The following is a 144,179-nucleotide window of genomic DNA, read 5'->3' as shown; positions in this document are numbered from 1 at the left end:
AGGGCCCTATATCTGAGGGGCTCCCTGAGGTTTTGCAATTATAAGACTCCAAGTCACGGGATTAGGACAAGCCAATGAGGGAGTTCAAGAAGGCTTCCTGGAGGAGGCAGTATCTGGGCTGATGGTAGAGGATGGGGAAGGGCCACCAGACCAAGGAAGGTAGGAAGGGCTTTGCAGTGGGAAAACAGCAAGAGCCGAAGCCTGGAAGGTGGCAGAGGCCGGCCAGTCAGGTAGGGAGGGGAGCGAGCAGCTTGGCGTCACCAAAGCATCCAGAGGGAGGTGGATTAGGAGAGATGGCGGGGCCTTGACCGCTGTGCTAATGAGTTTTGACTTTATCTGGAGGGCAACGGGGAACCATTAAAGGGTTTCCAACAGGGCAGGGACGTGGTCCAGTTTGCTTTTTAGAAAGATCCTTCTGCCTGCCACGGACAGTGTGGACTAGTGAAGGGGAAGGGAGGAGGGGGGAGGGAGGTGTGTCAGGTGAAGGGAGGAGAAAGGCTCCCAGAGCTAGGAGCGCCTCTTCAGTCCAGGGACCAGCTGGGCTGCCCTTAGTTCCGTTTGAGGTCATGGGTCAGGTTTGGAGGGGACAAGAGAGAGGCAGGAGACAGCCCAGGACAAGCTGGAAGAAGAAAAGCAGCCCTGACCCTAAGGGTCTGGCCCAGGGGGGTCCCCGGGAGCCTGTGCCCACCTGGAGCAGTGACTGCTTGCAGGTGGCTTCCCCAGCACCCCTACCCTGGGTCCCTCCTGTGTCTGCTCCACTTCCTGCCCTGGGTTGGGAAGAAGGCTCTGCAGGTCCGGGTCCACTTCTCCACCTGAGAACGGAAGAGCAAAGGGGCCGAGCCAAGAAGGCAGCCCACCCAACAGGCCAGGAGGAACGAGGTGGAGCCCCACCCCATTCGGTGTTCACCTCAAGCCCCATTCTCAGGTGCCCATGTGCCCAGCTGTACCCACCTCCTTCTCTTGTCCCTGGGCAACACCATCCTGCGCTCAGCACTGACCTCCCCTCTGTCTTCTCGCACTGGCTGCGTGACTGTTCCCTCCCACCCAACACAGCATCTCCAGACAGGACCGAGTTCTCTTCGTTCCTAAGATGAGCACTACTCAGGATTCACAGAGGGGCTCGGCAAGGCCTGGATGAAGAAATCCCCAGGCCGGACCCCATGAGGGTTGGTTCCTTCTCAGACAAGGTGTGCTCCCTGATGACAATGGATGTGACACCTTGTCTCCTTCCAAATCACTGCCCCCAAAAAAAGACCACTGAGCTGCCAGAACAATCCCCCCCAAATATTCTCACCATTTCACCTCCAACAAAAATACTGGCAAGTATGTTTCCAGGGCCTAACATGGACCATGATCTCGAATTCTCCTCTGATCCCGCAGAGCAGCCACTGTGTCTGCCATTTCACAGGCTAAGCCCTCCCTCAAGGTCCACCAGCCTGCAGAGAGGCCTAAGCGCAACCTTGGGTGAGGTGGGTCTCCTCTCTGACTTCTGTCTGTTCTTCTTCAGGGGAGGATGCTAAGAGGACCTCCCTCCAGGTGGCTGGAGAGACCTGGATGAGTAGCTGGAAGGAAGCTGGCACCCAGCACCTGCGTGCAGAACCATGGTCCTGCTCAGCTCCTTGCTGTCTGGAAGGCAGGCTGCCTGCTCTGTGACCCCTGCCGTTAGAGTCGGAGAGGCCCTCTCCTGAATGATAAGGGACCAATAAACCTATCTGGGTGGGTATAAATTATAGCAGGAAGCTTTTTGGGTTGGTGTCTTCTTTGGCATTAGGAGAATCATTAATTATGTATTAAGTGTTTGAAAGAAAAAGACATCAGTAGCCTATAGGATGTATTTGCATAGTAATAAAGGATTGATTAGATACAATATCTATACTGAGGGCTACTGGGACGCAGGTCCCTAGGCTTTGCAGTGGCAGTAAATTACAGCCACAAAAATCTCTGCGATAGTAAATAACAGCGTCCAAATTGCTGAAGGGACTCTTGGAGCCTAGTGACAAGAACCTCATGGTCACCAGGCCTAGAAGGAGAAGCAGTGCAGGGTCCAAATCCCCCAATGCTGGTATCCTGGTTTTCGGGGTAGACAACCCTCTTCCCAGCCCAGCCCTGGGTGGGGCCAGAAACCCCTGCCCAGCGCAGTCTGCAGGGGCTCCAGAGAAAGGCCGGAGGCTACTTCTCAAGCCTGGATTTTACTAAAGGCTCTTCTGCAATTCCCTCTGGGAATCAGATGCCTGAGTAAAAAGAGAACGCAAGTATTGCTTCTCAGACTGCAGGTTGTGTGTCCCCTTTTAATGAGGAGCTAGGGAGCACTGGAAGAAAACGGCTCCCACTCCTGGGGAGATGAAGGCCACCAAAAGCCCTGCAGTCCAGAGCCCAGGTGGCGCCTGGAGGCAGCAGGGATGGGCTCCTACCTGAGCCGTGGTGACAATAATAACAGTGTTGACTATGTGCCAGGCCAGGTCTCCACCCACTGCATACATACACTAACTCACTTAACCCACACAAAAACCCTGTGTGGAAAATGCTATCATAACCCCTTCCCCGTACAAGTGAGCAAACTGAGGCAAGAAGCCAGGGTCCCTAGATACCAGCATGGCTCATGCCCTCATGTCCTCGGCCTAGCACTCGGAGGTCACCTGTTTATTAGGCCCTTCCCTAACTGTTCCACTTAAAACTGCAACCCCCAACCCTGCCCGTCACTCCCTCTTTGCCTTTCCTGCCTTTCACCACTTCATCTGTCACCTTCAAATGTACTCTATCATCAATGAACTTATTTGGTTTGAAGTCTGGCATCTCCCATGAGAATGTGAGCTGCACCAAGGAAGGGGTCTCATCTGTTTCGTATTGTTCACTGCCATATCCCAACAGCTAGAACCAGTGCCTAGCAGGTGCTCAATAAACAAACATTCATTGAATGAGGTGACGTTGAGCCACTTGCCCAAGGTCACCCAGCTTTTAAATGGCAGAGCTGGGTTCAAACCCAGGCAGTTGGGTCTCTGACTTGGTATTCTGAACAACATACCTCACCATGGTAGGATTTCTCCTCTCTGATTAAGGCATGACACCAATGGTGTCAGGGGCAACTCAGCCTCCCTTCTGTTCAATGAGATTCCACAGGCAACCGTGAGCTTGAGTTTGTGTATTTCCTAACTGACTCAGGAATGTCAGGACTTCTGGGAACTGCTCCCACCTGACTCTGCAGGCAAAGACATGCAGACCTGAGAGAGACCTCTCCAAACATCTCCCATCATTGCTGAGCACAGAGCAGTCTCTTACCTGCTCCAGAACTGCTGATGGCTCCCCCTGTCGGCAGGGTGAAGCAGACTCCAGCACCTGGACCCAACAGTAGATGAGTTGATGGATTCATGGGGGCCGAATCAGACCCTCGATTTCCGTGCCTACCCAGATCTGCTCAGCCCCACCTCAAATTCAGATCTGAAGAGGGAACACTGAACCCATTGTGGCCCATGAGGAAGATACGGTTTGAGTACAGCCCTCCTGGGAGAGTTTCCTGGGGTCTTCTGTGGCCTCAGAAAACCATTAATTCTGGTATTAAGAGTTTGGAAGGGGGGCTGGGGATGTGGCTCAAGCGGTAGCGCGCTCGCCTGGCATGCGTGCGGCCCGGGTTCAATCCTCAGCACCACATACCAACAAAGATGTTGTGTCCGCCGAGAACTAGAAAATAAATATTAAAAAATTCTCTCTCTCTCTCTCTCTCTCTCAAAAAAAAAAAAAAAAAGAGTTTGGAAGGAAATGATAGCCTTCATCCCCTTTGGTTCCCACAAGGCCAGCCCAGGCCATGATCCCTCCCCGGGCAGGGACAGGTGGAGGGCCTGAAACACTCTAGGTTCCTCTTCCCTCCTCAGAGGTAGATCAGTGGGGATGGAGAAGCAGGTCACAGCCCCAGGTTGGACTGTGCTTGTCTCTGTGGGACCTGTCCTTGGAATCTGGACAGAACCAACCACCAGTGACTAAGGAAATCTCTTCTTGGCTCCCCACTCCTCCCAGGGTGGGGGTCTCCACCTGCTGAGCCAGGCTTTCTGCCCCATGACTAGGCTGATGGCCCAGGCAGAGGAAGTAGCCTGGGAGGAGGGGCTAAGGATTCTGGGGCTTCTTATCCTTTCCAGCCTCCCAATTCTGGGAAGGAGTTTGAATCAGAAAGAATATAAAAAATGGAAAAAAAATCCTTAAAACGATGACCTTCAAGAAAAGCAACCATATTTTACCTTGAAAACTGCAGAACTGAAAGCAGAGTCTGTATAGACAATGCAAATGATATGCAAACACAAATGTAAATGAACCAGGAGGGCCTGCCAATGCCAAAGCTTCCCCGTGCCCAGTGTGCCTCTAGAGGGAGGCAAAGGAAAGGGACAGAGGGCAATTAGGAAGGGCTGCAGGACTGCCAGGGGTAGAGGTGGAAACCTGAGAGACCTTAGAGGGGACCCAGGTCCAGAGCTCTCTGCACTGTGAAGCTTCCCAACCCTGCTGAGATCTGGTCATTCTGACCCTGCAACATGCGCGTGCGCGCGCGCGCACACACACACACACACACACACACACACACAGAGCAGTCATGAAACCATGACTGTGTTAGTGGTTGTTAGTGGTAACACAGACACACAGCCACTCACAGACAGAAGCACAATACCCATCCCAATACACAAAGACACAAATACAAGAACACAGACTCACATCCGTATCTACAGCACCACACTCAGAAACATATACAAACACACACAGAAACATGCCAACACTGACACAAGCAGAGACTCAAACACACTCACCTGCATATCCACACTGACCCAGTGCAACCAGTCAAATAGATCTGTCTGCAAAAAAAGAAATCCAGGTGTGCAGAACACTTATATGGTGCCCCCATGATGCAGAAACTTTCAATCCTCATTTTAAAATCTTCACAAAGAAGCATTAAGAAGTGGAACTGATTGTTTAATTTGGGGTGTTTTTTGGGGTTTTTTTTTGGTCCCAGGGATTCAACCCAGGGACACTCAACCATTGAGTCATATCCCCAGCCCCTTTTGTTTGTTTGTTTAATATTTTTTAGTTGTTGATAGACCTTTATTATTTTTTTATTTATTTATATGTGGTACTGAGAATCAAACGCAGTGCCTCATACTTGCCAGACAAGCGCGCTACCGCTGAGCCCCAGCCCCAGCCCCAGCCCCAGCCCTTTTGTATTTATTGAGAAAGGGTCTCACTGAGTTGCTAAGGGCCTTGCTAATTTTGGGGGGCTGGCTTTGAACTTGTGATCCTCCTGCCTCAGCCTCCTGAGTTGCTGGGATTACAGGTGTGCACCTCTGCACCTGTAATGATTATTCAATATTTACTGACAAGGAGAAGGAGGCCCAAAGGCAAACTAATGGTCCAAACTTACCCAATGAGCAGCAGCAAAGAGCAAGAGAGCCCCATTTCTGATGGTACCGCAATGCTGTGATATTTCTCTCTGTCCCTTGGTGCTAGTGGAGCCCCCTCCGTACACATTGGGACACAGAAATTACTATCAAGTCCTGATTTCCCCCCCTAGGGTTCCACTCAGACAATTTGTAACCCCGTCTGGCTTCCTCACAGTCACTCGGTCCTTTTTTATCCTACCCTGTGGCCACTTGAGCTGGGGGTGGGCTGTGACGCAAACCGTTAACCCTAGGCTATGGATCATCTAATTTGGAAATCTGGAACAGGGAGGGAGGAAATCATTCATTTCTACCCAAATGGAACATAAGACTGGATTTTCAATTGCCACCCGTCTCTGGGTGAATGTTCCTAACAGAGGAATCACTCCCCAAAAGTATACAAACTTTAAATGTCACCCTGCCCACCAGCTCCTACACACACACACACGCACACACACAAAGAAATGTGCTTTTCAGAGCAAAGAATGAATAAGCTTTCTCACTTCCTGCCACTAACTCATGGTGTCACTTTGGGAAAGTCACCCACCCTCTCCTGTCTGTTTCCTCAGTTGCCTGGGAGAGGCAGGACATGGAGTCCCCCAAGCTGCTTCCCTCTCCCATCTTGCATTCTCCTTGACAGCAAAGAGCCTCAGGCTGGCAGGGGCACCTCAGTTTGTTCCCCACAATTGTCCCCTGGTCCTGGGGCTCATGTTACATTGGGATCCAAGAGGAGATAAGGCCCCAGCCCCAGGAAAGCAGGACCATGTCAGCCCCAGCCCCAGGTTAAGGATCTACCCTGCAACTTGGCCCTTGTCCATTCACCTGGTAACTTCAAGAGGGTTAATGGGGAGGCCACCTGGGAGCAGGGGCCACCTTAAAATAAGGACAAGATTAGCAGAGTGAGCTGGAGGAGTTGCAAAATGCCAAATCATGGGTTCTGAGTGTATTTTAGGGCCTCAGACTCCCTTTCCAAATTAATATTCATGGACACTGGCATGCCATTTATTTGCATATGTAGATTATTGCTCATCCTCTGCAGGAAAAGAAGTTTTGGGGTGTTTTTATTTATTGTATTTATTTTAAGCTTGGATGATGAAGCCAGAGGGGAAGGGCAGGTTCTGGGGGCAGGAAAGGCTTTAAAATTAGTTTGGGTCTGAGGAAGGGTAGATTCTTGACCCACAGGGGAACATCATCTCTACCAGGACCCACAGAAGCAATTCCAGGACAGAAGCCCCTCTGTCAGGAGGCCTCTGGAACAATACTGCAGGAGCCAGGCATTAGGTTTGGGATGTGAATGCAGCAAGTCACTTGAACTCCTTAAAATGCAGTTTCTGAAAACAATAACCTACTTTACAAAGTTGTTGCAAAACACAAACTAAAAAATACATGCATTCCAAAAGTGCTTCCTAAACTGTGAAGCCCTAACAAGGGCCATTGTTACTGAATTTCTTCTCTTCTCTCCTGACGCTATCATCACCCACTCCTCCAGATGCCCTCTGGGAAGGCCTAGCCCAGCCACTGTCTAAAGCCTTCTGAGGATCTGAGGGCCACTCCTCAGTCCCCTCCTGCCCTTTACTGGCCTCACCTCTTTTCTGCACCAAATAACAGGACTTAACTTCTCCACCAGAAAGTTCAGAGTCCACTGTGAGAATCTGGAGGTTCCTGAATTATTCCAAAGTCCTGGGACACAGAGTGGCAGTGCAACGCAGTAGGACACAGGGAAAAAGAGACTAGAGGTACAGGACACCACAGGTGGGAGGAACCTCAACAAGACAAGAGAACACAGAGCAAAGAACAGGCCCCGCCCCTCACAGCTGCTGGCCAAATGAACTTGACAGATGCCTATCCTCTCCCAGCCTTTGTTTGGTCATCTGTAAAATAGAATACCGGCTTCACAGGCCTGCTACAGGTGAGTTAAGTCAATCCCCCCAAAAAACCAAAGTATTGCCCAAGTTAGAGAAAGTGTTCCTGAAATTTAGAAGGCATTCATTAAACCCTGACTGAGGTTAAGAAACGAAGGGTGATTTTTCAGGTAAATAATCTATTCCTGTGATTTATTAATTCAGTAAATATCCATTGAATTGTCCAGCATGCACTAGGCCCTGGATTAGATCCCCTGCAATTAAAAAAAAAGGGGGGGTACCATTGGAAGCATTGAAGATGACCACAACACTGGATACAAAGAAGGACCCACTCCCACCCCACCTTGGATCTCAATGGTCTTATGTCCAATTAGGAAAGATGAACATTTCAACCAAATGCTGAACAATGACATCAACGGCATAGTAAGCATGGAATTTGTGGTGTAGGCAATAATTGCTACAGAAGTGCAGCGGAAAACAGATCAATGCTTCGAGATCACTGTGCACACTAGTGGCCAGGGAAGGTCTAATGAGGACGCGCAGCTCTAACGCTGGTCTTGAAGGAAAACAGGGTTTGGGTTAAATGCAGAGAAGGTCGGGGCCTAAATCAGAGTGGGCCACGGTGGTAAGTCTACCAGATAAGGAAGACAAAGATGAGGAGACAGGCACGGGCAGATTTCAGACACAGGGATTGTACACGTGAGGGCTTGGGCTTTATCTGGTGGGGACTATGTGGGAGGGAGGTGTGAGGTAATTAGATGATAAAAACCATGTTTGGGGATGACTTGGAGGGAAAAGAAATGAGGAGATGCCCCGGCTTCTAGACAGTGGCACCCAAAGCAACATAATGGCTTTGCAGCCATGGAATCCAGGTTCATTACCACCTCTGCACTAGAACTTACAAAGACCATCCCATTTACAGAGCCCCTGTAGCTGCTCTGGAGACACATGTCCCCATATACAGCCATACACTGTGCCCTGAAGATGGCAGAGTAGGAGGCTGGTGCCACCACCCAGGATGAGGTAAATAATGAACAAAGGACATTTCTCCTGCTAGAAAGAGGACGAATCTAAGAAACATAAATACAAAAGGAAACTCGGCACATTTAATATTGGAAGCATGGTACGTGGGTCATCGAAAGGTGTGCCTAAGCTCTGGAGCCCAAGCACTGGGAAGATGTCTCCGCCAACAAGAAAAATGAAGAATTCAGAAGGGAAGATGGTTGAGCGATAGGAAGACGTTAGATCTCATTGTAGGCAGAGAGGTTTCATGAGGGCAGCTGGGAGGTTTCATGAGCTGGGCACCCAAATACGACTACTGCTACTATTATTAAGATCCAACCAGCAGCAGAAACATGGTCTGAAGAGTCCAGGGCTGGTGGGTCCTCGAGGACTGGAAACCAGGAGTTCAGGACTGAAGGGGCTACTGTAGAATGCCTTCCAAACCATGCTGGCCAGTATACACCATGTTCAGACTGACCATCAAGGCCACTGTGATTGAAGAGACGAGATCTTATTTTGCCCTAATGGTTCCATTTTACCACTGAGAAAAATAAAAAAGCCAAAGGAAGTAAAACTAGGCAGAAGGAGCTTATAACCCAGCCATACTTTAATCCTGCAGTTCTGGTATGCCCTGAGCCACCTCTTCCAGGAAGCCTCCCCTAACTACTGTGACTCCAGGGACATCATGCTCCTCCTACCATGGCTGATCTGCAAGTCATAATTATTTACTCTCTGATTCTGCTCTCTGACCATCTGAGGTCTAGATGGCCTCAGGGTCATAGGGCTTAAAAGGAGTGGGGAGAGAATTCAAACCCAGGTCTTGAATTCTATAGGTGGCACCTATAGAAACAGGCCAGTTATTATAATCTCCTTGCCCTGTGTGTAGTTAGCTTAGGCAAGACATGTGATTCACAATATCAGCAAGAAGACAAGGGAAAGTCTGGTCAGGGATTTCTGGAAAAGGCTCTCCTGGCTTCTCTGTCTCTGCACAAGATTTTAAGGGTGAAACACCTGGAACTATTGCAGCCATCTTGTGACCTTGAGAACTAGGAACAATGAAAAGCATCTGGATCCTTGATGATCTGTTGAACTACTGAGAGAAACAACCTAGGAGCAGAAATAGCCCAGACCTCTTGTTATGGGTGATACTAAGTTCCTTATTGTTTCAGCCAGTGGAGTTGAGGTTTTTTCTTGCTTGCTGTCCTGATACCCACTCCAGTCAAGGACTCTTGTCACTATAGATACCTGAGCTAACCATTATGAAAGATATATAGCAAGGAAAAGTTCCATTTCCTGCTCTCATTGTGCCTGTCCCAAGGTTAGGCATTCAATACATGTTGAATCTATATTTGATTAATTGATTCTCCCCTTTCTCGCCAATTACATGGGATCTGTGCCCTGAAGCTACCATTCTTCCCTTTCTAAGCTTCACTGATTATCTCAACGTTTCAGCCCCACGTTTTGGCTGCAGTCTTAACATCACTGATCGGTCCTTCTCTACTGTCTCCCCACTACCTAGGATCAAGCTAAAAGCCAGGCACTTGCACTTGATCCAAACAGACCATCAGTGAAACTCCGCATTCCTAAATATTTGTTCTTTGAAATGTCTTTCTCAATTAGATCTCACCCAAATGTTTGAAAGTCAGGCTGAATTCCAACTTCCTGCTCCAGAACAGACATGTTGAGCCTGCATAATTACTGCAGCCAGCTTTATTTGCTATAAAAACATGGATTTTTGCTCCTTCTCGACTGTAAAAATAATCAATAAATAGAATCCAGATGAAAAATGCCAGCATTTAGGAGAACAACTCTTTTATGATTCTTTTCTTTTGGGTCTAATTAACATGTTGGGGATAAAGTGTGCTATTAGATTTACCCCATCAGCAAAGTTGAAGCACAAACTCTCCTCTTCCTGAGACACAGCTTCACATCAGAAATCCAGACAAGCAGACAGACAGACAGTTGCAACACATTTTGAAATTCTCAACCAAGAGATCTGTATACATGTGAAGTGGACTTCCTGTAGTCTCTGCATCAGCTGTTCATTTTTTTCCCCTCTCCCCTACGAACACAATGCATAGTTACTGTCAAAAAAGAAACACAGCTAGTCCCATTAGCAGGAGAAGCGATCTCTCTGACTTCTTTCTTTTAAATGAAGAAGCCATGTCTTTTTGGACAATGACCACCCAGACCATGAAAGTTTCATGAGGGGTTCTTGGAGTGGATGACACCTTTTCAATTATAACACTGCTATAATAAACCCCCACAGAGCCACAGGGCACAGAATCTACATCCAACACACAACACCTATTTATTTCCTAATTACATTGCAATATATTCACTCTCTGTATGTGTGCTGATGAAGATAAAATATTCCTTTAATTCCATGGCCACCTGGGGGGTGAGGGGGAGGGGAGTATACATAGGCAAGTCCTAGAGTTCTTGGAGCTAAATCATAGCCTTTGTTCCAGGCTCTCCCCTTCCCCCTAACATAGTCTTAAGGAAATCACTCATCTTCCCATTCTGCCACATGGGTTCTCAAAGTGTGGTCTCAGGACTGCGCTCATCAGCATCACCTGGAAATTGTTTAGAAATGCAAACAACTCCAGGGCCCACTCCAGACCCACCGAATCATAAACTTTGAGGGTGGGGGCCAATAATCTGTGTTTGCACCATCCCTCCATGCCAAAGTCTGAGAACCACTATTCTACAAAATAGGAAGACCATCATTTTAACTTGAATCAGAAATCAAAGACACCTAATTCTATAAGGGTCTACCTTCTCTCACTGCATAGCTGTCCCAATCTACAGATTGAGGGCTCCATTTACCCATCTGCAAAATGGGGTTGCACACTTCACCAAGCAGCTGTTGAAGCTGGGATTTAATGGGCACATGGTTACCTGGCACCAGTCTCTATGGATATCTAGCAAGATCACAGTTACCAGCACTCACCCAGCTCCCCCCACCACACACACATCATTCTTCGTCTGGTAAAAGCTCTGCAGAGCAGTTCTCCAATGCCACATCAATACAATTGCCTTGGGTCACCCTGGCAACCAGAAGCTGGGGGCATGGAGAGAATTTGGAGAGAATCTCCAAATCTCATTGCCAATAGCTTCCTACCTTTCCACCTCAGAGCTTTGAGCCACCACCAGAGGGAAGCTGGGTATGTTTTTTGTTATATCATCCACTTCAGCACTGCTTCCCATATCCCTTGCATATTTGCCTCCGCACTGCAGCAAGACCCTAAGACTGCGACGGGGCAGAGGTGAGATATCTGAGGTATGGGACGCCCCCTGTGTGATTCATGGTTGTAACATCTGGGTCCTTACAGACACCAGGCACTAAGTAGGCACTCCAGAGCTACTTATTGACTAAATGTTCCTACTACAGCAAATGCCCTGGCCATAGGAAGCCCAGAACATTCAAATATCTTGATTCTAAAAGTTATAGCTGGAAAGGGGCAAAGAAATGACGGGGTGGGGGGAACAATGGGAAACAGAAAAAGAAAAGGTGCCACAACCCCTGGTTGACAGGATGCTGACTTCTCCACCAAGTCCTCACCCTCCTTCACCTCAAACTAAAAGACCTCTGAGGCCAGTTTCTGAGCTTGAGTTCTCATTGACCTTGACTCTGATGTCCTTGACCAACAGCTGAACAACTCTTACTGGAGCTTGCCTGCCTCCCTTTTAGTACTGGAGCTCTGGACCCCACAGTCCTCCTCCCCAGTTGCAAATCTACCTGAAGCTCAGTTTCACATTCTACCTTCTCCAGGGACTATTCCTAATTTTGCCCTCCAGAAGTGATCTCACCGAGGTCTCTATGCACTCTTCAGCTACAAAACAATGGCTACTCCTTCCCTGTGGCTTACACACTACAGGGGAGCCAGGCCTGTGAGCTCCAGAGCAGGTGTACTCTAGGTATGCAACAAACAGCCACATAAATCATTCATCCTAGATGAAACTGAAGAGTATTGATAAGCAAAATAAGCCAAACTCAGAAGAAAATCAGGGTCACAGGCTTTGTGTTTTTAATATATTTTTTAGTTGTAGGTGGACACAATACCTTTATTTTGATTTTATGTGGTGCTGAGGACCGAACCCAGTGCCTCACAAGTGCTAAGCAAGCGCTCTACCACTGAGCCACAAGCCCAGCCCCATATTTTCTTACATGTACTAGAGAGAAAAGAGGAAGGAAAAAGGTGAGGAGTGGGTGTTGTGAAAATAGAAAGGAGACCAGCTGAGTTGAGGAAAGCCGGGGGTGGAAAGAGGGAAGGGAAAGGGGGAGGTACTGTGGAATGATATTGACCAAATTATGCTGTTATATTGTGTGCGTGTACATATATGTACATAAGTCCTACAATTATGTATAATTATAATGCACCAACCTGGGAGTTGTTCACAGCAGGGCACCTAATTAAGAGAATCCAGAGACCAGTCCTGGGCTTCTAATCTCTCTCAAACATTCCTAGCCCTCCAACCTGACAAGGTATGCAGCGGCCTGCTGGAAACACCTGCCCCACGGTAAAGGTAAAGTCCGTGTGGCATGTTAGAAAAGGCCCTGAACTGGGAGTCAGGAGAGCTGGATACTTCCTTTCCATCCTTAACCAGCTCTCAGGGCGTCCTTTTACTTCTCTGGGTCTCAATCTGCTGATTTATGGAATGGGAGGAAGAGGTGAAGACTGACATTGTAGACTTCAAATTTCTAGAGGCTTAAACCGATATTCGAGCTACAGAGAGAGCGAGCTGGTGTGTAGTGCGCACGGGGGAAACCCGCCAAAGGAGCGGGGGATGGAGCGCTGCGTGGTAGGTCCAGCGCCCTGGGGCACCCTCCCCAACCGGCAAGGAGCAAGGGCCGGGGGTAACCCTGTCAGCAACAACCCCAGCTTTTGGCCTCGCTAAACCTCTCACGAGGATCTCTCGGACGTACATCAACAAAGAGGGCTGCAAGGCGGAGACCCCGCTCTCTCCAGGAAACCGCACGGGTCGGCAAATCCCGAAAGGAGAGCAAGAGGAACCGCGCCTCCCGCAGGATCCGAGAGCCCCAGCCGGCTGCCGCGCGCCGCCACCTGGCCGGTACATTAACCCATGTTTCCCCGGCAGGGTGCAGGAAGGGGCATGAGTACCCTTGGCAGAGCAAGCCCGGATCCCCACCCGCCGGAGGCCCTACTCGATCTGCTCCTCAGGGACAGAGAGTGGAAGAACCTAAAGCGGATCCACTTTGACAGATCTTTCCTGAGAACGTGGCCACCGGGAGGGACTCAAACTAGCCTCGCCTGGCGCGGTCTAGTGGGAACGCATCCGGAGACAGGGCTGTAGAGTGCAGCCGGAGAAAAGAGCAGGGGCTCGAAGGCGCGGGATAGATACAACCATAAGGAGGCTCCGAGCTCCCAGCTCGCGACGGGTGATGGCTCTTTCCCACTCGCAGTCCCTGACGCCCGCAAGGAACAATTTTTGCCTATTTTTAAGTCATTTTTCCTTCTAACAAAGTAGGAAAATAAAATCAAGCCAAGAAGGAAGGCTGCTGCGCTGGGCAGCTTGAAGGGACCACGACGACCATCCTTATCTCCACCTCCAACACTACCGCCCACGGCTGGGAGAGAAGTTGGGAACTTCGGAACCGCGATCCAGGAGCGCGCTAGGAGGGATTGGTTTCCTTTAACTTTGGGAGCTAGGGTCGCCGGCAAGGACAAGAGGGATGTCTGATAACCAACCCACAGGGCAGTTGGGCGTTCCAGATTTCCTGAAGTGAGTCGAGGAGACTGGATACCAAGGAAATGATGCGGGCATACGTTCCGCTTCCGCGCCTCCCAAAAGCCAAAAAGCGCGTGGCACTGACTGGGCTTTGGCAGTGGCGAGGCACACCGCTGGCTACTGCTGGGAATCTGCCCGCGTGCCCGCCGGCTCTGCGTCCGGACCCGGGCGGGAAGGGCGTGGGTGCAGTGCTTACAGCCGGTGCACCCCGGGCGGCTCCGGGGCGGGAGTCCCCAGATTCTCGGGCGCTGACGGGCGCCCTCCCCCCGGGACACCCGCGCCACCCTGCTGCTCTCAGGTCTTCCCCCGCACGTGGAGGCGCGGCGGACGCTGCGTTCTGACTGCGGCCGGAGGGCGCGCGCCTGCCCACGCCAGGGCGCCACACATCCTGCCCGGACCCCCTGGCGCTTCCACACGTCTCAGCATTCACCTCCTACCCGCGCCAAACTCGGCTTCCGAAGCCCGGACCTGGGTCCGGACCAGGTAGCGGGGATCCACGGAGCAGATGGAAAGTTAGTCGCGAGGCTGCAAAGCCCCCTCCCCAGGATTGGAACACATTCCTGTCCCCTTGAACCCCTGGCGCTCCGAGGCTCTGCATCCTCGCGGACTCCACCCAGCCACCTACCTGCTTCCGCGGCCCGCCCAGGGCTCAGCCAGCCAGTTGCGCGGTCCAGTCCTCCGGAGCCCGAGCTGCTCCAGATAGCTGGGCCAAGTGCGGGAGCTGAGAGCTGCCCAGAGTCGGGCGACGGGCGGCGGGCACCGCGAGCGAGTGAGCCAGCAAGCAGGAGCCGCGGCGGATTCTGCTGCCGAGCCAGCCCCCACCCCCTCCGTCCCTCGGTCCCTCCCTCCTCTCTCTCCCTCCCTTCCAGCTTCCCTCCTCCCTGCTAGCAGCTCTCTCGCTCCCTCTCCCACCCCCTTCTTCTTCTTCTTTTTTCACCCCTTTCTCCCTCTTTGGTCCTTTCAGAACCTGATCATGCGCGCGCGCGCTCTCTCTCTCTCTCTCTCTCTCTCTCTCTCTCTCTCTCTCTCTCTTTCCTTTTTCTCTGGTTCTCTTCTTTCCAGCATCTCTCTGTCCCCACACCCCTTGCGTTCTTTTGCTGTCCCTTTCTGCTCCCTCTTTTCTCTTTTCCATTTCCTCTTTTTAACCTTCTCGCATCTCGACTCCCTTTTCTCTTCCCAAGTCCCCCTTTACCTCCTGGTGAATCAAAGTGGCCTGTGCGCCTACTCCTGAAGCTCAGGAAGGGGACGGAGGGGTACTCAACAGGGGTTTAAGGGGGTCCTTGGCACACACACCACCCGCCCCCCCCAGGTCATACTTTCAACAGCAGGGACACAGATGGATCAGTTCTGGAGATTGGTACTCAAGGCAGGGACTTGAGAAATGTCTGGGCTGGGAAAAGGCAAGAAAGCAAAAGAACTCAGAATGTCAAAACCCAAGTAGGGCTGAGCAGTTCCTGGTGAGATGAGGAAACTGGGGCTCTCACAGCAAGGAATGTGCCTTGCTGAGGGCTACTCCAGCGGCGAGGTCTAGACCACCTCTGCCTATCCGCAGCATGAGACTGGGTTCCGCTGACCTGAGAAATGCTAGGGCGCCTGAGGCCAGCCTCCCACTTTGAGGCTCTTCGCATGCCGCTGCGCCCAGAGCCAAAGGAAGAAGACCTCTCCTGCGACAGCACCTTAAGCCACCCGGATCCCTGCAGCACTCCTAACAAGACCAGGCAATGGGGGAAAGCTGGCAATTGTGAGTGGTGCAGGAAAGCCCTTCTCTTCCACCCTCTGCCCTTCTCCAAGAAATTCGGGGACTCCTGCTTACAGGGGCAATGGCATGTGGGCAGGGTCTTTGCTGGTGGAGTTTGTCTTCTTTCCTTCTTGAATTAAAATGGGAATGCACAGGCTTAAGACTGGTGACTGTACACCACTCCCGCCCCAAACCAGGAGGAATTTTGCAAATAAAACAGGAGTATTGTCTGAGGCTGTGGGAAAAGGTCTCCAGACAGGTTTCCCAGCCCCTAGCCTCCTCCTCACCGGCTCCTGACCAACCATCATTAAGGCTGTGATGGGGCAAGCCCCTCCCCTAGGAGCTTCTCCTGTGACTTCCTCATTTCAGTCCAGTGGGGTTCAGAGAAATGTAGTGTCTCCTTCACCATGGACTTCACTCTGCCAGCTGATTTATAATGACAGGATCAGGGTTCTCTAAATGTCAACCCTATCTGCTAGGGCCAGTTTGTTCCCCTCCTATGGTCTCAACCAGAAATTAACCATCCACCAAGGGCTGTGGTAAAAATCGGCTTTGGAGTATTGGCTGTAAACAATTCCATACAGATAGTCCTATCAGTTCCTCAAGTTGGGGTATCAAATCAAATGAATAAAGCCATGCTGCGTCTGTTCATACCACAAAACCAGATGCCCCACATGGAAGGAGGCCTTCGCTCTCAGGGTTGTGCAATTGCATCATGGGCACCCAAGAGTGAATGCCACTTAAATTCTGTACCCTAACTCCCTACCTCACCCTAGTCCTGGTCTTGCAGGCAAACCTTAGGTTGACCAGTTGTCTGGCCTTGACATTCAGCTGCTTTCTGGCATTCAATTTCCTATCTTATTATGAAAAGGCTGAATTAGATTTCCCTAAAGGTGTCTCTGGCTCTGGGTGCTAGTTGGTGGGTACCATAGATGCTGAGATGATAGGCCTGTGCCACCACTCACTCACTGTGACATTGGGCAATCAGTTAACCTCTCTAGTCTTGGTTTTCCTGTCTGTAAAATGAGAATGATAACAGTACTGTGAATCCTGTGAAGATTAAATGAAATAATGCACCAAAGCCCAGCTCCAGGAACTAGAACTGTTAGCAATTAAGATTTTGCACAGCTAGGCTGGGGTTATAGCTCATGGTAGAGTGCTTGCCTTGCATATGTGAGGCACTGGGCTCGATTCTCAGCATCACATAAAAATAAATAAACAAAATAAAGATATTGTGTCCATCTATAACTAAAAATTTTTAAAAAGATTATGCACAGCAGGTTTTGCATGTCATCTTCATCCTCACATTTCCTTTTGGGTTATGAGCTTCTGCTCCCTCCAATTCTTTTACTCTCACTCTGTGGAAACCATCTACTTGGAATTCTCAAACTTCCCTTCTGACAGGCTTGGGGAGGTGACAGGTCTTCCTAGATAACCATTCCATCCCATCTCTAGAGCCATGAAGAGGGAGCCACTCCTCCCCCTTCTCTGTCTCACATACTCACACACCATCAAGCAGCCAGTGTGTGCCTGAGGATTGCTGGGGATTGCCTGGTTTTCTGCCATACTCTAAAAAGCTACATGGATCTATAAAGCTGTACCTTCACCACCCAGATGGCAGGTCTCCAAGGACACATGTCCCAACAGAGCCAGAAACACTTTTAGCAAACATCTCTGAGAGTGAGCCCGGGGTCATGTTGGCGCCCACAATCCATCATTCATTTGCCAGTCCCTGAGAGCGTCCTCTAAGGAGGCACATCCCACTGCTGGAGCCATCTCTAACCTGGCTGCAACAAGCTTATTTTGGAAGTTATGACACCTATAACCACGTTGTTCACCTAAGGACATAACCTAAGAAAAAAGTCCCCCTCTCTCAGCCATTAAGCCTGCTATCTAAAAGATTGCTCTTTGTAATCCCAGCAGCTCAGGAGGCTGAGGCAGGAGGATTGCAAATTCGAAGCCTCAGCAACTCAACAAGGCCCTGAGCAACTCAGTGAGAACTTGTCTCTAAATAAAATACAGAATAAAAAAGATGGGAATGTGGCTTAGTGGTTAAGCACCCCTGAATTTAATCCCTGGTACAAAAAAAAAGTTGGATTGTGATGGAAACTTTGGAAGATGGGGCCTGGAAGGAGGTCTTAAGGTCACTGGGGACAAGAGTTAGTTCTCATGCCATCTCTTGATTTCTTGCAAGAGGATTGTTATAAAAGGTACAAGACAGTGGGAGTGGTGGCACAAACCTATAATCCCAGTGGCTCAGGAAGCTGAGGCAGGAGGATCATGAGTTCAAAGGCAACTTCAGCAGAAGTGAGGTGCTAAGCAACACAGTGAGACCCTGTTTCTAAATAAAATACAAAATAGGGCTGGGGATGTGGCTCAATGGTTGAGTGCCCCTGAGTTCAATCCTGGTACCCCCACCCCCCCAAAAAAAGAGCATGACTGGCTAGGCGCCTCTCTTTTCTCTCTGCTCCTCTTGGAGATGTGATTCCTACTCTTGTTCCTGCCATGATGTGCTCTTACCAGATGCCAAACAAATGGGATTGTCTGGTGTTGGACTTTGAACATACAAATGTGAGCTAAATAAACCCTCCCCCTCCCCTTCTCCATATATATAAAAAGCTTGCCCTCTAACTGGGACAGGAAGACAGTAAAAAGAAGAATACAGAAAGGTGACAGGCAGAGGCCTGGAGGCAGATGCCCAACTTCAAACCCTTGGCTGCATCACTCACTGGTTATGTGAACACAAGCAAATCCATTTCCATCTCCTGCCTGTTTTAGCCAGGTCAGGGGTAGGGGATGCAGAGGCCAAAACCCTGGTGACCACACTGGGAGGATGGCCTCTGTTTCAGGAGTAAATTATCAAAAGGCTAGGGCCCCTGCAGAGCCTCCAGCCACAGCCCTTCCCCTGGCTCAGGTGTTCTCCTTCCCTCTCCCACCTTGGTCTGCTGGCAGCTGAATGTTTCCTCTCCTTCTCGCAGAGCCCTGGATTTAAGCCCCAGGGAGGGATAGGCACAGAGATCCCCAATAATGACTGTGATTTGCTGTGAAGAAAAAATTTTAGAACTTGTAGGGTGTGTGTGTGTGTGTGTGTGTGTGTGTGTGTGTGTAAACATTGTCATTGAAACTTTATTTTACTTATTCATTTATATGTGGTGCTGAAGTTTGAACCCAGTGTCTCACACATGCCAGGCAAGCACTCTATCACTGAGCCACAACCCCAGGCCACTTGTAGGGTCTTTTAAACTCTTCGGGCAGAAGGTGACACTCTAGCATGCTTAAGTGGAAATGTCTATCTACCACCAGATGCTAAGATATTTGGAGCCAATGCCATGTCTTCTTTACCTTTATACCTATTACAAAGCTTAGTATAGGATCTTGTCTTATTTAAAGAAAAAGTAAACTGGGCATGGTGGCATCCGCCTACTGTAATCCCAGAGTCTCGGGAGGCTGAGGCTGGAGGACTGATAGTTCAAAGCCAGCCTCAGAGATTAGCGAGGTCCTGTCTCAAAATAAAAATATTAAAAGGGATGGGGATATGACTTGGTGATTAAGCACCACTGGATTCAATCCCTGGTACCATACATAAATAAATAAATGGTAAGCTATCTACATTTTATTAACAACGTACACCCACAATATTATTTAAACCTCACAACAATCCTATATAGCAGGCATTATTGTCTCCTGTTTGGAGAGGGGAAGCTGAAGTTCCAAAAGGTTAACTTACCCAAAGCCCAAAGCCACATAACTGGTAAATAACAGAACCTAAATTTGAACTCAAGGTTGTTCAAAGTACCTTCCTCAATACTGCGGTTTCTTGCACTGCAGGGGTGGGACTAGGCAGAGGCAATCAAAGGGCAACCTAAGGAGACCCTTGTTCTCAGGAGCTGATTACACGTGCACAGCCCTAGGAGAAAGTAACCTTTGGAATCCACCCTCAGTTATAGGAGACTGTGGAGTCCTATGGTCCTAGCCATTGATGAGGTGCATAGAAGAAACCATTTGACAACCAGGATCTAAGGTAGCTCACCAGCATCATAACTGCTCACGAAACACACATTGACATATACACACCCCAGACAGACCCATCCTACCTGGTCCACAGACTACTGAGAGCTACAACCCAACACATCTGCACACACACATTATCCAGTTTCTACACTCATTTAAAAACAAGGCCAGGGAGATGGAAGATCAGAATGAAGCCCCAAGTGGAATGACTGACTCTTTTCACAAGCTTTTTATGAACCCACAACCACCAATCGAAGTCATGATTAACTTGGTTGTATTTATTAAATCGTGTTCAATATTTAATAACTTTGAATATGGATTGAATATTTAATGAGATGGGTTGAGATTATTTGTGAATAAACGTCAGAAGTGCCAATTGCTTGGAACTGAAAATTGAGTTTGTGACTCAGTCTCAGAAAGTAGTGTTGGAGATCTCTCCATTCCATTTTCCTGAGTTGATTTAAATTATAGGTTATCATCATGACATTATTACATACTATTTATTATGATGCTCCACAATTAAGACAGATTATTATGCAGTCCCAGAAAATATGAATCTAGAAACTGACTTTCTTTGCATCCTGGCAACCTTGGATTGAGTCTCTGATCTCCTTCCTCCATATTTACCAGAAAAAGGGGCCAAATGCAACACTGTGAAATTTGCTCTGTCTTAAGCCCTCATTCTTCCCACAGGCACCAGATGACCTGGGAGCTATCAGTGTGATATAATTTGTCCAAGGCTAATTTGTCCAAGATCAGGAACTCTGCTTTGCAAACAGGAGGCAAACATGAATTTTGGAATCTTCTTTGCAGACATAAGAATGCAAAATGCAGCTTTCAGAGGCTTCCCAGGGATTTGTGAAAGCCCTTGGAGGGCTGGATACTGGGAAATCAATGAATGAATTTAACATACCCATATATGTAGCTTTTAGAAAATTTACAATTATCTATTAATGATGCTCTTTGGCTAATAAGTAATTATAAAATGTGGTTTGTTAGAGGCAAAGTTAAATCATTGGAAATAGTCCTTCTGCCACAGCAGGCTGCAACACAGCGGGAGATAAACTGCTTACTCACAAAAGAGAGCAAATGCTTCCCATCAAATAACTCTTCTCACTGACACCTTCGTCATATTTTGATTTGCTTTGATTTGAGGTCCAGAGCAAATGTAAATGAATGCTGTCAAAAGAATAGCAATGACAATAAAACCATTAGGTGTGAAGCAGACTTCTCACTAAAGTCTGGGCAGTCATACTTTTAGATACTGTCTTCATTTTCTTTACAACAAAGAATTGGAAAAACTATACCTCCGAACCCTTTCCCCTCTAGGATCTCAAAACCTAGGGTATCTGGAGTTCAACACGTTCTCCTCATCTTCAATAACCTGCCAACCATTCAATCCTGCCTGACAGCCACATCATAGTTAACCTGCCCATTCTGAGTTCCCCATAGTGTTCTGGGACCCCTGATTTTACTTCTGCAGGTCTCAGATCCTTTAATACCTGTTTTAGTCAGCTTTTTTTCCTGCTGTGACAAAATGACCCAACCAGAACAACTGTAAAAGAGAAAAGGTTTACTTAATGGCTCAGGGTTTCAGAGGTCTCAGTCCATAGATAGCAGGCTCTATTCCTCAGGGCAGAGACAGAACAACATGGCAAAAGTGTGTGGCAGAGGGAAGCAGCTCCCATGATGATCAGAAACAGAGATCCCCACTTGTCAGATACAAATATATGTCCCAAAGCCACAGCCTGAAGCCCCACCTCCTCCAGCCACACCCCACCTGCCTTCAGTTACCACTCGGTTAATCCCATCAGGTGATTAATTCACTGATTGGATTAAGGCTCTCATAACCCAATTGTTTCTCCTCTGAATTTTCTTGCCTTGACTCACACGTGAGCTTTTGGGGACACCTCACATCCAAACCAGCACAACACCTTTCCCATCTTCTGTCAGGCTTGGAAAAGTCCAGTCCTCCTTTAATCTCTGATCATCAGTCAGCCTTCTTTTGCTCCTTCCTCTTACCTGGTTACTTACCTTGTTAGATGTTCTCACTGTACTTTGATTATGTGATTATAGGCCTACCTGCCCCCACTGAATGGTGAATTCCATAAAGTCATTTCAACAAGTGTCTTGCACAGTGCCAAGGTCTGATAGTGGATGGATTGATGGATCCATGGATGGACAGACTTGGACATAAAGGCACATAGGCTTTACCTGTGGCTCCTTATCCTTGGCCTCAAGCAGGATGTTGGAGCAGGGACCATCTACTTTTCCAAGAAGTTCATGATGCCATTCATTCTCAGTCTCAAAGAGATTAGCCACTCCTTTGTTATACAGATAAAGCCATCACCCTGTGGTTACCCAAGAACATGTTTTCATTCAACAAACACTTACGGGCTCACTGTGCGCCAGGCTCTCTACTCACTGTCTGAATCACAACCTGAATCAGTGCTGGAGGACTTCTAGGAGTGGCCTCCTCTCTAATTGGTGAGCAATTTCCTACAACCACCAAGAGACCCTGGGGAAAGCCGAAATCAGGATCTCAAATCGGGACTCCTGCCCAGAGGTAGCTTGATTTGGCAAATCCTGAGCTTTTAAAAGGGCTTCAGTGGGGTGGGCTGGGTTGTGGCTCAGTGGTAGAGCATTTGCCTGGCATGTGTGAGGCCCTGGGTTTGATCCTCAGCACCACATATAAATAAATAAATTAAATAAAGGTCCACTGACAACTAAAAAAATATCTAAAAAGGGGTGGTGGGGCTTCAGGAAGTGGGTGGGTTCCAGCTCAACTCCTGTTAGTGTAAAGCGAACTCTCTTCCCCTCCTCAGCTTCCCCGGGCACCACTCCCTGCTCTACCCTTTGGTTCCAGCAATGCTGAAAGCCAGGGGCCCTGTGTGCCCTGGATACAAGCTCCATGAGGACAGGAACCTTGCTGGCCTGTCATTATATCTCCAGCACCTCCATATTCCTGGAACCTAATAGGCCATTGGGAAATGTTTGGATGATATAATAAATGCTATGTTGTACTGTTGCTGCCATTGCCACCGTCATACATCATGTTATAGATGATACATTGTAGTACCATAATCTACCGTGGTCTTTGCCGGCAATGTCTCCCTGTGCTCAGAACGCCCTTCCATCTTCCATTTTTATTTAGCCTCTTTTTTTTTCTTCTGATACTGGGGATTGAACCCAGGGGTGCTGAACCACTGAGCCACATCCCCAGCCCTTTTGTATATTTTATTTAGAGACAGGGTCTCGCTGAGTTGCTTAGGGCCTCACTAAGTGACTGAGGTTGGCTTTGGAATTCATGATCCTCCTGCCTCAGCCTCCGGAGCCACCGCCACTGGGATTACAGGTATGCATCATGATGCCTAGCTCTCCAACCTGAGCCTTTCTTAAAGCCCCTAGCTCACATCAAACAGCCTTCCTCTGAGTTTCTGGCAACCTGTAGAGAGGCCTCTCTTCTCACTAGCCACAGGATACTGCATTTTTCTGGTGTGTGTCTGCTCCCTGCACTGGACTCAGAGCATCGTGTAGACAGGGACCAGAGGCTATTCATCCTCATACCCTCAGCTCCTTGGCAAGGTGTCTGGAACATAGAAAGCACTCCATAAAGATTTGTCAATTTGAACTAAACAGCCCCAAGTAGATGCAGATTGGGTCATACCAAATGTGATTGCTGATTCATTTGGTCATTTGGTAAACATTGATTGAGTACTTGTGATGTGCCAAGCACTGTTTTGGGTGGGGGAGACACAGCACTGAGCCAAACAGACAAAAATGATGATAAAGAGGGTGCTTATCAATTAGACACAACCCAGATATTTTATCAGGGTAGTAAAGTGCTGTGCAGGGTCAATGTGAAGTTTATTTTGAACCTCAGCTTTAACCCTAACATTAAGATTCAGCAGGAGGGGCTGGGGATGTGGCTCAAGCGGTAGCGCGCTCGCCTGGCATGCGTCTGGCCCGGGTTCGATCCTCAGCACCACATACAAACAAAGATGTTGTGTCCGCCAATAACTAAAATAAATAAATAAATATTTTTTAAAAATTCTCTCTCTCTCTCTCTCTCTCTCTCTCTCTCTCTCTCTCTCTCTCTCTCTCTCTTTAAAAAAAAAAAAGATTCAGCAGGAAATTCAGGGTCCCAATGGCACAGTGATCTCTCAGGTGTGCACCACGATGTGCAGCCTCAGTGGTCTCTCTTTCCTTGTCCACCTCCTTAATGGATACATACAGTAGTCTCCCATGAGATATTTTAGTGTATGTTTATTCAGGGTCCTCTGAAATTCCTTTTACATTCTAAAATCTCAATAATTTGCCTAGAAATGTTCTGCAAATAGCATTAAGTATTTCAAGGCTTAGAAAGCACTTCACAAGTGCACAAAATGCATTTGTATTTCAGATCCCATGATAAATAAAAAATTGAAGTCCAATCAGCTTTTGATCCAGATGAAATTCAATTGAATTGAATTGAAATGCCATTTATGGACTTTTTTGATCACACTGACTACCCACGTTACATTGAACAAACTCATATGGAGCCCTCCTATTCTGACATGTGCTGTAGTAGCATTAAAAAAAAAAACAAAGATCAATAGGACTTGATCCTGATGTTTAAAGAGTTCCCAGTCTAGTGGGGGAGACTGCAGCACCGTCTCACTCGAACACGTGAGACTGAGAAACGCTGCAGCCCGGGTAGGTTCGCACGGTGCTGGAGGAACAGGCGGACCAACACATTCATTTTGCCCCTGGAGGTAGCAGAGAGGCTTGACCAGTGGCAATACCTGGGTGGAGATTAAATAGATGAGCAGAGTTTGGCAAAGAGTGGAAATAAGGGAAGAGACTGGCTGGGGAGAAGGATGTGTCATGAACACAGTGACCAAGGTATAGGGCAAGCAGGTGGTGAAGGATATTGACTGATAACAAGGTAAGTTTTTATTCCAGGGACAAGGGAGAATGTTATTAAAGTTTAAACGTTTAAAATTTATGATGCCTTTATATATACCTAAGGACATACATCATGATACTCTGTAACAAAAAAACAGAGAAGGGCCAATATTACCTGCCTTTTGTGAAGCGTTTACTCTATTAGGCAGGTGCCAGATTAGGCATCTGCTAGGCAATTTGCATTTTATCTTCGTGACAACCCTAGGATGAAGCTATCATGATGCCCATTTTACAGATGAGACCATGGAGGCTCTGAGTGATTAAGTCCCTCAGCCAGTCTGTAGCAGACTTGGAACTTAAATGCAAGTTTAAGTTGGTGGGTCTGACTTCAAGGCCTGTGACCTCAACTTCTGGGCTATGGCTGAAACTTGTACAAACTCTAAGCAAATTCATGAATTAGGAGTTTATAGAAACTTTTTTAAGACTTAGTATATATATTAAAACTTTAAATGGTTCACACTCTTTAACCCAAAATGAGATTTCTGGAAACAAATCTTAAAGAAGTAATCAGAAATTCACCCAAAGTTATATGCACAAAGATGGTTATTGCGATGTTATTTATAGCACAAACAAAATGCCCAATATTAGGAAAGTTTTTCTTATAAAATGATGGCTTATTATATAATCATTAAAATTATATTTGCATAGGATAAAAAATTATGTATATATAATGGTAACTGCATAAATTTAAAAATGCGCACCAAAAAAAAAAAAAGAAAGAAAAGAAATATAGAGTAGCCTGTCTGAAAAGGGAGCTAGAAGTGATTTTATTTTCCCCTACACGTCCCAAATTTTCTACATTTGAGCACCTCGGTTTTAACATCTGGAAAAAAATAGAACTAAAAAAAAAGCATCCTGGGCAGCCAGAGGGATGAGTGGCAGCCGTGTTGGCCAAATCAGCTACTGCACTTGACCCTCAGATGTCTGGAGATCAACACATTGGCTGAGCTGGTGCCCTCGCCGTGACATCAAGGGTCCAAATTCAAATCATTCCATTTACCCATAGTCACTCAAATATTCAAAGAAGGCAGCGTAATTCATCCTAAAATTTAAAAAATTTATGTTATTGCAATTCGTTAAATTAACACATTTGTTAAATATTGTCAAGTTTGTTTTTTAGCCTGACACTAGTAATTCTTCAAGGAAGTGGGAAAGAAGGAGAAGAGAGAACAGATCTGGAACTTTGGGGTCCAACCCAGGAAAGCTACTGGCTGGTTAAGTGCAGAAACTTACTATACAATTGCTGGGTCCTCTCAGAGGAATTAGAGTTAAAGCTAATAACCCAATTTGGAATAATTTAAAGCTCTTTTTAGGGAAGTTTTTTACTCAATTGGGCTCATTATGCATGGGTTTAATGTGTAACAATTTGTTCTTGAAAGCTAACATTATTGTTGGCAATAAAGATAGGAAGTAGAAATAAGTTTCCAATATGTAACGCAGATTTATTTCTCGTTTCATATGGACTTGTTTCGGGTCTCTGCTTATGAATCACACTGGGCTCCCCGCAATAAGACGCTGTCCATGCAGTTGGTTATGATAAATGGCCTGTAATTGTGAATCTGATATTGGTTTTCAATATTGAATTTATCATTCTGTCCTCTTAACAGATATTAAATACCTTTAAGAATTTATCCATTTGCCTGATCCATCTGTGATTTTTCAATATGTAAAATTTATTAGTTTCCTAGTTTTTTGAGATTTTAACGGCCGACAACATCATTAATAACGCTGAGTAATGGAGCTGACCTCTTTTAAACCTCGTTCCCTTCCACTAATCCAGAACATTCAAATTGAATCAGAATGTATTCAATTGAGGGACCCAAAAAGAAAGAGGACTGTGGTGGGATGAGGTGTCTGGTTTGAAATGCAGCAGCCGCAGCCTGGCCACATTGTCACCGGCTCTACCTCTTCACCTCCAGCCCCTGGCAGAGGGAGTCAAGCCCAGTTGCGTGGATCTTTGCTTCCTCCTCCTCCCCCTCCTTCTCCCATTGGCTGGGCCAGCTCCACAGACTCCTCCCCTCAGCTGCCTCAGTTTCTTCAGTGTCGAGTGATTGATGATAATAATAATGCTGCTTGTCTGGCTCCCTCGTAAAGTACTTCGGGAATTAATGAAAGCTTGCAGGCTGTACACTCAGAGAGTCCCCTCCAGGACAGCTGCCTTGCTGCCCTGGAAGCCTCACCAAGCTTGGTGGGGAAGGAGTCCTCTCCTTCATTTCAGTCCTGTCCTTCATTTGGCTGAAAGAAATCAGACTGTGTGGAAGAGAAACAAGGCTGTGAGGAACAACAGCAAAGCAGGATTTACCTGACTCCCAGTTCTGTGTGTTTAAGGCTTCCCGTGCATGTTGCTACCAGAACAGCATAAAGCTACCTCAGGGTCAGAATTTGGAACCATGCCTTGGCTAATTTTATTGGTTTTTTAATTTCTTTTTCTTTTCTTTTTTTTTTTTAGTTGTAAATGGACAGCATGCCTTTATTTTATTTGCTTATTTTTATATGATGCTGAGGATCAAACCCAGGGCCTCACACATGCTAGGCAAGTGCTCTGCCACTGAGCTATAGCCCCAGCCCTTTTTTGTTTGTTTAACCCAGTCTACAAGGCTACATCTCATAGTTACTGTAGTATCCATGGCATAAAACCGACACTTAGAAATGACCTCTGTTAGGTCAGGGAACAAGTTGACCACCAGTTATGGGGGTTCCCTCAGCCAGGGGCCCAGAAAGGAATGAGCCAAAGCTGTGAGCACATGCAGAAAAATAAAGGGCCTCGTGGCAGGACAGGGAAGTGGACAAAAAGCAGCCCTGAGAGGGGACCCAGCTGAATTTCCTGATCATGCTCAGGGGATGCAGAGGACCGCCTTCTCAGGGCGACTCCAGGGTGCACAGTCCTTGCTGCCCTCTTCTTGCAGATAATTGGAAATTGACCTACCACCCCTTCCCCTAAAGCCTAATTTCATATTCTTGCAGCAGCCTGATTGACTTTCAGTCCAATGAAAATCAGCTTCCTTGGAAGTTTTGTCTATTTAAGGATTATGGGCCAAGATCAGACCTATCAGAAGAAACCAGGCATTGTCAATATATCAATAACAGGTGACAAATTTCCAAAGGGCTCCTAAGTCAAGAGGGAACTTATTTTTATTATTTTCTTTTACCAAAAGCTGGAGGGTCACCTGGCTCCAGATCTAGTCTACAGGGCAAAGTCAGATTAGGTGTCCCAGTCCATACCAGTCACCAACTCTCCAAAATTTTCCTGCAATCCCAGAGCATGATTTACAAGCTCTCATAAAGTACATACACCCTCCTCAAACCCAAGACATTTTAGAACCTTCTGTAGACTCAGCTTTACTCCCCAGGACTCTTGCTACACTTTTCACATCAATGGCTAAACACCCCCTCGAGCGCCTCCCCCAGAATTTTAATCAGGGGAAATGTTTGAGTATCTATGAGTGCCTGGATACTCAGCACTGGGTGAACTGCTCAAAAATATATAAAATACCTCTGCCCTCAGGTAGGACTAGCAATGGCACTGTTCTTCAGAATCAATTATTGAGCATTACTGCATGCCTGGCACCATGCCAAATGATGCAAAGAATCATACTTAGTCCTTTCCCAAGGAGTGTATTTTATTCAAGAGAGAAGATTGTAATCTATAAACCCGATGGTTCATGGTGAAATGTTGAGTGGTGGAGGCAATAAGCATAAGAGGGTTGGGAAGCCTCGTTGCAGGCTGGGAATAATCAGGGATAAACCTTATAAAGTAAGAGGCAATGGAAAAGCATCATGAGACAAGGATGGGTGGGGACAGGCAGCAAGAGCACATAGTCATTTTGTAGTTGAGTGTTGTCAGGAATTACCGTCTTTATTATCCAGCCCTTCAAATATCTGCCCTCCCTGCGAGGTACTCACTCATAGCTATCCTACACAGGAAAAGAGGCAACAAACACTAACAAAGCACCCACTGTGTGCAGAAGGTATCTTTACCATATGCATCTTCCCAAGCCGCTCTGCCAAGAAGACCTCATGATCCTCCTTCATGAAAAGGACCCCGGAGCTCAAATGGTAAATCATTGCTCAAGACTGTATCCCCAGTTATTGGCCAACTGAAATTCAATCTCTCTCTTGACCTCCAAGGCTCACATTCTTTTACTCTGGATCACATGGACTCCAGGAAGCAGAAAGGGATAATACCCCAAGAAGGCAATATCAGGCCAGAATCTAGAAGAAGAGAAGGGAAAATGGCAGGGTGGCCGTGCTTCTAAGTGGACATGAGCCAGGTGCCAGGGTGGGCAGGGAGTGCAACTAGATCTTCACTTTTAGAGACAGTCACCACTGTGGTCTCCTGCGACTGACACCCCAACCTGATTTCCCACCATGATGACTGCTCCCTGTGGCAAAACACCAGTCCTTGAGGATCTAGGGCTTTCTCCCCTAGCAGCTAGAGTCTCCACTGGGGCTCTATATCCTTTGTCCAGGGTAAGACAAGCTTAGGTTTGGTGCCTACAGCTGGACCTCCTCACAGCTATGTCATTTTCTGAGGTATGTGAGGGAGAAAAACTATCACTGTCCCCAAAATAATATCTCCTCGGTATGTAAATGGTTCCATTTTAAGCCAAAATTGGTGTAATTAAAATTATAAAAGGCTGGTTATGGTGGCACACTCCTATAATCCTAGCAGCTCAGGAGGCTGAGGCAGGAGGATCAAGACTTCAAAGCCAGCCTCAGCAATTTAGGGAGGCCCTAAGCAAACTGGCAAGACCCTGTCTCAAATTAAATACAAAAAAGACTGGAGATGTGGCTCAGTGGTTAAGTGCCCCTGGGTTCAATCCCCTCAGTACAAAAAATATATATATGTGTGTGTGTGTGTGTGTGTAACAAAAGATAGCCCTTTTCCCCTGTTGCCCTTAATTATGATAAAGATGAGAAAGAAGAAACTATAAGATAGTTTGTTTAAAAGGCACAATCCGAGGGGGCAAGGAATAAATAATTAAAATGAGTGTATTGTTATTGCTTCTTCAAAAGGTCTCATGGACCGAGGGGCCTGATTGGCAGCCAAGACACCCGGGAAACATTTGTCATCCTCAGAGTGACTGTTCTGAAAATGAAGATACAGAAAGCCCTGTTCTCTGGGACCTATCCCCCCACAGCCTTTCCATCAGATGGGAGAACAGGAAAAATGCCAAAGGTCAGTCTGCCCGACAAGGAACCCACCCCTCTGGGCACATTAATGTCAATCCAAAGAAAGGGTTAAATCCTTAGACTCCCTTGGCGTATGTAGAAGAGGCGGAGCTACCACAAGATCAGCATCATTGTGGTGAAGCTGCTGCTGTCATTAACATTATCAGGCCCCAACACGGTACTTAGCACAGCACTGAGTATAAAGGATGATCCAGCTCCTGCTTTGAAAATAAATATCTAGGCTCTGAGACCTGATTTACGGCTCAGCAGGTGGCGCCAGCCTTTAGCAGCCCAGGCCACCCTGCCCCCTGCCCCCACAGCCCCTGCAGTCTCTCATTTTTCTCATGCAACTTCAGATCTTCTGGAATCTACTCTGTGTTACAAGGTCCTCCTGGGTTGCTTGGCCCTCAATTGGCCTCTGTGGCCAACGTCAGGGCTCAAAGAACAGGCAAAGGACAGAAACAGAGAAGGGCAACCAGGACCCTGAGGTGGCACTAGAGCAGGAAGGGGGCATGGTGATGGTTTTCTGTGACTGGTGGGAATCAAGTTAAGTACCTAATGTCACCCCTCTACCACTCCAGGCCCTGGGTGTGTCTTATCATTTCATCCTGGAATCTCACACTTTGTAAATCCTCTGGTATATTTTATTTTTATTAATTTATGTTTTTATTTTTTGCAGTAGTAGGGAACAAATCCACGATCTCACACATGCTAGGCAAGTGCTCTACCACTGAGCTACATCCTCAGGCCTTTTTATTTTATTTTATTTATTTCGAGACAGAGTCTCTCTAAGTTGCCAAGGCTTGCCTCAAACTTGGGATCTTCCTGCCTCAGCCTCCCAGGTACCCAGGATTACAGGCTTGCGCCACCACACCTGACTCATACATTTGAAAAACCCAGATCCATGCCATAGTAAATTCTATCCATACACGACTTTGGAACACGAAAGCATTGACACGTGTCCATGGCCATCTAAGAAATGTATAAACATTATATGTACACATCAGTTCCTCTAGCAAAAGTCCCACTTCCCACTGCCAAATGTTATTTTTTACAGCAGCTCTGTGAGATGAGTGAAGGCGTATATCTCACCAAAGTAAGCCACTTTTTATAGAGTGAAAAAAAAAAAAAAGCCCAAACAGTTTTATTGCTTTTTAACCAACAGAATCTCTGGATGCAAATGAATGAATCACCCTTGTGGTGATTGGCTGCCTGAGTTTCCTTGTCATGCATGGAGCAGGCTCAGCGGATGTGACTTGTGTCCTCATGAGTCCCGGGGAAGATAAAAGACTGACATTGCTACCAGTGAAATATGAGATTTGTCTTTATCAGTGAAAATAAGGTCATAACGAAGCCAGCCGTCGCCTATTATATGTGTGTTCCATCTACTTCTCTGTATAATGTGATCCAGAGTGCCAGGGTGAGCTGGACCAGCCCAGTGTATAAATTAGCCATTTTAAAAAGCTGCATTAAGTCTTTAAGGCCACCAGGGTACCTTTTAATGCATTGATGCCAGTCTTCAATAGACACTGGTCTTCTTTACATCTGACCTGCATTTTGATGACAATTTGATGGGAAAAGTATCTGGAAGGACTCTCCAAAGTACATTTGAAACTAGAGAGAAAAAAAGAATATGTTGAACCACCGCTGGATCCCGAGTAGACAGCTAACCAATCACGGAACTGAGTTCCTCAGGGCTACTTCTAAAGAGATCTATTAATTAAATAATTAAGTCATTCAGCCTTTGTTTCTGGAGCAATTTCTCCATGCAGGGTACCAAGGGACCTCTGAAGCCCTGGCTCTTTCAAAAGCTGAGAGGGGGATGTGTTTTGCATTAGAGAATCTCTGTACGAGGGAAAGAATGACAAGGGAAATGATGGCTATGTTCTAGAACATGTGCAAAGTTGACCCCGAGTCCTATATAAAATGATCTATTGATGCACAGGATTGAAAAAGATATGAAAAATTCTGAAAATGGCTTCTCTCTTCGACATGATCCTTGGCCTGAAATTTGCCGGCTTAGTTTTCTCATAGCTACTTCCACACAAACAAGTGCATCTATTTGCTGCCACAATACAGTAGGCAAAATTTTACAAGATAAATACATTCTTCCTTCTCTTCCACAGTAATGACAGAAGTTTGAGAGTCAGCAATGGGCACAAGGAGGGGCAAGCGAGAGACGGAAGGAAAACAGACACAGGTCTCTATCCTCAAGGAACTCCCAAATGATTTACGGAATAAATAATTATTGAGTATCTACTAGATGTAACTACTCTACTTGACTAGCTGTTTATTCCAGATGCAATTAAGTTCATGGGAGGTGGGGGGAGCAAGAGTAAGAAAGAAAACCTGAATCTTTTCTTTCTTTCTTTTTTTTTTTTTCAATGTACAAAGAATCTACTCATTCATCCAACATGGTTTCATTGAAAACCTAATATATGCCAGACACTGCTGTAAGCCTTGGGGAGCAGTGAACAACTCAAAGTCTCTGCTTTAATGGATCATACACCCCATGGGGGAGACAACCAACCAACACACAGGATAGACATTTATAATGAGAAGAGTACAGTGTAGTGGATTCTGGACTCTAACTGCCTTGGTTTAAGTACTCTCTTTGTCAATTGCTAGGTATAGAACCATAGGGAAGTTATTTAACATTTGATGTCTCAATTTTCTCATCTGTAAAATGGGGAGAGTACTAGTAATACCTAATCCACAGAATTGCTGTTAGGATTACTTAGGTTGGGACGGGGGCTGTAGCTCAGTGGCAGAGGGCTTGCCTAGCATGTGTGAGGCACCGAGTTTGATCCTTAGCATTACCTAAAAATAAACAAATAAAATAAAGGTATGATGTCCAATTACAACTACAGAAAAAAAAAAGATCAGGTTAACATATGTAAAGTGCTTAGAGCAGCACTAGTTCTACCATAGTTAGTCCCATATGGCTGTGTGCTAGTAATACGAACGCCTCACTGATAAGGCGGAGATACGACAATGAATCAAAGAGAAAATAAAGGCATACAGATGATAGGAGGTACTGTTAGATGGGGTGATCAGGGAAGGTCTGTCTGAAGGAAGGGGTGTTTGAGCAGAGACATGAGTCATGACAATAACCAAGGAAGATGGCTGGGGGTGCAGCTCAGTGGTGGAGTGCTGGCCTAGCATATAGGAGGCCTTGGGTTTGATTCCCAAAATCGGAAAAAAACAAAAACAAGGAAGAACATTTTTGTCAGAGTGAATGGCAAATGAAAAATCTCTGAGACAGGATCAAGCTTGGGGTAACAGGGAAGAGCAGGATACTAAAACTAGCTAAAGAGAGGAAACTAAGGAAGTGCCCATGGGCCTGGCTGTCTCGGGCCTTGCAGGCCACATAGGGATCTTAGATATTATTCTAAGAACAACAAGAAGTTAGTGAAGAGGTTTGAACAAGGGAGTAACAAAATTTATGTTTTAATATCTTCTTTGTATAGCAGTTCCTCAAAAAATTGAAAACAGAACTACCATTTAATCCAGTGATATATATCACAAATAATCAAAAGCTCAGTTTGAAGAGATAGCTGGACACCCCCATGTTCACACCCCCATCACATAACAGTCAGAAGGTGGGGGGAACAAACCAATTGTCATCGACAGATGAATGGTTAAACACAGTGCAATGTCCACACAAGGAAACATCACTCAGCCTTAGAAAGGAAGAGATTCTGGAAATGATGGCATTTGCTGGTAAATGGATAGAGCTGGAGCATATCATGCTAAGTGAAATAAATTAGTCCCCAAACAACCAAAAGACGAATGTTTTCTCTGATAGGAAGATGCTAATTCACATGAGGGAAAAACTAGGGATTAGGCAGAAGAGAGTGAAGGGAGGGGAGTGAGTGGGTACAGAGGTAGGAAGGGCAGTAGAATGACTTGGACACTATGACCCCATGTGCAGATATGACTACATGACATGTGATTCAACATCATGCACAATGAGAAGAATGAGAAGTTAGACTCTATTTACGGAGATGTGTCAAAGTGCATTCTACTGTCATGTATAACTAACTAGAATCTTTTTTAAATGACATCCATAGTGCTCAACACACACACACACACACACACACACACACACACACAAAGAAAGAAAGGAGGACATTCTGACACCCCACAACATGGATGGACTTTGAGGACATTAAGCTAAATAAATAAAGCAGTCATAAAAGGACAAATATGGATGATTTCACTTATAGGAGATATCTAGGAGAGCCAAACCCATAGAAACAGAAAATAGAATGGTGATTGCCAGGAACAGGAGAGAGAGGGATGGGGAGCTGTGGCTTACTGGGTACAGAGTTCCAGAATTGCAAGATAAAAGAGTCCTGGAGATCTGTCTCACAACAAGGTGAATACTCTTCTTTTTTTAATAAATATTTTTTAAAGATGGACACAATATTTTTATTTATTTTACTTATATATATATATTTTTTTATGTGGTGCTGAGGATTGAACCCAATACCTTATAAATGTGAGGCAATTGCTCTACCGCTGAGCTATAACCCCAGCCCCAAGGTGAATACTGTTAATGCTATTAAAATATACACTTAAAAAGCATAAGGATGATAGATTTTATGCATATCTTACTATAATTTTTTAAAACATCATCTGTAGTCAGGGGCATGATGATGCATACCTGTAATCCCAGTGGCTCTGGAGGCTGAGGCAGGAGGATCACAAGTTCAAGGCCAGCCTCGGCAACTTAGTGAGGCCATGTCTCAAAATAAAATATAAAAAGGACCATGGATGTGGCTCAGTGATAAAGCACCATGAGTTCAATCCACCATACAAAAACAGAAACAAAAAAAAGAAACCTGCCAGGCACTGTGGCACATACCTGTAATCCCAGGGACTCTGGAGGCTGAGGCAGGAGGATCATGAGTTCAAAGCAAGCCTCAGCAAAATGGAGGTGCTAAGCAACTCAGTGAGACCCTGTCTCTAAATAAAATGCAATATTGGGCTGGGGATGTGGCTCAGTGGTCTAGTGCCTCTGAGTTCAGTCCCTGGTACAAAACAAAACAAAACAAAAAAAAAAACACCCTTCTGTGTCTGCAAACTAGACTGACAACAAGTAAGAATGGAAGCATAGAGACCCCTTAGATGTTTTAGTTATATATTGCTACATATGAAACCAACCCAAAACTGTGGCTTAAAACAACCATCATTTTATTGTCCCTCATGAGTCTGTGGGTTGACTGGGCTCAGCCTGAAGGTTCTTCTGCTCCATGGGACGCCACCTTAGGCTACAGGAGGGTACAACTTGTACATGATGCTTAGGCACATGTCTGGCACCCCTGTGGGACGCTCAGTTGGAACACTGATATGCAGTCTCCTGGCCTCTTCCGCTTCACTTGGCTTCTGCAGCAGAGCAGCTCAGGGCTCCCGGAGGTACAAAAGCTTTCTTGATACATGGGTCAGCTTCGCTTCCTCCACATTCCATGGCTAAAGTAAGAGTCACAGGTCAGCTGAGATTTGATGTAAAAATACACAAAGGCATGACTCCAGGGAGGACTGGCTCACAGGGGACCTTCTTTGGAGACTAGCCATGCAGGAGACCACTGCTGAGATCTGGGTGAGAAACAATGAAGGCTCAGACCACAATAGCAGTTTAGATGGTAAAAAAAAATGATCAACTTGGGATATATTTTGAAAGCAGGATCAGTAAGATTTGCTGATGACTCGAATATGGAATAAAAAGGGAAAGAACAGTAAAAGATGAGTCTACGTTTGGGGGCAAGGCCACTGAATGAGTGGTGGTATCATTCATCAGGCAACAAAGTGTCAGCAAGAACAGCAAACTTGCCAGGAGTGGTACAGAACGACTGTAATCTCAGCAACCTGGGAGGCGGAGGCAGGAGAATCCCAAATTCAAGGTCAGCTTCAGCAATTTAGCAGACCTTGTCTCAAAATAAAATTTAAGAGCTGGAGGTATGGCTTAGTGGTAGAGCGTCTGCCTAGCATGCGTGAGGCCTCAGGCCCAATCCCCAGCACCACACACACACACACAAAAGTAATAATAATAATAATAAATTCAATAAGGGCTGGGGATGTGGCTCAGGAGTATCTATCATGTGCAAGTCCCCAGGTGCAATCCTGAGTACCAAAAAAAAAAAAAAAAAAGCAGCCAGTGGTGGTGGTACACACCTGTAATTACCCAGCAGCTCTGGAGGCTAAGACAGGTGGACCACAAGTTCAAAGCCACCTCAGTAACTTAATGAGGCCCTAAGCAACTTAGTGAGACCGTGTCTCAAAATAAAAAGGGCTGGAGATGTGGCTCAGTGGTTAAGAGCCCCTAAGATCAATCCCCCATACAAAAAAAAAAATAGACTTGGAGACATGGTATCAAATCAATCCTCCGTTGTTTGTCCCACATCGCCTCTCTGGGCTTCTACTTCCAACCTGGAAGATGAGGACTATATCTGCTCATCCAACCTTGTAAGGTCATCCCAGGAGCAAATGAAATCTTGTGTATAAATACCATTGTCTGAAGGTTGTTATCCATGCTGTGGCCGAGGGACAACCACCCACCCTGCAACCATGAAATCTGGTTCCAACCCCAGGCCCCTCTTAGACTTGTTGAAAGCACTTGGGCAAGTCATTTAACCTCACAAATCTGTTTCCTTATTGGTATAATTAGGCAGGCCATAAAAGCTGTACTGCCTATGTCAAGGGCATTTTTGTGAAAATCAATCACAAGATGGAAAACATTTTTGAAAAGGCATAAAATGGCAATGGAAGGTATTATTATTGCATCAGTAATTACAGATCCAATATCCAGGCTTGCAGAGGGGTGGAGGGAACCAACAACAGGGTGGAGTCCAAAAAAATTCACCCTTTCTCATGTGACCCAGGGGTTCCGGGCTTGCCTTAAGGAATAGCCAGGGGGGAATACCACTCAGAGCTGCTGTAAAACACAGCCCCTAATTGCAAGTGAGTTATTCATAATAATGGAATACAGATAACAAGCTTGGATTTGCAGCACTTTGAGACAAACTGTTTTTGTTGGTTGATTTTTTAATGCATTGGAAAACTGAGGGGTGAAAGCAGCAGGTCACATCACGGAAGCAAAGAAACAGCAGGAGCTGAGGGAAGAAAGGCTCCAATAAACATCTCTCTTCTAAATCGAATGTGTGACATCTGGGGCCAGGCCAGGCTCTGGAACCCAGGGCAAAGAGAGCAAGACAAGAACTCCAATATCCCCATCCGCCACAGAAAACCCTTGGGTTTTAAGGTCTCGTCTGAAAGACACCCACACACTAAAGAGCCTGGTATTCAATTTATTCTTTGCAGAAGAATAAGAGACTGAATCAATGCTGCAAGGATATGAACTTGGGTTCGGAGCCAGTCAAGAGCAGCCGTTCAAACCCTCACCCACCCCCTTCAGGCAGGGGAGCACATATAGTGAAGGACACGAAACGCAGTCATCGTTTTCTAAAGAGACCGCTTCTGCTCTCATTATCATTTAAGGCTGTAGTCAGTGTTGAACAATCATAAGAAACGGGCATGGGGGGAAAATGCACCCAAATCACAGGCGTACACAATAAAAATGCTATTATAGACTTTTGTGAATATAAATAGTTTTTTAAATGAGGCTGCTAAGACTGGCATCTTAGATGCTACCTGAAAAAGAGTCATGTTTATATATTCCAACAGTGGCACCGGTCACCAGTCTCGGCTGGCTACCACAGAATGGACTGGCTGATTCTTTTGGAATGAATTATCAAGGCAGACTGGTTGTGGGGCAGAGAAGGGAGAGGTGGATGGAAGTAGAGGGCGGACAAAGGGCAGAGAAAAGCAACTCAGTGCTGGACAGGGGTAAATTGAAGAGGACAAAGGAATCAAAAGAATAAAAGGAGTAAGGATGGGTTCCCTCTGAGCCACATTAGACCGTACCTCCTCCACCGTACCTCAGCACAAACTTCAGTGGTGGTTTTTGTCTTTGCACTAACAACAATCCCAGCCCCTCAGGTCGACAGTTCCTTTCCTTCCCTTCATTCTGGTGAAGGCATGGCAGTCATTAATGAGTATTCTGCAGAAGCATAGTAATGCCAGCACGGTGCTTCCTTTAAAAGAGGTGATCGCTCCCTATCCACGTGGGCTCCTACGCTTTAAGTCAGCTCAGACGAAAAAGGGCAGCACACAGGAACTGCACTGTGCAGGTCAAGGTCTGTGGGAGCCACCTAAAGCGTGAGGAAGGACATTCGGTCAGTGGAGAGTGTGGAGGAAGGAAGCAAATCCTGGAGAGCCCGTTGAACTGAGGTCTGGGTCTGCTGTGGGCCAGAATAACCCCTGCATGCCTTTTGGATCATCCGAGTGCAAAACACTTGCTCGACCTGGTAGGATGCGGTGGGTGGGCTGCTGGCCCTGAGACTAGTGACTATCAGCTGGAGGAGGCACAGGGGCCTGGAGGCCCACCAGTATTCTCAACGGTTCCCATCAGGGGTTGGTGTTGAGACCTTAGGGTGTGAATGAACACAAGCCACCAGTGGGGCGCAGTGGCCCACGCCTGTGATCCCAGCAGTTTGGGAAGCTTCAGCAGGAGGATCGCAGGTCCAAAGCCAGCCTCAGCAATTTAGCGAGGTCCTAAGCAACTCAGCGAGACCCTGTCTCTAAATAAAATATAAAAAGGGCTGGGGATGTGGCTCAGTGGTTAAGCACCCTTGGGTTCAATCCCTGGTACCCAGGGGTGGGGGGCTGAAAAAACCACATGCCACCAGCCAGCAGGTGAGAATGTGCGGCCAGGGCTGGATCATTACCCTCAGGGCGCGCATCAAGGCAGGACTCAGATCAGTCTGTTCTTGTTGTCTTCCTCTGCACTTGGCTCTTTTGGCCCCAGGGCACCACCCTTATCTTGTTCCTGGCTTCAAACCTGGAGCTGTCCCTCCATCACACTGCAGCTTCTCCTCCTTGCCCACTCATGGCCATATGTGTCCCACCAAGCCCTTGACTTCTCCCCACCTGCCCTTTCCTTTTAAGCCCCTGTGACCTACCCGTGCTTCAGTCATTTCTCTGTTTAGAAACCCCCTCCCGTCTGCTTCCTCATCCCCCCAAATCATCCCAAGGTCATCACCAGACTGATCCACTAACTTGCTAGTTGGATCACACCATGGCTTTGCTCACAAACTTCCCAGTGTCCTCCACTGCCTGTGGAACAAACCCCAAAACCAGGTATCCTGACTTTCAGGACCCTCTACAAGCCTGCCTTAAACTTTCTGACCTACCCTCTGTCAAAGCCAAAGCCACCTTATCATTTCCCTTTGCTCCCTGCCTGCTGCTGCTTCATCTGCTCTGCTTAGACTCAGTTCATAGCCACCCCCACGCCCACACTGCTACTCCTCAGCCCCAAGGGTACAGACAAGCACCTAGAGTCTCCGCCATCCACTTGTGACATGCTTACCACCTGTGACATCTCATCTGCTTCACACAGCACTCTGCTACTACTCAATGTTTTGTCTGTTTGACTCAATCAGGTTGAAAGCTCCTTGATGTGCAGGCCCTGTGCATGTCTTAATGTGTGTATGGGGGTTCTCGCCTGGTGCCCTGAACAGAGTAGGTGCTCACTAAATAGCGATTTATCAGAGTTTTAAGGACATTCTTCACTGACTTCCAAGAAGGATCCAGCCCCAGTGGCAGCAACATTCCCTGCCACCCAAAGCAAGCACGCCACCTCCTCTGATGACTCGGCTCAAATTAAAAATTCAAGAGCTTCACTGGAAAGCACAGCTCTCTGCAAGGAAATCCGTCAAGGTGCCTGCTTCTAACCCAATAGGTTAGGCCCCAGACTTAAGAGGCCCCACAACTTGGGTTAGGAGGACAGGCAGCAGCCCTAGCAGAGCAAAGGCACCACCATGGCTCTGGGGATTCACACACGCCCCTGGTGCGCGTGCACAGGCTCCAATGGCATGATGAGCAGAATTTTGAAACTTCCTTCCCTGAAACTTCCCTCCCCAATAGCCCATGGAATTGAATTTCTGATCTCTGAGTGCACACATGGATATGCATTTCCCATTACTTGTTTAGGCAGACTATAAAACATGACTGAAGAGGAGTCACCAATTTATGAAGAGGTTGCAGGCTTCAAGTTCATTTGTTGGCTATTTGGAACTTAGAATGTATTTTTCCCTGGAAGCAAGTGTTTAGGTTTCCCAGCCAACCAGCACAAGGGTACTTAACCCATAATGTACCGCACTAGAAAGAAGCAAAGCGATTTTTATTCTGTTCACTGGGGGGTTGGAAACTCAGTGGCTGCGAGGCCAGGGGGACAGTGTAAATGAGAAGGGTCAGACAGGGAATAACAGACACTGCCAGGCATCACCCTTCGGAAAGAGAGAGCCGCTCTCCAGCTCCAGCTAACTGCTGCCACTGGAGAATGCAGGCCCTATGCGGCAGATCAGGAGGAGCCAAAACCCAAATTTTTATGTGAAAATTGTTGGCAACTAATTGAAAATTTTTTCAGCACAGTGAAGATCAAACTGGATACATCACGGGGCTAAAACTGGCCCAAGCTTACAACCTATACTCAGTAATGTTGCTTCTTTGGTGGGGGGAAGAGAAGCATTTTAATTACTTTTGTTTGTTTGTTTGTTTGTTGTTCTTGTGTTTTGTTTTGGGGTCTTTAGTTGGTTTTGTTTTTTGGTACTGTGGATTGAACCCAGAGTTGCTTTACCATTGAGCTGCATTCCCAGTCCTTTTTATTTTGAGACAGGGTCTCTCTAAGTTGCCCAAGCTGGCCTCAAACTTGTGATCCTCCTGCCTCAGCCTCCCCAGTTGCTGGAATTACAGTTATGGGCCAACATGATATTCAGCATTTTAATTTCTATGGGTTGACAGTGGGGAAGTATTTTCCCCATGAAATATGGGGCTCCTCCTAGGTACTCATCAAAGGGTAGGACCCTGCTTTGCATATAGAAGGCTGATGTTTCTGTAGGTCTATCTGAAAAGTCAAGGCTGATAGAAGGCCCCTCGCTTGAAACCTGTTCCCCCACCTTCTCCATCACTGTTCGAGGATGTGGCCCCTTTACTCTTTCTGATGTGTCAGGGCCATTTGTTCATATGGTATATATAACTTAGGGCCCATCTCTGGTTTGCTTTGGTTGTGGTGGTTATTACTATTGCTCTACTATTTTCGTCTGTTTTTGTTTTTGTTTTTCTGATTACAAATGTTACATTAGTTCAGTAAAACAAATTTGGAAATTTTTCCCTTCTGAAAATAATCAATAATAATGATTTACATTTTTTTCCTTTTTAAATATTTTTACATTATACTAGTGTAGAGAGTGGAATGACCTCCCTCCCTAAGATATATGTCTCTACCTCCTAATCTCTAGAATCTGTGACTGTACCCTTCTCTGGAGAAAGATCTTTGCAGATATAATAAGTTAATATATAAGTTAAGGATGTTGAGATTATCCTGGTGGGTCCAAAATCCAATGAGAGTGTCTTTGTAAGAGAGACACACAGAGGTACTCAAGAGAGAGAAGCCATGTGGCCATGGAGATTGACATGGTCATGAGTCAAGGAATGCTCACAGTGCCTAGAGCTGGGAGAGGCAAGGAGTGATTGTCCCCTAGAGCCTTTGGAGAGAGAGTCTGGAGGACTTCTGTCCTCCAGAACCATGAAAGAATAACTTTGTTGTTTGTTTGTTGGTTGGTTGATACTACAGACTAAACCCAGGGTGCTCCATCCCTGAGCTACATCCCCAGCCCTTTTTATTTTTTATTTTGAGACAGGGTCTTACTAAGTTGCTCAGGCTGGCCTTGAACTTGCAATCCTCGTACTTCAGCCTTCCTTCTGAGTTGCTAGGATTATAGGCCTGCACCACCAGACCCCAGAAAGAATAAATTTCTGTTTTACCAAATTGTAGTCATTCATTACAGAGCACTAAGGAAACTAATCCCACAAGCTATACATAAATAAATGTTCAATGTAATTAATTCAAACAATGCAGGATGACATAAAGTAAAAAGGTTAACATGCTACACCAATCCCATTCTATTCCCTGTGAACAGTAACTGCTTGGAAATAACCCCTTGAGGCCTTTTCCTCTGCACTTAAAACATACACACAAACCTGTGCACATGAATATTTTTATGTATTTTTGTATGTTTTTAAATAAATCTGCTACTTGCTCTATTTTAAGTTTGGTATCTCTTGGGGATATTTGCATGTGTGAACATAAAGCTCTGCCTTGTCCTTTTCAGGGACTGCAGTATATTCTATTAACAGTCTATGTCATTGTTTTTATCCACTCACAACTTATCATTTTAACAATATTACAACGATAAATCAGAATTGACTCTTTTAGCTACAATTAAAACTTTTTCCTCTTTTCAAAGTACACCCTCCTATATACATATGGATGAGGGTAACCTTATTTCTCTCACCAAATATTCTGGCTTTCCTCTTCCTGTCCTTGGAATCCTGTGTGACCCAGTGACTTGCTTTAACGGTGGTTTGTGACCAGAAGTCACATGTGTCTTTTCCAACTAGAAGCTTTAGGATCAAGTATACAATTTGTCTCATTCTTTTCCCCTGCCACCCAACTGCAGAAACACAGAAAGGGAACGCCATCAGCCTCCGTCCTCTAGTGTGCATGACGGAGGAGAGTGACATAGAGTCAAATGGGGAATAATCCTTGTTGTTTTAATCCACTAACATTCAAGGAGTTTATTTGTTTATCTTTTATATATATATATATATATATATATATATATATATATATATATATCAGCATGTATATTATATGTAATATATATTATATTTTTTTTAGTTTTAGGTGGACACAATACGTTTATTTTATTTTTATGTGGTACTGAGGATCAAACCCAGTGCCTCATATGTGCTAGGCAAGCACTCTACCATTGAAACACAATCCCAGCCCCCATTTTGTGTTTTGTTTTGTTTTAAATATCTTTATTCATTTTTTTTATGTGGTGTTGAGGATTGAACCTAGTGCCTCACATGTGCTAAGCAAATGCTCCACCATTGATCCATAACCCCCAGCCCTCAAGGAGTTTTTGTTACTGCAACATATCCCAATCATAATGGATTAAAATATATAATGTATATATGTATATGAAATATCTACATATTCCATATACATATAAGTTAATATATAAGTTAAGGATGTTGAGATTATCCTGGTGGATGTTGAATTGAATTACCATTTACCTTCTAAAACTGAATTACCATTAACCACAGCAATTTCACTTCTAGATATATATCCAATAGAAATGATAATATGTTCACACAAAACATACAAAAATGTATATAATAGTATTATTCCTAGTAACCAAGATATGGGAAAAAATCCAAATGCCCATCAACTGATGAATAGATAACAAAGTGTTGGTTTATCAATAAAATGAACGTATTTAGACACAAAAAAATGCAGTATTGACAAAAAATGAAGTCTGAATGGATACAACTTTAAAACATTTAGTGAGGTAGTGAGGATGTGGCTCAATGGTAGGATGCCTTCCTGCCATGCATGAAGTCCCAGGTTGATCCCCAACACTACCAAAATAAAAAAAGGAAAAGAAGAAAAGAAACAAAGAAAATGCTATGCTAAGTGAAAAAACTGTCAGTCACATAAAAAAACACATATTATATAATTCCATTTAATGTCCAGAAAATGCCAATTACCAAGATCCAAAGTAGACCAGGCACCATGGTGCATGCCTGTAATCCTAGGGTGAAGCAGAAGGATTGCAAATTCAAGGACAACTTGGGCAATTTAGGAAGACCCAGACTCAAAATAAAAATTACAAAGGCCTGGGGATGTAGCCCAGTGGTAAAGCACCCCTAGGTTCAGTTCCTGGTATAAATAAACAAAGACCCAAAGTACTGTGATTGCTTAGGTCTAAGGTGAATAGGATAATGAGAGGTAACTGCTAAAAAGGATGGGATTTCTTTTTGAGATGATCAAATGTGCTAAAGTTGACTATATTTAAATATATTTATGAATGATTGAATAGATCTGTGAATACACTAAAACCCCATGAATTACCAAGAATAGGGTGTATGTTTAAAATACCAGCTAACTTGAGGGGCTAATGCGGGAGAGTTGGGAGTTCAAGGCCAGCCTGGGCAAATCAGCAAGATCCCTGTCTCAAAAATCAAAAGATAAACAATCTATGAATTGTGCATTAATTTTTTTTATTTATTACCTTTTTTATTTTTATTTTTTTAGTTGTAGATGAACACTATACCTTTATTTTGTTCATTTATTTTTATGTGGTGCTGAGGATTGAATCCAGAGCCTCATACATGCGAGGCAAGCGCTCCACTGGTGAACCCCAGCCCCCCCATTTATTACCTTTTTTGATGCTGGGAATTGAACCCAGGACCATGGGGCAAGCCAAGCAACCCCTCTCCTACTGAACAACACCCCCAGGCCTGACCTGTACACTCTCCATGGGTGGACTATATTGTGTATGAATTATATCAATAAAGCTGTTAACAAATTAAATAAATAAATAAAACTGGGGAAAGTGTGGGCTGGGGTTGTGGCTCAGTGGTAGAGCACACGCCTAGCATATGCGAGGCCCTGGGTTTGATCCTCAGCACCACATAAAAATAAATAAATAAAATAACGGTATTGTGTCCAACTATAACTAAAAAATAAAATATTTTAAAAAAGAAAGAAAAAACTGGGGAAAGCTTAAGACAAGTGCCTTGGAAGAGAAGGGTGTGGTTTAGCAGGGCCCGCTCAGTATTAATCAACAATATTATCAGCAATATACTCTTACTTTCTACCTAGTCATTTTTCCTTTTTACATTTCCTCTAAGATGATGAACTTAGTGCCACTGGAAAGGACACATCATGTGTCCCATAGCACGAATATCACACTAGCTCTAAGTCAATAAGTGGGTTTGGCGGACATATGGGTCCACAGCATTGCTCTTGGGTCTAGTAAAACTCACCATGCTCTGCATTTACTAATGAAGCAATGGGTTTCCGGTTATTTTCTATAGTATCGTGTACATTTGAGGAAACAGAGCTCTGAGGGCTCAGAGAACACCCCCTCCTCTCTTGCTTCTGGTTGGGGGATTAGCAGGTGCTGGGAGCTTGGGGCAGGGAGAGGAAGTGCCTTTCTCTGATCCACAGTGATGCCTCAAGCTAATTAAAGAACATTGTTTGTAGAACTGGAAGGGGATCAAAATGCCTTCAGTTCTCCAAGTCAGAAAAAAATACGGCCTTGAAGGCTAAAATGGTAAACATGACAAGAGCCTTATGGTTTCAGGGAAAGTGAGCTCAGATCCAAGCCTTTTCTCTCCAGGGCAGAAGAATATTTTTTAATGATGTCTCTTAAAATGTCAAATTTAATAGAAAAAAAAAGAGGGAGCCCTCTGCTTCCCCCCTCCCCACCCAAATACTGCAATCAGAGGAGTTTCCTCAGTCTGGGCTCTGACCCCATCACCGTTCTCAGAAGGCTCTGCAGCCAGCCACACGGAGAAGGAGGCATCTCAAATTTAAAATTCAAATCTTCAAAAACTGCTAGGCCTCCTGTCACCTGTCACAGTGGGTCTTTAAGAGAGAATCCTAATCTGGAGGATCCTAATCTTCTTTGGGAAGAGCTGAGGGGTCGGCCAATTAGGAGTGCCCTGACCAAAGCACCCAGGTCCCTCAGCACGCTGGGCCCCTGTTAGCCAAAGGGCTGGGCTCTGCGCAGGGTTCCTGAGTGAATTTCCCGCCCAGTGTGAACCGAGCCTCCTCAACCCAACAGCACGCAGGGTCAGGTGCTTTGGTGGTTCCCCCTCAGCCTGAACCAGCCCAGCCAGTGCTGCCCATCGGCCATTATTTTTGTCTCCCTCTGGATACAGGCCTGCATCTTCCATTCCTTTACTTATTACTTACTTACTTACTTATTTTGGGTGCTGAGGATTGAACCCAGGGACACTCTCTGCCTCTGAGCTACATCCCCATCCCTTTTTATTTTTATTTTGAGATAGGGTCTGTCTAAGTCATCCAGGCTGGCCTCAAAATTGCAATCCTCCTGCCTCAGCCTCCCAAATAGCTAGGATCATCCCATTCTTTTCTAAGAACATTATTTCTGTTTCTTTCAAATGCTTAACAAATACCATTGTTTTAAACATGATTTATGGAACTCGGACATTTTTTTTCTGAATCATTATTGTAGACAGAATTCTGAGATGCACTCAAGATTCTGGCACCCTGGTATGCACACACCTTCTCCGGGTTATTCGGCCAAATAAGAATCTAGGTGCTGCTGTGAAGGGATTTTGCAGATGCAATTAAGGTCCCAAATCAGCTGACTTTAAGAGAGTAGATTAGCCTCGGTGGGCTGACCTGATCAGGTGAAGTCTTAAAGGGACTGGTTTCTGATGACAGAGACAAGAAGGGTATAAAGTACATGGAATGGGCTGCATGACAGGGCACTACAGGTGGCCTCTAAGCACTTAGAGCACCCCTGGTTAATAGCCAGCAAGAGATCAGGGGATCAGGGGCCTTAGTCTCAACCTGCCAACTTGAAGGGAAATACCAAGCTCCAGAAAATAACACAATTCAACAGACACCTTGATTTTAGCCTTGTGAGGCCCTGAGCAGAAAATCTAACTTAGCTGTGCCCAGACTTCTGACCTACAGACACTGGATAATAAATGAGCAGCTTTAAACTACTGTTGGTGGTACTTTGTTTTATACAGGAATTGAAGGCAAGCAGAAATAGTCTATTTGCCCTGACCTTAAATATAAAGAAAGTTAATTATATGTGCCATTTTAAACTTTGGTCCATATTCTTCCTTTAGAGCCAGACACAAAAGCATAGCTTAATGTGACTTTCATTTTATGAAATAATAAAAGTTAAATTGAAAATCCTAATACTTTGTTTATATTTATCCCAAACCTGGAAGCTTAGTACTCTTCATTCTATTTTCCATTCCTTCATAACCTTTCTATTATAAATTATTTGCTTTTAGAATTCACAGTCTAGCCAGACACAGTGGTGCACACCTGTGATACCAGTAACTCAGGAGGCTGAGGCAAGAGGATTGCAAGTTTGAGGGCAGACTCAGCGACTTAGCAAGGTCCTAAGAAACTTAGCAAGACCCTGTCTCCGAATAAAAAATAAAAAGTGCTGGGAATGTGGCTCTAGTGGTTAAAGACCCCTGGGTTCAATGTCTGGTACCAAAAAAAAAAAAAAAATTCATAGTCTATCAGATACAGACAATGGGAGGTGCTCTCCCAAATGCAAATAGATTCAGTAACTAAATAGAGTTTACAAAATAAACAGGAAAAATTTCATATAATATACTCATCCAATACAAAAACCATTTATTATGACTGGTAACAATCCCACAAAATGGATGATAATTTAATTTTATCAAATAACACCAACTCAAAAAATTAAACCACAATAGTGATGTTTCTATTTTTCATTTACAAATGGCAATCAACATAACTGAATTTTTTTCTAGTTGGCTTTAAGACTTAAAGGATTTTCTTTTTCTTTCCTGTCTTAATCAATGAAGCTTACTTTTTAATTAATTTTGGAGTATCTGGACCTTTGGGCTCCTTGAATAAAGGTATTGTTAAAATACTAAGGTTTTTTGTTTGCTTGTTTTTGGTCTCAAATAATTGAATGCATTTTAACATGGTCTGTGAAAGGCCAGATTTGCATTACTCAGATATCAACACAGAGGGGACTTTAGAGGAACCACTTAAAAAAAAAAAAAAAATCAATGAAACAGCGCCCTTTAGTGGTAGAACAACAAAATTATCAGCAGGTTAACAGTACAGACAAAATCTGCTGAGATTTACAACAGTAAGTGCAAAAATAATTTTCTCTTAAAAAAAGAATTAAGCAGAACGTGTTAGAGTAATCATTGCAAAGTGGATTATGAGGAATCACAGAGTGTTTCGAATGCCAAAATAGAGCCATCATATCTGCCAGTAAAAATGAAAACTAAGGATTAACAGCCTTTAACATATAGGAAATTAAATTATTCCTAATACAAGTAGAAAAGTAATCTCAGCAGCCATTTGTTCTCCACTGACTGGAAGCACAAATGAAAGCAAGCTGATTCTTTGGATAAATGGAGTAATTTTAGGTATTTACATGACCCTTTAGAATCATCGATTTATTAATATCGATACCCAGTAACATCTGCCCTGTTGGCTGTATTTTACAAATGAAATCACTAAGACTTAGGGAAGTTAGGAGAGTCGATACTTAAATGCTACCATTTCCAATTCTTTATCCCTGTAATCGGGTTCATCCCCGGTCCACCACATAGAATGTACCCTATCCTAGACGCTTGTCATTTACTAATTAAAGGGTGGCTCAGCTAACTCATTGCATAAACTCCACAGCCAAACTGCTTGGGTTTGAAGTCTGGCTTTGCCATCCATGGAGTAAGCGGCCTGGGAATCAATTCAGTCCTTTTCTAGTTCAGTTTCCTTGCTTGGAAGGTGTACTTGCTAATGGTAGCTCATTCAAGGCATTGTTTTGAGGATTAAGTGTGAAAATGCAGCAAGTTTGTACAGCAGTATCTGGCCCCTGGTAAAAGCCTGAAAAGCATTAGCTGTAATTAGCTGGTTCAGCATAGGTTGAAAATTTTGGTTTCTTTTTAATGACTCTTAGGATGCAAAGCTATCAAACAACAGTAATTACAGAGAAGTAGGTTTCAGATGGAAACAGAACTTTAATGTTTTTAATTCTCGTTCTTCAGAATTGTTTGTGTTGCAGTAAGCATGTAATTTTAAATCAAATGTAATTTTAATTTTAATTATTGTAATTTTAAATCAATCAATAAATACAGATTGTTTCAACGCTAGCTTCCATAACCCCTCAAATGTTTCAAGCTCATCTTCTGGAATTTCTTTTATACCTTTAACCTCCCTGTCCTCTTAGCCCTTTGTAAAGATGCCCCACTCTGCCTAGGTTAGCCTTTTGATGAGACCTTTTGATTATGATCCAGTAGATAGATGCTGATGTCTGCACTCCCAGAGTGCATCTGCAAGAAGGCATGTCAATGCTACAAACTCTGCCGTGTAAGCACCCCGGTGCTCAGCCTGAAGATTGAAGTCATGCACCAGGGAAACCAAGCCACAGTCAGAGATTTCCATCAGCAACAGAGTGCTGAAAGCTGTCGCAGCACTCTGGTATCTGGGCAATTGGCCGCCCATCTGCACTTGGATTGACAAGGAAAGGAGAAACTAAAGAGAGAAGCAAGCTGCCAGGCATCCTTGCCCAGTGTAGCATTACTGCCCAGACGGAAGCAGAACACAGCAGACCACTGATGTTCTCCCACCTGCTAGAGGACTGTACCATTAGAAGTGCTGTAGAAATCCTTGAGCAGCTTCATAAAGACACTTAGTATCTAGTGAGGAGTTTTCTGAACAAACAGCCCTGCAACTCTTGGACAAGTTTCTTAGCTTCCTTTGTGAAGTGGGAGTGTAATAGGATAATAGTAGCTGCCAAAACAAAAGCTTATTTCTGCCTTATAAGAGTTCACTGTGGATGCCCCTGAGTCCGGGGAAGCAGAGCTCTCCTCTGTATAGTTTAAGAACCAAAGATGTCCTGGAGGGAAAAGTTTCTGCCATCTTTAACACCAGCTTCCAAGATCCCCTGGGCATTGGAATTCAGCCAGTGGAACATGAAAGAAGAGCATACATGGGGGTTTTGTAGGCCAGGCCTGGAACTGGTGCCATTACATTCTGCCAGCTAGAACCCAGTAATACCTCTCTACCTGCAAGAGAAACTAGGAAATGTGGGTCATCTCTGTGTCCAGAGAAGAGAACATGGATTTGGTGAGGAGAGCAAGTCTCTCTCACAAAAAAAAAAAAAATACTGAGGGACTGGGGTTGTGGCTCAGCAGTAGAGTGCTTGCCTAGCATGTGTGAGTCACTGGGTTCAATTCTCAGCACTGCATATAAATAAATAAAAGAAAGTTCATTGACAACTTAAAAAAATATTTTAAAAAAATCACATACTGGAGCTGGAGTTGTGGCTCAGTGGTAGAGCGCTCATCTAGCATGTGCGGAGGCCCTGGCTTCGATCCTCAGCACCACATAAGAATAAAATAAAGGTATTGTGTCCAACTACAACTAAATTTTTTTTAAAATTACATACTGAACTACTGTGATAAGGATAAAGAGATGATGTGGTGATGAGTGGTTGGTGTACTGGCTCATGCGGAGAGTCCAATGTAAAAAGAAGTAACAGAATGCTCAAGCAGAGACCAGGTAGTGGGCTGAGCTGGGGTATCCCACAGAACAAGGGATAAGGAGATTGCAAAACAAATTGTCTCATTTAGGGGAAGGATTTGGGTAGAGGCACTCAAGTAGTCACTTGCTAGGAGCCACAAGCAAATATACAATGTATGGCACCTTTGGTTGTAAAGTGACGCCAGCTAGCCACTGAGATGATTATGTTAAGATTTACATTCATATGCAAATTGGACTCCCGCTGTTCACCTTGGCCTGCTACCGGACTCATGTTACGGACTCATGTTACCAGACTCTTGGAGAGTTCCCATTGGTTGGGGAAGGATAGTAGGAGGAAATTCCGGGGGAGGTCCGGGGGGACCCCGGGGGTTCCGGTCGGCGCGCGGGTCCGGTCGGACACCCTCGTGGGAGGACCGGTTTTTGACTTGCTGGCGCTGAGAGTGTTAGCGGCTTTTTCAAAATAAAGTTTTGTTCCTGCTTGATTGGCTCGTGATTCTGTGCCCAGCCAAGACTGCGGCAGTCACTAGTGCTGTTCAAAGGGTTTCACCACCTGCCTTCAGACCTAGGAATGCACCTCCTGTCCCCATTGTTGGTCATGTGACTAATTCTGACCACAGGAGGAAATGACTCATTATTTCCACTCGGGACCACGCTTCTGATTATGGGTGTGAAGCTCTCTAGAGGGCTCTCTCCCCTTTGCCAATAACCAGCAGCGTTCCAGAAAGGGTTACTTCATCAGCCTGAGTCCTGGGCAAAGACAGCAGTGCTCTTGGCATCTAGGCAACCTTTAGTTGTCTTGAGACATTGAGATTTTTGAAGTTGTATGTTACTACAGCATCAGCTGGTTTATTCTGATACAGACACCTTTCTTCAGTCAAAAGGCATCACACGGCCTGTGAGGCAAACCAACCAACCAACCAACCAGAAGGGCACTCATCCATTTTAGATGATCAATTCTAAGAACTGAGGGACCATGTTTTTAATAACAGTTTCCAGGCATGGTGACACATGCCGGTAATCCCAGTGACTCTGGAGGCTGATTCGGAAGGCTAAGGCAGGAGGATCACAAGTTAGAAGCTAACCTTGGCAATTTAGTGAGGCCCAAAGCAATTTAACAAGACGCTATCTCAAAATAAAATAAAATTTGAAAAGGGTTGGGATGTAGTTCAGTGGTAAAGTGCCCCTAGGTTCAATTCCCAGTACAACAAAACAAAAGAGAACAGTTTGTACATTATTGTCACAATTCAAGCAAAAGAAATTCTTCATGGGCCTTAGGTTATTTAAAATATTGATGAAACCAACTCTCAGTAGAATCCCAGACATATCCTATATCTCAAAAGATCATGTGTCGGGACTGGGTTTGTGGCTCAGCGGTTTGAGCCTAGCATGTTCGAGGCACTGGGTTCCATCCTCAGCACCACATATAAGTAAGTAAGTAAATAAATAAATAAATAAATAAAGGTATTGTGTCCAACTACAACTTAAAAAAATATTAAATAGAAAGATCATTTGTCCCAATCTGCAAATTAGAATCTAATCAAAGTTATCCCCTTCCCCATATAATCAAACGTTTAAAAAAAGATGAAAATGGGAGAGCTTTAGCCAGGTGCAGTGATGCACACCTGTACCAGCTTTGTGGGAGGCTGAGTCAGGAGGATGGCAAGTTCTTGGACAGTTGGGCAAGTTAGGAAATCCTGTTTCAAAATAAAAATATATAAAGGGCTGAGGATGTTGGTGGTAGAATATCCCTGAGTTGTCCCCAAAATAGGAAGAAAAAATAGAGAGAAAGCATGCATGCACAAGCATTTTGGAGAGAATTGTGAACAGCTGTCTGAAGCATTTTTGTGTAGGGGACAAATTTGGCTACTTGCTCTGAGCGCTTTAGAATTGGCCTCTTGAATTGGGGCCTCCTGCACCGTGCATCTGGGTTCGATCCTTGCACTCTGGGCTGTGGACTAAGCACTCTGTTAGATTCTGATTTGTGCAATTTCATCTCAGATCTCACACCGCTGTGTATTTTGACAGAGGTACGCTGAAGGGCCATGGCTTCGTTTTTAATATTTATGTTTGAAGTACTGGAGATTGCTCCAGGGCCTTGTGCTTGCTGGACAAGTGTTACATCACGGAGCTACTTCCCCTCCTTTTTTTTTTTTTTAACCTGGGGCAGGGGAGTACTGGGGATTGAACTCAGGGGCACTCAACCACAGAGCCACATCCTCAGCCCTATTTTGTGTTTTATTTGGAGACAAGGTCTCATGAGTTGCTTAGCACCTTGCTATTGCTGAGGCTGGATTTGAACTAGCAATCCCTCTGCCTCAGCCTCCTGAGCCTCTGGGATTAGAGGCATGTGCTGGACAGCACTTCCCCTGCTTTTTATTTATTTTTTTTTAATTTTAAGACAATGTCTGAGTTGCAGAGGCTGGCCTTGAACTTGTGATCCTTCTGCCTCAGCCTCCCTACTAACTGGGATTATAGGGTGACTCATTGTGGCCATGGTTATTTTTACGGTGTTCCCTTAGAATAAAGGGAGAGATCCAATAGGGCACCCTCAATTCTGCTTACTTAAGCAGAATAGGAGGCTGTGATGTTTCCAGCCAGAAGGTTGAGCTGTCTTAGCTAGAGCTTGCTAAATATATACACTATAAATTCCTTAGATGCAGGAACTGTGCTTTATTCATCTCTGAATAGTAGGTTAAGAATCTGCTTTGGACTCATTAGATTCTGGCTTGAATGCGGATTCTACCACTTAATAACTAAACCTGCCTCAGTTGTAAAATGTGGATGTGAATGTCCGCTGCTTTGATTTGTGGAAGTTAAACTGGTATATGTGCAGCACCCCCTCCGGCTCAAGTCTGTCAAGAAAGTTCTGCTGGGCAGGAGGATCGCGAGTTCCACACCAGCTTCAGAACTTAGTGAGGCCCTAAGCAACTCAGTGAGACCTTGTCTCATAATAAAATATAAGGAAAGGGCTGGGGTTGTAGATCAGCGGCAGAGCACTCGCCTCACACATTCCAGGGGCTGGGTTCCATCCTCAGCACCACGTAAAAATTGTGCCCAACTACAACTAAAAAATATATATTAAAAAAAATACACACACATGGAAAAAGGGCTGGGATGTGGCTCAGTGGTTGAGCGCCCCTGAGTTAAATCCCCAGTATAAAACAAACAACAACAATAAAAAGGAGTTCTAGCCAGTCAAAGGTATGTGATCTCAGAAGACACAGTGAACCTTTTCGACAGAAGCTACATTACAGTACCATTGTGATTGTCAATAGCAGTTTTAAGAATTCCTTTGCCAGAGAATGCCAGTGCTATAAAGTTGAGGTTGAACAGTGTTTACCCCAAGGGATGGGACTGGTTTTCATTTTATCTGAGAATGTTTACATGTATTAAAATTCAAAATAAGTACACTTTTAAAAATATTTATTTTTTAGTTGCTGTCGGACACAATACCTTTTATTTATTTTCATGTGGTGCTGAGGATTGAACCCAGGCCCTCAAACGTGCTAGGCAAGAGCCTTACTGCTGAGCCACAGCCCCAGAAAGGAATAAAGGCTGGGCTAGCGGGCTGTTTAGTTTCTGATTTTTTTCTTTTTTTAGCAAGGACAGATAAATAACTGAAAACTCTAGTAATTGCCCAGTATTTATATGGCAGCCAGATTCCCATATGGATCTAGATAGAAACAAAGTATTGGTAATTGTTTATAGTTCAACCAAACCTTTTTTCAGAGTATTTTTAAACCAGTTTCCAGTGGCACACGCCTGTAATCCCAGAGGCTTGGGAGGCTGAGGCAGGAGGATCATGAGTTCAAATCCCTCACCCGTACCAAAACAAAACGAAACAAAAGCTTTCTTGAATATAGTGTCCTAGTCCCCCCTAAGTATTTGGGGTGCATTTTAATCACCTCTCTCCCATATATATTCCTTATATTTTATTACCACGCCCACGCAATTGCGGATTAGAAAGAAATTTAGGTGCAGGAGGGAGGGTTAGAGGCCTGAGCCGGGGCTGGAGAATCTGCCCCGCGGGCCTCGGGCCTCAAGCCCTCGGCACGGCCGTCCGTTAGGGCGGTTCGACGCCCGCAGCGCTCACACCCCAGCCGGGTGGGCCGGGCCGGCCGGGGACCGAAGGGCGGGCCCCAAGCCGCGGCCTCGCCTCCGGCGCTTCCCGGCAGCTCTGGGCGGCCTCCCGGGGCCCAGAGCTCCGCGGGGCCGAGCGCTGCCACCATGCTGCAGAAGCGGGAGAAGGTCCTGCTGCTGAGGACCTTCCAGGGCCGGACGCTGCGGATCGTGCGTGAGCACTACCTGCGGCCCTGCGTGCCGTGCAACAGCCCGCTCTGCCCGCAGCCCGCCGCCTGCCGCAACGGTGAGGGCCGGCGCCGGGGCCTGGGGAAGCCTGCGGAGCCGGGGCCTGGCGGGAACGGGGACGGCCGGGCGTGAGCGGGGACTGCCGGGGCGGAGCGTCGGGGGGCGCAGCGCGAGGCGGCGAGGGCGCGGAGTCCCAGGCCCGCGGCCTCCGCCCGCCTCAGGATCACCCGCAGCCTGACTGGGGCTGGGAGCGGGCGGCCCGGGTCCGCGGCTGCAGGGGCGCTCGCTGCGGGACGCTCCGGCGGCTTCTTCTGATCAAATGGAAGAGCCCAAGAGACTGGCGCCTCCCAGCCCAGAGGCCGGTGGTTCGGGTTTTCAGAGGGGCCCTGAGGCGCAGGCACCCGCCTCTTCAGGCTGGCAGCCTGGAGGACGGCTCCTGACCGCTCGGGCTCTGCCGTGAGAGGCTGCTGCGCGCCGCTGCCGCCCACTTGACATGGCCTCCTCCGCTCCTCAGATTTTCAGGCCTGCCAACCCGGACGCCGTGAACGTCTATACAGTGGAGAGCAGGACTCGGGAATTATCTAGGCCTTCGTCGTGGGGGAAGGTGGTGTGAGAGCTGGATTGGAGACTGCTGCGGACCAGACTTGCCCGCTTGGTTTCCAAGTTGCAGGAGTGGCCCATTTAACAATGAGGGTTACTGTTCCTTCCCCCTCGTGGGGGATGAGCACGGTGGTCCTTTTCAGGGAATGCTTGGAATTCTGTTTATGGTTGGGGTTCAGCTTGGTTACAGTTTCAGTTACAGCTTGGTTGAACAGCTCTCAGCTGGGTGGAAAGCCTACCACTTCCAGTTGCTTGCAGTAAGCTTCTTTTCTGGTCAATTCCATCTTTCTAGGACTTGAGACTTCTGAGCATGTTTAGAAGCTTGAAACACGACCTACTAGAAATTGCTGGATACATACAAGTGGTTAACATATACATATAGTGCTTCATTTGAATGTGATTGCATGTCAATGAGGAGGTAACAGAAATATCCAGCTAGTGCTGAAATGTACTTTTTTGCTTTTAAAATATCATTTGTCCTCTCCTGCACCACTAGAAACACCATAAACCACTTTGAGCATGAATTTATCACAGCTTCAAAAACAAAAAAAGAAGGCGCAGAGTTTCCCCTGAACTTTGGGCTTCTACCAAAGTAGATTTGTCTTGTCTTTTAAAGAACTTTATGTTGGAATTAAGATGGGAAGTTATTTTAAACACTGGGGCACCATGACATTGAGATAGTAATAAAACAGGTTTGAAAATTTTATCTAATATCTTACATTTTGAATTATGTTTCAGAGGGGAAGCTCTTGTCTAGTGATGTGACTCATTATGTGATCCCAGACTGGAAAGTTGTTCAAGATTACCTTGAGATCCTTGAATTTCCAGAGCTGAAGGGAATTATTTTCATGCAAACGGCTTGTCAAGCTGTGCAGCATCAAAGAGGCCGGAGGTATCTGTTTTGCATTATTTATTTATTTATAGTGCGGATTTTTTCTCCCCCTTTAGAAAAGGTCTCTTGTTGGAGGGGGAGGGGAAGAATTCATTATTTTGTCAGAAAGGACTTTTGAAACTATTTTGGTATTCTCTTTGCTAGTGGAGAATGCAGTAACATTATTTTAAATTTCTGCTTCAACACCTGGCCCAAAACTGACTGTAGATCAATAAACTGCAGTGTCCCCAGTATATAGGTATTTAAGATTCTAGTGTGAACTGACTTTTGGTTTGCATTTTTATGGTAGCAGTGTTAGTGCATTTTTTTTCTGTTAATGTATATTATTTAAGCTTCTTTTTAATAGATACATTGTTTCAGTAACCTACATTCTTTTCTTTAGAAAAGGACTACTTTTAAATAAAGCCTCTAAATAAAATATTTTAAAAAGGACTGGGTAGTGCTGGGGTTGTGGCTCAGTGATAGAGTGCTCACCTTTATTGTGAATTACAAATTGTACTTATAATGATTTATCCAATAAAACCATAAATAACTTGTTTTATTTTTAGATTACTAGTGTAAATATCAGCCACAGTAATTGTATTTGCTGAACAAAAATTTCTAATTGAACTAGTCTAAAATACTTGCCTTGTACTTAAATGAAGAATAATTGTCCACCTTTTAAACAAGTGTCCTAAAAATGGTTTTGCTTCATTGAATACTGAGAAAGATTTTATGATTTGAACTTCAGACTGTATGGAAATAGCATATTAGAATTATATATCCAAAAGCTTAACATCCCAAGCTATTTAATAAGCAGAAACTACGTGTTTATTCTTTTTTTTTCAATGTTGTAGTTTCTTCAGAACTTGATACTAAAAGATGAAGTTGTTTTTATTTGTATATGAAAATGATAAATTGTCCTTATGATACGCTCAGTTAAAAACGTACATTAACTAGACTGTGTACAGGCTTTTTTCAGATAGAATATTTTAAAATGACTTGAAGTTGATTTTATTCAGACACAAAGATGTAGATGTTTACACACATCCAGGTTTCAGTGCTGCTTCAGGTGTCATATTTCAATTTCTACTACTAAAATCAATGTGTTATTATCGTTCAAATTGCTAACACACTGCAAGCCTTTTCAACTTCTGTTTTCTGATATATTTTTAACATTAAGGATTGTTTTAAAAACCAATTCCTGAGACATTCAAAAGCAAAGAGTCAGAATTTAAATGTCTTTTCTCCTGAACATTTCAGAAGTAGTTAACTTGATGAAAAACTATTGGTTTTCCAGTACTTTACCGTGTCTCTCAATATACTAAATGCAAAAACAAAAGATAAGGTTTTATGAAATAGGTTTTTATGATAACATTCTGCTTTTTTTTGTTGTTGTTGTTGGATAAGCCCTTTTCTTTTTTCCAGTACTGGGGATCAAATCCAGGGGCACTGTACTGCTGAGCTACTCCCCCATACTTTTTTTTTTTTTTTTTTTTTTGAGACAAAGTCTTGCTAAATTGCTCAGGCTGGCCTGGAGGCCTGGAACTTTAGATCCTCCTGCCTCAGTCTCCTGAGTGGCTGGGATTATAGGCATGTTCCACCAGCTATGCCCCCCCCCCCAACCTTAATAAATACTTTTTGAGTTCCTAGTTCTAGGCCTTGAGGAATACAAAAAGAAGTCTTAGTTCCTCTCATAATAAACCTGTTGTTTCATTGGGGTCAACTGCAAGGAACAAGAAAGTAATTATGAAGGATCATAGCCACAGAAGGATAGTTAATGTGAACTATCCAAAGTACAAATGTATAAGTGGGTGTGAGGTTAGGTCAAAAAGCCTCCAGGAGAAATAGGTTTGAAACTGGTCTTAAAAAATCTATTATGAGGGCTGGGGTTGTGGCTCAGGGGTAGAGCACTCGCCTAGTATGCATGAGACACTGGGTTTGATCCTCAGCACCACATAAAAAAATAAAATAAATTAATAAAGGTATTATGTCCATCTACAACTAAAAAATATTTTTAAAAAATATATTATGAGCTGGGTGCAGTGGCCCATGCCTGTAATCCCAGTACCTTTGGAGGTTGAGGCAAGAAAATCACAAATTCAAAGCCAGCCTTAGCAACTTAGAGAGGCCCTAAGCAACTCAGTGAGACCCAGTCTTTCAATAAAATATTAAAAAAGGGCTGGGGGTGCTGGGGTTGTGGCTCAGTGGTAGAGTGCTTGCCTAGCATGTGTGAGGCCCTGGGTTCAATCCTCAGCACCACATAAAAATAAATGAATAAAATAAAGGTATTGTGTCCAACTACAATTAAAAAATAAGTAAATATAAAAATAAGTAAAAATAAGTATATATAATTTTTTTTTAAGGGCTGGAGGTGTGGCCCAGTGGTTAATCACTCCTGGGTTCAACCCCTGTACCAAAAAAAAAAAAAAAGTTTACTATAAACTGAGTGCAATGGTGCACACTTGTAATCCCAGTGACTCAGAAGGAGGCTGAGGCAAGACTACAAAGTTGAGGCCAGCCATGGGGTTTAGCTTAGTGTTAGAATGCTTGGCTAGCATGGGGGAAACACTGGGTTCAACCTTCAGTACTGCCATTGAATATATAAGATCTAAGAGAATCTCTTTATTAATTTGGCCTTCATTAATGTTAAGTGCAATATAAATACTATGTAAGTGCAAGTCATTTGATTTTTTTTTAAGTTCACCAATAAATGATGTAAACATGATGTTTAACATGTTTTGAAACATGTTTAGAAGGCTAAATCAAGCTGATTAATATGTCCATTTCCTTATCTTTTTTTTTTTTGTGTGTGTGTGGTGAAAATCAACTTTCTACATTTAAACAAACTTGGCCTAGTAAGAGGCTCTCTGGTGTTTTGTTTCATTTACTGTCGGGCAGTGTTTTGTTTTTCAGTTCTTCCTTGGATATTTTTGAGATGTCAGTATATAATTCCTTCTATACAATATGCTTCTAGGAACCTGATTGCTTGGGAAAGCTTTGTTGGTTAATGATGCCTGGTGTGATCTGGTGTCCACTGTGAGGATGTCTTGCCTTCTCCTTTTGACTCCCTCCTGAATTCCTTCCATAGAGCTTCAGAGAGTATCGGCATTCTGTGCCTCTGTTTTTTGGTGGTGTACAGTATAAGATTGGAATCATATTATACTTGGAGGGCTCTATGAGGTCACATAGGTTTCAACTTCTTCTCCAATACATCAGGGTTTTTCAACATGAATAATGTATTAACCCTGTTTCTAAAAGACAAAAATGCTCCTGGATATCCCATGTTAATATATTTTATATGTATTTTACTGTACTGGTATTTAAACAAAAGTCTAGGTATAAGTTCTCATATTTAAATACTTAATACAACCATAAAACCAAATCAGACCTTTAAAGTAAATAAACATAGTTTAAAAACTTGAAAACTACAAACAAACATTATAGATAGTAGTTCTTTAGTATTCAGGGGAAATTGGTTCTAGGACCCCTGAGGATAACAAACGCTGAGGGTGCTCAGGTCCCTTATGTGAAATGGCATAGTGTTTGTATATTACCTTTGCACATCCTCCTTCATGTTTGAAATTTTCTCTAGATTACCATATTAGTGCATGCCTATAATTCCAAGAATTTGGGAAACTGAGACAGGAGGAAGGTGAGTTCAAAGACAGTCTCAGCAATTTAGCAAGACCCTGTCTCAAGAACTTGGGTTCAATCAGGAGGAAAAGGAGGAGGAGAAACCTAATACAATATAAATACTATGTATACAGTTATGTTATTTAGGAAATAAATTTAAGAAAAACTCCACATTTTCAGTACAGTTGAAATTCTTTTTATCTGATTATTTCCCTCTATAGATGAGGTTCCCTCAGGTGTGGAACACAAGGATGCAGAGGGCCAACTATAATTTAATGTGGCAGATGACACTGTGTTACTGAAATGAAATCACCAGAGTTGGGTTTGACCGTAAAAAGATAATCTCCTATCTGATTCTATATGTAATGTGAATTTACATTTTGATTTTAATATCAACGTAGAGAATGCCTGTTCTCATAAGTGTATTGTACAAAAGAGTGAATAATGTCAAGTCTTTGATTGTTTAAGATGATCACATGCCTGTCATTTAAATCCTTAAATTATTTAATCAGGTGTTAATTGGTAAATCTATAATAAGGCTGCCCTGTCCGCTACATTCATGTAATCAGATGGTAACAAATACGTATTGAGGGAACATAGGCTCCAGAAACTGCTAGCACTGAGGGTATAGTGGTAAACGAAAGCAGACTCAGCCCTGAAGGGGCGACAAGCAGGAATCGGGTAGTCTCACACAGAGGTAGGACTGTGATCGTGACGTGTGCAGGGAAATACAGGGAGTGTTAGCAACAGAGCTCCTAGCAGCCAGGGAGCAAGGAAGGGCATTCCTTGGGCAGATGCCTCTGCTGAGCTCCAAGGGATAAGTAGGAGTAGACCACACAGAGAAAGGAGAAAAGTTTATCAGGCAAAGGGAGGTGCTTGTGCAGGGCCCATGATGGGGGTGTGGCACTCTCAAGGAACTGAGAAAGCACAGCTGGATCAGTTGGGAAGTCCCATGGACCTCCCGGATGTCAGGGAAGGGTTTTAAGTAAAGTGGGATAACATAATAAGATTCCTGTCTTTAAAATATTTGCAGGTCCCTGGGCTGGGGCTGTGGATCAGTGGCAGAGTACTTGCCTAGCACATGTGAGGCACTGGATTTGATCCCTAGCACCATATAAAAAAATGAATAAATAATATAAAAGTATTGTGTCCATCCACAACTAGAAATATTTCTAAAAAAATTTTTTTTTGAGAATTTTTTAATATTTATTTTTTAGTTCTCGGCAGACACAACATCTTTGTTTGTATGTGGTGCTGAGGATCGAACCCGGGCCCCATGCATACCAGACGAGCGCGCTACCGCTTGAGCCACATCCCCAGCCCAATATTTCTTTTTTTTTTTTTTTTTTTTTTTTTTTTTTTTTTCTGCATATTTTTTTTTTATTGGTTGTTCATAACATTACAAAGCTCTTGACATATGATATTTCATACATTAGATTGAAGTGGGTTATGAACCCCCAATTTTACCCCAAATGCAGATAGCAGAATCACGTCGGTTACACATCCACAATTTTACATAATGCCCTAATAGTAATTGTTGTATTCTGCTACCTTTCCTATCCCCTACTATCCCCCCTCCCCTCCCCTCCCAACTTCTCTCTCTATCCCATCTACTGTAATTCATTTCTCTCTTTGTTTATTTTCCCATTCCCCTCACAACCTCTTATGTGTAATTTTGTTTAGCAATGAGGGTCTCCCTTCATTTCCATGCAATTTCCCTTTTCTCTCCCTTTCCCTCCCATCTCAAGTCTCTGTTTAATGTTAATTTTTTCTTCCTACTCTTCCTCACTGCTCTGTTCTTAGTTGCTCTCATTATATCAAAGAAGACATTTGGTATTTGTTTTTTAGGGTTTGGCTAGCTTCACTAAGCATAATCTGCTCTAGTACCAACCGTTTCCCTGAAAATTCTATGATTTTGTCATTTTTTATTGCTGCATAGTACTCCATTGTGTATAGATGCCACATTTTTTTTATCCATTCATCTATTGAAGGGCATCTGGGTTGGTTCCACAGTCTAGCTATTGTGAATTGTGCTGCTATGAACATTGATGTGGCAGTATCCCTGTAGCATGCTTTTTTGAGGTCTTCAGGGAATAGTCCGAGAAGGGCAATAGCAGGGTCAAATGGTGGTTCCATTCCCAGCTTTCCCAGGAATCTCCAAACTGCTTTCCAAATTGGCCGCACCAATTTGCAGTCCCACCAGCAATGTACAAGTGTACCCTTTTCTCCACAGCCTCGCCAGCACTTGTTGTTGTTTGACTTCATAGTGGCTGCCAATCTTACTGGAGTGAGATGGTATCTTAGGGTGGTTTTGATTTGCATTTCTCTGACTGCTAGAGATGGAGAGCATTTTTTCATGTACTTGTTGATTGATTGTATATCCTCCTCTGAGAAGTGTCTGTTCAGGTCCTTGGCCCATTTGTTGATTGGGTTATTTGTTATCTTATTGTCTAATTTTTTGAGTTCTTTGTATACTCTGGATATTAGGGCTCTATCTGAAGTGTGAGGCGTAAAAATTTGTTCCCAGGATGTAGGCTCCCTATTTACCTCTCTTATTGTTTCTTTTGCTGAGAAAAAACTTTTAAGTTTAATTAAGTCCCATTTGTTGATTCTAGTTGTTAACTCTTGTGCTATGGGTGTCCTATTAAGGAATTTGGGGCCCGACCCCACAATCTGTAGATCGGAGCCAACTTTATCTTCTATCAGACGCAGAGTTTCTGATTTGATATCAAGCTCCTTGATCCATTTTGAGTTAACTTTTGTGCATGGCGAGAGAAAGGGATTCAGTTTCATTTTGTTGCATATGGATTTCCAGTTTTCCCAACACCATTTGTTGAAGATGCTATCCTTCCTCCATTGCATCCCAGCCCAATATTTCTAAAAAAAATTGCAGGGCCAAGTAGAAAAGAGTCCTGGAGAAAAAAAGGGAAGAGGCTATGTTATAGTCCAGATGAGAGAATACATTGGTCTATTTTATTTTACTATAATGGAATACTCAAGACAGGCTACTTTATAAAGAAAAAAGGTTTGTTTAGCTCATGTTTCTAGAGGCCCAATGTGATGGGCTCCACCTGGTGATATGGACTTGTTACTAATGGAGTCCCAAGGTAGTGCAGGTCTCCACATGGCAAGAGGCAGGGAACACACGTATATATGTGTGTATCTTCTGATGGTCTCTCTTCCTCTTAAAAAATTACCAGTAATTCTGTCATGAGGGTTCCACCTTTATGACATCTAACCCTAACCACCTCCCAAAGGCCCCACTTCTAAATACAACAGTGGGATAAGTTTCCACCCGCCCTTAATATCTCACAATAGGGATTAAATCTCAACAAATGATTCCTTAGGACTACATACCCACAAACAAAAAAAAATAAAACGTTCAACTCATGAACCCTTAGGGGACACACTCAAAACATTCTCCAATCATAGCAGAGATGCTGGGAGCTTAGACACGGAGATAAGTGGATAGTTCCAAGAGCTACTTAGTAGGTAAAAATCTATAAAACTATCTAAATATATAACCAAGGAAACTGAAAAGTATCCACATTGAAACAGAAAAAGATGGAATATTCACAGAAGCTTTATCTATAAGCAAAAAGGTAGAAATAAACCAAGTGTCCATTAACTGATGTTCAAGCAAAATGTGGTGCATTCATAAAGTGGAATATTATTCAGCCATAAAAAGCTGAGCATGTTTACAACATGGATGAAACTTGAAAACGTCATGCCAAGTAAAATACACCAACCACACAAAGACACCATCTATTGTATAATTTCATTATTTACAAGTCATGTAGAGGCAGATCAACAGAGACAGAAGGCAGAATAGTGTTGCCAAAGGATGGGTTAAGGGAAAGGAGGAATGGCAGCTAATTGGATATAGGTTTCTTTTCTTTTTTTTTCTGTGGTACACGGGACCCAACCCAGAGCTTCACACATGCTAGGCAAGTGCTCTGCCACTAAGCTATATTCTCCAGCCCTTTTTATTCTGAGACAAGGTCTAAGTTGCCCAGGCTGGCCTTAAACTTGTGATCCTCCTGCCTCAGCCTCCCATGTCACTAGGATTATAGGTGTGGGCCCCTCTACCTGGCTGGATGCAGGTTTCTCTTAGGATGATGAAACTGGTTTGGAATTAGATAACAGTAATAGTTGCAGAACTCTGTGACTCTATGAAAATTATTGTATTGTACATTTTACAAATATAAATGAATTATATCTCAAAATAGCAATTTTTTTGACCTATAGAACTTAGTGATAGTTTTTAGATATGTAAGATGGTGAGAAGGTGGTATCAAAGATAATATTGAGGTTTCTGGCTTATGTAACTGGACAGAGAGAGAGAACACTAGAGGAAGACCAAGTGTCTAGCTTCTGAGAGGCAGGGCCCTGATGGCAGTGCAAGTTGGAAGGTGTGTGTTGTCAGCTGTCTGAGATGATTAACTCATAAAGAGACAAGGTGGACTTTGGCTCACATTGTTGGAGATTCTAGTCCATGATGGATAGGCGTTTGATACATGATCATTGCTTGTGGTCCCGTGGCAAGGCAGCATATCAGATATGTCAGGAGCAAGTGACAGAGCAAAGCCACTCACTTTGTAGGTAGGAAGCAAAAAAAAGGAAGAGGAAGGGGCAGGGGTCCCACTGTCCCCTTCAAAGGCCCTTTCCCAAAGACCTGATGATCTCCCGCTAGGCCCTGCCTCTTAGAGCTTTCACCATCTCTAAATAGCAGCACCCTGGGAACCAGGTCTTTAACACAAGGGTCTTTGGGGACATACAAGAGCCAGACTATAACTGTAGTCACTCAGATGGCCCATTATGCAGTCCTCAAAAATGCACTGAGCATATTGGCTACATATAACAAACTTCTCTTGTAGAAAACCCAAAGATTTTGAAAGTGAGGGCCAGCCTATTGTAAACCTAGCTGGCAAACATATTTAGTACAGATTTTACCTCTTGTAAGCCTTCCCTCTGATTGTGGGATGCCCACTTCTAACCCTTCGAGAGTGCGGTCATGGGGGGATTGTTGTTGCATCTGTAGGTAAGGTCGCCATCAAATAAAAACAGTAAAAAAACAGTTTAACCTGGTTTCAGTGGTGTGTGCCTGTAGTTCTGTTATAGTTAAAGCTTTGTCCCTGGGTTTCATAAACTGACTTCCAGACCACTCACATATAATCAAATCAAGACTTTATTGAAGTACATTAGTGGCAACTGACCAGAACATAAAGCAGTTCCCCTGATCAGCCCCGAACAACTGCAAAGGCACTCCTTATAAGCCTGAAAACCGCAAAAGGGATGTTCAGGGGGGTCTAGCCAATGCAAGCAAGCCAGAAGCGGGAGAGTGCAGTCAGGTGGAGGGACGCCTAGCTAATCACAGTGAGCCCAATCACCCCAGTTACAGAAACAGAGCCCTGTTACCCTAGTTACAAAAACAATGCCCCATTAGGTAGTTCTGTGTTCTTAAAAGTTTCTATAGCAAAAGGAAAAAAACATCTTGCCCTGGTCATGACCCTTCTACTTGGCATGGTTGTTTTACAAAATGGAGTTACTAAACAAAATGGAGTCACTTTGGCTTGACTATCACAGTTCCAGCACTCAGGAGGCTGAGGCAGGAGGATAACTTGAGTCCAGGAGTTTGACATCAGTCTGAGCAATACAGCAAGACTCCATCTGGGAGGGGGCGGGGGGATCAACCTACAGAAGGAAGTTTAGCTGGCCCCAAGAAATTTTTGAAATATTTAGGTGATAGAGATCTAGAAAAAAGTCCAAGCCAGTCCAAGGGAGGTAGGGTTTTTCTGCAAGACTGTGAAGTTTTTAAAACTTAAGATATTTTTATTGCACTTGACTATCAAAACAACTGCTCTCCTGTCATTCTGGTCAAACTTGTTCAAGGCCCCATGATGCTCTGTGCTGACTCCACACAGGACACTCATCTATCTAATTCTATCATAAGCACTACAAACTCTGACTAGCAGAAAATATGACTATATTGCATGTATGCACTATTAAATTGTAACTATAAGCCGACACATCTACAAGGAAGCTGATTGTCATGCTCAGAGTAATCTGTAATTTGTTTCCTGCTTTTCCCATTAGTATTCCTGGGCTATTTGTTCATTTTTTTTAACTGGCTGATAGGTAGCTGACAAATGGAAGCATGTAATAAAAGTCTAAGAAAAATATATGGGAGTGCAACCTAAGTTTTGGAAAAGTCTTGTTAGGTTAGATACTTTTCTAAATATTTGGAAGGGCTGGGTGCAGTGGTGTATGCCTGTAATCCCAGCAGCTCAGAGGGCAGAGGCAGGAGGAGCGCAAGTTCAAAGCCAGCCTTAGCAACTTAGTGAGGCCCTAAGCAACTCAATAAGACCCTATCTCTAAATAAAATATAAAAAATGGCTGGGGATGTGGTCAGTGGTTAAATGCCAAATAATTTATATATATTCATATATATATATAGGCATTATTCTGGTCTGGTAGTTATACTGGGTCTGGCTTGTGGCATGTCATTATTTGGCAAGGAATTCTGGTCCTAGAGTGAAGGGGATGTACATGAACCCTAGTAGGAGGATAACTGGGTTCTGAAAATATCAGAGTTTATTCAGAAACATTATTACCCTGGACTTGGATGGGGACACACACACACACACACACACACACACACACACACACACACACACAGCATTTGGAAGATACTGATTAAGCCTCAGCTGTGAGCCAAAGATGCTGGAGTGGCGTGTACTGTCTGCCGCCTTCCCCGCTTGGCCCTTCCTCCAGCCAGCTCACATTCATCTTTCAGGCCTCAAGGGTCACCTATTCTAGGAAAACTCCCTCCTTTCAGCGCACTTTATCTCACTGAAACGAGTGGTTCTGTTTTGATTTTGCCAAGTAGGATTTCTGGTTTTTTAATCATGTTTTTGTGGTAAAATATACATACAATTTATCATTTTAACCACTAGTAACCATTTTAACCATTTGTAAGTATACCGTTCAAGGGCATCAAGTACTTTGGCATTGTTATGCAGCCTTCACCACCAAGGGCCTCGATGAATTGTAGAACTCATGATATTCCTGCCTCAGCCTCCAGAGCCTCTGGGATTACAGGTGTGTGCCACCTTGCGCCCATCCCCTCCTTTTCTTTTTGAGACAGGGTCTTGCCAAGTTGTGGAGACTGACCTCAAACTTGGCGATCCTCCTGCCTCAGCCTCCTGAATGGCTGGCTAGTTGCCTCTTAAAGCGACTCCTCCACAACCCTGTACTGGGAGTTAAGTGTGCATCATGGGAACTTTGGGGGCCATGTTCAAACCAAAGCATGAGATAAGACCAAAAATAGGCAGTATTTTTTCTGTTTTCTCTGAAATAATAAATTACAGTTGTTTATAAAATCACTTTCAAAATCTATTGCTTAACAAATAAGTGTTCATTTTAAAAAGTTCACATGTTAAAGAAAGGTGTAAAGCAGAAAATGAAAATCTAATATATCCTCCTGCAAAGCTGACCCCTGTTAACAGTGCAATGTAGAAATGATTGTTTTTTGTTTGTTTATTTGTCTTTTGGTCCCAGGGATTGAACCCAGGGGCACTTATCCACCAAACCCCATCGCCAGCCCTTTTTATTTTTTCTTCTGAGACAGGCTCTCACTGAGCTTCTCAGGGCCTCTCTGACTTGCTGAGACTGATTTTGCACCTTAAATCCTCCTGCCTCAGCCTCTTGAGCTGCTGGGATTACAGGCGTGCACCATCACACCTGGCTCAATGTAGAAGTTTTAAAAATGTATTTGTGAAGATGGGAAAATTACCAACTTCACATGTTCTACCAATCTCGTGGGAGGGAAGTGGCTTTTGTACAAATGGAATTATGTTAAGAAAAACTACAATGCATTGGTAGAAAGGGAACTGAGTCCCTTTGTTCATTGTGACATTTTATAAGTTACTATTGATCATTTTTGTTTGTTTCTTTTTTTTCTGGCCATGCTGGGGATATAACCCAGGGCCTCACACATGCCAAGTACATGTTCTACCATTGAGATTTTCCCCCAAGCCTGATTGTTTTAAGGGGACTCCAAATAATGTCAGTGTCTCTTGTTTTCATGTGAATTATAAGATCACACAGATATCAGTAGTTGCCGTGGCTTTAGTAGGGTAAATTGGGGAGTTCTGTCTTTGCCTTAATGAAAAGGCTGCAGGGAAGAATGGCAAACCCAGGGCCTCAAGCATTCTAGGCACATGCTGTACCACTGAGCTATACTCCCAGCCCCGAAAATCTTTTTTTTTTTTTTAATATATTGGAGATTGAATCCAGGGGTGCTTTACCTCTGAGCCACATCCCTAGCCCCTTTTTATTTTCAGAGAGGGTCTCACTAAGTTGCTTTGGGCCTCACTTAGTTGCTGGGGCTGGCCTCAAATTTTCAACCCTCCTGCCTCAGCCTCCCAAACTGCTGGGATTACAGGTATATGCCACCACACCTGGCCCAAAAGATTCATTTATTCTTTTTTTTTTTTAAGTTGTTGATAAACCTTTATTTTGTTTATCTATACATGGTGCTGAAAATCAAACCCAGTGCCTCACACATGCCAGGCAAGTGTGCTACTGATGAGCCACAGCCCCAGCCCTCATTTATTCTTTTTTTAAATCCATGGTGGCAGGCTGGAGGTGGGAGTGGAAAAGAACGAATTTTATTAAACATGTTAGCTGGGTGTAGTGGTCCACATCTATAATTTTAGCTACTTGGGAGATTGAGGCAGGAGGATTGCAAGTTCAAGACCCCTCTGGGCAAATAGTGAGACCCTTTCCCAAAATAAAATTTCAAAAGAGCTGAGGATGTTGCTTAGTGATAGAGCATCCTTGGGTTCAATCCCCAGAACCACCACCACAAAAAAAAAAAAAAAAAAAAAAAAAAACTCACATGTTAAATGATGCTTTGGATAACATATGTTAACATCTGGTTTAATTTGGGGGGTTGGAGTACTGGGGTTTGTAGAGAACTGAGGGATCTCCACCACTTAGCTGCATCGTCAGCACCCCACCACACACACTTTTTTTTTTTTTTTTAGATACGGTCTCACTAAGTTTCCAAGGCTGGCCTTGATTGTGATCTTCTGCCTTAGCATCCCAAGTTGCTAGAACTACTTGCAATTTTTTTTTTTTTTTTTTTGGTGGTACTGGGGATTGAACCCAAGACTTTGTGCTTTCTAGTCAAGCAATCTACCACTGAGCTATACAGCCCCAGCCCCCCAAGTTGCTAGAATTACAGATGTACATCACTACGCCCCACTAAATCAATTTTTAAATAGACAATATACACTCAAATAATACATTCATATTTGGCATAAATACATGTTGGTGATCATTATTAGGTGGAACCACGTAAATTGATGTTTTGTAAGTAAAAAACGAGATTATTTCCAGTTTTAGTCAAACTATAATCATCATCATTACTATTACTATAAGAACTATAAATATTAGTTTGGTGGCTGGAAGTGTACCTTAGAGGTAGATGTGTGCAGATGTGTGAGATCCTAGCACAATGAAACAAAACCTCAGTTAACTCCCTTTAAAATAATTGAATGGCCTTTGTAATTTCATACTACTTAGACTTTTCAAAAGCACCTTCTTAGAAATTGACCCATAGTCTACTTGATTTATTTTTTATTTTTATTTTTTTGGTGCTGGGGATTGAACCCAGGGCCTTGTGCATGCGAGGCAGGTTCTCTACTAACTGAACTATATCCCCAGCCCCTAGACTTAATTTTTGAATTATGACTGTGGCTGGTGTTGTTAGAAAGGTGTCTTGATGGGGAAAGATTTACAACTTTCTATAAGGTGTCTGACAGGTGAGGCTAGCTCTCCTTCGTGTAAATCAGAGTGACTGCTAAATAAAATTCACAAATAAGTCCCTAAACTTATTTACCTTGTACGTCCTTTCCTGGGCCTGCCAGCAAAAAGTACAATGTGTTAGTCCTTAATGCCATTTACAGAACAAAGTGAGGGACAAAAATAAAGTGTCAGATTTTGCTTGCCTCTGTGTACTCAAGCTTTGAAGAGGGACAGGGCAATACAATTACATAGTAAAAAGACCAGAAGTCACAGAGGGGAAAGCAAAGAAAAAGAGTTTAATTAATCTGCAAACTAATTAACTAGGCCCTGCTGAAGTACATTCTAGCAGGCAAAATGGAGAAAATAGCAGCCCAATAACACTAAGGCCAATGAGTGTTTCTCGGGTTTTAAATAATCAATCTTTTGCTCTAAAATTTCTTTCTTTCTTTCTTCCTCTATTTCTTTCTTTCCCTATTACTTATTTATTTATTTACTCACTCACTTACTTACTGGATCTTAGCAGGAGATTGCAGGAGATGAGTACCTGCTGTGTTAGATTCATTTTTCTCCTCTGTGTTACAGACAGTATAACAAACTGCGAAACCTCCTGAAGGATGCGCGTCACGATTGCATTCTCTTTGCTAATGAATTCCAGCAGCACTGCTATCTCCCTCGGGAAAGAGGAGAATCCATGGAAAAATGGCAGACCAGGTGTGGCAGCGAGTCATCTTTCATTTCCTCATCATTGACTATTTGCAGGTTGATCTAAATAGTATGCCAGAATAAACCAACAATTATCCAGCAGCCATGATTAATACTCAAATGCTTAATGCATCAGTATAACAGATAAGTCATTTGAATATGTAATTGTTAAATTTTTAAAATTGTTATTGGGGAGCCAGTGTGGTGGTGTGCACCTGTGATCCTAGTGACTTTGCTGACTGAGGCAGGTCACAAGATATCCAGGCCAACCTGAGCAATTTAGAGAGACCTTGTCTCCAAATAAGAAAAGAAAGAAAGAAAGAAAGAGAGAAAGAGAGAGAGAGAGAGAGAGAGAGAGAGAGAGAAAGAAAGAGAGAAAGAAAGAAAGAAAGAAATGACTGCAGCTGGGGGTGTAGTTCAGTGTCAAAGCACTTGCCTACGGTTTGCAAGATCCTGGATTTGATCCCCAGGACCTTGAAAAAAAAATTATTATTAAGGAGAACGTAGGTGGACTGGGGATATAGCTCAGTTGGTAGAGTGCTTGCCTTGCATTCACAAGGCCCTGGGTTCAATCCCCAGCACCCCCAGCAAAAAAAAAAAAAAAAAAAAAAAAAAAAAAAAAAAAGGTCCCCAGGGTAAGTTTGCCTCTGACCCTAAGAGCTAGCAGGATCCTTCCAGTGATCTAGAAGTTGTAACTTCACTGCCCGTGTGTCTGTGTGGGGGGAAGGAGTATTGCTTTTAAGCTAATGAGGTCAAATGCTCAATTTAATATCCTTGACCAGTCTTGTTAGACTGAAGCTGTTTTAGGAAATACAGTGTCTTAGTTACGATCTACCTGAAAACAACCTGAGGTAAGCAGTTGGGTGTGGGGTGTTTATAGGGGCTATTCCCAAAACAGGAGTGAGGAAGTGGGGGCAGAAAGGGGTGAAGGGTTGGATTGGGGCTATAGCTCAGTTGGTAGAGTGCGTGCCTCACATGCCAAGGCCCTGGGTTCAATCCCCAGCACCACAACAACAACAACAAAAAAGAGGGATGAAGGGAAAGAATAAAGGATGTGACACTGTTGTAGGAAATGAAGGCTTGGTCAGTCTTGATGGGGAACCTCTGAGAAGCCCTATAGAATGTACCTTTGAAGGCACCCCAAAGGGTAGGGCTAGGGATTTAGTTAGTACCCTCTCCTTTAATTGAGAGATTTTCCCCAGGGCTGTAAACTCCATTCAATGACTCCATGAGGAGGGACAGAATTGCTTCTCAGAGCTGCATCCAAATCAGAGATTGGGTCCAGGGTACAGGTTGTAGGCACCAGTAGCCTCTGCGACACTTCTTTATATAGGACAAAGGGACTATAAGCTTTAAAATGTCTTACCTATAGAAAACATTTAAGTTATCTTTTTCCTTGTGATTACTTATCTGGTAGAGCCATTAAATATTTCAAGTCTCCAAAGCAAAATAATTAACGATACATATAGAATTTGGGGGCAGGGAGAGGGGTACTGGGAATTGAACTCAGGGCACTCAACCACTAAGCCACATCCCCAGCCCTATTTTATATTTTATTTAGAGACAGGGTCTCACTGAATTACTTAGTGCCTAGCTTTTGCTGAGTCTGGCTTTGAACTCGAGATCCTCCTGCCTCAGCCTCCTGAGCAGCTGAGATTACAGGTATGCACCACCGCACCTGGCTTAGAATTTTTACTTATAATCTCCAAGTTCCCACTGGGCTCAATATAAGAAAAAAGCAAATCTTTCTCCAGATTGAGTCACATAGAAGCACTCAAAATAATAACATTTGCTAAGTACACAGCCTTGCACATAGTAGGTATACAATAAATGTTGGCTAAATTAAACACACACACACACACAAAATGGACCTTACAGAGCACCTTCATTTTCAGAAAGGGAAATAAATGCCCACAAAAAGGGACCATACAGGTTTGTACACTTCCTTAGAAACATACTCTTCCAACTAAGGGCTATTAAAAGATGACAGAGCCTGATGGTTTCTAAGCCATAATCAAGAAATAAAAGTGGTTGCTATGGTTGTTGGATGTCTTTAGGGGGAAGAGATGTTAGATGCTTTTTCATTCATCTCTGTATCCCCCAGAGCACCAACTCCAGGGCTTATTTATAATGGATACTCAGGAAGTATTTGATAAGGGGATGAATGAATTAATGGATATCTATATGCACAAAAGGATGGCAGATTAAGAGCCAAATGTGAAACTCTGAACAATAGCTTGTGTCTGTCAGCCTTGGGAGAGTTCACGTGTTCTTTGCTTTTCCAGGAGCATATACAATGCGGCTGTTTGGTACTATCACCACTGCCAGGATAGGATGCCTATTGTTATGGTGACAGAAGATGAAGAGGCGATTCAGCAGTATGGAAGTGAAACAGAAGGAGTATTCGTGATTTCTTTCAAGGTATTTGTGGTTGTGTGTGTGTGTGTGTGTGTGTGTGTGTGTGTGTGTGTGTGTGCATCCTAAGTTATACCCTCATAAGGCTCTAGATCCCTTTGGCAGCACAGCCAGGCATGATAGTGCAGGCCTGTAATCCCAGCAATTTGGGAGGCTGGGGTAGGAGGATCGAAAGTTTGAGGCCAACTTGGGCAATTTAGTGAGACCCTGTCAATAGAGAGAGAGATGGATAGAATGAGCAAGCTTAGTGGTAGAGTGCCCCTGGATTCAGTCCCTATACAAAAAAAAAAAAAAAAAAAGTCCATATCTTTATTATTCTCCAACTAGTTAACCTTGACTTTAGCAAATGTGGACAAACTATGTGACTATAAGGCACACAGATCCAAGACCAGCCTAATAAGCCCTTGCTGATAGTAGACTAATTTTGTTTTGTTTTGTTTTGTGGGAGGAGGGTGTTTAGTGCTGGGGATTGAACCGAGGGCCTCGTGCATGGCAAGCACACACTGTACCACTGAGCTATGCCCCAGTCTCTAATGTTTATACAATAATAGCTATTATGACAATAGGTTGAATAAGATTGCCACAATTCTCTTATTTTTGACCAAAAAACTGGCAGTTTTATAGTCCCTCCTAATACTCAACATGCATCTATGCCAAGCCTAAGTGTGTTATTTAAATGGAATGATACACACCAATGTGTATTAGTTCATTTAATTCTTGCCCAAATCTTCTGCAGTGGGTGTTATTATCCCATCTTATTGGTAAAGAAACTGAAGCACAAAAAGGCTAAGTGACTTGCCAGGGTCACAAAATAGAGAATGGTAGAGCCAGAAGGTGTCCAGGAAGTCTGACTCCAGAGCTCCTAACCACCATTCAGACCTGACTCCCAGATTATTTTCCTGAATACACACACAAAACACAAACTATTTTAAGGCAGTTTTATTTTCCAGCTATTCCTCACTCTTCCCACTTAGGAGTGTTCCTAGGAGTTCGTATGGACAAGTGAAGGGGGCTGAGATAAGATATAATTTATGTGAAGGCTGTCAGATCAGCGTGGTGGAGATCATAACAGGAGTGGCATTATCAGTGCCAGTTTCTTCAGGCTGTCATGGAAATACAGTTCTTCCTATTTCTTAAGCACCTTTTGAGAAAACAGGAGGACTGTTAATCTCTCAATAGATGACTGGTCTCCCCTCTCGGCCCAGTTGGTCAATCAACTTCTACTGGTTGATTTTATTTTACGATTTAGAAACTAGAATGAGGTTCTCCATTACCCCTGTCGGTTTATAGAAAGACTAGTTGGATTTTGAATTGTAGATTCTATAAGGATTCCCATGTGCATGTATTGCTAAAGATTTGCCAATAGAATTTTTTTAGCCCTGCTATAAAAAAGTGTTTTGGCATGCCAGAGAATTCTAGGGGCACTAGATATTAATGGCAGTGTCACTTGTTTCTTCTGTTGTAATATATCATATCTTGTTCCTGCAGAGGACAGTTGACTAAAATTACATTTTTCTATTTTTTGTGAAAATTACTTTTCTTTGTAGTTCAGTAGGATACGACAGTTTTATTTTGTATAGCATTTCTCAAGTATGCTGTGTGACCAAGGGCCTCATAGAGGTGAATGATGGTAGAAAAAGAGAGAGATTGTGAAGTTCAGATGAGAGGGAAGTCCAGAATTTTCTTTGGGGACTTGTAGTTAGATGGAAAAGAGCCAATATGATAAATACCACTTGAAGAGGTGGTTCACAATGACAAAAGTTTGGTGTTGTTAGTGATAAGTGACTATGGAATTAGGACACTAATATTAGCATTAGCACAGTTTGTTTGAATAGGACCCTGAAGTTAATGAGCAAAATGCTAGAGTTGACAGTCAGGATTTTTTTTTCAATTTGAGAAAAGAGAATATGCTAGACTCTACCTTAGAATTAAAATTGAGTTAAAATCACAAATAAAAAGGTAAGGGGCTGGGGATGTGGCTCAAGCGGTAGCGCGCTCGCCTGGCATGCGTGCGGCCCGGGTTCGATCCTCAGAACCACATACAAACAAAGATGTTGTGTCCGCCGAGAACTAAAAAATAAATATTAAAAAAAAAAAATCTCTCTCTCTCCTCTGTCACTCTCTTTAAAAAAAAAAAAAAAAAAAAGGTAAGAATAACTACACAGGAGACTTTCCTGTCCATACAGATTACTGTCTGTAGCAGTGCAATATATGGAAAGTCAGGCTACCTGAGTGTGTTTGTGTGTGTGTGTGTTTTAGGTGGGTGGGTGGCTAGGGCATTGGACAGAGAAGTTTAAAAATACAGAAAATCTAAGTAAGAGGTAGAAATGCACCGTGGTGGAATTCTTGGCAAGGCTTCAGGAAATAGAAGAAAATAAGCCAGTAACTTGAGGCTCAGGAACAGCATTCCCTAGGCAAGATTTTTCAGTAGTACTATAATTAAAAATTATTATCTTCTGACCATGTTTCTCTGTCCCTTTATTAAATGCAGAATTACCTGGACAACTTTTGGCCAGACTTAAAAGCTGCCCATGAGCTTTATGATTCTATCCTTCAGTCCCGACAGGAGAGAGAGAATGAGAGTCAGGAGAGCCATGGCAAAGAGTACCCAGAACATCTTCCCTTGGAAGTGTTAGAAGCTGGGATCAAATCTGGACGCTATATCCAGGTGAGGATGGTAAAAAAGAATCACTGTCAGAGTAGGGCATGGTGGCACACAGCTGTAATCCCAGGTCCTCTGGAGGCTGAGGCAGGAGGATTAACATGTGGTAGGCCTTGAGTTCAGTCCCTAGTATTTCGAAAATAAAGAATGAATGTCAGGACCCATCCTTTTTTTTCTTCGTCTCCTGTTGCAGGCCTCTAAGTTGAAAGGCTATACACAGAATAAGCCTGGCTGGGCTGTTGAAATTTTTTTTTTTTTTTGAGAGAGAGAGAGAGAATCTTTTTTTTTAATATTTAGTTTTTAGTTCTCGGCAGACACAACATCTTTGTTGGTATGTGGTGCTGAGGATCGAACCCGGGCAGCACGCATGCCAGGCGAGCGTGCTACCGCTTGAGCCACATCCCCAGCCCTGGGCTGTTGAAATTTAAGGTGACTGGGGCAACATTCTGCCTACAGCCCTAGGCTATCCAATTTGAAGCTGCTTTATTATGATGTTGTTAGTTGTGCTGCATGTAGAGCATCATACAAATGGAGTGTGGGAGTAGACTTGTAAATACCTCCTGTTACTAGGGAAGAAATATTTTTGAATCAAGGTGTGGAAGTTTAACAACATTATAAAATCTTTGAAATTTAGCTTCTTCACTCCTGTACATTTTCCCACTCCTTTCAAAGACCTCTTTGTGATCCGCCTGGACCTAGAACCCAGTTGCTGGGAGGGTCTTGGGAAGGAATCAGACAAATTATTCAGTTTTCAACAACTGTATACTTATATAGCTGTGTGCAGTCTTTTTTTTTTAACTTTTTATTCATTTTTTTTAGTTGTATGGACACAATACCTTTCATTTATTTATTTATTTTTGTGTGGTGCTGAGAATTGAACCCAGCGTCTTGCACGTGCTAGGCAAGCGCTCTACCACTGAGGTACAACCCCAGCCACTGTGCAGTCTTTTTTTTTTTTTTTTAAGAGTCATTCTTTTTTTTTTTTTTTAAGAGAGAGAGAGGAGGGGAGAGAATTTTAATATTTATTTTTTAGTTTTCCTCGGACACAACATCTTTGTATGTGGTGCTGAGGATCGAACCAAGCCGCAAGCATGCGCTACCACTTGAGCCACACCCCCAGCCCCCCTGTGCAGTCTTATCACATGCATAGATCTGTGTGCAACTACCACCACAATCAAGTCACAGAACTGTTCTATAATAGATTTTACACTTCTAACAAGCAACTCAGAAGATTTTTCAATTTTTTATTTGTTCTACTTAGTCGTACATGACAGCAGAATGCATTTTAATTCATTGTACACAAATGGAGTTCAATATTTCAATTCTCTGATTGTATATGGTGTAGAGATGCACCATTCGTGCAATCCTACGTGTACCTAAGGTAATGATGTCCATCTCATTCCACCATCTTTCCTACCCTCATAACCCCTCCCCACCCTCCACTTTGCTCAATCCAAAGTTCCTCCATTTTTCCCATGCCCTCTCTCCATCATAGATCAGCATCCACTAATCAAGGAAAACATTCAGCCTCAGAAGATTTTTATGCTAGCAAAGTTTGGGAATGCCACATTAAAGTTCCTGCTGACAGTATGAATATGAGTGTGTCTAGCACTTGGTATAGTCAGTATTTCAAAATGATTGTATTTGCTATCAAGAAAACAAACCTTAGTATAATTCCTAAAGAAAAGAATCATAAACCTATAGGAATATATTGAGGATATCTTTTGTAATTTTTTTAAACCTGGACCTTTTGGAAGAGAAAAGTAGAGATAAGAGAACCGGGGATGGGGGGAAAAGAAGGGGAGGGTAAATACTGGGGATTGAAGTACAACAGATCATTTTCCACGTTTTTATAATTATGTCATAACTAAAAAGAACCAATACAAATATTGTTACAAAATACAAACAACAACAAAAAAACAAAACAAAAAACCCTGGACCTTTTGGGAGATAAACCTGGGAGAAAAGAAAAATTTTCACACTGATTTTTTTATTACGATTTTAGGGGATTCTGAATGTCAATAAACACAGAGCACAAATAGAAGCTTTTGTTCGACTTCAAGGAGCCAGCAGTAAAGATTCAGGTTTAGTATAAATCTTATATAAATTTCCATACTACTTTTTTATTCTGATATTACACAGTGAAGAAAGCAAAGTTGAAATTTCATTGTCATATCATACATCCCCATGTACGCTGGGTTTCTGGAATTTGGGCTTTCTTCTCCCTAGCCTTTTGTCTATTATTGCTGGTTTTATTTCATCTTATCTTGCTTTTTAAAGATTAAAATATTTTCAATTAACACTTAGTAATTGCATGTATTTACAGAGTTCAGTGTGATATTTCTTTTTTTTTTCAGTGTGATATTTCAATACATTGTATACAATGTGTAACAATCAAATAAGGGTAATTGTTATATCCATCACTTCAAACATTTACAATTTCTTTGTGTTTGGAACATTCAAAATTCTGCCAGCTGTTTTAAAACATAGAATTTATGGTTATTAACCATAATTACTCTATCGCACTACAGAACATTAGAAGTTATTCCTCCTATCTTTGTACCCCTAATTTCTGGTTTTATTGTAATAAACTAAAACAAAGAAGCAAAGTAACTTGCTCAGAACTACACACCTGGTCATTGGTAGAGCTTAACTTAGAATGAAGGCAGTTTGACTCAGACATTCCTTTGTCTGCCTCAATGTACTATATTGTCTCATTGAATCATTTCTAAAAAGTAATCAAAATGAAAAAGTGTGAAAATAAATTGTACCATATGGTTATAATTTTGTGATTCCAGAGTGGAAAAACAAAACCAAACCCTGAGCTTCCAAGGAGTGAGGCTGGGTGGAAGCAGACTGAGAAGCAATGGCTTTCTGGGGGCTTCTCTTTGTCAGAGTGGCAGTTCTGCAATTATATGTAGTTCATCAACCCGCTGACCGTGGCCCCCTTGGTTGTGCAGATTCTGAAGGTATCACACATAATTCCAGTGTAGGCCCACATGCAAGGAACTAATACCTACCTTGAAAGGTAATAAGAATTTTTTAAAAGGTGATCAAGTAGTCTGTATGAAAGCTGAAAGCACACTGTACGGTATGACTTGGTGGCAGCATTTCTTCACTCCTAACCTCCAAAAAGAAGTTTAACTTCACCTTAGAAAGGAAGTTTTTATTTTCAGGAATGCTGATTAGACTTCAAATGTATTGAAATGATTTCCGGTGTTTGTGTGTGCTACCTAGGTTTAATCAGTGACATCCTAATCCACGGCATGAAGGCTCGGAACCGCTCCATTCATGGAGATGTGGTGGTTGTGGAACTGCTCCCTAAAAATGAATGGAAAGGAAGAATTGCTGCCCTGTGTGAGAATGACAGCGATGACAAGGCCTTGGGCGAGTCCCCAAGTGAGCCCATGCCTACAGGTGAGCCTGCTTGGAAAGTCACTCCAGCATCCATTCTTCTTGTGGAATTATTATTTTCTTTTGCCTAGCATTCCAGAAATACTGTTTGCTCTCTATTTGTATATATTAACAGGACTGGGGATGTAGCTCAAGCGGTAGCGCGCTCGCCTTACATGCGTGCAGCCCGGGTTCGATCCTCAGCACCACATACAAACAAAGATGTTGTGTCTGCCGAGAACTAAAAAATAAATATTAAAAAATTCTCTCTCTCTCTCACCTCTCTCTTTATATATATATATATATATATATATATATATATATATATATATATATATATATATAAACAAATAAAAACTATACATAGTCATCATGTGTAACATCCTCTTTTTATACATGTATGCATTATGGAAGGGCTACATTGAGCTAGTTAACATGAATTATTTCACATAATTGTTTTTATAGTGAGGAGCCTTAAAATCTAGTGATTTTCAAGACTACAGTACATTGTTAACCATAGTCAGCATGTTGTACAATAACACTTGGAATATGAGACAGTCTCTTTGCTGCACATGTTGGCATATGCCAGAAATCCCAGTGACTTGCAAGGTTAAGGCATGAAAATCACAAGTTGGAGGCCAGTCTAATTATCTTAGTGAGACCCTCAAGAACTTAGTCTCTGTCTCAAAATTGGGGAAGCATGGTAATAAAGTACCCCTTGGTTTGGTGCTAGGGATTGAACCCAGGGCCTTGAGCATGCTAAGCGCATGGTCTACCACTGAGCTGAACCTGCATCCCCTCGTGTATTTTAATCTTATCTGTAGCCAAATATGCTATGTCACTCATTTTAAAACAAAAACCCTCTCTGGGTCCCATATCCCTTCCATCTGTCGCCCTCTTTTCTGCATCAGTTTATGATGAAACTCAATAAAAACTCAAAAATAAAAAAACTCCCCTCCTCTAAAACTGCTCTTGTCCAGATCACCAGTGATCTTGAGTTGCTAAACACTGGTCAGTTCCCATTCCCATTCTTCAGCCTGTCAGTGGTATTTGACTGATCGGTCATTGCTTCTCCCTTTGGAGTCTGGGAGCCCAGGCTCCATCAGCTCTGGTTAGGAGACAGCCCATGATGGTCCTTCTGTATTTTGCTGGTTTTCCATGGTGTCATCCTCTTGGGCATACAGCTGCTCTGCTCTGGACCTGTTATTCTCTGCACTCTTCCACAGAGACTTCATTCAGTGTTTGACTTTCTATCTGCAGTCCAAACCCTTTATCACCCTCCAACTTCATTTAATCAGTCATCTCTTCGGCATCATTCCTTGAAGACTTAACACACTCAATAACAGATGTCTGACCTCTACCCTGAGGCCTACTCTTCCCCAAATGCTCCCCATCTCAGTAAAAGGCAAATTGACTATTAAGAGTCGGTCAACCCAAACACCTTGGGATTTTCCTTAAATTTTCTTCATATGTCAGCATATCTGGTCAACTTTAACATCTGACCTGAATCCAGCCATTTCCCACACTTCTTATCACACCTCTCTGTGCATGGTCCACAGGCACCCTTCACACAATTATCGCATCAGACTCCTCAGTAGCCTCTCTGCCCCTACTCTTACTCTCAGTGAGACTTTAAAAAATGAGTTGGGTCCTGCCATGTCTTTACTCAAAATGTTCCAAGGGCTACCACCTATTTCTTTTCTTTTTTTTTTTTTTTAAGAGAGAGAGAGAGAATTTTTTTAATATTTATTTTTCAGTTTTCGGTGGACACAACATCTTTATTTTTATGTGGTGCTGAGGATCAAACCCAAACCCTGCGCATGCCAGGTGAGTGCGTTACCGCTTGAGCCACATCCCCAGCCCAATAACTCCTATTTCTTTAAGAGTAAAATTCAAAGTCCTTATCATGGCCTATATAGTACCCCCAGCTTGGGCTGCTCTATTATTCTTTTCTTCTCCAGCCACATTGACATGACTTGATCTTCCTTGACTTGGACAAGCTTTCCCCAAATGATTTCATATCTGTTTCCTCACTTTCTTTCAAATCTCTGCTCAAATGTCCCTTTATTTAAAATAGCTGCCAATTCTGACCCTTTATCTTTATTGATCATCTTACCCCATTTAGTGCCTTTCTTAGTAATTATCACTACCTCATATGTATTTCTTTATTTCTATTTTGTGGTCCTGGGGATTGAACCTTGAACCCAGGAGCACTCTACCACCAAACTACACCTCCAACCCTTTTTTTTTTTTTAAAGAGAGAGCGAATTTTTAATATTTATTTTTTAGTTTTCGGTGGACACAACATCTTTGTTTGTATGTGGTGCTGAGGATCGAACCCGGGCCGCACACATGCCAGGCGAGCGCGCTACCACTTGAGCCATATCCCCAGCCCACCTCCAACCCTTTTTACTGTATATTTTGAGACAGGGTCTTAAGTTGCTGAGGCTGGCCTCAAAATTGCAATCCTCCTCCTTCAGCCTCCTGCATTGCCAGGATTACAAGTGTGTACCATCGTGCCAGACTGACATATTTTATTTTTGTCTGTTTCCCACTCAAACTGATTACATATAAACTCCATGAATTCAGGGACTTTGTTTTGATTTTGCTATATTTTCTGTATCTACAACAGGCCCTCATATTAGGAAGGGGCTCAATAATATTTATGAAAGAAAAGCACTTTTAACAATTACATCTGTCTTTTTCTTGGCTTCAATAAGTGCTGATTAAAAGTGCTATGTATCAGACTTATGATTTGTATATTTTTTTGTGAATAACGGGCCAAGCAAGCCTCACTGGTGAAAGAATGAAAGATGACAGTGAAAACCCAAAGAAGAGGGCATGGTTTAAGAGTGAAAATCATTTGAGGGCTGGGGATGTGGCTCAAGTGGTAGCGCGCTCGCCTGGCATGCGTGTGGCCCGGGTTCGATCCTCAGCACCACATACAAACAAAGATGTTGTGTCCGCCGAAAACTGAAAAATAAATATTAAAAAAAAAAAGAGTGAGTGGTAACTAGCAGTCTCTGTCCCAGTCCCAATCTCCTATATCTCACCCTTAGCCTTTAAAAAAAAAAAGAGTGAAAATCATTTGACTCTTATTGGGTTCAGTATTCCAGAACCTAAGATTGATAAAGAACTAGCAAAAGAGAAAATGGCACCAATGGATTCTAAATGTCACATCAGGTCCAAAAGAAAAAAGGGGCATGATGATCACATATAAAAAATTATTTATCTTAAAAAATATCTTTAAAATGCTCAGAAGGCAAATCTTTAAACACCTCTTGTGTAGATGTGCTTGAAAAAATGGGACTTTGCATTCTTGTTTGCTTCTTTACTGCTGAGCTGCTCACAGTCCAGGTAAAAGACATCTTACTAATTAATTGCTTTGTTCTGTTTTGTCCTCCCAAGGTCGAGTGGTGGGCATTCTTCAGAAGAACTGGCGGGATTATGTGGTGACATTTCCATCCAAAGAAGAGGTCCAATCTCAGGGCAAAAATGCTCAGAAAATCCTAGTTACACCTTGGGATTACAGAATCCCCAAAATTCGAATTAGTACCCAGCAAGCGGAAGCCCTCCAGGTAGCCAACACTGTACCTCTACTGTTCTCCTTCTGTCTTTACCAACTTCTGAGCAGTACCAGGAAGCGTTATTAATTCCTTTGCATAAGAGAAAATAAATTATTGATGGATTCTGGCACTCTAAGATACTGTTTTTTAAAAGTTCTAAATATATAAGAACCATCTATTAAGTAGTCTGTGGTTAATAAATGAAGGCCAGAGAGAAATCGTCCTAGAAAGAGCTGTGTAGGACAACCTGAACGAACATACATTATCCAGCTGTCCAACCCAGAAACTTTCAATAGATACACTTTGCCAACACTAACAAGCTTTCTTCCAGCAAGAGATATAGAAATACGATCACTCTGCCCTGTAGGGATGATGTAGTGGTACTTCACAGAATCGATTATCCATAAAGGAAAATAGCACTGGAGAGAAGACATAAACAAGAAAGTTAGAAATTAAACTTTTCTTGTGGCAAAGAGTGTGGGAATTGCCCAATTTAATTCACCTGATGTTTTGCAGTTTATGAGACACTAAGGCAGAATGTCCCCAGTCTGTAACCTGGACATTGTATCTTTACATCTTACAGTTTTTTGCAGACTCTCAGAGGTCAGTTCCAACTACACACATTCCATTTCCATAGTTTCCTGGACTTGTTGGGTAGTGACGTTCCAATTTACACTGATATCTTCTTTCCTACCCAAGATCATCTTAAGACTTCAAAGAAATTAGAAGCCAGATGCAGTGGCACATGCCTGTAATCCCAGAAGTTCAGGAGGCTGAGACAGGAGGGTTGCAAGTGCAAAGCCAGCCTTAACAATTTAGTGAGGCCCTAAGCAATTCAGTGAGACCTTGTCTAAAAATAAAATATAAAAAAGGGCTGGGGATGGGGCTCAGTGGTTAAACGCCCCTGCGTTCAATAACTGCTACAAAAAAAAAAAAAAAAAAGAAAGAAATTAGAAAGTAATTCCCAAACACTTAAAATTGAGACTGCCATTTTAAAACTTAATTTAGACCATGCATAATTAGGTTTATCCCTGTGTTGCAAGTATTAACTAAAATGTATTACAACTGCTTTTCTTTAACAAACTAAAATTTCCAGTCCACTTACTTGATGTAGAGAGGTAATGCCTCCCTTCAAAGCAATGAGCCAAGCATTTGCAATGCCATCTGGCAATTCAGTAAAACAGGAAGAATAAAAATAAATAAAATAAACCACCACACACCAGTATTGCAAATTTGCCCCTTTCTTTGGAACTGAGTGCTGTTTATCTCTTGTTTGCTTGATGTTTCTAACTGAACCACTTAACTCCTAGTGCTTGGCTCATGTTTTATTTTTTCCTTTGTGCAGGACTTCAGGGTGGTTGTGCGCATCGATTCCTGGGAGTCAACATCTGTGTATCCAAATGGGCATTTTGTGCGTGTTTTAGGAAGAATCGGTGATCTGGAAGGGGAGATTGCAACCATCCTGGTGGAAAACAGTATTTCAGTTGTCCCTTTCTCAGAAGCTCAGGTCAGATTTCCCAGAGGCCTTTGATCTAGTAGCACACATTTTCGTTTTGCTTTTGTTGTTGTTTCATCATTAAGAAAGAAAAATCTTTATGCTATGTAACAACCCACTGTCTAAAGCCACAGAGTAATGAAAAAAATCTCACTCCACTTTATTTCATATTTGAACCAGAGTGAAGTCTGCTTCAAGTGTAAAATTTGTTTCCTAGAGCCTCATAGTTCTAAAATTTTTACATTTTCCAACTGTGCTTAAAAATGACATGTCAATGTCCTGCAGTCAGTATACATCCATCCTCAACAACTGTAAATGTACTTGGTTATAGACCCATTGGACTCTACTCCCCTTCAGAGTTGTTCAACCAGAGGCTTCATAAAACTACGGGGAACAGATTCCTCTGATCCATACATCTCCAGCCCATGGGTCAAAAAAATCATGCTCACTATGAAAAAGTTTTTGTAACCTTTACAGAAAACAAAAATCCAATGAACATAAAACATCAGCCATTTCCATCACTTTATGGTCTTTTAAAATCCCCATAAATCTTGTTTATAATTCTTGCATAGCCATATTCATTGAGTGCACTTATTTCTGTTCTGCTTCTTTCACTTAAAATTATGTCTATGTATTGACATAGCCTACTTATTTTTAGTAGTTATGACAAATTACTGCATATTGATGTACCCTAGTTTGCTTAAACATTCCTCAATTGTTGGGCATTTGGGCTGTTTAATTTTTCAGTAATATAAAAAATCCTACTTCAAACATTTTTATCAACATTGCCTTTTTTTCCCTTTTGATCATTCCCTTGGAATGTAATCTTTAAAGTGAGATTACCAAGTCAAAGGGCATAAAAAATTCAAATAGCTTTCATTATGTATTGGCAGATTGTTTTCCAGAAAAAATTAGACCAGTTTGCATTACCATCAAGAGTGTATGAATATTCTTATTTTCATTAGAGTACTTGACAGGACAGGAGTTATAATAAGAAAATATTTTAGAATATTTTACATTATTAAATTTTTATGTTTAACATTAGTTTCTGGAAATTATTGGTTGACTTGTTTGGCGGCAGAGAAAATGTTAGAATAAAATAAAGTGTGAATTAGACTTCACAAGACTTAGAGTTCTCTCCCCTTTCAGCCTACTTAACTGCAAATTGATGGTTTAAACAGATAATAAAGGAGAGAAAATGTCCTAGATTTGTCCTGTTTAAATAATCTTTAAGGAATAAGCTTTGTATTATTTGGGACATGTTGATTTTTTTCCAGGCTTGAGGTGAAAAGCTCAAGGACAGCCAGGCATTTTGGTGCATATCTGTAATCCTGGCAACACAGGAGGCTGAAGCAGGAGGATCCCAAGTTCAAGGACAGCCTCCACAACTTAGGGAGACCTTGTCTCAAAATATAAAATAAAAAAGGCTGGGGATGTATTTCAATAAGTTTCAGTACTGGGTTCAATCCCTAGTACTGAAAAGGAAAAAAAAGGCTTAATCTTCATTTAAATAGATGAATCATTTGGAAATGGATTACATTATTTGTACTCATAAGCTGCTAATTCATTTTGTGCTAGCCCGCATAACTGATGAGGCTGGTGGAAATTGCGGGACATTTCCTATCAGATTGCAAAGGTCCTCAAGGGGGTCTTTCTTTTCTGTTGACTCCTACTTTCCACACCCTCGCCCAGGGCCTGACACATCTGGGGCATCCATTAAATAATGATTGATCAAAAGAAGCAAAATAGGTTGATGCAGAAGGTAATTGGAAATTAATAAATTTCTACATGGTTACATTGAAAATGTAAGAGAGCTTTTTAATAGAAACTTGTGGTATATAAATTGCTGAATATTTGGCCTCTCATGTAGATGTGTGAGATGCCAGTAAACACACCAGAAAATCCTTGGAAGGTGAGTCCTGAAGAGGAACAAGAACGTAAAGACTTGAGGAAAACCCATCTTGTGTTCAGCATTGACCCCAAAGGTTGTGAAGATGTGGATGATACACTGTCAGTTAGAACCTTAAATAATGGCAACCTGGAACTTGGAGTTCACATTGCAGATGTAACACACTTTGTGGCTCCCAATTCTTACATTGATGTGGAAGCTAGAACAAGGTAAGATCAGCACCATGGTGTGTGTATGTGACTATTATTTTTTTATCTGTGCTAATTTCAGATGTGCAAAGATTTTATGTTTGTACAATTCTGAAAATTCCTTCCAAAAAAAGTGGTCATTCCCCCTTTAAATAGTAGCTTGGTCAATTTACCTTTCCTTTTTTAACCTTTTTACACCATGATTCCTACTAAATTGAAATGGGTTAAATTTTCATGTAGTAATATACTACTTTTATATAAACATTGGATCATTACACTCCAGTTTTTCTTATATGACCAAGATTTGTGTTGCTCTTTCTTTCTTACATCAGTGGAAGAATATTCAGCCCAAAGGAGAATCATTTAGAAAAGTAGGAACATGGGAATCATTTTATTATGCAGTCTGCTGCACTTTATGAAGAGCAGCAGCCTTGGGGAATCTGTACTGAGGTCTCAGCCATTTACCTCTCTGCAGCCTATGCTGTCAGCAGTTCTGTTTCTCCCGGCTGAAGGTCAGTCACTGCATATGTGTCATTCACAGGGCCACCACTTATTATTTAGCAGATCGTCGCTATGATATGCTGCCCTCTATCCTCAGTGCTGATTTGTGTTCCCTGCTGGGAGGTGTTGATAGGTGAGTTTATTATTTTTATCTTAAAAGTTTGTCTTGGCCCTTTGAGGTACCTGATGCTCTCTGCTCAGGCCTCTTTCCTCTTCCAATATCTCTTACCACCCTCTCCCCTGTGGCCTGCTTTCCCTGTCTCCTCTAAACTCTGCTGTACACTTATTTTTAGGCAGCTTTATTTCTCCAGCCTTCCCTTCCCCTCTTTCTGTTCTTTTCCCTGTTAGCTTTTAAATTCAGCTAGTCTGGGAACAAATGTGTATAGCTTTGTACACATGCATTCCCTGGTTGAAGCTGTTCTACATCAGAATAATGAATTTAGGTAGTTGTTCATTTATTATAGTTAAAGTTTGTTTATCTCTGAATAGGTAATAAAATCATATAATCCAAATTCACAGATTCCAAAAAATATTTAATGAAATGCTCTTTCCTATTGCTTTTTCTCAGTAACTTTTTAAAAATTTTGGTATGGGGACTGAATTCAGGGGCACTCAACCGCTGAGCCACATCCCCAGCCCTATTTTGTATTTTATTTAGAGACAGGGTCTCACTGAGTTGCTGAGTGCCTCAATTTTGCTGATGCTGTCTTTGAATTTGTGATTTTCCTGCCTCAGCCTCCCAAGCTGTTGGGATTATAGTCGTGCGCCACCATACCTGGTGATAACCAGATTTTTCCTAGATTTAATATGTACACAAATATGATTTTTTAACACAAAAAAGCCAGCCTTAGCAATTTAGTGAGGTGCTAAGCAATTCAGTGAGCCCCTGTCTCTAATAATAAATACAAAATGGGGCTGGGGATGTGGCTCGGTGGTCGAGTGCCCGAGTTCAATCCCTGGTACCAAAAAAAAAAAAAAAAAATTATCAAAATACTTTGAACACAAGTCACTTTGTGTTTTAAAAAATAGTGTATCTTAGGGCTGGGGTTGTGGCTCAGCAGTAGAGTGCTCACCTAGCATGTGCGAGGCCCTGGGTTCGATCTGCAGCACCACATAAAAATAAATAAATAAAGATATTGTGTCCAACTAAAAAATTAATATTAAAAAAAATAGTGTATCTTAAATTCTTAGAAATGGAATGTATCAAGGGTACATCATTTGTGTTTGGATCAATAAATTGACCTCAAGAATTTGCACCAATATATTCCTACCACTAAGGTATGTAGGTGTTTATTTCCCCACAGCCCTGCCAACACAGGGCATTGTATTTTTCTTTTAGGTAATTTGATATTTGAAAACATTTTTTTTTTTTTGTACCAGGAATTGAACTCAGACATACTCAACCATTGAGCCACATCCCCCAACCCGATTTTGAATTTCATTTAGAGACAGAGTCTCACCAAATTGTTCAGCACCTTGCAGTTGCCAAAGCTGGCTTTAAACTTACTATTCTCCTGTGTCAGCCTCCCTGGCTGCTGGGATTACAGGCGTGTGCTACTGTGTCCGTCTTAAGAAATTTTTTGTAGTTGTAGAGGGACAGAAATGCCTTTGTTTTATTTTTATGTGGTGCTAAGGATCGAACCCAGTGTCTCACGCATACCTGGCAAGTGTTCTGCCACTGAGCTATAGTACCAGCCTGAAGAATGGTATCTTACAGTAGTTTTATTTTTTTTTTTATTTTGAGAGAGAGAGAATTTTTAATATTTACTTATTTATTTTTCAGTTTTTTCGGCAGACACAACATCTTTGTTTGTATGTGGTGCTGAGGATCGAACCTAGGCCGCACGCATGCCAGGCGAGCGCGCTACCGCTTGAGCCACATCCCCAGCCCACAGTAGTTTTAATTTGTATTTTTCCTACTATGAGGAAAGTTAAACATTCTTATGTTTCACAATCATTTGTGTATCCTTTTCTGTGGGATTCTTATTCGTTTCCCATTTTCAGTTTGGTTGTGTGATCCATTACTGACTTGAGAACTCTTTAGATATGGGTAGTCTTTTTTTTTTCAAAATACAAATTGTGTATACATACATAAACACATTTTAGCAGTACTGGGGATCAAACCCAGGGCCTCACTATATGCTAGGCAAGTGTTCTAGCATTGAGCTACATCCCTAGTCCTTTTAAAATTTTGAGACAGATCTTGCTAAGTTGCCCAAGCTGGCCTTGAATTTGTGATCCTCCTGCCTCTGCCACCCCAGATACTGGGATTATAGGTATGGGCTACCACACCAACTAGTTATTAAATGAAGTGTTTTGGTACCAGGGATTGAATCTAGGGGTGTTTAACCACTGAGCCACAACCCTAAACCTTTTTATTTTTTGAGACAAGGTCTTACTAAGCTGCGGAGGCTGGTCTGAATTGTGATCCTCCTGCCTCAGCCTTCCTGGTCACTGGAATTATAAGCGTGCACCACCAACCCAGGAAACAAACGTGTTTTGATGGCAAAATGGTTCTTTGCTGAATGAACATTTGCTAAATTAAGCTGTCATCAAGACTGGTACCTTAGCTTACTGTCATCCTGTAGAATCTAAAAGGCTTTGCTGTATTATCCTGGGAAGCTAAATAGACTCTTCTATCAGTGCCAGTATATTCTAGTCAAAATGGAGACCTATAAAGTAGATTATGTATTGTTACATATAAACTCATTTCAGATTTTTTCAGAACTTAGAACCTAGCCTAACATCTTTGATTAAAGTTAAAATACATTTTGATTTATTATTAGTGTGGTTGGATTGAGTAATTGAACCAAAAACCTGTAGTGATGTAATTTCTTTCAAGTTACATTTAGGGTCAAGTTCTGTTTGCTTCAAAAATAAGAGCTGAATAGTGATGTTGTTGATGTTACTGGTTTTGTAGGTATGCTGTAAGTGTCATGTGGGAATTGGATGAAACCTCTTATGAAATTAAGAAAGTGTGGTATGGCAGAACCATTATTCGATCAGCTTATAAACTCTTCTATGAAGCAGCCCAGGAACTACTGGATGGAAACTTCAGCATTGTTGATGATATTCCAGAACTTAAAGACTTGGATGAGAAGAGCAGACAAGCCAAACTGGAGGAATTAGTATGGGCAATTGGAAAATTGACTGATATAGCTCGCCATATCCGAGCTAAACGAGACCGTTGTGGTGCCCTGGAACTGGAAGGGGTAGAGGTTCGAGTGCAGCTCGATGAAAAAAAGAATATTCATGACCTCATCCCCAAGCAACCCCTGGAGGTCCATGAGACAGTGGCTGAATGCATGATCCTGGCCAACCACTGGGTAGCCAAGAAGATCTGGGAGAACTTCCCTCATCAAGCCTTGTTGCGCCAACATCCTTCTCCACACCAGGAGTTTTTTTCTGAGCTCCGAGAATGTGCTAAAGCAAAAGGCTTCTTCATTGATACACGGTATTCCTCCTTTGAGGCAGGCAGATGAATGGCAGGAAGTATTGTACATTGGCAGATCTTTATTTTTGCCATGTTGGGGATCAGACCCAGAGTCCTCCACATCTAGGCAAGCACTCTATCAAGCTATGTCCCCAGCCCTTTTTATTTTTTTTTCAAATAATGTTCACTAAGTTGCCAGGGGGCTAGCTTTCAAACTTGGAATCCTCCTTCCTCAGCCACTCAGACAGCTGGGATTGCAGGAAGACACCACAGTCCCTGGCTAGTTTAACTATTTATATACATCTGTATTTCCTGGTTTGTTTATCTAGTTTTATGTGGTGCTGGGGATCAAACCCAGGCCTCAGGCACACATGCTAGGCAAGTGCTCTACCACTGAGTTACAACCCAGCCCTACTTGTTGGGTTTTAAAAAATTATTTTGAGCCAGGCGTGGTGGTACATGTGTGTAATCCCAGGGGCTTGGGAGGCTAAGTCAGGAGGACTGTGAGTTCAAAGCCACCAAAACAACCTAGTGAGGCCCTAAGCAACTCTGTAAGACCCTGTCTCTAATTAAAATTAAAAGGGGTAGAGATGTAGCTCAGTGGTTGAGAGCATATTTAAAAAGAAAGGCTGCCAGGCATAGGCAACTCAGGAGGTTAAGCCAGGGGGGACTTCAAGTTTGGGGCTAGACTCAGCAAGATTGCCGCAGTCTTGGCTGGGCACAAAATCACGAGCCACTCACAGCTTTGTAGATTCAAACAGCAATTCTTTATTCCCAGTCTTGGCTGGGCACAAAATCACGAGCCACTCACAGCTTTGTAGATTCAAACAGCAATTCTTTATTCCCGAACTCACACCGGCCCTGTACAAACACGTTCTGGGGAAATCCAAGTTCTGCTGCACAATTCACGTCCCAAATACTTTCTCAATTCCACGAGAACTCAACGGGAACTCAGGCAGCAGGATACGCCCTATTCCCAGCAGCCATAACCTTAAACCTGGAACTGCCTTAAATCCAGATTGTCCTAAACTGGGAATGCCCTAAACCCAAATTATCCTAAACCGGGATACTTCCTAAAACCTGCAGGATACACCCTAAACCTGGATCCACCCTCGTCCTTGAGCAGGGTCACCTTTCTCAAACACACATGCAATGTCACAGCGAATTTCCAAGGCAAGTCCATTTAACATGGGGTACGCTGGCAAGGAAATTTCGATGCATCATTCCTACTTGGCAATGGCCCTCAGCACAAGATCCTGTCTCAAAATTTAAAAAATGAAAAAAGGGCTGGAAATGTTATCTCAATGGTACATTGCTTCTGGGCTCAATCTCCAGTACCCACCAAAAAAAAAAAAAAAAAAATTGACCTGTATTAGATTTTTGGATTTTTAAAATTAAGTATTTTAAGAATTTAACTTGGGGGGCTGGGACTGGGGCTCAGTGGTACAGTACTCGCCTAGCACATGTGAGGCCCTGGGTTTGATCCTTAGCACCACATGAAAATAAATAAATAAAATAAAGGTATTGTGTCCAACTACAACTAAAAAATAAATATTAAAAAAAAAAAAGAATTCAACTTGGGCCAGATGCAGTAGCACATGCCTGTAATCCTAGTGGCTCTAGAGGCAAAGGCAGGAGGATCACGAGTTCAAAGCCCGGCCTCAGCAAAAGTGAGGCACTAGCAATTCAGTGAGACCTTGTCTCTAAATAAAATACAAAATAGGGCTGGGGCATGTGGCTCAGTGGTCAAGTGCCCCCCTAGTTCAATTCCTGTACCCCCCACAAAAAAAGAATTCAACTTGGGGGTCTGGGGCTGTAGCTTAGTGGTAAACATTTGCCCAGCATGTGTGAGGCACTGGGTTCGATCCTCAGCACCCCATAAAAATAAATAAAATAAAGGTCCATCTACAACTAAAAAAAATATTAAAAAAAAAAAGAATTCAACTTGGTAAGAATTTAACCACCTACTATTTACAAGAATTACTCAACCTAGTATTATTCAGGACACTGCTTTACTAAAGAAATTTATTTAATCTGTGACATTCTTCTTTTGTTTAAATCCTAAAAGCAAACTAGACTTCTGTAATTAAAAAGAGTTGCTTCTGAAATGTGTCCAAAAGAAATTTAACTGCTGGCAGATAAAGGTAATCAGACCAAAAAGCAAAGGGTTCCCCATAAACCCTTACTTCTACCTTAACTTTGGGACTACATAAAGGTTTTTCTGTTCTTTATTAGGTCCAATAAAACGCTGGCTGATTCTCTGGATAATGCTAATGACTCCAATGATCCTATTGTAAACAGACTGCTACGCTCTATGGCTACACAGGCTATGTCTAATGCACTGTATTTCTCTACTGGATCATGTGCGGAGGAAGAGTTCCATCATTATGGTGAATGATAAAATTTTCTTCTGTGTGATTGTAACCTTCAGCAATTTGTTTAAAAAGCATAGACATTTTTTGTTAATTCTGATATTTTGGTTTCTTTCTGAAGGTCTTGCATTAGATAAATATACCCATTTTACTTCTCCAATAAGAAGATATTCAGATATTGTAGTACACAGATTGTTAATGGCAGCCATTTCAAAAGATAAGAAAATGGAAATGAAAGAAAACCTACTCAGCAACAAGGATCTTGAGGAATTGTGCAGACATATCAACAACAGAAACCGAGTAAGAAGACATTTTACAATTCTTTTCCCATCATCTCTTTATTTTTTTGTTGTTGTTGTTTTTTAAATTTATTTATATGTGGTACCGGGGATCAAACCCAGTGCCTCACGCATTCTAGGCAAGCGCGCTACTACTGAGCTTTATTATAGAATGGAATACCATACACATTAACAAATTCTAGAATTATTCTAACAATACTCTTAATATATTTGCAAGTATTCTTAGATAACATGTGGATTTGGGGTTTTTTTTTTCTTTCTTTCTTTTTTAATGACAAAAGTCTCACTATGTTGCCCAAGTTAGTCTCAAACTTTGGCTCAAATGATCCTTTGGCCTCACCCTTCCTAGAAGCTGGGACTATAGGAACACATCAGCATGGTTGTCTTGAATTTCCAAATTTGATGATAGTTTAGATGTTCTTCCCAAAAGGCAGGAATATAAAGGTTCAAACAATACATAAAGATAGGAAGACAAAAAATTCACCTAACCCCTTGCCACTCAACTCTAGACAGCACTAACATTTTCATTTATAAAATATACAATATCTGCTGTTTTAAATTTTTTCATTTATATAACCTATAATTGATAGCATATCATGTTGCTATAACTATATCATTATTTTAGAAGCTACTTTTTATTCTATTTCATATTATTACTAGTAGTTATAAGATTGTATAGAACTAAACCATTGGGTGATGCAGAATATTACAAAGTAACTAAATGTTTAAGATAATATTCTGTATCCAATGTTTGTGTTTTCTATTGTACAATACTGTAGCCACTGGCCACAATGATTATTTAAATTATTTAGAATTAAAAATTCAGTTCACTTGTGGTTAGCAGCCACCTATTAGTAACAGATACAGAACATTTCCATCATTACAGAAAGTTTTGTTTATAACCATCCTAGTGCATACATTGTTATGGATTTTTCAGATTATTGCCTGGGTAAATCCTAGAAAGGGAATTACTGAGTCAAAAGGTATACAGAAATAAAATGTTGATGCATATTACTAAATTGCTCAGTAATAGTAGGGCTAATTTACATTTCCACCAAAGAGACATTGGCAGCCCAGCCTTAAAAAAGACAGGACATATATATATATATATATATATAATACTTTTTCTGTGCTCTAAGGACATGTCCCAAATTTGCCAGCCTCTACTTCGATGAACTAAAAACAAGTTTATTTTTATAAAATAATCTATTTTTTTATGACTTTTTTGATGGGATAATACTGGATATACTAAGTTCTCAAAAAATTGATTTGATTCATAATAGAAAACAGTTTTTATATTAATAATAGTTAGACATCTTCTAACCTTTTTAAAGACATATTTTCTGTAGAAATGTGAATTTCAGGGCTGGGGATGTGGCTCAAGCGGTAGCGCGCTCGCCTGGCATGCGTGCGGCCCGGGTTCGATCCTCAGCACCACATACAAACAAAGATGTTCTGTCTGCAGATAACTAAAAAATAAATATTAAAAATTCTCTCTCTCTTAAAAAAAAAACTGGAAAATACTTAAAAAAAAAAAAAAAGAAATGTAAATTTCAGGTTTCTTCTGGGAATGTCAGGAAGGTCTGTTATAATGCTCGAGGTTGTGCTTCTTCCAGGCAGCACAGCATTCTCAGAAGCAGTCTACTGAGCTCTTCCAGTGCATGTACTTTAAAGACAAGGACCCTGAAACTGAGGAGCGATGCATATCTGATGGAGTTATTTACTCAATTAGAACAAATGGTGTGCTTGTATTTATACCGAGGTATGTCGCATCCAATGCAATAGGTAATAAGAAATCAGAATTAAACTAAAAATGTAGAACCAAAACAGTACATTAGATATAATTTACTAAAATATTTATTTAGGGCTAGGGACATAGCTCAGTGGTAGAGTGCTTACGTAGCATGCACGATGCCCTAGGTTTGATCCCACGGACTGCAAAAAATAAAAATATTAAGCAACTATTTATAAAGTTACCATAGATACAAAATGGGGGCAACTGGCCATTTTAGTGTCACCTGGGACCCTGGGCCTCCTTCCTCGGACAGAAGGGCTTGGGCCGGGCCAGCATCTACCTACCTCTTTGGGGCATTCTCTCACCCATGGACCCTTTCCCGAGGGGTTGGTCCCTAGGATACTCTCGAGTACATATGTATGTCCATCTATATCTATTTTAGGATCTTACATAGCTAAATATTTTGTATTCTCATTTGCTATAGAAAAATAAACAAACCATGGGAAAAGTGGTGTTTTTAATCTAGAAGAAAAACTAGCATCCTAGATAAACATACAATATGTATATACTAAATACATTATCTCTGAATTTTTATTCTGGCTCTGATTCAGGTTTGGGATTAAAGGTGCTGCTTATCTAAAAAATAAAGATGGTTTAGTGATCTCATGTGGTCCAGATAGCCGTTCTGAATGGAAACCAGGATCTCTTCAACGATTTCAAAACAAAATAATCTCTACCACAACAGCAGGGCAATCTGTTACATTCCATTTGTTTGACCATGTGACAGTAAGTCTATATTTACATGGAGTATTATTTTCATTGTAAATAACAAAGAATTTGATTTAGTAATATGTATTTTTTTCCTCCATGATAGGTAAGAATATCTGTACAAGCCTTGCGTTGCCATTCTGATACAATCAGGCTTGAAATAATAAGCAACAAACCATACATGATACCAAACACAGAACTTTTTCATCAGAGTTCTCTCTTGCTGAAGAGTGAATTAGTGAAAGAAGTGACCAGATCTATGGAAGAAGCTCAGCTTGCCCAAGAAGTCAAAGTAAACATCATTCAGGAAGAATATCAAGAATACTGCCAAACAAAGGGGCAAAGTCTATACACGCTTCTAGAGGAGATAAGGGACCTAGCTCTCCTAGATGTTTCAAGCAATTACAGAACATAAAATATTCTTTGAACTTTATCTTATGTTTTTAACATTCTTTCAAACTTCTAATTTGGTGTTACTCAGGACTACAGTTGCTCAAGACTGGAGAGGTATTTCATATATGTATAAAATGTTCTTTCATAATTCACTGAAGTTGTTAAAAAGTAAAACTAGATTACTAAGTAAACTGATTTTTCAGCTAGGATGGTGGTGCAAAGCAGGTTGCTAGCCTAATTTTCATAAACTTAGACTTAATTTTTAGTTATCTTGTCTTACCCCAAAAAAAGGTCTTATTGAAAAAAATAATTGCCTCATTGGGGCAAAAGTGCCAGTGACATAGTCCCTTCTAACATCTATCAAATAACTTTTCAATCACTTTCAGGGAAGACCCAGTCCTGTCCACCTATCCACTTTAAAACTCCTCTACTTCAAACTTTCCCAGTTGTCCCAGCACCAGATGGGGACAGGGCATAGAGAGGGCAATGGGATACATAGCAAAGTCTTACCGCAAATCTCCTTTCCCACACCACCCCCCATTTTGTTGTGTATTCCTCTGATAATGAGGTATGTTGGATTCCACTTGTTGGAAACTTGTTAATGCCAGTAAATCCATCACTGGAAAAACAACCCCCCCCCCCAATCCCCTCCTCATCTAGGATCATGATTATGGACAGAGGCCTGAATGGGGACTCCTGGGAAGCAGTTTCTCTAGGCATCAATGGCAACTCCATCATCTAGCTGACTGCTTATTGGCAACAATAAACCATGATCCTCTTTTTTTTTTTTTTTTTTTTTGAATTTTTTAAATATTTATTTATTTTTTAGTTCTCGGCGGACACAACATCTTTGTTGGTATGTGGTGCTGAGGATCGAACCCGGGCCGCACACATGCCAGGCGAGCGCGCTACCGCTTGAGCCACATCCCCAGCCCCCATGATCCTCTTGATACACATGCCTCCTGGCCCATCACTAATGGCAATTTGTATCAAACACACAATCCATACGTTGTTCTTGTGCTTAACTTCCTGGATTTTCAATCAAACCATCTTTGTCACTTCCTCTCCCTATCTAAAATCAGAAAGCCTGAAAAGCTCTGTGAAGATGCCCATCTATCCTGGCTTTATGGATGGAAGCAAATGTAACACCATCATTCCACTCTTTCCCTAAGAGGTGAGAGCATTTCTTTCTTTCTGTTTTTTTTTTTTTTAAAGAGAGAGTGAGAGAGGAGAGAGAGAGAGAGAGAATTTTTAATATTTATTTTTTAGTTATCGGTGGACACAACATCTTTGTTGGTATGTGGTGCTGAGGATCGAACCCGGGCCACACGCATGCCAGGCGAGCGCGCTACCGCCTGAGCCACATTCCCAGCCCAAGAGCATTTCTTTATAAATACTTATAACATTTATATTTTTATAAATATTTATAGTCTTTCTCATAAGGGGGGAAAAAACTTCCTAAAAACTGGCTTAGTTCTTTCCCTCCTCTCCATAGGAATCTCCTACCAAGAACCAGACCTTCTTTAAACTTGTTGTCAACATGATCCTTTCCCATCTCTAATTAACCTCTCTATCAAGCTGATAAAGCAGGAAAGGAGAACTCTGATCAGGTCCTTTCTCCATCTGGTCCCAACATTTATAGCTTCATAGTCACCAGTCCCAAATCTTCCTTATTTCCTAAATCTTTATCTCTGTGTCATTGTACAATGTTCTTCCCAATACTTGGAACCAACTGAAAGGTCAATCTGTTGAATTCACCTATGAATCATCCCTCAGTCTGTGTTACTCATAATATTGGGCAAATTTCCTCCCAACTATTCAAAAAGGTACCAAGGAACATTCTTTGAACTTCCCCAGAATCTATGATGGTTAGATAATACGTTGACCTTTCATGTGCCCTTTTAATTATTAAAGTGACTCCTCAAACTACAGGCAACACTGTGAACATTTTATCAAAAATATAATTGCAGAACAGTGATCAAAAACTTACACAAAGTTTCCAAAGACATTTTTATTTCTTTTTAAAAAATAGACATTAGGGAACTAGGGTTGTGGCTTAGCATTAAGTGCTCCCCTAGCAAATGTGGGGCTCTGGGTTTGATCCTCAGCACCACATAAAAATAAAATAAAGGTATAGTGTCCAACTAAAACACAATATTAAAAAAAAAAAAAAAAAAAAAACAGACATTAGGGGGCTGAAGGTGTAACTCAGTGGCAGAGAATGCTTGCCTAGGATGTGCAAGGCCCTGGGGTCAATACCCAGTGCCATAAAAAAAAAATTTTTTTAATTTAATTTTATTTTTTTACTGGTTGTTCAAAACATTACATGACATCATCTTCCATACATTTGATTCAAGTGGGTTATGAACTCCCATTTTTTACCCCAAATACAAGTTGCAGAATCACATCGGTTACACAGCCACATTTTTACATAATACCATATTAATGACTGTTGTATTCTGCTACCTTTCCTATCCCCTACTATCCCCCCTCCCCTTCCCTCTCATTTTCCCTCTCTACCCCATCTGCTGTTGTTTAATTCTCTCCCTTGTTTTTTTCCCCCCTTTCCCCTCACAAACTCATATGTAATTTTGTGTAACAATGAGGGTCTCCTTCCATTTCCATACAGTTTCCCTTCTCTCTCCCTTTCTCCCACCCCACTCGTCTCTGTTTAATGTTAATCTTTTCCTCATGCTCTTCTTCCCTGTTCTGATCTTAGTTGCTCTCTTTATATCAAAGAAGACATTTGGCATTTGTTTTTTAAGGATTGGCTAGCTTCACTTAGCATTATCTGCTCTAATGCCATCCATTTCCCTGCAAAATCCATGATTTTGTTGTTTTTTAGTGCTGCGTAATACTCCATTGTGTATAAATGCCACAGTTTTTTAATCCATTCATCTATTGAAGGGCATCTAGGTTGATTCCAAAGTCTAGCTATTGTGAATTGTGCTGCTATGATCATTGATGTGGCAGTATCCCTATAGTATGCTCTTTTAAGGTCCTCAGGGAATAGACCGAGAAGGGCGATAGCTGGGTCAAATGGTGGTTCCATTCCCAGCTTTCCTAGGAATCTCCATACTGCTTTCCATATTGGCTGCACCAATTTGCAGTCCCACCAGCAATGTACAAGTGTACCCTTTTCCCCACATCCTCACCAGCACTTATTGTTACTTGACTTCATAATGGCTGCCAATCTTACTGGAGTGAGATGGTATCTTAGGGTGGTTTTGATTTGCATTTCTCTGACTGCTAGATGGTGAGCATTTTTTCATATACTTATTGATTGATTGTATGTCCTCCTCTGAGAAGTGTCTGTTCAGGTCCTTGGCCCATTTGTTGATAGGGTTGTTTGTTATCTTATTGTTTAATTTTTTGAGTTCTTTGTATATTCTGGATATTAGGGCTCTATCTGAAGTGTGAGGAGTAAAAATTTGTTCCCAGGATGTAGGTTCCCTGTTTACCTCTCTTATTGTTTCTCTTGCTGAGAAAATACTTTTTAGTTTAAGTAAGTCCCATTTGTTTATTCTTGTATGTAACTCTTGGGCTATGGGTGTCCTATTAAGGAATTTGGAGCCCGACCCCACAATATGTAGATCGGAGCCAACTTTTTCTTCTATCAGGTGCAGAGTCTCTGATTTGACATTAAAAAAAATTAAAAAGTGACACCAAGGCTGGGCACAGTGGTGCATGCCTGTAATCTCAGTGGCTTGGGAGGCTGAAGCAGGAGAATTTCAAGTTCAAAGCCAGCCTCATCAAAAGCGAAGCACTAAGCAACTCAGTGAGACCCTGTCTAAATAAAATACAAAACAGGGCTGGGGATGTATCTCAGTGATCGAGTGCCCCCGAGTTCAATCCCCAAGTACCAAAAGAAAAAAGAGACACTAAGCCCGGCACAGTGGCACACACCTGTAATCCCAGCGGCTCAGGAGGCTGAGGCAGGAGGATGTAAATTCAAAGCTAGCCTCAGCAGCTTAGTGAAGCTCTAAGCAACTTAGCAAGATCCTGTCTCTAAACAAAATTTTAAAAGTGACGTCAAGTCAGGCTTGGTGACACATAATTACAATCCCAGTGATCGGGGAAAAGGTAGGTTGATCACAAGTTCAAGGACAACCTCAGCAATTTAGCAAGACCTGTCTTAAAAAGGGCTCAATGGTATAGCACTCCTAGGTTTAATTCCCAGTAGCCCCCCCCAAAAAATTTAAATACATATTTACATCTTTTTTTTTTTAAGAGAGAGGGGAGAGAGAGAGAGAGAATTTTTAATATTTATTTTTCAGTTCTCGGCGGACACAACATCTTTGTTGGTATGTGGTGCTGAGGATCGAACCCGGGCCGCACGCATGCCAGGCGAGCGCGCTACCACTTGAGCCACATCCCCAGCCCCATATTTACATCTTAAAACATGCAATTTAGTGGAAATAAGGCATTTAATGCACACTAGTATTAGAAGCTGCTTAACTAATAATCACTTTATGAAGTCATATCTATATATAAAAAAAGACTTTACTAATATTACTGACAATTATAAATAAATATCAGAGTTTAAACAAGAATCCACAAACACTTTTACTACATAAGGGTTTTCTTACAAAGCAGACAAAATACACAATAATCCCAAACTTGCAGAAGAGTTAATAGATACTTTTTCTAAAGGGAAGAGTATCTAACTTTGATAACACTTCTGGATGAAGCATAAAATTACCTTTGCACATTTTAAAAGGATTGGTCCAGTTGTGTTTCCTCTAATTTTAATTGCTCCTCTTCATTTACAGAAGCATCATTATGTGAACTGACTAAAATGTCTTTGTTTAATCCATTTGACTCCTCATTTTGGTCTTCATCAATACAAATCTCTTCAACTGTCTGTGCCTTGGGTGTATTCATTAACATTTCTAAAGGAAAAATTATATTATTATTATTCATAAGGACCCGATTCAATCTTATATCTAAGGTATAAATATCTTCAAAAGCTTGGGTTAGTAGAAATAAAAACTATGATCATTTAATTATGATTACTTTTTTTGTTGTTACCACGGATTGAACCCAGGGGGACTCAACCACTGAGCCACATCCCCAGCCCTTTTTTTATGTTTTACTTAAGACAGGATCTTTGGGACTGGGGATGTGGCTCAAGCGGTAGTGCGCTCGCCTGGCATGCGTGCGGCCCGGGTTCGATCCTCAGCACCACATACCAACAAAGATGTTGTGTCCGCCGAAAACTGAAAAATAAATATTGAAATTCTCTCTCTCTCTAAAAAAAAAAGATTTAAAAAAATAACAAATAAAGACAGGATCTCACTGGGTTGCTTAGGGCCTCACTGAGTTGCTGAAGCTGGCTTTGAACTTGCCATCCTGTTGCCTTAGCCTCCTGAGCTACTGGGATTACAGGAGCCACTATACCCAGCTTGATTACACCTAATCCTATATGAGATTTTTACACTTGTATAAAGTCCACTTAAAATGCAAAGGGTCTTGGGGCTAGGTGAATAGCTCAGTGGTACTATGTGTGCACTTAGCAAACCCCTGCTCTATACTAGGGATCAAACCCAGGATGCTTTACAATGAACTACATCCCAAGCCCATTTTATTTGATAAAGAGTCTTGAGCTGGGGTTATGGCTTAGTGATAAAGCGCTCGCCTAGCATGTGGAAGGCCCTGGGTTTGATCCTCAGCACCACATAAAAATAAAATAAAGATATTGTGTCCAACTACAACTAAAAAAAAAATATATATATATATATATATATATTTTTTAAAAAGAGTCTTGCTAAACTGCTGGGACTGGCCTCAAGCCTGTGATCCTCCTGCCTCAGTTTCTCAAGTAGCTGGGATTATGGCATGGGCCACCACACCTGGTGCAAAGGGTCTTGAATGATACTAAACTCCAACTTTTAAAAAAAATTTTGGTATTAGGATACTTTACCACTGGGCTATAGCTTCAGCCCTTTTTATTTTTTTTTAGTTTGAGACAGAATCTTGCTAAGTTGTTTAGGGCCTCACTAAATAGCAGAGGCTGCCCTTGAACTTGTGATCTTCCTGCTTCAGTCTCCCAAGCTGCTGGGATTTTAGGCATGCACCACTGCACCTGTCTTAAATTCAAACTGCTAACTCACAACCAAGTGTAACTTCTCATTCAAAATCAGAACTACTTGAAAGAAGTTCAAAAAATCAAATGCATAATAATTTTATGTCAAAGTGATCTAAAGTAAAGAAAATTTAGGAAAATTACTTTTATTTGGGCAAATTTTAAGTTATATCTTATAAAGAGGTTAGACTTAAATACCTATTACCAGGTATATATTGAGATGGCAAGAAAGCTACTACTGTTAATTTTATCTTCATGTAATTTATTTTTGTAGTTGTAGATGAACAGAATACCTTTGTTGTATTGCTAAGTATTGGACCCAGTGCCTCACACATGCTAGGTAAGTGCTCTGCCACTGAGCTATAGTCCCAACCCAATATTCATGTAATTTTTCACATGGTAGTAATAAAACATTGGTAAAGATAAAAACTAAGTTCATTTTAGCTGAAAAAAATATCATGATTGGTAGTCACAATATTTAAGAATGTTGTAATATTAAGTGAAACTTGTTTTACAATATGGTCTTTACTTACCATATAATTATTTTTCCCACTTTGAAGGAAAAATCTAGAAATTGAGAAAACTTGTGATTCTTTTTAAAAATAGTTTTAATGCTTATTTATATAGTATCTAACCCCATAATCATTTTTAAAAACAGCAAATTTAGAGCTGAGGATATATAACTCAACTGTAGAGCAGGTACATTATCATACACAAAGCTGTGGGTTCAATCCCTGGCTCCAAATAAATAAAGAGCAAATCTTAAAGTGGGAAGGGATAAGCAAATGAACAGCCACCAAAAGTGCACCTCAGAACATAATAAAAAGAATTTAGTGGTTGGGGCTCAGCGGTAGAGCGCCTGCCTAGCATGTGCGAGGCCCTGGGTTCAATTCTCAGCACCACATAAAAATAAATAAAGGTATTGTTTCTGAAAAATAAATATTAAAAAAAAAAGAAGAATTTTAGTACCTATTTGTATCACAACAAATGGCTCTAAAATTCTCAATTGGTCCATGATTTAAAAAGTCAGGGAAGAGGGCTGGGGATGTGGCTCAAGCGGTAGCGCACTCGCCTGGCATGCGTGCGGCCCGGGTTCGATCCTCAGCACCACATACAAAGATGTTGTGTCCGCCAAAAACCAAAATAAATAAATATTTAAAAAAAAAAAAAAGTCAGGGAAGAATATATTTTTGAACAATTCAGAATCCTAGGAGATACTGAGCTATCCAGAAAACCATCTTAAACTCATTCTTTCAATATTTGCAAATAGCTCTCTTCCTCCCTCTCTCTCTCTCTCTCTCTCTCTCTCTCTCTCTCTCTCTCTCTCACACACACACACACACACACACACACACAGAAACTTAATATCACACTTTTCCATTCCAGGAGGTAGTTTATTTAGGTAGATAGTAGAGAAGTTAAAATTTTGAACATGCCTATGATATATTAATGGCAGCTCATAAAACCAAGCATAAAACTTACCATTTCCTAGGGACTGACTATTACTCAGTAGCTTTGCCTGCCTTCTTTCCAAGGCCAGTTGTTTATTTCTCTCAATTCTTTGTTGTTGCTCTTCTGTTAGGTTTCTACTTGACTCAGAAGCAAACTTCTCACTTTCAGATGAGTCTGTCAAAAATGGATCTAACTCGGCAGCAGTTACATCAAGGCCTTTGCTTTCCCCCACTTCATCTGCAGTAGAAAAGAAAAAATTAGTACAACTGAAGCCTTAGAAAAAAAGAGAGGGCTGGGGATGTGGCTCAAGCGGTAGCGCGCTCGCCTGGCATGTGTGCGGCCCGGGTTCGATCCTCAGCACCACATATAAACAAAGATGTTGTGTCCGCCGATAACTAAAAAAAAATAAATATTAAAAAATACATGCTTGATTCAAACAAGTTAAAGGAAAAAAAAAATTTTTTTTATTGGGGAGTACTAGGAATTGAACCCAGGGGCACTTAGCCACTGAGAAACATCCCCAGCTCTTTTTATTTTGAGATAGGGTCTTGTAAAATTGCTTAGAGCCTCACTAACTTGATGAAGTTGACTTTGAATTTGTGACCTCCTGCCTCAGCCTCCCAAACTGCTTAAATTACAGATATGTGCCACCACACCTGACCAAGAAATTTTTATAAAACACCTTAAAGGTGCATGTTTAGTCAAATGAAAATATTATTAAGTGGTAGAGTACTTGCCTAGCATACGCAAGGTCTTGAGTTAAATCCCCAACACTGCAAATAATAATTAAGAAAAATTAAGCCAAGCGCAGTGGCACATGCCTGTAATCCCAGTGGCTCGGGAAGCTGAGGCAGGAGGATCATGAGTTCAAAGCCACACTCAGCAAAAGCACAGCACTAAGCAACTTAGTGAGACCCTATCTCTAAATAAAATACAAAATAGGGCTGGGATGTGGCCTCAGGGGTTAAATACCCCTAAGTTCAATTCCTAGTATCTGCCCCCCCCCACACAAAAAATTAAATTTTATTAACATATTTAAAATGAGGACTGGGAAGCTGGACACAGTGGCTTACACCTCTAATCCCAGTTATTCAGAAGACTGAGGCAAGAGGATTGCAAGTTTGAGGCCAACCTAATGAGACCCCATCTTAAAAACTGAAAATAAAATGAGGGCCAAGGCTGAGGATGTGGCTCAGTGAGTAGGGTGCTTATCCAGCATCCACAAGGACCTGGGTTCAATCCCCAGCATCAAAAGCCAAAAATGAAAGGACTTTAAGTGCTAAACTACCACTTGTCCATATGACAGAATTAGTCTGTTCTATGAACTGAACTGAAAAATGCAAGAAACAGGCCCTCGTTTATTTTCAAAATTCAGCATAATATGACATGGAGATGCTTCTGATTGCCCAGGCAAGTAAACTGACATTGTGTTTTTACCAAACACCAGCAAAATGCACAAGTGGTAGTTTAAAAAGATCTGAAAAAGAACAAAATGCCTTCAGGTAGAATAGAAACACAAGCAAAAAATAACAAAATGGCAGAGATGAGACTTCACTTTCTCTCTGCGTCATCTACATTATGGGATTAAAAAATGATAACCCCAGGGACTGGGGTTATGGCTCAGCGGTAGAGCATCCGCCTTGCACATGCAAGGCCCTGGGTTAGATCCTCAGCACCACATATAAATAAATAAAATAAAGTTATTGTGTCCAACTACAAATAATAAATATTTTAAAAAGATATGATAACTCCAACAAATCTGACAAAGCCAGTTGAAAATTTTAAATCACTATATCCCCACTTGAAATATGAATTTATATCTCATCCCTGTCCTATAATATATATTATGACTTATGATATTAGGTAAAATAGTAGAAAATATCCCAAAACATGAAAATAAACCTCTACAATTACTTAGTGATATATACTTAATCCAGCCCTTTACACAAAAGCCTCTTTGGAAACTCCTTCCTTTGTAGTTAAAAAGCCACTTTTCCTTCCTGGAATGGTAAAATAGTTATGTGTCAAGAAACTAAAATGAGGGGCTGGGGATGTGGCTCAAGCGGTAGCGCGCTCGCCTGGCATGCGTGCGGCCCGGGTTCGATCCTCAGCACCACATACCAACAAAGATGTTGTGTTCGCCGAAAACTGAAAAATAAATATTAAAAAAATTATCTCTTTAAAAATAAATAAATAAATAAATAATAATAAAGGCATTGTTTGTCTCCATCTTCACCTAAAAAAATTAAAAAAAAAAAAAGAAAAAAGAAACTAAAATGCATTCCTTTGTCAAAAAATACTAATAGAATACTAATACTGCTGGAGAAGAAACAGGCACTAGAACCAATTATGAGTGAGGTATTTTTTTTTCTTTTAATATTTAGTTTTAGTTGTAGTTGGACACAATTCCTTTATGTTTGTTTACATATTTTTATGTGGTGCTGAGGATGGAACCCAGGGCCTCACACGTGCTAGGTGAGCACTCTACTGCTGAGTCACAACCCCAGCCCCCACCAGTGAGGTTTTTAATATGCTTTACCTTACAGAGCTTAGAAGATTCTAAATCAATAATAATGAAATACCCAAACAAGTATTTTTCATGAGCCACAAAAGAAAAACTACTTTAGTAGTAAATGATCTCTTTAATATAAACAATGTTGTATGGGGGAAAAATATGGATGTAACCACTGATGAGGCAGTGTATTGCTTTAACTAGGATATAAAGGGGATTAAAAAAAAAAAAAAAGCCTGTAATCCCAGCAGCTCAGGAGGCTGAGACGGGAAGATCGTGAGTTCAAAGCCAGCCTCAGCAAAAGCAAGGCACTGAGCAACTCAGTGAGACCCTGTCTCTAAATAAAATATAAAACAGGGCTGGGGATGTGGCTCAGAAGTTGAGTGCTCCTAAATTCAATCCCTACTACCTGCCCTCCCCACAAATTAAAACCCCAGATAACTTAAATCACATTCCTTCACTTTTTTTTAACAGGGTGGTGGGTACTGGGAATTGAACCCAGGGATACTTTACCACTAAGTTACATTCCCAGCCTTCCCCTCTACCTTTTTTTTTTTTTTTTTAAAGGCAGTGTTTAAATTGCTTAGGGCCTCACTAAGCTTACCAGGCTAGCCTTGAACTTGCAATCCTCCTGCTCAGGTTTCCAAGTCACTGGGATTACAGATGTACACCATCACACCAAACTCCTTCTCACTTTTTTTTTTTTTTTTTTTTTTTTTGTGGTGCTGGGGATGGAACCCATGGCCTTGTGCATGTGAGGCAAGCACTATACCAATTGAGCTATATCCCCAGCCCCTCCATCTCACTTTTAAAAGCAACTTATAATTAATTTTGGGGGATTCAATATGGAACCTGTATTTCCCACATCTATTAAAAGTTACAAAACATGTATGGAGCCATCGCACAGAAAATCTGATAACTGTACAGATCCTGTCGGCAGGAACCATCTGTGTTAATGTGTGTGACTGTCTATGGTTGCACTGTACAACTAACAAATGCAATCAACATCAGGAACAGTCACATGAGTCTTACTAAAATCCTACATTCAGAATGTGCACTATAAGTGAAATGCAAACTTTCATCATCACTGTATTCTGCCTAATCCAGGGGCACTTAATTACTGAGCCACATCCTCAGTCCTTTTTAATTTTTTTAAATTTTGAGACAGGGCCTCACTAAGTTGCTTAGGGCCTTACTAAGTTGCTGAGCCTGGTTTTAAACTTGCGATCCTCCTGCCTCAGCCTCCTGAGCTGCTGGTATTACAGGCATGTGTCACCATGCCCGACCACTCTATCTTGATACATATTTTTATTAACACACACTATAAAGGATTAATGGTCAGACAAATTCTCACAAGTTCACATTTTTTTAAAATTTATTTATATGTGGTGCTGAAAATTGAACCCAGTGCCTCACACATGCTAGGCAAGCACTCTGCCATTGAACCACAATCGCAGCCCTGCAACTATATCTTTAAGAAGCAAATTTCAGGGGCTGGAGCTGGGGCTGAGTGGCAGCGCACGTGCCTGGTACGTATGAGGCACTGGGTTTGATTCTCAGCACCACCTATGAAAAAAAAAAAAAAAAGATCTGTCAGCAACTAAAAAATATTTTAAAAAAAGAAACAAATTTCAGCCAGGCGTGGTGGCACACGCCTGGAATCCCAGTGCCTTGGGAAGCTGAGGCAGGAGGATCATGAGTTTAAAGCCAGCCTTAGCAATGGCATATGCTAAGCAACTCAGACCTGTCTCTAAATAAAATACAAAATAGGGCTGGGGATGTGGCTTAGTAGTTGAGTGGCCCTGAGTTCAATCCCCAGTACCACTCCCCTAAAAAAGAAAAAAAAAAAAAAAAAACAAATTTCATATGCATTCTAGATTTCCTAATACATTTTAACTTGTTCCTATCAACTGTACTGATTATATACACAATACAGATTGAGAATACAGTCCTCTGTTACCTACCCCAACTGGATCCATTTCTAAAAGCAAAATTGTTATAAAGCAGATAAACCTATATACTTACCATCATTGCTAACAAAATCTTCATGTAAAATAGGGAGATCAAGTCGAATTCGTTTTAAACAGGTCTGACAATAAAGAAGATATTTTTACATTTTCATCTAAATGTTAGGAAGAGAAGTGATCATTTATTCAATTCTTAGTTTCTAAAGAATTGTCCTTCAAATAAACACTATTAATTTTCCCTCTCTACCACAACAAATTTCAAAATGAAAACCCCAAAATAGCAATCTAACCTCAGCTGCATTTACCTTTGTTCTGTTTAGCACTGTGAACAACATTCATAATAATCACAATACTTACCTGCACTTCCTTTTTATTTCCCAGATATTCAACTCTGTCAATAAAATCCTCAAATTGCAGCTTAGGGAATAGCCTATGTGCCCAGTGCTCCATGTTTCTGATTAGTGTCTTCAAGTCTTCAGCCTGGCACATAAAAATAAAAATGCTAAATAGAAGACTCATTCTCACATTGGCCTTGTCAGCAGATTTCAGAACTGAAAAGAAACCCAAAGTCATTGGTGTCATATTTATAAGGTTAGGAAACTTTTAGAAGGAAATTTACAAAGAAAAATATTTACTAAGGGCTTAGAGGATTACAGTTCTAAAAGAGCACTGGATACATATTTTTAAAAATCAGAGGAGCTGAAGTTGGGCATGATGTTGCATGTTTGCAATCCAAGGCTGACATAGGAGGATCACAATTTCAGGGCCAACCTCAGAAACTTAGCGAGATCCTATCTCAAAAAATAAAAAGGGCAGAAGATGTAGTTCCATGGTAGAACACCTCTGGTCTCAATTCCTAGCCTCACAAAACATAAATAAACAAAATTAAAAACCAGATGAAAAAATACCAGTAAGAAAATTTCCAAGATAATAAAAATTTCCAAGATAACAATTTCAGAATTGTAAAGTAAAACCCCAAAATGAGCTTTAATACAATATGTCAAAATATCTCTCAGGAATCCTAACTGGAATAAGTTATAGTCCATATATGTATAAAAGGTCAAAATACACTCTACTATCAAGTGTATCTAAAAAGAACAATAATTAAAAAAAAACTTTCAGGAATAACTAAACACTGACAGATCCCAAAATCATATACTTAGAAAAAATCATTGAGAATTCAGAACTGTAAGGAATATATTTAAAAACCCCAAGGACAGAGACTAGAAAGAACAGTTTAAACATTCTCAAACCATTAATACCTCTCCATATTTGAAATTCCAATTAAGATTTTTTAAAAATGTAAATTAAAAATAAATTTTAATAAACTTGACTCATGAAAAGTAAAGTTATAAATTCCTGGTTTTGCTATAAAATATTCATTCTTCACTTTACAATATTTTAAAATACGAGAATGATTAAAGCACAGGCTCTACATCAGACTACATAAAGTCAAATTCCAATTCCATCACTTAAAAGCCATTTACATCTCTGTACCTATTTCCTCATGTGTGAGACTAATATACATACCTCACAGGGTTATTGTAAGGATTAATAAAAACAAGGTGCCACAGGCATGGTGAAGCATACCTGTAATCCCAGAGGTTCGGGAGGCTGAAGCATGAGGATCACAAAATCAAAGCCAGTCTTAGCAACTTAGCAAAGCCTTTGCAATTTAAAGAGACCCCGTCTCAAAATAAAATATAAAAGGGCTAGGTATGTGGCTCAGTGGTCAAGCACCCTTGGGTTCAATCCCTAGTACCAAAAATTAAAAAATAAAGAAATAAAACAAAAACCCTGATATGGCTCAGTGGTTAAGCACACTGAGGTTCAATCTCAGGTATCAAACAAGCAAACAGTGCACCTGACACTATGTAAATTCTGAAATGTTGCTATTTTTATTTGACCATGACTAGAAGCAAATGTCAAAACTACCAACTCTATCACTGACTAAATATGGGTTTTTTGTGTTTTTTTTTTTTGTTTTTAAAGAGAGTGAGAGAGGGAGGGAGAGGGGGAGGGAGAGGGGGAGAGAGAGGGGGAGAGAGAGAGTAAGAGAGAGAGAGAGGGAGGGAGGGAGAGGGAGGAGAGAGAATTTTAATTTTTTTTTTTTTAGTTATCAGCGGACACAACATCTTTGCTTTTTTGTGGTGCTGAGGATCGAACCTGGGCCGCACGCATGCCAGGCGAGCGGGCTACCTCTTGAGCACATCCCCAGCCCTAAATATGTAATACTAAGAACACAATCTCTTTTCATTCTCCCCTTCTAATAATAAAGGTATAAATTATTTTAAAGATTCAATTACCTAAAATCATTTTCCAGTTGGAAGTAGCTGATTAACGACCTCACAATGTCACATTAGACACAAAGGAACCAAGAAACGAAAAAACTGTGCTGGGGGCATAGCTCAGTGGTAGAGCATTTGCTTAGTGCTCTCAAAGTCCTGGGTTCAATCCCCAACATTCCAACATTGCAAAAACATGATAGTTAAAAAAAAAAACAAAACCAAAAAACTAAATACAGTTAAGTCCCAAGTTAATATAAGAAGAAAAAGTAGTGAGTGTTCAAAATTGTAAGAAAATCGTAAAAATTTCTAAGGGCAAAATACAGAATAAAGTAAACTCAAAGCACATTCTGGCCCAATGAAAAAACACAAAATGCCTATTCTTCATACAAACTTACTTATTTTAATAAAGGCTTATTATAAACATGATCAAGACTTCATAAATTCAAAGTACCAATTCATCACTAATACCTGAAAATTTCATCTACCACTATCCTATCTCGTCTAGTACTAGTACTACTACTACTATTACTACCTTAACCCTCAAGTAGTACAACAGCCTGAGTTGTTGACGACCTCCAGTTTCTTTCTCCTTACAAATTATCCTGCATACCATACACCTAAATGTTACTGTCAATATTATTTTAGTTGGGCAATTAAACATGAAGACTAAGCTCAGTTTTAATTATTGGCCATTGGCCACTCACTTAAAACTCTAAGTCTGTGACTAGATAATGGGACCAACACTCACTTCATAGATTGAAAATTAACAGAGAACATATTTGAAATACTTTAAACTGCAAAGCCCTATAAAAAGATTATCTACCAAAAACCTACCTAGTCTTATTATTCAAAGATAAGAGAATTTTAAAACACACATTTATACAGTGTACATCTGTTATTAAATGTTTTCATTTTTTCAAAAACTTTACTGATATCTATTAACCAGACACTGTCTCGTATCTTGGGGACATATAAGTGATCAATTCAGGCAGAGTCTTTGCCCTCATGAAGTTTAAAATCATTCTTTGAAGAACAAAGTAAATTTTATTCCTCCTATCTGTGTGTGTGTATTTGTGTTTGCTAATGGGGATTGAACCCAGAGATACTTTACCGTTAAGCTATACCTCATCTTTTTTTTTTTTTAATTTGAGATAGATCTCACGAAGTTGCCCAAGCTGGCCTCACACCTGTGATCCTCTTGCTTTCACCTCTCAAGTCATTGGATTCCAGGTGTGCACCACCACACCTAGCTTCCTCTAAATTTATAACTTTAAACTCAGGCTTAGAGACTCAGAAATGATTTTACCTAAGGCTATGACTTTACATATATATGTATGTATATCTACATATGATGTGACAAAAAATGAGACTACACAGACATATTTTCTAATTCTTTAAATAGTACCTTTTCCACTACATCACAACTGCTTTTCAGGTGATATTATGATTAATGGAAATATTTAAAGATTCTCAAGACCATAATGAGCGCACAGTTTACTGTTATTTTAAAAAACAAGACTAGGGCTGGGGCTGTAGCTCAGTGGGACAGTGCTTGCCTGGCATGCATGGGGCACTGGGTTCGATCCTCAGCACCACATAAAAATAAACAAATAAAATAAAGGCGTTCTGTCCCTCTACAACTATAAAAGATATTAAAAAAAAAAAAAAAGACAAAAAGGAAAATAAGACCTTTCTTACCTCATGACCTTTCCCTTTGAATTTTGTCTTATCAAACACATGCCTTAAGGCAGGAAGTCCTCTCTCTGAAATTAATCTGTAAATAGAAAAACATTTTGAATTTCAAGTTTCCTAGAGTGAAGTCCAAACCAAGACCATCGGAAAAAAAAATATTTTCTCCTAAATGAAAACAAATGTTTATAGAACAATCTGATTTTCAATTCATCCCAACCCAAAGCTTCTAACATTAGAAAAAAACAATAGCTATAAAGTATAAATGTGTATGGAAAACACGTACCTCTGAGCATCCAACTTGGGAATATTCCTTTTAACTGTTCTCTTTACAGGTACAGGAACAGGTGCTCTGGTCCCTGACCCTGAAGAAATATATCAAGAAGCAGCATTAAATAATTTAAGCCTTACTTACAAATTTATTATTTATAAGCTGATGGATGGATAAGTGAACATGGACACTTTTGTGAAACTCTATACAGACCTTCATCGGGTTCAGCTCCTTCACCATCTCTCTGCGGAGATGCTGGAGGTGGGAAAGGAAGAAAAGTTTCATCTTCTACATGTTCATAATCTGGCAGGTCAACTAAGCCATTCTCTTGCGGTTCTAACATTTTTTTCTCTAGGGGAAAAAAAAAGTAAAATTATTCTTATTTATCCAAAATAATATTCCTATTATACAGTTAAGTTCCAGATGAAGCAAGTTCATGGGTAAGCCACATTTTAGACTCACACATCATAAAAAAAAAAAAAGGAGAATAAAACAATGAGGAAAAAGACTAGGCTAGAAACTGGCACTGAGTTCTACTACAGACTCTACCACTGAATATGATTTTGAACAAAATCATTTTACATCAACTACTTGATGAGTTAATAAGCACCTGAGACTTCTTTTCAATGGCTTCTGTTTTAAGAATAAAAACCCCAAGGTCATGAGTAAACTGGCCTCTTTATACCTCTTTGGCCCCACTTTACATAACTCTCTTTGCCCCTTCTTTCAGTTCCTTGAAAAAGCCATATCCCTCATGGCCTTGGATCTTTGCAACTGCTATTTCCTATCTTAAATGCTCTTCCCTGACTCCTAATCTCTTTCAGATTTCCATTACCACCTCCTCAGAAAATCTATCCCAATTTCCTCAATTTAAATCCTCTTTTAATAAGCACTGATAATACCAAGTCTCACAGTAATTATTATTTCAACATTAGGTTTTGTGTGCTTATTTAATGTTTGTTTACCATACTAGACCAGGTAGGGCTCTTTGTGTTCCCCCACTGCATCCCTACTGCTGGTACATAAAAGGTGCTCAATATATATTTGTTAGTGAAGGAAGTAGAGAAAAGAATTACAAACCAGGCAAAGTGACATGCACCTATAGTCCCAGCACGCTAAAACAGGAAGATCCCTGAGCCCAAGCATTCCAGGTCACCCTGGGGAACACACTGACTCAGTCTTTAAAAATAAATAAAACAAGTATATTTACCTCTATTTCAATTAAGTCCTTTGGAAAGAAGTGGAGTTCAGAAATTCGAGGTTGACAGGGAGCTCTGAGTGTGGTGACAAGGCACAAACTATATTAAGTTCATCAAGGAAGTGTTCGGGCATGGGGCATGGGGCATAGGGCGAGGAGTGTCAGTAAACTGATGCTCCTTAGCTGCAGATCACATTTCCTACACTTCTTTCACGCCTTGACAATGGTGGCATAACTGCCTCTTTTTAAGACACTGATCAAACTCTTAACTTCCTCCTCTGATCCCCAAACTTTCAGAGGACTGAAGATTAACACACGTAATATCCAAACCACAATTCGTTCCCAGACCCTTCCGTTTCCCATGTCCAACTTTCCCATGTCCCCAAGTCGTCGGAACAGAAGCCCTCTGTCTGACTTTAATTCCCCTGGGTCCCACGGCTGAAAACATCACCCCTCCCAGCCTCCTCTCCAACTCTCATCTCGCTCCCCCGGTTCAACCGGGTTCATTCACTGCACATCCACAAGGCGCCCTCTGTGTTTATAGGGCCATCTACAGAAGCGGAGGGACCCGGAAACACGCTCGCTCCCGCCAGAAGGCTCGGCTTAGCGGCAGGCAGCCCTGAACGGCAACGCAGGTAAACGTGCCCGCCCCCACCGGTCCAGGCCGGTCCGGCCGCCCCCCGCTCCAGGGACGCTCCGCCGAAATCCTGTTCTCCAGCTCCTCACCCGCTCCCTGAGACTTCCCAGCTCCTGTCAAGCTCCGAAAGAAGCCTCCTCACCAAGAACTTCACTTTCGCGGCACCCGCTTTCAGCTCACGCCGCCTGCAGCCTCTGCGCAGTGGGCGCCCCTCTGGACGCAGCGGGTGAACTGAACTTCTCGCGAGACGCCGACACACCCGCGGTGTAAGAGCTCTCCGGGTTTGCCGCCAAATACACGCAGGGCCTGGGCGGGGCCTTTATGAAGCCCCGCCCCGCCCCGCGGCCACGCGGTTCCCCACGTTTCCGAATCTGGAGTTTTGCGTGCTTCGGCCGTCCTTCTTCCGAGGGGTTCTTTCTCTTCCTTTGCTTAAAGTTCATAGTTGTTACTTCCTGGACACTTTATACTTTGGAAGTGTTGAAAACTGAGTTGTGGAGGAAGTTAAAAACGGGTAGAGGGAAGCAGTATTGATTGCGAAACTGCCTTTTTCTCAGAGTTGATGGCGGAATGCCTGGAGCGTGAGTGCGGCTTTTCCTGGGTGCCAGGGATTGAGCCCAGGGGGCTCCACTGGGCTACTTCCCCAGCCCTTTTTATTTCTTTACTTTGAAGTGGCCTAAGTTTCCCAGGCTGGCATGGACCTTGTCATTGTCACGAATCGCACTTTGTAACGTAACTTTTTTTTTTTTTTTAAACTAGCCAGGCGCTTCGGGACACGCCTGTAATGCCAGCGACTCGCCACGCTGTCGCATGAGGATCTCCATCACCTCAGTAATTTAGCGAAACCCTGTCTTAAAAATGGGCTAGGGGGTATAGCGTAAAGCGCCTCAGGTTATTTCTCCCAAAAAAGGAAGAAAGAAAAGAAAAATAAAAATGATATCTGCAACAAATTATCTAACCATCCCGATTTGGCAAACTTAAAAGATAAAGTGTTAGCAAGAATATCCTAGGTATTTTTTTTTTTTTTTTTGGTACTGGCATGCCCCCGTTTTTTGAGCTACACCATCTCTGATTTTTTGTATGTTGAAATTAAAAATTTAAAGAATGGATCAAATATGTGAGGAGAATATGACAAAATTGCCAGTTCTATGTGCCTGAAGTTGTGTATGAAAATGTATATGCACATTTTTGCTTTATTTTTCCATAAAAATATATGCAAATTAATATAAATTAACAAAATTAGCATCAGTTTGAAACAAATGTCTCAACTTCATTACAAATGGCTGAGGCAGCAATTTTCTTTGCTGTTGATGCTGGGGACCACTGAGGTGGGTCCCCAACCCTATTTTGTATTTTTTTTTTGGGGGGGGGGGGCTGGGGGATTGAAACCACTGCCTTGTGCGTGCCAGGCAAGCACTCTACCAACTGAGCTATATCCCCAGCCCAAAACTTTCTCATTTTGGAGGTGGGCGTTACCAGGGATTGAACTCAAGGGTATTTGACCACTGAGCCCCATTTCCAGACCAATTTTGTATTTTATTTATTTTTGTGGTGCTGGAGATTGAACCCAGGGCCTTGTGCATGCCAGGTAAGCCCTCTACCAAGTGAGCTATATCACCAGCTCCTATTTTGTATTTTATTTAGAGACAGGGTCTCACTGAGTTGCTTAGCACCTGTTTTTTTTTTTTTTTTTTTTTTGTACCGGGAATTGAACTCAGGCACACAATCACTGAGCCACATTCCCAGTCCTATTTTGTATTTTATTTTGAGACAGGGTCTCACTCAGTTGCTAAGCCCCTTGCCCATTGCTGAGGCTGGCTTTGAAATCCTAATCCTCCTAATCCTGCCTCAGCCTCTCCTAGCCCCTGGGATTACAGGCGTGTGCCACCATGCCTGGCAAGAAGTACACTCCTTATTATCCAGATAACAATCTGTATTATACACTTTTTGTTTAATCAAGTAAATGTGAAAGCACTATGAGAAGTTAAAAAGTTATACACTCCCCCCAAAACAAAACAAGAACTGAAAGTATACTCAGAGTATGAACTCAGTTCCGTCATTTTCTGGTTGGTGACCTTTGTGCTTTAGTTTCCTCATTACAGTATTAATAAATAGTACCTACTTCCAGTTGTGAGGCATTAAGAGTATCTATCATTAGCCACAATTTTTTTTTTTTAGAGAGAGAAAGAATTTATTTATATATATATATATATATATATATATATATATATATATATATATATTTATTTATTTATTTATTTTCGGCAGACACAACATCTTTGTTTGTATGTGGTGGTGAGGATAGAACCTGGGCCGCCACGCATGCCAGGTGAGCGTGCTACTGCTTGAGCCACATCCCCAGCCCATAGCCACACCATTTTTAGAATGCTTTACTCTTAGGAAATGTCAAGATTTTGTTAAGTAATTGTAGACCCATGTGAATAAATGATCACACCTGTAAATAATTGGTATTGCCAAATCCAGATTGTCTTTTTTTCCTTATATGAAGACTAGGGGCTGGGGATGTGGCTTTGTAGTAGGGTGCTGACCCAGGCCCATTTGAGACCCTGGGTTCAAACCCCAGCACTGCAAACAACAAAAAAACAGAACTATCTTTTCTTTAGCAGTTTCACCAAAAATATTCCTATAGTACAAGTCATTAAAAATCTTTTAAGGGGCTGGGGATGTGGCTCAAGCGGTAGCGCGCTCGCCTGGCATGCGTGCGGCCCAGGTTCGATCCTCAGCACCACATACAAACAAAGATGTTGTGTCCGCCGAAAACTAAAAAATAAATATTAAAAATTCTCTCTCTCTCTCTCCCCCCTCTCACTCTCTCTTTAAAAAAAAAAAAAAAAATCTTTAAGGGGCTGGAGTTGTGGCTCAGTGGTAGAGCACTTGCCTAGCATGTGTGAGGCCCTGGGTTCGATCCTTAGCACCACATATAAATAAATAAATAAAAATAAAGGTATTGTGTCCAACTATAACAAAAATAAATAAATAAATAAAAATAAAAAGTCTTTTAAAACAATTTAATGTTTAAAAAGTAAATAGGGGCCTAGTACAGTGGTGCACACCTATAATCCCAGCAACTGGGGAGGTTGAGCAGGAGGATGGCAAGTTCAAGGCCAGACTCAGCAAGTTAGTGAAGCCCTAAGCAACTTATTGAAACCCTGTCTCAAAATAAAAAGAACTGGAGATGAGACTCAGTGTTATATACCCTGGATTAAATTCCTAGTACCAAATAAAAAAATAAAAATTAATATTTTTTTTAGATAAAAAGGGTTGGGGCTGTTGCTCAGTGGTTAAGCACCTCTGCATTCAATCCCTGGGATCAAAAACAAAACTGAATAGGGTTAAAAAAGAAAAATGAAAACTATCAAAGGATCAAACATTGAGTACTGAATGTGCAAATTTTTCTGGCAAACAGGGAACCAAGTCTACCACAGATCTAGATAGGCTTTCAAGATGTGGTTTGGAAGAAAAGAAGTGAGGTAAATCTTTTAAAACCAAAAGCCCATGAATTACATCCCACATTAAAAAAAAAAAAAATCTTGCTAAACACAGTGGCACACACCTGTAATCTCAGCTACTTGGGAAGCTGAGGCAGGAAGATCACAAGTTTGAGGACAGCTTAGGCAATTTAGCAAGATGCTGTTTCAAAATAAAATTTAGATAACTGGGGATGCAGCTCAGTAGTAAAAGTGCCCCCCTTGGGCTGGAGTTGTAGCCACAAGCTGCTGGTAGAGCACTTGTCTAGCATATGTGAGGCCCTGGGTTTGATTATCAGCACTACATATAAATAAATGAATAAAATAAAGGTCCATCAACATCTAAAAAAATATTTTTTTAAAAATGCCCCTGGGTTCAATCACTAGGGGGGAAAAGTCTCAGACTGGGGATATAGCTCAGTGGTAGAGCATTTGTTTAGCCCACAAATCCTGGGTTCAATCCCTAGTACTGTTGTAACAAACCCAGCCTCAGCAACTTATCAAGGCCCTGGCTCTAAAAGCTCCCTTTCACCTTCTGAATGTACCCCTTATTTCTCTAAGTCTTATTTATTTTTAATATTTTTTTAGTTGTAGATGGACACAATGCCTTCATTTGTTTTGTTTTGTTTTGTTTTTTAATGTGGTGCCTCGGATCCAATTCAGTGCCTCATGCAAGCTAGGCAAGCGCTCTACCACTGAGCCACAACCTGACCCAAGTTTTTTTAAAAAGTTTTTTTTTTCTCTCCTCTCTGCTCTTCCCCCATCCCCTAACAAGATTAGGGAGAAAGTGTTATCTTTTCTTCCCCAAGTTAATTGCCCTTGTACACCCCACTACACGAAGGAGATGCCTACAGAGGATCTGGAAAGTGAATATCTCCCAAATTAACAAGTGAATCCTAACACGCCTTTAGGGTACCCTGGGACCCCCCCCAACCCCCCCCCCCCAGGATTCCCTACCATAGCACACCTGGAATGTAATCCTTGAAAGGTTCCTTTAAAACCCTCCAGTACTTCCTGATCGAGAGAGTCACAACCTTTGGGACTGGAGTCCTCTGTGTTTCTCCTTTGCTAACAAAGCAATAAACTTTTTTCCTTTTTTTCTCAAAACGGTGTCCTCATTATTAAATTGGCATTGATCGCACTGGGGACAGGGACCAAGTTTTTTGTTACACTGTGATGGCAAAACCAGACCTGGTTGTGATGGTGGGCTGGGGCTGTAGCTCCGTGGTGGAGCTCTTGCCTAACGTGTGAAACACTGGGTTCAATCCTCAACACCACATAAAGATAAATAAATAAATAAAATAAAGGTATTGTGTCCATCTACAACTAAAAATATATTTTTTAAAAATGAGTTAGGGGCTGGGGATGTGGCTCAAGCGATAGCACGCTCGCCTGGTATGTGCGGGGTGCTGGGTTCGATCCTCAGCACCACATAAAATAAAATAAAGATATTGTATCTATCCACCGAAAACTGAAAAATAAATATTAAAAAAAAAAGATTTAGGTCCAGTGGCACACGCCTGTTATCCTAGTAACTCCAGAGGCTGAGGCAGGAGGATCATGATTTCAAACCCAGCCTCAGCATCTTATCAAGCCCTGGCTCTAATAAAATACATAAAAAGGGCTTGGATGTGGCTTAGAGGTTAAGCGCCACTGGATTCAATCCCTGGTTTAAAAAAAAAAAAAAGTTATGGTCATAAACCAATGCTTGGGGAAAGGGTCAGTTTTGTCCTCCCTACCCCCTAGCCTTTCTCTGGGAAGCATAATTAACCATGAGTCCCTACCTTTTGGGTTATAAATAACTGCCTTAGGAGCTGGACTGCACTCTTGAAATGTGAAAGAAGCCTGTGAAAAGAGCCCTTTCTTCTTACCTGTTTCTGTAAGCAAGCTGTATGTTAGAGACCCTGCACTAGGCTGCCAATTGCATAAATTAGGGCTTTTTTTTCTTTTTTTTTTAAGAGGAAAAAGCTCCAATGATAGGATGGGTCTAAAATGATGCCAAACAACCTATAAATGTAGACACTGTGAATCAGGGCTCAGAATTTGGAGTTTCGTTTTCCTCTGGGCCTGCTGGCATGATAGAACATTTAGATTCTCCTCTCTGAGTGCTGCTTGCTGCTTCCAGATCAGTCAGTACCTTGAAGGAAAAAAAAGCAAAATCTTCAGGTCTTGTTGATTGCTGTTTTGGGGTTTTTTTGTGTTTTTTTTTTTTGGGGGGGGTTTGTTTTAGTATAAACATGTGGTTCTATTTTCAGAGACATAAATATTTCAGTTACAAATATAAATCATCATTGTCCACATATGGTATAACTTTGATTTTGATTAGAATCAACGAAACTAAAGTGGCAATTTTCAGTTTTATTAAAATAAAGTGATTTTGAAATTGTTTACAATAGCTTCTTTAATGCTTGAGATTTTTACCAGTTTATAACTTTGTTACAAAGATAATCAGCATAACATATTTAATAGATTTGTTTGTATTTAAGGAAGATCACTTGATTGGCTGGTTTTATCTGGACTCCTCACTTAGGTAAACACTGATCTGGCTGGAGATAATGGTCTGCTGTGTACTTGAGGACTCTGTCTCAAAAATATGGCTACCCTTGCCCCCTGACTTGTGTGTGACAAATCAAAATTGTGATGATATCACCTAGGCAGGTCTGCAGTGGCATTAGCAACCAAGGTGACGCGAGGCAGGGTTTACAAATTAGGATCAACTCAACTGCAAATTACAGGAAGCAAAAGGGAAAGAAAAAGAAAATAAGCTAAATAAACTAAAATTCTAATAAACAAGATCAAATTTTGTCTTTCCCATATAAGAAGTCTTAAGGTCGGGGCTGGGGATGTGGCTCAAGTGGTAGCGCTCTCGCCTGGCCCGGGTTCGATCCTCAGCACCACATACAAACAAAGATGTTGTGTCTGCCGAGAACTAAAAAAAAATAAATAAATATTTTAAAAAAAGAAAGAAAAAAAAGAATTTTAAAAGAAGTCTTAAGGTAGTAAATCCAAAGTCAGCATGGTGCTCCATGTTTTTAGAATCCAGTCCCCTATCTCCTTACCATGCAATCATTCCTCTCTCAAGTTTGTCTCTCAAGCTCTGTCCAAGAGCTCTCACTTGCCAAGTTCCAACTATATTCTGGTCAATAGGAAAGAGGAAAAAAGATTGAGATGGCCCCACATTTTCAGAACAATTCCCAGAAGCTGCATGCAATTCTGGTTACTCGTATTATCCAGAATGTAATCAATCACATGGTCACACTTAGGTGTAAGGGATGATAGGAATGTAGTCTTTATTCTTGTTGGCCACATGCCCAGTAGGAACACAGGATTTCTACAACTGTGGAAGAGGGGTGAAAAGATGTCAGACACAACTAGCAAATGACCATAAATAACAAGATCGAAAAAAATGAATACATTAATTTTGCAAATTTACCATTTGCAAAAATATGAAGCATATGATACTTAGTATTTTCATAAGACTGCACACAAGTAATTCTCAGCATAAGACTTATTTTGTCACTGTAAACTGATTTATACCTTTGGGAATCTAAGAACTTATCTTCAAACCACAATATTGGCTCTACTAATAACTAAAAGCCTGATCAATTCACTTTATTCTTTTGAGTCTGGTCTTTTGTAATACACAAGGTATGGAGTAAATGACCCCAAAGGTATTATTTTAATGAAGAATACTAAAGCCTAAAGTAAAAATCAACAGGTATTGACTGATCATTCTAGTTTTGTAATAAAACAGTGTCTTTTCTGTTAATAAGCTTACAGTTAAATTGGTAAAGTAAGATAACCTTTGAACACATGGAAAATGTCTGAGGATGCCCATTATTTTATGAGTTCATTCCCGAGACAAAAGAGAAAAACTCACCTTCCCAGGGCTCCATGTGTCAGATGTATACTGTATACTCTGGTCTCTCAACTGCATGAGATTTCAAGTCAGAAGAGAGATGGAGTGAAGATGGAGGCACTGCTTGGCATTTCATTGTGATACAATAACCAGCATCCAAAAATAATAGGGCAAGAGGTGTTAGAGGTCATGTTCAGTGTCTAGTGTCAGCAGCGAGAGTGGGAGATCTACTTGCACCCCATGGTGGCATCAACAAGATCAACATTAGAATAGCAGAACAATATAATTTTGGTATTAGTCCTATATAGCTACTGAGCCTTTTTTTCTGCACACTCATAGATTCTAGGAGACATTTGGATCCTTTAATAAATATATTTTCTGTTTAAACTAGAAATGAGACTAGATTCTGTTATTTGCAACTGTGGATCCTAACTAAAACACACTGACTGATTATAATTAAGACAACACATAATTAAATGTTGATTAATTTAGAAATAATAGATTGATAAGTGCTACAACCCAGGCACAGTGGTGCACACCTATATCTTAGTGCTTCAGGAAGCTGAGGCAGCAGGATCATGAGTTTGAAGCCAGGCTCAGTAATTTAGCGAGGCCCTAAGCAGTGAACCCTGCTCAGAGTTCAATGAGACCCTGTTTCAAAATAAAACACAAACAAAGAGCTGGAGATGTGGCTAAGTGGTTGAACACTGTGAGTTCAATCCCCAGTACCAAATAAATAAATAAATAAATGTTATGGATGTTCTGAAGAAAGAAAAATGAACAAGAGTTGTCAGGGAAGACTTCTGGAAAGATATGGAACTTCAGCTGTATCTTGGAATTAAGTAGGATTTAAATAGATGGATAGACAGTTGTTTTAAGATAACAGAAATATAAACAAATAATTAACCTTTGTGGGTGTGGTGGTACATATCTGTAATCCCAGCAACTCTGGAGGCTGAGGCAGGAGGATTCCAAGTCCCAGGCCAACCTGGACAATTTATCAAGATCCTGTCTCAAAAAAAAAAAAAAAAAAAAAAGGGATTGGACATGGTGGTGCACACCTGTAATCCCAGTGACTTGGGAGGCTGAGACAGGAGGGTTGTAAGTTCAAAGTCAGTATCAGCAACTTAGTGAGGCTCTAAGCAATTTAGTGAGACCCTGGAGAGGTGGGGGGAGGGGGGAGAGGGAAAGAGGGAGGAAGGGAGGGGATTGAAATAACTTGTGCTGGGAAAAATGGAAAATAAAATTGGGATATGACATAATTAACTGGTACTGAGAAAAATAAAATTGGGATAGCTATGTTTTTGGTGGGTACCCAGAAGCACTTTACCATTGATCTACATCCCTAGCCCTTTTTGGTGGTTGTTGTTTTTGTTTTGAAACAGGGTCTTGCTAAATTGCTTAAGAGTCTAAGTTGCGAAAGCTGGCTTAGAACTTGCAACCCTCCTGCCTCAGCCTCTTGAGTTGCTGGGATTATAGGTACACACAGTGTACCACTGTGCCCATACAGGATAGCTATTTTTTAAAAAAATAATTATTTTATTATTTTATTTATTTTTATGTAGTGCTAAGGATTGAACCTAGTCCCTCACACATGCTAGGCAAGCATTCTGCCATGGAGCTACAGCCCAACCCAGGGACAACTATTTTAAACAGAGAGATCACATCATGTTAATACACCCTCATATTAAATATTATTTTAATATAATATTGGATACATATAAAATATGTTTTCACATGTCATAATAAAAACTGTGAATCTAATATCCATTCTAAGAATTGGTCTATAGCTTCCATATATGAGTTTATTTCCCATTCTCCTGAATCCTCCAGCTTACTGAGATCACTCCTATTTTATATTTACCATTCTTTTTAAAAATAGTTTTAGAGCTGGGCACGGTGGTGAACACCTGTAATCCCAGCATCTTGGGAGGCTAAGACAGGAGGATTGTGACTTCAAAGCCAGCCTCAGCAATGGCAAGGCACTAAGCAACTCTGTGAGACCCTGTCTCTAAATAAAATGCAAAATAGGGCTGGGGCTGTAGCTTAATAGTTGAGTGCCCCTGAGTTCAATCCCTGGTACCCCCACTCCACGCAAAAATAGTTTTAGCATATACATATGGGCCCAAAATATAAACAATTTTAATACTGTTTGGGGGCTTTATAAAAATTACATCAAACTATACGCAGTCTGTTGGGCTTGCTTGTCTTACTCTATATTTTGTTCTATGATTCTTTCACATTGTTTCAGATAACTGTAGTTCAGAAATTTTTCACTGCTGTATACTATTCTATTTTTGAATCACTACAGTTTATTTAAGCATTCTCTCATTGAAGAACATTTAGAATGTTTCCAGTTGTTTTGCAACCATGAACAGTGTTACTTTTGACATTCTTTTTTCCCTTGGTACTGGGGATTGAAACTAGGTGCTCTCTACCACTGAGATAAATCCCCAGCCCTTCATAAAATTTTATTTTGGAACAGGATATCACAAAGTTTCCCAGGTTGGCCTGGAACTTACCATTCTCCTACATCAGCTTCCCAAGTAGATGGGTGGGACAATGTGTGCCACCATGCCTGATGTGTGTGTGTGTGTGTGTGTGTGTGTAGACACACACACATTCTTATACATGTAACATATATGTTAATTAAAGGGGCAAAGACTTGAGAAGATAGGAGAGAATGATTTAAGTCACAGGCAGAAGGGATAGCCTTTGATTGGAGGGTGAATCACTTCACTCTTTTTAAAAATTTTTTAATACTTTTATTTATTTGTTTATTTTAATATATTTTGTGCTGAGAATCAAACCCAGTGTCTCACATGTGCTAGCCAAGCACTTACCGCTGAGCCACAACCACAGCCTCTACTTGTCTCTTAATATGAAGGACAGTAAGTTTAGATGCAGGTGTGATAGTTTCGTGATAGGAAGAGTCAAAGAAGATAAAACCAGGTCACTCCAGAGTTGAGGTTTTCTCAGGAAAGCACAATGAAAAGTAAAAGAGACATGGACTTGAAGTATTTGCAGAAAGCAACTTAACCACTGAACTGAATCTGAGCTGAATGGAGAAATGACAACGGAAGGAGACAGGGTTAAAGTGGAAACTTAACTGAATTTGAGCTCTGGATGGTGCTTGAGGTTTGATTCTAGGAAAGCACTTGAGCAAGTAAGCCAAAAAAAAAAAAAAAAAAAACAATTGCAGATTGTATTTTGGTGGCTCACACCTGCAATCCCAGCTCCTTGGGAGGCTGAGGTGGAAGGACAATTAGAGCACAGAAATTTGAATCAAGCTATGCAACATAATGAGACCTCATCTCTTAAAACAAATAAACAAAAAAGGATAGAGTGTTTAATTTTTTTTTAGTTGTAGATGGACACAATGTCTTTATTTTTTATTTACTTTTATGTGGTGCTGAGGATGGAACCCAGGGCCTCACACGTGCAAGGCAAGTGCTCTACCACTGTGTCACAACTGCAGCCTAAAGGTTTAAATTTTGATACTGGAGACTTTACTATTTTAGAATCATGCAAATGCCCAGGATTTCAGCTACAGTCTCTCTTTTCTTCATAGTTCAAATACAGTTGATTTAACACTGATCATTTTCACTTTCACTGCCTGTGGAAGTTGGGATCTCTCCCTAAATTTATTTATTTATTTGCTCCCCCCACCTCCTTCCCTTCTTTCTCTCTTACTTTTTGTGATCCTGGGGATCACATGTCCTCATACATGCTAGGCAACTGCTCTATCTCTGAGTCTTATCCCCAGCACCTTCCCAAGATTTCTGTAAGTTCACAGTGAGATGGGTTTTCATGATTATATGGGCCTCTGAGTTGCTCAATCTCACATCTTATTACTGTTCTAAAACATTCAACGTAGGCCTGTAGGCCCTTTCTCCAATTTCAACAATAAATTTATTCCTTTAGTTTTCATGGGGAGAGAGTTACATGGTACTTGATCAAGACTTTTTTTTTTTTTTTTTTTTTTGGTACCAGGGATTGAACCCATGGCCACTTAACCACTGAACCATATCCCCAGCCTTTCTTTTATATTTTATTTTAAGACAGGGTCTCACTAGGTTGCCTACAGCCTAACTTGCTGAGGCTGGCTTTGAACCTGCGATCCTCCTGCCTCAGCCTTTCCAGCCACTGGAATTATAGGTTTGTGCCACTGTACCTGGCTAAAGCCTTCATTCTAATGTTACCTTCCCTATTTTTCTCCTTCCTTTCCATGTCTTCTGTTGTGTAGACCATGTTCCCCAGTTTTTTCTTAAGCTTGAAGCTGGCTAACACCCTCAGGTTGAACCAGAAGCAATGTAAACAGGTGCTTACCAACTTAAAGGACTTATTAAAATACAGTATTCTTGGGGCTGGGGATGTGGCTCAAGCGGTAGAGCGCTCGCCTGGCATGCTGTGCGGCCCAGGTTCGATCCTCAGCACCACATACCAACAAAGATGTTGTGTCCGCCAAAATCTAAAATTAACATTAAAATTCTTTCTCTCTCTCTCTCTCTCTCTCTCTCTCTCTCTCTCTCTCTCTCTCTCCCCCCCCCCTCTCTCTCTCACTAAAAAAAAAAAATATAGTATTCTTCACAACTAGAACATTTCACTTCCACAGAGGACTTTAATGCCATATATTAAAGCAGTAAATTGTTCTCATCTCCATCACAAATACAATGTGATCCAACTGAAATGGTTGTGTTGTTTTGAGAAGGGTTCTGGCTATGTTGCTCTGCTGGATCTCCCAGCTCAGGAGATCCTTCTGCCTCAGCCTCCTGAGTAGCTGGGATTACAGGCATGTACCACCATGCTTGGCTCATCCAACTATAATTTGATGGAAAAGAAGGGTACTAAGAAAGCATTCCCACTGGGCATAGTGGCACACACCTGTGATCCCAGGAAGTCAGGAGGCTGAGGCAGGAGGATCACAAGGTCAAAGCCAGCCTCAGCAACTTAGTGAGGCCCTAAGCAACTTAGCAAGATGCTGTCTCAAAATTAAAAAAAAAAAAAAAAGAAAAAGAAACCAGTCAACTATGTAGCGTAATAAGACCAGCACAGTTTGATTTCATGTCTCACTTTTTAAATTACTTATACTATATCCTCAATAGTAAGTTATTTTGCAATTCTGAAAAATATTTGAAAAAAAAACTTTAGGTTTTTTAAAACTCTCATAATTTTGAAATGTCTTTTGTTCAAATGTTTGAAAAGAACATTCTTACCAGGTGAGGGAGCTGGAGAGCTATTCCTAAGCATTTTCACAAGGAAGGTGCATTACTAAAGATTTAAAGTTTAGCTTTGCACAGAGGCAGTATTGTAGCCTATGAATTTATCTGAGGTATGATTATTGCTAATTGAAAACTTTTGGAAAAGTTTTCAATTAGCAATGGAGACTGATTAAAACAAAACAAAACAGGTGCAATGGTCGGTTCTTGCCTGTAATCTCAACAACTGGGGAGGCTGAGGCAGGAGGATCACAAGTTTGAGGCCAGCCTCAGCAATTTAGTGAGGCCCTAAGCATTTTAGTGAGACCCTGTCTCAAAATAAAAAAGCAAAACAGACTGCGGATGCAGCTCAGTGGTAAAGTACCCCTGGGTTAAATCTCTAATATTAAAAAAAAATTTGTTCTTTAAAGAAAATGAAGAGGCAAACTAATAGTCAGGAAAAGAATCATTGCAAATATATGCCTGACAAAGGACTTGTATCTGGAGAATATAAGAATTCTTATAACACCATAATAGACAAAAAATTAAAAATGGCAAAAAAAATTCTGAACATTCATTTTGCAAAGAAGATATCTGAATGTCAAACCAGCACAAAAATAGTCTGAATATCATTAGTCAGTAAGGACATATAAATTAAACTACAACGAGACACAACTACACAAAGTTTAAAGTTTAAAAAGACTGATCCTACCAAATATTGACAAGGATGTAGAACAAATGGAACGTTCCCTGGGTACTGATAGGAATGTAACAGAGTTTAAACACTTAAGAAAATAGTTTGGAAGTTTCTTAAAAAGTTAAACATATACCTACTATATGACCCAGGCTTTTACTCTTAAGTTACCTATATAAAATAAATGATTTGTACACAGATAAAGACTTGTACCAGATGTCTATAGCACTTTTATTTGTAATATCCAAAAAAAGCAGGGGGTGGGGAACCCAAATGTCTATCAAAAGGTAACAAGGGCTGGGGTTCTAGTTCAGTGGTAGAGTGCTTGCCTAGCATGTGTGAAGCACTGGGTTCCATTCTCAGCACCACATAAAAATAAAATAAAATAAATAAAGGTATTGTGTCCATCTACAACTAAAAAAATTTTTTAAAAAGAGTAATAAATTGTGATATATCCATAAAATGACATACTATTTGCAATCAGTGAGACAACTGATATACAACAACATGGGTGAATCTTTCTTTTTTTTAAAGTACCACAAAGGTACTTTTTTAAAAATTATTTTTTAGTTGTAACTCGACAGAATACCTTTTATTTTATTTATTTTTATATGGTGCTGAGGATCGAACTCAGGACCTCCTACATGCTAAGTGAGCACTCTACCACTGAGCCCCAACCCCAGCCCCAACATAGGTGAATCTTAAAAGTGCAAGTGAGGGGCTGGGGATGTGGCTCAAGCGGTAGCGCGCTCGCCTGGCATGCGTGCGGCCCGGGTTCGATCCTCAGCACCACATACCAACAAAGATGTTGTGTCCGCCGAGAACTAAAAAATAAATATTAAAAATTCTCTCTCTCTCTCACTCTCCCTCCTCTCTCACTCTCTCTTTAAAAAAAAAAAAAAGTGCAAGTGAAAGAAGTCAGACCCCCCCAAAAAAAAAAATCCAAAGGGGGGATATATTTAACAATTCCATTTACATAAAATTCTGCAAAATGCAAACTATAGTGGGAGAAGGGACAGATGAGAAAAGTTTCAAGATGGGCATATAAGGACACTATTGGGGATAATTGATATGTTCATTATACTAATTGTCATGATGGTTTATTTGCGTATGTCAAAACTATTCAAAATGTACACTTTAGGGCTGGGATGTAGCTCAATTATAGTTTGTGTTTAGTACCTGCAAGGCCATAGATTCAATCCCCAAGATAAAAAAAAATATATATTTATTTGGGGTTGGGAGGTTGGGGTTGTAGTTCAGTGGTAGAACATTTGTCAAGCACATGTGAGGCACTGGGTTCAATCTTCAGCACCACATAGAAATAAATAAAGTAAAGGAATTGTGTCCATCTACAACCAAAAAAAAATTTTTATAAATACCCTGGCTTCTTGTTGTTTTGAATAAAGTAAAACAAAGTAATATATATAACTAGACAGAAAAATAAAATACAAAAAAGGTATACAAAATGAAAAGAAAAAGATCCTCTTCCCACTTAGCAAGTCTTTCAAAGATAACCAATATCAACAAATTGTTATAGTTTCCCAAAGGAAAAAGATACATTGATTTGTGTTTACATTTTGTTTTTATGAAACAAATGCTGAAACAAACATCCCCATTGCACATCTGTGATTATTTTCCTAAATAAAGTCCTAAATTTGAACTATAAGCATGATGGATATTATATGAAATTACACAGGGGCTGGAGAAGTAGCTCAATGGTAAAGGACGTGCTTAGCATGTACAAGGCCCTGCCTGGATTCAATCACTAGCACCACCAAGAGAGAGAAAGAGACGGGGGGCGGGGGGGGGGGAATATTTTAGGAATTAAATTTGAATGATATTTAGGTTTGTCAATTTCTAAATTTAGCCTCAAATTTATAAAGCTTAAAAGAATTTTTTTTTTAAAGAGAGAGTGAGAGAGGAGAGAGAGTGAGAGAGAGAGAATTTTTTTTTTAATATTTATTTTTTAGTTCTCGGCGGACACAACATCTTTGTTGGTATGTGGTGCTGAGGATCGAACCCGGGCCGCACGCATGCCAGGCGAGCGCGCTACTGCTTGAGCCACATCCCCAGCCCCTTAAAAGAATTTTTTTATATTTATTTTTTATTTCTCAGTGGACACAACATCTTTGTTTGCATGAACATCTTTGTTTGTATGTGGTGCTGAGGATCGAACCCGGGCCGCACACATGCCAGGCGAGCACGCTACCGCTTGAGCCACGTCCCCAGCCCCTTAAAAGAATTATTAAGTATGACAAATTCAAATCTATTGAACTTATACAAAATATGGTATGATATCAGTTGAAATTGAAGGTATTAAAACTGGAGGAAAGGAAAAATAATCATTATTATTTATGATATTAAAAGATATTTAGTGTCATTTTTTTTCCCCTCAGTACTGGGGATCAAACCTAGGGCCTTGCACATGCTAGGCAAGCACTCTACCACTGAGCTAAATCCAAAGTCTTTCTAATCTTTTATTTTGAGGTAGGGTCTTGCTAAGTTGCCCAGGAAGACCTTGAACTTTTGATCCTCCTGCTTCAGATTCCTTGGTAGCTGGAATTACAGGTCTGAACTATCACCAGCACCTGCTTTAGTGTCTTTATAATTGAAAATATCAACACCAAACAAATCCACTTTATGACTGTCTAACAAAATTAATTTTACCTATCTACTATTCGGCAACATAACAGACTTTATTTTCTTGCTAAGTTCCCAGGATGGTCTCAAACTCATAGGCTCAAGTGATCCTCCCACCTTGGTTTCCTGAGTGCTGGTCCTACTGAATCCAGCTAAAAGATCACAGGGACTCAGAAGATGTCCCTGTTTTACCCCTCACTAGCTGTGTGACCTTGGAGGACACCATCGTACCCTGAGAGGCTGTTTTCACAATTATAAAGTGAGCTGATTGGGCACCAGGACCTCTATAATCCAGTTCTAAAATTCAAAAATGAACTCAGTCTCTCACTGTCCAAGTGCAAAAGCCTCATATCAGATGTCAGTCTAGGATCTAGTTACAAAGGTCTACCTATTCAGAGAAAGCATAGAAAGGAGCGAAGGTAAATAGCCTTATGGTTCAGCAGTAATCTAATGACAAAACATAATACTTTATATTTTATGAGGCTGTACAATTACAACAACCTGGCACATTGTGGAGAAGAGATTCCTTGCTCCCTGGGAGTATATAAAACTACAAAACACAAAGATGTACCGGTAACTATAATTTATAATACCTTAAAATACATATAAACCCAGGACTATGTGTCATACATGTTTCATTATTGGAAACAAAATTCTTTTCAGGCAAATTCTCAGGTCTCTATAAGTTGATCTGCCTCTGAGCAAGAACAAATTATAGAAAGATGTATAATCAGACTTTCTGATGACTCTGCCTGTGTAAGTCCCATATTATCAGATCACTAAAGCTCAAGTGGTCACTTATTTTAAATTTCTTGCCTGTAATCTTCACAATATACCTGACAGGAGAAGGATGCTGCAGGAATTTTCCACTGAGTAAAAGAAATCATTAAGAAGAAGAATATTTATTTATTTTGGGGGGAGGGCACTGGGGATTGAACTCAGAGGTTCTTTACCACTGAGCTATATTGAAAGCTCTTTTTATTTTAATACAGGATCTCACTATACTGCTTAGGACATAGCTAAATTGCTGAGGCTGGCCTAGAATTATTGATATCTCCTGTCACAGCTTCCAAGGTCACTGGGATTACAGGCATGCACTACTGCACTAGCAAGAGGAAAACTTAAAAAAGATCAATGACGACAAGCATTTAAATGAATGCCTTAGGAAAGAAATTTGAGATTTGTTTAATCTTACACCAGGTTGAGAATAAGAATATCTGGGATCCTAGATCCTAGACTGACTCCAAAGGAAGTGAAGACTTCCTTCTCCATAGCTACCCTCTAGGAAGCTGGTGGGTCCCAAGTGTATCTTCTTTCACTGTGCTACCCAAGGGTAAAAATCAAAATAACGCAGTACCACATCTGTTAAGCCAGGGTGAAGTACCTACCCCCACCCTCCAAAAGCATAGGTCTTGGATCTCACATCCTGTCTGGTTTAAGCCACATCCTTAGATAGCACCTAAAATTGCATCATCCTCCACCTTGTGGAGGCATCTTTTCCTTTAAATGAACGGCAAGTCACCATTAAAAGTGGTTCCCAAAATAACCCAGTGGTTTCATGCCATCGGAATATCTGACATCAAGACTGAGGAAGCGGATGCATCTCCTCCGAGGGGGAGGGACCGTGTTGTTACCCTTCACACTTGACTCTACTCAGTTACTCAACAGGAACAGCTGCCAAACCCAGGAACTTAAAAATCCAGACAATGGGTTACATTCCTCACCTCCTAATTATTTAAAAAAATTAATAAATAGCTTCACATGAACAGAATGAGTTTTAGGCAAAGGGAACTAAAGATAGTAAAAACATTTGATCATTTGATAGGGGCTGGGGACATAGATCAGTTGGTAGGGTGCTTGCCTTGCACGCACAAGGCCCTGGGTTCAATCTCAAACCCAAAAAAAAAAAAAAAAAAAAAAAAAATTGATAAAGAGCCAGAACCAGAACTCTCTCATTAGAGTGTAGGAAAATGTGGTAGTAAAGATTAAAAACCAAAAAAAAGGGCGGGGGGAAGGTGGAACTTTTTCATATGGAATAACTTCTGTTTGCAATACTCAGAAGTGTTTTAGTTTTGAATTTCCCCACTGAACTTTTCATAGCATGAGAATAAAAGAATCTTAATTTGTAAGGGGACAAATATGGACTTGCCTCTAAAATAAAACTCATAAATTGATTATATCAAAAAACTGATTCTATAATACCAACTGCATTCAATACAGTTGCAGATGAACACAGGAGTCTATCATATAACCAGATTATCATTTTTTTTTAAAGAGAGAGTGAGAGAGGAGAGAGAGAATTTTTTAATATTTATTTTTTTTTTTAGTTCTCGGCGGACACAACATCTTTGTTGGTATGTGGGGCTGAGGATCGAACCCGGGCCGCACGCATGCCAGGCGAGCACGCTACGCTTGAGCCACATCCCCAGCCCCTAACCAGATTATCATTGAGTAGTATATCATGAATGGTTTTTATTACCTTTTTTTTTTTTTGGTACTGAGGATTGAACTTGGGGGTACTTCACCACTGAGCCACATCCCCACCCCCCACCCCTTTTTTTTTTTTTTGTATTTTATTTAGAGACAGGATCTTGCTGAGTTGTTTAGGGCCACACTAAGTTGCTGAGGCCAGCTTTGAACTTTCGATCCTCTGGCCTCTGCCTTCTGAGCCCCTAGGATTGCAGGTGTGCACCACCGCGCCTAGCAGTTTTTATTACCTTTTAAGTTCTTCTCTGGCTCTCCTCTCCCACATAAGCTGATACTAATATTTTAAAAACATAACATTTGAAATGAAAATTATAAAATACTTAGAAGACACAAAGGGCCTTTGAGAAAGGCCTATATTATTCTTTCAATGTAAAAAACAAAACAGAATAAAACTATATTTGGGTCAATTTGCCTACTTTTTAGGATTAAAAAAAACATGCACAGTGGCACATGTCCATGATTCCAGCAATTTGAGAGGCTCAGGCTGTAAAATGTTAAGTTCCAGGCCAGTCTGGGCAACTTAGCAAGACTCTGTCTCAAAATAAAAACTAAAAAGGGCTGGAGATGTATGTAGCTCAGTGGTCCAATGTCACTGGGTTTAATCCCCAGTAACACCAAAAAGTAAATACAAATGTTTTTTAGTTTGATCCTGAGTATCACACACACAAAAGTTTTTTCCAAAGAATTTCCCTTTTTCTAGAAATTGTTTTACTAAAGGATACCATACAGACAGAAAAGTGCATGGATTATAATGTGACCAGTGCCCTTGAAAGTCATTTCATTTCACCTTCCTGTTGCACCCACCTAGAAAATAAGTACTACACCAACTTCTATCACCAGAGATGAGTTTTGCCAGTTTTGAACTTTACATAAAAAAGTAGTATTACTAGGGCGCAGTGGTGTCTGCCTGTAATCCCAGTGGCTCAGGAGGCTGAGGCAGGAGGATGGCAAGTTCAAAGCCAGCCTCAGCAACTTATAGAGGCCTTAAGCAACTCAGTGAGATCCTGTCTCTAAATAGAATATTAAAAAGGGCTGGGGACGTGGCTTAGTGGTTAAGCCCTTCTGGGTTCAATTCCCAGTCCCCCCCCACAAAAAAAGTATCACTTTCTTGTGGCAAAAGCTAAAAGTTACACTAATATCACCAATTCAAATATAACAGTTTTCTGACTTGTATTTGGTCGGGGGTGGTTATAGGGGATTTAACCCAGAGGTGCTTAACCACTGTGTCACATCTCCAAACCTTTTTATACTTTGAATTTTGAAACAGGGTCTTGTTAAGTTGGTTAGGGCCTTGTTAAGTTGCTAAGGGTGGCACTGAACCTCTGATTCTCCTGTCTTAGCCTCAGGATTACAGTCTTGCACCATGGCATCTGGCTGTATTTAATTCTCCCACAGTGAGAAAACTGGCTCCATCATACTTGATATTTATCTAGTTATTTGATCAATCATAATGATGTAACAAATCTCCCATCTAAAGCTGCCAGGCCTCCCCAGCTTGATTGCCTTGCTCTTCCCATTTGGGCTCTAGTGCAAGCCCTCTTCACCTTCTCAGATTTCTATAGCCTCCTTACCTGCCAGGTGGCTGACACCTGGCTTTGGATCTCCACGCGCACATCCTTACTTTGTTGTGTTTTTTCTTTTGTTTTGTTTTTGATACCAGAGATTGAACCCAGGGGGCTTAACCACTGAGCCACATCCCAAATAACACCCCCCCCCCCCCCCCCCGCGTTTTTTGGTACCAGGGATTGAACTCAGGGACACTCGACCACTAAGGCACATCCTCAGCCCTATTTTGTATTTTATTTAGTGACAGGGTCTCACTGAGTTGCCTAGTGCCTCACTTTTGCTGAGGCTGGCTTTGAACTCGCCATCCTCCTGCCTCAGTCTCCCGAGCAGTTGGGATTACAGGCGTGTTCCACCGCATCAAGCCCCAGCCTTTAAAAAATATTTTATTTATTTATTTAAGAGAGAGTGAGAGAGAGAGAGAATGAGAATTTTTTAATATTTATTTTTTAGCTTTCAGCTGACACAACATCTTTGTATGTGGTGCTGAGGATCAAACCCGGGCCGCACGCATGCCAGGCGAGCGCGCTACCGCTTGAGCCACATCCCCAGCCCAAATATTATATTTAGAGAAAGAGTTTTGCTGAGTTGCTAAGTGCCTTGCTAAATTGCTGAGGCTGGCTTTGAACTTGCGATCCACCTGACTCCGGAGCGCTGGGATTACAGGCGGGCATCATCGCACCGGCCTTATTTTGTTCTGCACCTAATGTCCCTCCCGCACCCCACCCTTCCATACTGGGGATTGAACCCAGGATTGCACTACCAGTGAGCTCCATCTCCAGCATCACCCCCTGCCTTTTTTTGAGATAAGGTTTAAGTTTACCAGGCTGGCCTCAAACTTACCATCTTCCTGCAGTATCTTCACGAGTTGTTGCGATTACAGGCGTGCACCATCATGTCAGGATTTTAAAATTATTTATTTATTTATTTATGAGACAGGGGTTTGCTAAGTTGTTGAGGCTAGCCTGGAACTTTCAATCCTCCTACCTCAGTCTCCCAAGTCCAGGCCTGATAGTTTTTTCAGGCTTTAAAAACTATCAATTTGCTCTCAAAAAAGGTTGCATTGATTTACTATCATCAACAATGCGTACCCACCTTTCTATACTCGGTAGTATTAACAGGAAAATCAATCTCTCTCTCTCTCTCTCTCTCTCTCTCTCTCTCTCTCTCTCTCTCTCCCTCCCCCCCCCCCCCCAGTTTGGCGCAAGGAGTGTCTCCATTCGTTTTATTTTTTCCTACGTCGCCCCTCTTGATAAGAGAATAGGTTCTTTTCCTTATTTTGTAATTTCGTCTCCATCAAGATAACTTTTCCCGAGGGAGGAGAGGATCCCCAGGCTCTCAGAGGAGGAGGCGCGCAGTACCTGGCCCTGAGGATGTCACGCACAGCTGGAACCAGGAGCCTGGACACTAACCCTCTCTTTTCCAGTGGGTCTATCTGGTGCCTCCAGGCAGCAGAGGGCGCCGAAGAGCCTGAGCCAACTCGGCTCCCAGGCGGGCGCACCGCGCCCCCGTGACGTATTTCCGCGTCATCTGCCGTCGTTATTTGCTTCCATTGGCTGTCGGAGAGGCAATGGGGCGGAGCCATTTGGGGGTGAAGACAGCGCCGCGGCCAGGGTGGGGGCGAGGCTTCCCCCTTCCCCGCCCCTCCCCCGCCCTCCAGTCCCTCCCAGGGACGGCTGCGCGGAGCTCCTAAGAGCGCGGTGGCGCCTGCACTTTCCCGGGCCAGGGCTGGAGCAAGGTTCTGCTACCCGCGCAGCGGGGCTGCCCGAGCCGGAGGGAGCCGCTGACTGAAGGAGAGAGGGAGGGAATCCCAGCTTGCCGAGCGCACGCAGCCCGCTCCGCGCCGGCGGGGCAGCCCTTCAGCTTCTTGCGCGCGGATTCCGGGAGGGTGGGGTGGGGGTCCCCTGAGATCGCCGCTGGCCCCTAGGCATTGACGGGACCGCGCAGGAAGCGCCCTCCAAGTCAAGTCCTCGGGCCCGCGGCTCCGACTTGCTCCCGCGCAGCGGGCGCCGGCTAGAGCAGAGGGAGGAAGCGAGAGGGGCCACCCTCCCCTCGGAGTTGGAAGCTCCTTCCCGGTACAAAATGCCTAAAAAGAAGCCGACGCCCATCCAGCTGAACCCGGCCCCCGACGGCTCGGCGGTTAACGGGACCAGCTCCGCGGAGTAAGTCCGGGGTGGGCGGCGAGCGCGGGGGCCGGGCTGGGGAGGCCCGGCCGGGGCGCTCGAGCGCCAGTCGAGCGTGCACTGCGCGCCGGGCTCCGCTCGGGTTGGTCACGTAGGGCTCGGACTGGAAGGGGGCGAGGAACTCCCCGCCGCCGAGATATCGGTGACTAAGCACTGATTGCGCGCCTGACTCAGACCAGTGAGTGGACCCAGCGAGTCTCGACTTTCCCCCTTTTCAGTCGTCTTGGCCACTGACCAAGAAAATGAAAGCTAGCACATCGCCCCTAGCCTCCCGCTGCTGTTTTCTAAATAGATCCTCTGGGATTCTGGCCTATAACGGGACAAGGAGGCAAATGTCTTGGAAAAAATTAAGGGCACATCTGTGCCTTAGAGACCGGCTTAGTGGGTATTGAGTTGGGATCAGCTTCCCTATCTTTACCTTCGTGCCTGACACCTGTGGGTCCTTGTAGCCGGTGGGCCGCATGGCCAGCGGGGGCGTGTGTATACAGACTTATATGTGACTTTTCCCTTTCTGATTCTGGGGACTCCCAGTCCCTGGCCTTCTTCCTGGCAACTCTCTTGCTAAAAGGAAGCGGTTTTCTTCTTTATCTGACCACTCGTTAAATAAACATTCCCTAACCAGTGACTCCCCAGGCTTTCCTTACTTGACCATGGGGTCTGAACTCCTGACGTGAATACTATGACCATGGAAACCACATGCAAGGTGCTCAGTCGCTGTTTCCAGTGTGGCTCACTTATTTCATGGGGATTTCTCAGTTCTCTCAATTCTTTTTTTTATAGTTGTAGATGGACAGAATGCCTTTATTTTATTGCTTATTTTTATGTGGTGCTGAGGATCGAACCCAGTGCCTCATGCATGCTAGGCAAGCATTCTGCCACTGAGCTACAGCCCCAGCCCCGCTCTCAACTCTTTTTTGGGTCCTGAGTAAAGAACGTGACCATGTGAGGGAGAGATGCCTATCTAGCTGGAGACATAACCAGAAAAGATAAGGGTCCTAACCTTTTACCTTTATCCTTGCTGATGAAATGAATAGAGTAGGTATGGACCTTCTGCCCTTTGAGGATTTCTGTAGCCTCCCTTCCTCTCCCTAGAGGGACTCTGTTGGCTTGTAATTACCTTACCTGTAATGGTCACAAGGGCAATAGGTGGTAGATTTGTGTGAATTCTGCTAGGTTTTTCAGACTTGCTCCCAGTAGACCCCCCCCCCCCAGGCTCTTTTAGTACTGGAGTTGCGGTTTTACATGATATTGACTTGTACATATGGATGGATTGCATTGGAAACTATCCTTCAGATTTAGTGTACAGTATTTTGTGCCCTTAAAACAGACAGAAAGCCCCCAGGGCAGGGGGTTCCTCAGTAATCCTCACTGTTTTCTGGACAAGTTTTATTTTTTAGTAGAGGATTAAATCCAGAGGTACTCTACCACTGAGCTACATCTGCAGCCCTTTTTACTTTTTTTTTTAACCTTTGTTTTTGTTCATTTATTTTTATATGTATTAAGGATTGAACCCAGTGCTTCAACCATGCTAGGTGAGTGATAAACCCCAGTCCCCCCTTTTTGCTTTTTATTTCAAGGTAGGTTTTCACTAAGTTTCCAGGCTGACCTCAAATTTAACAATCCCCTAGCCTCAGCTCCTGAGTTTGCTGGGTTTCATGCATTGCCACCACACCCAGCTCAGGACAAGTGTTGACTCAGTGGGTTCTGGGGAACTGATCATCCTTTTCCTCTTTGATTTAGAGGTGGATATTGAGTGGAAGTACCTGTTATTATTTTGTTGACTCCACAGCTGTATTCTTGCAAGGGGAAGAAATTACATGAAAAGGATACAAAGAGGATAAGAAAAAAGTACCTTGAAGTTGGGAGGAGAAAAATTTGGGTGGGACTGGGAGGTTCTAAATAGTGCTTAGAAGGTTGGGCTCTGGAGTCAGACTGGATTTGAAGCCTGACTGGTTACTTGTGGTGGTTTTATGACCTGAGACAAGTGTCTTAGTAGTCTCTCTGAGGCTTAGGTTTATTTTTTTTCATCCATATTAATGGGGCTAATGATAGAACCTACTTAGGATAGTTGTGAGGATTAAATGAGCTTGTATGTAGTAAACCTTCCAAAAATGATGCCTTTGTTATTAGTAAGTGTTGAGAAGACTGAACGACATTGGAAGGTAATTTCCATTCACGGTGGTGAATCTGTAAGTTAGGGTGCTTCTGTACAAACAACCCTCCTTAGGTTAGTTTCCATGGCATCTGCATGTACCTCCATGACTCATTGTTACAATAGGAGGCATCTTTGTGTAGGCTGCTGATACAAACAGGGACTGTTCCCCCTTTTTCCTAACACTAAAGAGGAGGAAAGCTGTGTACGTCTTCACCTTTTCCCTCTGATAGTATTTCTCAGGCAAAGCTTCCCCTATCTTGGGTTGCCAGTAGAAAGAACTCTGTTGTGGTCATCGTTTCTGTGATTAGGTCCTGGTACAACTTTATTTTATTTTTATTTTTTAATATTTATTTTTTTAGTTATCAGCAGACACAACATCTTTGTTGGTATGTGGTGCTGAGGATCGAACCTGGGCTGCACGCATGCCAGACGAGCGCGCCACCGCTTGAGCCACATCCTCAGCCCCTGGCACAACTTTAAAATGATCAGATAATGTGAATTAATGAAGGAAAAAAAATCCATTGCTAATGAAGAACTCTTGGTAACAAATTGTCAAAATTGCTTTACCCCATTCAGAGATGAAGCTGGTTATATGGATCCTAAATTTTATGCAAGTTTTGGGGATCCTCAAAAAGAATGCAAACATATCCTTCTTTTGCAAATTCTACAAAAATATGTGAACATATTTCTAGGATCTGAAGTGTTAAATGCAATAAGTTAGAAATAAGATCATATTATACCCTCTTTGTAAAAAATGTTTTTCTGGTTCCATCATAAAATAAAATTTATACTCCTTAAATATAAGGACCCTGAGTGAGCTGCCTGCCTCAAATCTCATTAACCACGTTTCTTGCCCTTCCTTTCTTTCTCTACATTGGTCCTCTTTCACTTCCTTCATGGGAAGGTCTGTGCTCCCTCTTGGCTTTTACACATGCTCTTCCCTTTTTTTTTTTTTTTTTTTAATATTTATTTTTTAGTTGTAGGTGGACACAATACCTTTATTTTGTTTTTATGTGGTACTGAGGATTGAACCCAGGGCCTCATGCGTGCCAGGCAAGTGCTCTACCACTGAGCCACAACCCCAGCCCTGCTCTTCCCTTTTCCTAGAATGAATAATCTCTGCCTATTTCCTAACTGGAGAGGAAGCAGTTAATATCTCAGCTTAAATATCTAAATGCCATTTCCTCAGAGATGCTCACAGCCTACCTCATCTAAAGTATATTCTTCTTTGTTGTCACCTGATTTTTTTGAGGCTTAATTATTGTCTATTTTTTTTAAACTGGGGATTGTCAATATCCACCTTTCTTGTACACTATAAACTTTAAGCATAGAACTTCCCAGTTTTGATTCACTACTCTGTAAGTAGCCCTTGAAATAGTACCTGGCGTGTGATAGATGTGCATGTTTGTTGGACGAATCAAATCAACAAAATTTCGGACATTTATGTAATGTGTTTAATACATATTTTCATCCCCTTTAATTTTTCCTTTTATTTTCCCCTTTTCTCTCATCCTCCTTCCCATTTCCTTTTTTCTCCCACATACTCTCTTACCTACTCTAGGGTGTTTAATCTGTGGCTTTATAATTCTACTTATGTGCTTGGTTGTATTTTTATCTGTATTAAATTATGGCTTTATATCTCCTCCTCCCCCCTTGTTTTGTTGCCCTTGGGAAGTAGAGGGTATTATTTTCTGTGTTTCTGTACTTGGGGTACTAAATACTATTGTCCTGTAAATCGACATCAGATAATATAGACTACATTATGTTGAGGTAACAACCAAAAACAAAACCTTAGAAGGTGAACACACTTTCAGGTTAGTGAACGGCTCTGTCTATGGGACCCAGGGTGATGGAGGCACTATCTCTGAAATGTGCTTACATAGGAAGGAAATTTTGTGAGCCCCATTCAGGTTTTTAAAGTTTTTGTCCAGTAGTGGCACATATCACTTTTGCTCCATTTTGTTGACCAAAGCAAATCACTTGGCCATGCTGACCTTCAAAGTGGGCAGGGATCTTCTTCAAAGGAGACAGGGAATATTTGAACCTGATTCAATAACCAATAATCATTCCCAAAGTTTTATATCTATTTTTTTTTGAGCAAATACCTTGTGTGTTTGTTTTGTGTTTATGCAGTTCTAGGGATTGAACCCAATTGTGCTCTACCAGTCCTTTTCATTTTTTAGTTTGAGTCGGAGTCTCACTAAGTTGCTAATGTTGACTTGGAACTTGAGAATCTCCTGAGTTGCTGGGATTACAGGCATGTGCCACTAGGCTTGGCTCAAATACCATGTTTTTGAGCTCTATTCATGATGCTATGTGTGTATCTAGGTCTTTATTTCTCTTGGTTGCAGAGCAGGCAATTATGTGCATGAACCACATTTTACTTGTTCTCCTAGAGTGAGACTGAGGCATTGTTGTTTCCAACCACTGCTGCCTTAAACAGTGCTTCCATGACCTTCTTTAAACACAGATCCTTGTGAGAGTTCACTGTGGAATGTTCTCAAAAGTGGGATCACTGGGTCTTAGGGTGGTTTGTCTCTCCTTCCAAGATGAGGCATGGTTTGTTTTTGGTGCTGGGGATTGAATCCAGCGCCTTGTGCATGCTAAGGAGGGCTTTCCTGCTGAGCTGCATCCTCAGTTTAAGGCACATTCTTAGCTCTTTAAAACTACACTTTTTGGGGCTGGGATTGCAACCCAGGGATAGAATGCTTGCACAGCATGCTCAAGGTCCTGGGTTTGATCCCCAGCACTGCAAAACAAACAAAACCTAACACTTTTAATCTCCCTGAGAAGCCTGAACCCTGAACAGACATTTCAGTAGTGGGGCAGGGAACCTCCCAAGACCTGACCTTTTTTTTCCAAATGCAAGTCCTTTGTACTTACTGATTCTTAGTTTCCTTATCTATGAAATGGGGATGATAAGAATGTACCATGTTGATCTACAGGTCCTACCTGTCAGGTTCTTTGTTTTCTTCCATTGTCCCTTTTCTCTATATTCCAGCACTGATGTTGCACAGCATATAAGTGTTTATCCACCCCAACCCCCCACTATGAGGGCTTCATAAGGTTGAGGCTTTGCTTCATTCCTTGCTCAGTATGTAGAACAGGATCTGGCACATAGTTTGTTCTTTTTTTTTTTTTTTTTCAAATGGTGCAGGGGTTTGAACTCAGGGCCTTGTACATGCAAGGCAAGCACTTTACCAACTGAGCTATATCCCCAGCCCATAATTGGTACTTGATAAATACCTGATTAAGTGGTTGGACAGGTTCTTCCTGGAAGGAGTACTGTGCAGAGGAAGACAATGTATGAAAATGTGCTTCGAAGGCCTCAAGATGCTGAATAAACTTAGGAGGGCTCATTGCTTAGCTTTGGTGGCATCTGTGATTTTGGATTTTGAACTATTTGTATGTAACCTTGAAATATTCAAACTTAATTATTGCATTCAGAGCATAGTTCACAGCATCAGCAATTCTGCCTCACTTATAAGGAACGCACATCTGTTAGAGTGTGAAGGCCCTTGAGGAAGGGGACAGAAAAGTTGAGACAAGTGGATGTGCTTTTGATGGGGAGGCCTCTTATAGCCTTTTCTGAGATGTGCGCCAGGATAACTAGGAGCTTTTAAAGTGGATTTACACTGATTTCGTAGTTTTGAATGTGGATGCTTCTATTGGCTCTTTGAGGTAATAATTACTTCAGGTGAAAAGTAATGTCAGATTCTGTCGACTCTGTGTCCTTGGGAAGAATGTTTCTGCTGTCATAGCAGATACAGAAGTGGAAAAGACATTCATAAAGATGACTTAGCCCGTGGCAAGGAGATGTGTGGGGCTCTTGTTTGAACATAAACACAAAATTCCACTCCTGCTTATCAATGCTCCTTTGAAAGAAAAGGAGATGACATTAGAGTAGAGTGACTGTTTACCCTGACATACTATCCAGTTTGATTTTCCTCTTTCCCAGCTCACCTACTGTGATCCACACCAAGTGACACAAAGTGATCCCTTTACTGTCCTGGCCTCCCCCCCAGCACACTCTAGCACCCTGCTTCTTACCTTGTCTGGTCTTTCTCACACTCCTTTGTCTGAAACACCCTGCTTCATGTTACTAAATTACTGAATAATTTTTTTTTTTTTTTTTTTTTTTTAGTGCTAGTGATTGAATCCAGGACCTCATGAATGCTAGGCAAGCACTCTACCACTGAACTGTATCTCCAGCCCAATTTTTTTTTTTTTTTTTTTTTTTTTTTTTGTGATGCTGGGGATCAAACCCAGGGACTCGCACATGCTAAGGATGTGCTCTACCACTGAGCTTATCCCCATCCACTACTCTTTTGCATTATTTTATTTTTGCTTCATATTTGCCATCAGACTTAAGCAGCACTGCTGCTGCTTCTTCATTGTTGTCATCTTTTTACTGGGGATTGAACACAGATGCTTTACCTCTGAGCTACATCCCCAGCCCTTTTTATTTATTTATTTTAATTTTTGAGATGTGGTCTCACTAAGTTGCTTAGGGTCTTGCTAAATTGCTGAGGCTGACCTCCTACTTTGGCCTCCCAAGTTGCTGGGATTACAGGCATCTGCTACTGTGCCTGACAACTTTAGCTTTTTTGAGGGCAGGGACCAAGACACTGCATTGCTGTTTCCCTAGCCTCTAGCATGGTGCCTGGGATAAATACTACCCATCTTTCAAGATCTAGCATGAATAAATGCTAGCCATATCTCAAGATCTTGTATAAAGTATATCTCCTATTTAGGTACCTAGAGGTACTCTACTACTGAGTTATACCCCCACCCCACCCCACCCCACCCCCTTTTTTTTTTTTTTTTTAAGATAGGCTCTCAATTTGAGGCTGGCCTTGAACTCATGATCCTCCTGTTTCAGCTTCCAGAGTTGCTGGGGGATTACATGTGTGTGCCACTGTGTCCAGCTTCTTTTTTGGTACTGGGGATTGAACCCAGGGGCTCTTCATCACCAGGCTACATTCCCAGTCCGTTTGATTTTTCATTTTGATACAGGGTCTCACTAAATTGTTGAGGCTGACCTGGTTCTGGTGATCCTCTTGTGATCCCAACTGGGATTATAGGTGAACTCCACTGCGCACAGGCCAAAAATATCAGGCATTTTAGTGAATCACACATTTTAGTACTTATTACATTACCACATATAATTTCTTACTTATTAAGTGTACCTTATGTATATCTTCCCCCCTTAATTATTAGGGAGGATACCTGTTTGAACCCCTGGATCTATTGCATTGCTGATACAGCACGTCATTATTGGTAGAGTTGAGAAAATCAAGCCTGGCATGGTGGTGAGCACTTGTAGTCCCAGCTGCTCAGGAGGCTGAGGCGCGCTTGCATCATGAGTTTGAGACCAGCCTGGTAACATAGTGAGGACTACCCCCCACCCCCTCATCTAAAAACCAACAAATCAAACAGTGTTTAAATACAACAACAAAACCTCCTGACTACCTTTCCACTTTATATGTGATAGTTATTTCCTCCACATCCACATGAAGTACAGGTCAAGAAGTGGTGAATTTTTTTGACATGTTGAGAAAATGAGTCCAGAGAACCCACAGGCTGAGAAGAAGAAGAGGGGGGCCTGAGAAGAAAGCTTAGGGTCCCAGTTTTGTTTCTGTTGTTCCTTTCCAAAAACTGCCAATTTTGTAGTGGTTTCTTACTGCTACTTGATTTGTATTTTTCCTTCATGTCCAGTGCCCTGGTTTGTTGTCCAAAATCCCAGAAGACCTATTTAGAGGCTCACATACCTGTTTGCTAATTTAACTCGTCCCAGGATGAATGGTATTTTGTTTTAAAACAGGTGTTCTTTGAATCCTAGTGTAGAACCAACTGCTGAAAATGCTGATTCTGCCTTAAGATTGCTCTGTGTAGTTCCCATGGGCATCTGCTTTGATGTCAGAGAGGGAGTCAGGTTAATAAGAGGTTATAGCGTGCTGATGAAAAAGTAGAAAAGGGTAGAATGACCTCTGCCCTCCCCACTTCTTTGAATAAATTACAACTCTAGAAATTTTGGATGTATAAACGCCTTTTAAAATTATATAAGTGGAAGAAACGATTTATAGTAGAGGGGATGGAGAGAGAGAAGGGGAGGGGAGGGGAGGGGGCACAGTGGAGAATGGGATAGACAGCAGAATCACTAGAAAGGCAATTTGTAAATCAATGGAAATGTAACTGATGTGACACAGCAATCTGTATACGGGGTAAAAATGGGAGTTCATAACCCACTTGAATCAATCTGTGAAATATGGTATATTAAGAACTATGTAATGTTTTGAACAACCAACAATAAAATAATTAAAAAAAAAGAAATTATATCCTCTAGTTTAATTTTTGATTATTCTACTATATGCATTTTTATTTAGGTAGTTAAGATCACTTAATGAACACCTCCCTCCTTTTTTTTTTTTTTTAACTTGGGCATAATCTTCATATTTGTCCTTTTGGTTGGCTAAGCAAATGGCATTTTATTGGTGTTTTATGTGATTCCCAGATTTTTATTATTTGACGATATTTTTATGTTTTTGAACCAATTTGTTTTATTTTGCTTTCAGATGAATTCACTTACCAAATCAGAGCTAGTGCACTGTGCTACCATTGTTGTCACATATTAATAGA

The 144,179-nt window shown here is 41.9% G+C and overlaps 3 protein-coding genes and 1 long non-coding RNA gene across 14 annotated transcripts in view; 2 read left to right on the top strand and 2 right to left on the bottom strand.

Annotated features, from left to right (window-relative positions):
* Positions 1 to 54,089: 54,089 nt before the first annotated feature.
* Positions 54,090 to 95,951, top strand: DIS3L (DIS3 like exosome 3'-5' exoribonuclease; the record flags this gene model as incomplete). Of its 6 annotated transcripts, none has more annotated exons than XM_081289807.1 (17): positions 54,090 to 54,484; positions 55,765 to 55,918; positions 69,929 to 70,057; positions 72,334 to 72,469; positions 75,021 to 75,131; positions 77,131 to 77,209; positions 78,363 to 78,542; positions 81,927 to 82,096; positions 83,430 to 83,591; positions 85,450 to 85,697; positions 86,218 to 86,310; positions 89,098 to 89,631; positions 91,846 to 92,000; positions 92,104 to 92,282; positions 93,898 to 94,043; positions 94,628 to 94,802; positions 94,891 to 95,951. In XM_081289807.1, the coding sequence occupies 17 exons, from the start codon at positions 54,346 to 54,348 to the stop codon at positions 95,197 to 95,199; spliced, it is 3,099 nt and encodes a 1,032-aa protein (XP_081145933.1). In that variant the 3' UTR covers positions 95,200 to 95,951. The 6 variants fall into 6 exon arrangements, with proteins under 6 accessions (XP_081145933.1, XP_081145932.1, XP_081145936.1 ...); XM_081289806.1 differs by having other exon boundaries at positions 54,091 to 54,484; positions 74,955 to 75,131; XM_081289808.1 differs by lacking the exon at positions 54,090 to 54,484 and adding an exon at positions 54,505 to 54,882 and having other exon boundaries at positions 74,955 to 75,131.
* Positions 80,922 to 120,794, bottom strand: LOC308646623. Of its 2 annotated transcripts, none has more exons than XR_014021435.1 (3): positions 120,642 to 120,794; positions 119,821 to 119,897; positions 80,922 to 81,491 (listed from the first exon to the last, which is right to left on the bottom strand). It is a non-coding gene; the product is annotated as an uncharacterized lncRNA (long non-coding RNA). The 2 variants fall into 2 exon arrangements; XR_014021436.1 differs by lacking the exon at positions 80,922 to 81,491 and adding an exon at positions 92,294 to 93,750 and having other exon boundaries at positions 120,642 to 120,791.
* Positions 99,567 to 114,066, bottom strand: TIPIN (TIMELESS interacting protein). Of its 5 annotated transcripts, none has more exons than XM_081289941.1 (9): positions 113,366 to 114,056; positions 112,652 to 112,715; positions 111,655 to 111,792; positions 111,457 to 111,535; positions 111,180 to 111,255; positions 107,551 to 107,673; positions 107,252 to 107,315; positions 102,745 to 102,951; positions 99,567 to 100,069 (listed from the first exon to the last, which is right to left on the bottom strand). In XM_081289941.1, the coding sequence occupies exons 3-9, from the start codon at positions 111,782 to 111,784 to the stop codon at positions 99,891 to 99,893; spliced, it is 858 nt and encodes a 285-aa protein (XP_081146067.1). In that variant the 5' UTR covers positions 111,785 to 111,792; positions 112,652 to 112,715; positions 113,366 to 114,056; the 3' UTR covers positions 99,567 to 99,890. The 5 variants fall into 5 exon arrangements, with proteins under 5 accessions (XP_081146067.1, XP_081146065.1, XP_081146066.1 ...); XM_081289939.1 differs by having other exon boundaries at positions 112,652 to 112,717; positions 113,121 to 114,054; XM_081289940.1 differs by having other exon boundaries at positions 113,419 to 114,051.
* Positions 120,795 to 134,880: 14,086 nt separating the features above from the next.
* MAP2K1 (mitogen-activated protein kinase kinase 1) overlaps positions 134,881 to 144,179 on the top strand; it is a 77,103-nt gene continuing 67,804 nt past the window's right edge. The window contains exon 1 of the mRNA XM_081289825.1: positions 134,881 to 135,364. Within this exon, the coding sequence (XP_081145951.1) occupies positions 135,285 to 135,364 (80 nt within the window). The 5' untranslated portion in view covers positions 134,881 to 135,284. The remainder of the gene's footprint in view (positions 135,365 to 144,179) is intronic.

Source organism: Spermophilus citellus, assembly GCF_964194105.1.
Source record: "Spermophilus citellus genome assembly, chromosome: 4".
Taxonomy (NCBI): Eukaryota; Metazoa; Chordata; class Mammalia; order Rodentia; family Sciuridae; genus Spermophilus; species Spermophilus citellus.
This window is presented reverse-complemented; position numbering and strand designations above follow the sequence as displayed.

Bases quoted from the DNA above. Each gene is read 5' to 3' on its own strand.
- TIPIN (XM_081289943.1), bottom strand. From the start codon at position 111,784: ATGTTAGAACCGCAAGAGAATGGCTTAGTTGACCTGCCAGATTATGAA. The intron at 111,536-111,654 runs GTCTGTATAGAG...ATATTTCTTCAG, and splicing joins AGGAGCTGAACCCGATGAAG to GGTCAGGGACCAGAGCACCT. The intron at 107,674-111,179 runs GTAAGAAAGGTC...TTTATGTGCCAG, and splicing joins TCAAAGGGAAAGGTCATGAG to GCTGAAGACTTGAAGACACT.